This window comes from Pholcus phalangioides, unplaced genomic scaffold (assembly GCF_987345545.1).
Source record: "Pholcus phalangioides strain wild (caught in Gottingen) unplaced genomic scaffold, Ppha-v1.0 ptg000015l_1, whole genome shotgun sequence".
NCBI classification, from domain to species: domain Eukaryota; kingdom Metazoa; phylum Arthropoda; class Arachnida; order Araneae; family Pholcidae; genus Pholcus; species Pholcus phalangioides.
In genome coordinates this window covers 114,931,328-115,059,217 of record NW_028301608.1, presented here as the reverse complement: position 1 = coordinate 115,059,217, position 127,890 = coordinate 114,931,328, and the positions used below count along the sequence as shown (strand labels likewise).

General features: G+C 37.4%; 5 protein-coding genes across 9 annotated transcripts; 2 read left to right on the top strand and 3 right to left on the bottom strand.

The window, feature by feature from the left end:
* Positions 1–9,542: 9,542 nt before the first annotated feature.
* Positions 9,543–22,856, bottom strand: Vkor (Vitamin-K epoxide reductase). Its single transcript, XM_089245208.1, has 4 exons — positions 22,814–22,856; positions 16,664–16,866; positions 13,927–14,036; positions 9,543–9,957 (listed from the first exon to the last, which is right to left on the bottom strand). Exons 2-4 carry the CDS (start codon positions 16,849–16,851, stop codon positions 9,743–9,745), a joined length of 513 nt encoding a protein of 170 aa, XP_089101334.1. The 5' UTR covers positions 16,852–16,866; positions 22,814–22,856; the 3' UTR covers positions 9,543–9,742.
* Positions 22,857–23,086: 230 nt separating this feature from the next.
* LOC149077647 (kinetochore protein NDC80 homolog) lies at positions 23,087–68,339 on the top strand. Its single transcript, XM_089245206.1, has 15 exons — positions 23,087–23,239; positions 25,716–25,942; positions 41,968–42,106; positions 45,250–45,336; positions 45,535–45,714; positions 51,984–52,052; positions 53,933–54,008; positions 56,098–56,192; positions 58,564–58,708; positions 60,193–60,401; positions 60,656–60,925; positions 62,428–62,520; positions 65,226–65,365; positions 65,469–65,571; positions 68,091–68,339. The coding sequence occupies exons 2-15, from the start codon at positions 25,743–25,745 to the stop codon at positions 68,151–68,153; spliced, it is 1,869 nt and encodes a 622-aa protein (XP_089101332.1). The 5' UTR covers positions 23,087–23,239; positions 25,716–25,742; the 3' UTR covers positions 68,154–68,339.
* A 13,923-nt stretch (positions 68,340–82,262) lies between these two features.
* On the top strand, positions 82,263–94,791 carry LOC149077646 (uncharacterized). 5 transcript variants are annotated; one of them, XR_016194181.1, is made up of 4 exons: positions 82,263–82,357; positions 84,799–84,956; positions 85,107–85,287; positions 94,633–94,791. XR_016194181.1 is itself a non-coding variant. In XM_089245203.1 (3 exons), the coding sequence occupies exons 1-3, from the start codon at positions 82,315–82,317 to the stop codon at positions 85,221–85,223; spliced, it is 318 nt and encodes a 105-aa protein (XP_089101329.1). In that variant the 5' UTR covers positions 82,263–82,314; the 3' UTR covers positions 85,224–85,323. The 5 variants fall into 5 exon arrangements, 3 of the variants coding, with proteins under 3 accessions (XP_089101329.1, XP_089101331.1, XP_089101330.1); XR_016194180.1 differs by lacking the exon at positions 94,633–94,791 and adding an exon at positions 88,758–89,282; XM_089245203.1 differs by lacking the exon at positions 94,633–94,791 and having other exon boundaries at positions 85,107–85,323.
* Positions 89,319–108,065, bottom strand: LOC149077645 (uncharacterized). The gene is made up of 11 exons (XM_089245202.1): positions 107,964–108,065; positions 106,878–106,927; positions 104,184–104,364; positions 101,235–101,401; positions 98,865–98,969; positions 98,290–98,451; positions 97,302–97,437; positions 95,125–95,229; positions 93,440–93,591; positions 92,704–92,849; positions 89,319–89,943 (listed from the first exon to the last, which is right to left on the bottom strand). Exons 1-11 carry the CDS (start codon positions 107,986–107,988, stop codon positions 89,727–89,729), a joined length of 1,446 nt encoding a protein of 481 aa, XP_089101328.1. The 5' UTR covers positions 107,989–108,065; the 3' UTR covers positions 89,319–89,726.
* Positions 108,066–121,744: 13,679 nt separating this feature from the next.
* On the bottom strand, positions 121,745–125,317 carry LOC149077644 (solute carrier family 35 member G1-like). The gene is made up of 2 exons (XM_089245201.1): positions 125,220–125,317; positions 121,745–123,076 (listed from the first exon to the last, which is right to left on the bottom strand). The coding sequence occupies exon 2, from the start codon at positions 122,997–122,999 to the stop codon at positions 121,911–121,913; it is 1,089 nt and encodes a 362-aa protein (XP_089101327.1). The 5' UTR covers positions 123,000–123,076; positions 125,220–125,317; the 3' UTR covers positions 121,745–121,910.
* Positions 125,318–127,890: the final 2,573 nt, after the last annotated feature.

Genomic DNA, 127,890 nt, shown 5'->3' with positions numbered 1-127,890 from the left:
AAAAATATGAATGTCATATTTCAAAAACACACCAACCCAATTAAAAATGCAATTGCAAACAATATGCATAATATTTTATGTATATAATGCCCATAAAGAATACATATGGTTGTCTTATTCTAAGTATGGATAGCTTCTCTATATACAGGGTGATTATAAAAAAACTATACCATTCACAGAAACAATGAAATTTTGGCATAAGGTATTTTGAGGTATGCGCTCAAGAATGATATGGGAAAACAACAGTGTCACTCTAACAGTTACGGTTACAGTGAGAAAATTACGAAAATATCAAATGGCAACACCAAGTTTTTTGTATTGGAATGTGATCTCCATTGTGAAAAACCCTAAATAGCGTTCGAACGGCAACTGTAGCATGAAAATCACCGGAGGTAGATAGGCTAAAAGTGAGGACAACCAATAAGGACAGAGAAGCACAATAAAATAAAGTATTTTATTGTGTTTCACAAATTTTCCACATGACCTTGTGGAGGACTAATCAGGCTGGGATCTGTGACGAATGAAATGAACATTAATGCTCTGGTGCACTGCAAAGTCCTTTTTACTTTTTCCTTGCCTAACTCCGGGGATTTTCGTGCTACAGGTGCCATTCCAACGCTATTTAGTGTTTTTCAGTATGGAGATCGCATTCCAATACAAAAAACTTGGTGTTGCCATTTGATATTTTCAAAACTTTCTCACTGTAACCGTAACTGTTAGAGTGACACTGTTGTTTTCCATATCATTCTTGAGCGCATACCTCAAAATACCTTATGCCAAAATTTCATTCAGTTTCTGTGAATGGTATGATAGTTAGGGGGCCCATATGTCGGGATAGTTTTTTTATAATCACCCCGTATTTACCCCAACATGTTTATCGTATTTCTTTTTAAACGTGTCAATTGTGTATTACTACTTCCAGGGGTAAGTTATTCCATTTATTAAACCTATTTGAGAAAAATTCCTTGCGACACCATAATTTAGATTTGTCCCTTTCCAATTGATACTGGTGTGTCCCCCTTGTAAAAGCAGTTGATTGATGAACCAATAATTCATGATCCATCCAGTTTAAAATTTTATACACTTCGATCATATCTCCCTGACACCTGCATTTATCCAATGTAAATATTCAAAAGATGAAGTCTCTCTTCATAATTCAAGCCCAGTGTGGCAATAAGGACACGCTAGCTCTTCTCTGCACCCCTTCAAGTCTATATCCCTTTGCAGTTATGTATGGTCTCCAAAACCTTACAGCATACTTCAGTCCGAGACGAACTAAGCCTTGGAAAAATGACTAGGAGAACGTGAAGAGACATTTTTAAAATAAAACAGCATTCTATTTGATTTTTTGACCACAGCTGAACAATGTTCAGAAAACCTAAGCTGCCTGTCAATGAGAATTCCCAAATCGGTCACCCTAGTTGCATCCGGGATAGTGACACCATTCAACTCGTAAAAGAACTGTGGGTTGTTCAAACCAAAATGTGTGACAATGCACTTGTCAATGCTAAACGTCATGCTCCATTCATTTCCCATGCTACAATCCTGTTTAAGTTGGTCTGGAACAATTCCCGATTATCCCCATTTGCTTCACGTCATCTGCGAATTTACTAGCAATCCCATCGATACCTTGGTTAAGATTATTGATAAAAAGTGAAAGAAGTATGGGGCCAAGGACACTTCCTTGAGGAACTCCACTTGTGACGCCTGTCCAACCAGAGAATTCACCATAACCTGTTGTGACTTATCTATTAACCACGATTCTATCCAATTCAGCAAGTTGCTCCCAATCTCATGTAAAAACATTCCAAGAGTTTACCATGTTGGACCCGATCGAATGCATTCTGGAAATCAAAGTAAGTATCTACATTTTTGCCCTTACCCAAAGCCTTCGTCACATGATCGTAGATATAGAAGGAAAGGAGGTTAGTCACACATGACTTCCTGAACCCATGCTGATTATCCGACAATACATTATTCTCGTCTAATCACTTCACCAACTACACTGGTGTAAGAAATTAAGAGAATTTGCAGACTTGGTCGATTATCTCTAGAACTACTGAACCGATTTTAATGAAATTTGATAAGTACATACATTGATACAATACAAAACAAATAACCATTCAATAATTGTGATACACACGCGCGCATAATCGTGCGTAACACTCGGAGTCGGAAGGTATGAAACAGCGGTTGCAGAATAAACAAAAAAAAGGGTTAATAGGGGGTATGGTCCCCTCTTACAGATATACAGGTCTCACAGCGTGATTTCATACTTGAAATAAGGCAGTTTATCATTTCCTGTGGCAATTGGTCCCACTCGTTCAGCAACGCTGTTTTCATTCCCTGGATGGTTCCCGGAGGGGGGTTGCAATTGCCCTCCCCAGAGCGTCCCAGACATGCTCTATAGGGTTAAGGTCTGGAGATCTGGCTGGCCAATCCGTCCGGTGAATATCCTCACTCTCTAGAAAATCGTCGAGCAGAAGAGCTCTATGTGGCCCCCGCGTTATCGTCCATTAAAATGAACTCGGGGCCAACTGCACCCCTGAAAAGGCAGGGGTGCAAGGGAGCAATAGAGCTCCAAGACCTCATTCCTATACCTCACACCAGTCACAGTGCCTCTTTCAAAGACATGGAGAGGTGTGCGGCCATCCAACATGATGCCTGCCCAGACCTTTAAATCTCCTCCGCCATAATGGTCGATTTCGCGGACATTGGAGGGTAGGTAGCGGGTCCCTAGTTCTCTCCATATGAACGTACGGCGAGAATCGGTGCTTAGGCTGAACCGGGACTCATCAGTGAAGAGAATGGTCGCCCATTGATCCATACTCCAATTGTAACGTGCCGATGATCCCCCGACTACGATAATCTGTTGTTGTCATAAATAATGTTACTACTCATCGGCAGCGGTGATCGTATGGCGACGATCAAGGCCGATCGTGATGTCCGCCTGCGATCACATGCAAATGAGGCAACCTTGAAGCCGATTGGCTTGCTTAGACACGTGCGGTCGGAAGTTTTTCCTTAAATACCGGCCGTACGTTGTAACAATACTCTCTCACTCCGCGTTCATCCTTTGTTTGTTCTTTTCAACTGAAGCCCGCTAGTAGGACGGTTCATCGTCTTGCTACCGTATCCATTGGCCTTAGGCTGGGAAACTAAGCTGATAATTAGTTAAAATGCAATAGTTTGCAGTGTTTGAATCTGTTTCCCGGCAGGTCCGGAATCGAAAAAATTAATTAATCTTCACAGTCAAAATTCTTCATTGCTGATCAAGGTGGAGAGGCCCCCCGGAGCTGATCAAGGTGGTCCGGCCCTCAACTGAGAGGCCCCCCTGGAGCTGATCAAGGTGGTCCGGCCCTCAACCGAGAGAACTTCACAGATACTTGCGGGGAAAAGCTACGTCGAAGTGACTAACAACATCGGATATCCGATCAGCATAAAAGTTTGACTGTTGATGATCATCAATTGGTGAGCCAGTATCTTTCTGTTAATGTTAAATAGAGGGCTCCATGTTGTACTAATCTATTGTTAAAATTGACTAACTTTATATTGAATTTAATAAATAATATTTCATGCGAAGGTTTATTTGCAATCATTTTCCACTTGTCGTTTGCCATCTTATTACTGCATATTTCGAACCGGGCAAGCAACTCCCATATGGGACGTTGCACAATCTCTATGCTCTCTGCACCATGATAAACGGATTCTCCTGTCCGTAGAAGTGAGTGGGACGCAAACAACCCTCTCTCATAAAGTCTTTTGGAAACAGTCACCGTTGATACACGGGTTCCTGTGGCTGCATACAAGTCATGAGAGAGCTGAGAAGCTGTAGCACTCCTGTTACACCTCGCTATAATCGACAAATGGCGATCTGCTCTGGCCGTTGTGGCTCTTGGACGACCTTGCTCAGGCTTTCTCTCGATGGATCCGGTATCCTAGAACTGTTTCCATAAGTTACAACACGACACTGGGCGTTAAATTGAACTCTCTACAAATCTGGACTTGAGATTGGCCTGCTTCTAGCCTTCCCACAATTCGCCACCTCATTCCATCATCTAAACGTTGGTGGTTACTCATTTTTACTGTTACAATTTGAAATTAACCGATTGCTGTAAAATAACACAAAGAAATTCGTCGAGGTGTGCTAGCGAACGAAATGCGTCTTAACTTACGCGCGCTTATAAAGCCTGTTTCTCTACTGGCTCTGCCTACACACACGTGTGCGCTTACGTATTTGACGTACACGATTTTTGTCTAGAACAAGTGGTTTTACATTTTCTTTTCACGAAATTCGATAAAATATGCAAATTCTCTTAATTTATTTCACCAGTGTACCTTTTGATAATAATTTTCAAAAGTTTACTGAGAGGGAGCTTGCCAAACTCACTGGACGAGATAATTGGACACAGCTTCTCTACTATCATTTTAAAATATCGGAACAACATTAGCAAGTTTCCAATTAGCATGATACCCTCAGTAACACTACTCCTGTAGATCTGTGCGACTGGCCCCCAACAATTCATTAGCACATTCCTTGAGGACATCATAGATATCTGGTCCTGGTGCTTTGCTTGCACATACATTTTTTAGAAGATTTAGAACCTCCACGTATTCTACTTGAATATCGTTGAGGATTTTAATACCCCATACATTGAATATCATTATCTCTAGTAAAACTGATGCAAAAAAGCATTGAAAGCACCACATGTGCCTACATTGCTCTCTACCCTAGACCCTCTTGTCGAGAGGGGGCCAATTGTCCCCTTACATCCATTATTGACTTATTTAAAAAAATGATTTTTGGTAAGAGGCAATGCTATATATATCTGTCAACCTAGAGATTCAACTTCCTTTTTACCATCCCTTAACGCTTTCTTCAATGCTTTTCTTTTATCTGTAAGCAATGACACCCAGTTAAAGTCTTGCCGCAGAGAGCAACAGGCCTACAATCAGGGGCGTAGCCAGAAATTTCGTTCGGGGGGGGGGGGGGGGGAGACCAAAGTGACAGAACAATGGATTTGGCCATCTTTTTCCCACATTTCGGGGGGGGGGGACCAGACCCCCAAGTCCCCCTCCCTCGCTACGCCCTTGCCTACAATGGTATAATTCATTCATTACACTTCACTCACTATGAGTTGAGAAAAAAACTCGTAGTTTAAAGAAATTGATCACAGATGGCAGCACTACACATAAGTATTACACAGAAACAAACTTCACGGAAGGTTCACTATACGTACACACGCATTCCAACATGTCTCAATTCATTAGAAGTTTCGGCAAGGAATATGGATGAGGTGCATGCTTGGTTTAGTATTAAACAATGATAGGTCACCTCGTCCAGTATTATACTCTCCGAATGCTCTTTTATTTTCAAGATAAAGGTTGCGCATGGTATCCATGAACCACAGGGGGCACGATGTACAAACACTCTTTTGAACAAGGGTATGACTTCGTGCAAAACAGAAACTGAATTCTTCCCATTGACTTATATCTAGGTAACTGAAATCCCCAAGTATGACAACCCTCTTACGCTCACACATGTAGGAAATTTCATGAAATTTGGCGATTTAGTTTGGATCCCTATTCGGTGGATTGTAACATACCCCGTTGGTATATTTTTTTTTGGAACTATATGACATCCATATTTTTATGGGCATCTTTTTCTCAGCCACCTCGTTGGGCATTTGCCTGTTGTGGTGTTGTATTTGTATTTATAATACGTTTATGATGTCTTTTGTTTTCAAGCTCAACCCATATATACAGTTTCAATATCACTTCTCTGCACATTCACTCTCTAGCCTTCACACATGATTTCACGTATATCAACACTCCACCCCCTTTTCCTATCAGATCTATTTCTCAAAAAAGTATCGTATCCTGAGATGTGTAAGAAAGATTCATCCCCATCGTTTGCCCAAGATTCTGTAATGGCTATAAGATCCAGGCCCTCCCCAACTATCATAGTTTCTAAAAAAAATTTCTTATTACACAAGCTCCTGGCATTAATTAATTAGCACACATTTTAATTTGCCCTGTGATTTAGTGCCAATCGAGAAGCCATCCAAGTCAGAGGTGAGTAATTCCCCATCAATACTGTTACTATTATCATTAACAAACCCGCATTCCAGTCTACATGATCTGGGAGTAAAAAGCCTGACCTAAGCCTATTGTAAACCTCCTAGATTCCCCTCCATAGGCGGAGATTGACTTGGAAGTCTGGGGGGGGGGGAGACACGATGATGATGTCAGCTCATATATACATTAGATCAGTCGACTCCACCTTTGACGCTGGGGAGGCAATGCCACCCCCCCCCATATCTCCGCCCATGTTCCCCTCCTATTATGATGAATCCCATCCAAACAAAGCCACCTATCGGTAAATGCGGGAAGCTCCAAGAACGTGACCTCAAGTGAGGAGCAAATGCCCTTCAAACCTAAATTGAAATGGTGGATCCTACTCCTATACCCCCTACTACCCCTTGGCAGTAATGAAATCACTGTCACATCTGAACCCCCCCCCCCCCTCCATTCTCATGTTCTATCTAAAACAAATTTATGAATGAGGATTGAATCATACATCTAAATATGTAGTGATGCATTATCTCATAGGCATTTGTTTCTTTTCTTTCATAAAGAAGCAGCAACTGTATTGACTTCACTATCGTACTAAAGGCAGGTGGTTTTTATTATCCAAAAAGACACTAGCTGCCCCTAAAGGACAAAGGCCAGCGTACTCATAGGCGTATGCAGAATTTTCTCAAGGGTGGGGGGGGGGAAGGAGGGTTTCAATTTTTTTTCTTCTCAAGGGTTTTTTTTTAAAAGTTTTTTCCTGCAAAATAGCACTATAGTCTCGGCTTGGCCTCCCCCCCCCCTTTTACGTATGCCAATGAGCGTACTTGTAGTAAAAATCAGGATTTTAACATCAGGGGAAAAGAAAAATGTAAACGTTGAGCCTAACCTTTAGATTTTTCTTTTCCTTAACATTGAAATACTGATTTTTTTAGAAGTAATCAAACCTTTTAATGCAATATTCTCAAAAGTAACTTTTTGCATTTTCGTGGTTTTGGTGCTGACGATATTTAAAATTTCTTGTGTGAGTTGTAGTTGTTTGTTCCAATGATTTCATTTTTGAGGTGTTTCTATGAATTATGAACTCATATAATGTTAATTAAGTTATAATTTTGTTCTGACTGGCTATCGTCTCCATTCTGCAAGCCAATTTCCCATGTGTTGGATGAGTTCAGAGTCATCTATTTTATATTTTTAAGTATTTTTTCCCTTTTTTGCCATAAAAAATTCCATTGCTTTATAATTGGTTAATATCAAGAATTTTTAATCACACAAAACAATTCCTTTAGTTAAGCTATGAAATAAATAAATTGCAAAAGCTGGTTCTTATTAAAATGTAAGAAATATTTATAGACTAATATGGGAAAGGTGTTAAATATATAACATTAATTAACAGTTAACTAATAAACATTTTATTTTAATTAATTATTAGAAGTAGGAATGATTTTTCTGAAATTCGTAAATACTACTTAAACCAAAAAAATTGTATTAGTGGAGAAATTTAGTATAAGTCTTATTTTCGAGTTATGTATAAAAAATGGTGTTAAAAGTAAGATATATGCATAATATACTAAGGTCTGCCTATATTCATATTACTTGTTACACAAATCTGATAATACATTTTGAATTTATTTTGAAACATATTTAAAAAATTTACAAAAACTATAATTTTTTTTTCAGCTTCCTGAAAGTTTGAGATTTAGTAGAGAAATATGGGGAGGGGGGAAGAAATTTTGAAGGAGAAGTTTTTTTACATATACATGTAATACCCATAAGGTTACATTGAAGCCAGAATTTAGGTTCATAGGCTAATGAAGGTAATGGGTCTCATTAAAACTTCAATTTTTCCAAAGAATAATAGTTTGAGATTTTTGAGGCCTGCCTAGCATATAGGAAAATCCAGCATTGGTTATATTGGTGTTTACTATTTTCATCAAAAACGCCTTAAAAACCCTAATAGATGATGCTGGGCCTACAAAATATATGAGGAATGAGTGACATTATCGTATCTACATGTATGTGGATTTAATATGTTTTGGCATCGTATGTATAACAAAGGTTTTGAACCATTGCCCGGATTTTGTTTGTTACTCTTCCTTATCTTTATCCAGAAAAATATTCAATCTTGAATGGAACTCATTGAAAAAACTGAAAAAAATTGATTTTTTTAATTCTCCAGTAGGCATGATGTATCTGACATTAAAAAAATCATTTTTTTATCTTATAAAACCAGTAATGAATCAATGAGGAATTAAAAATGGGCACAAAAGGTACAAGTCAGGTTTTTTTAAAAAAAATTATAACACTTTATAATGTAATAGTTTTTTTATTATTTAAGCATGATGTACTACTACTTCAATGCTGTGATGATTCATCTGAAGATACCATGCCTACTGAAGGGTCAACACTGTTGGGCTGATCGGTGCAAACTTGGATCACTTTTCACAATCATTCATACATTATTAACATTAAATTCATTTTTAAAAAGTTAGCCATATAATTTATACAGGGCTATTCTAAATTCATGTGACAAATTTTAAGTAATATAAGACACCTAAACAAACATTTTTGGTCATAGAATGTGTAATCAAATTACAATAGCAAACACGGTAGAGGGTGTTTTTAAGCAGTGCACAACAGCATTTCACTAAAAGAAAATATACTATTTTCGATGTATTTTTTGCGATACATGCTATCAACTACTCGAGGGTGCAGGGAGTTGTAATGTGGTAGGCCTCTTGATGGTGCAACCTGGGTAATGCAAATTCTACCACAAGATATTATACCACTTGTCATTGTTTGGCGCAGAATAATATTGATGGTTCTTGCACGAATAAAAACCAAACTGGAATCCAATCCAAATGTGCATATGCACTAATAAAAACCAAACTTTTTTAAATCTAAAGTTTGGTTTTTTTGTGCTTGAACCATCGAGATCATGCTGCTGCACCAAACAACGACAAGGCAGGCACGGATCCAGAGAAATGTGTGAGACAATTTATTGCATAGGGTTATTTTGATTGCTCTGTAAAATACAGAACACACCAATTTTTTTCTGCACTATCCAGCTCTTGGGAGGGGTGATTGCCTCTCTCTGGATCCTTTCTGTGACAAGCGGTACAATGAATTGTGGTAGATTTTGTTACTCAGGTTGCACCATGATGAAGCCTACCATATTACACCCCCTGCACCCTTGAATGATTGATAGCACATATCACAGCAAATAAGTCAAAAAGATGTATTTTCTTTTGGATGAAGTCTGTTGTGCGCTGATTAAAACACTTTCTACCACCTTTGCTATTGCAATTCGACTATGATAGACGCATTCTATGATCAAAAATGCTTGTTTAGGTGTTTTTCACCATCTCTTAAAGTTTGTCCCATGAACTTGCATTTATAATTTAAAATCACCCTGTATAGGATCAATTAATTATACTGATTAACAAGTCCATGAGTGATAGGTGCAGACAAAAAATATGAAACGAGTTTATTCATGGGTTTCAAATTAGCTGCCTCAATTTCTCCATATCTTTCATATGTTTTATAGTCTCCAATGACTAGGTATGCACAAAATTGAAGATAAATACTTGTATACAAATATGCAAATGATAAATCTCGAAAAAAATTATCAAAAAATATTTTGGAATATTTTAAGATGAAAAATTAAAAATCACTTGATTTTTTCTTTGATGTTCCTTCTGAGGTATTTCAGCTTGCAGCAGCTACAAATCAGGAGACCAGCATTTACTACATATGTTGAAACACAAACGACACAAAAGTCATATAGGATGAAATACAGGATGTAAGCGAGATATATCGAACAAACATTCGAAGCTGCTGAAAGACCTAAGCAAATCCAGGTCAACTGTAAGTTCGTGGGTAAACCTGCAATGAAACAACATGCAGTTATATCCACAGAATATTTGTAATAACTCATCGAAACAATTTAATTTTGCAAGTCTGTAGATTAAAGATCTCCAACGTTTCAGTTCGTGAAGCACCCTTGATTGTAGCAAGACTGTTCTGTGAAACTCTTAATAAGCATCAATATTTCAACAATACATATACAGAGCGATTCTAAATTCATGGCAAAACCTCGAGATGATATAAGACACCTAAACAAGCATTTTTGATCATAGAATGTGCAATCGAATCACAATAGTAGTAAAGGGTGTTTTTACAGAGCAGCAACACTTCACCAAAAACAGATATATTTTCTGACGGATTTGCTGCAATATGTGCTACAAACCACTGGAGAGGCTGCATGTGCATCTTAGGATTGGATTGGAGTTCATATTTTATTGGTGGAAGGACCATCTAGGTTATGCTGCACCAAACAATGATCAAGTGGTACAATGACTTTGGGTTATCCAGATTGCACCATGAGAAGGCCTATCACATTACAATACCTTGAATTCTTGATTACACTTATTGCAGCAAATCTATCAGAAAAATATATTTGCTTTTGTTGAAGCACTGTTGTGCACTTTGAAAATACTCTCTACCACCTTTGCCATTGCGATTCAACCACAAGTGATCAAAAATGTTTTTTTAGGAGTCTTATATCACCTCTTAAAGTTTGCCCTATGAATTTAAAATTACCCTGTATATGGTGGAACTTCCACTAATGGACATTCCACATTCACAGACACTTTTCTGATCCCCTGTCCAGTGGAATAGGGCTTTAATGTATTTCAATCTTAAATTATCAGACACTCTCGATAGCGGAAAGTCTTCTCAAAGTGGCTGTTTGTCCTCCACGCAGATAAACTCATGGTGCACCAAACCTCTTGTGATAAAAAATGTGATCAAAATTGTCTTTTTGACATGAATATGTCTTTTTAATCATTTGATGATACTGGAAGCATTCGCAAAAAAGTTGCATGATGAAATTCTTTAAATGCTCATATCTCAGGAAGTGTCCAATGCAAGTCAAAAGCAATGGTATCACCAGACGTACATTGTAAAGGTGTATTCAATGATATATCACTCTGGTCTCAATATTTCTTCTTGTTTAGGCACCAGGCTTATTTCCCTGATTTTTCCATAACAAATTATTTTCGGCTATACCTCAAACAGTATGCAATGCAAGTTGAAAGCAATGGTATAATCCGATTAATGCTGCAAAGGTGCATTCATGATACCACTCCAGTTTCAATATCGCTTCCCATCTTTAGGCACAAGAACCACTGCCCTGATTCGTCACAAAATTTTTTCTGCTATATCTCAAGCAGTTGACAACGAAAATAGATGACATTGGTATCATTTGTTAGCTATTCCAAAGACAAAGCAAATGATAATGATGTAATTTCATACGTCAGTACCTACCATGCGATTCAAGGCACAAAAAACACACACATCAAAACATGTGGCCATGTCTATGGCACAGCCTACCCCAATTTTTTTCTCAGAAGTTGTCGTTTTTTTGGGAAGCTAGTGAACTATGGCCTTGCTACTTGCAACTTTATTTAAGGCTACCTATGAAGTCTTCCTACTCTAGCATGCTACATATAAGCACAACCTTCCCACTTTAATAAAATTTGTTTGAGAGACAAAGAGATACAACAGAACATGTAACAATGACGTAAAGGCATTAGTGATCTGTATACATTGTTATGGCAGTAAAAGACTGATCATTCAAAATTGGTAAAAGGAAAAACTTGTGAAAAATTAAAATCGTTTTCAATCAAAGATATCAACAAATTTCATTGCATACAAACTTAACATGTACTTTTTGAGTTTCACACTATACCTGTATAAATCATTGTATCTATAGAAAATCGAACAGGATAAAAAACATTTGACCATTGATCATTTTTGTTGCACCATGGTCATTTTCTGCTTACAAGGGCTAATTAGACCGGGCCCTACATTTTATGCCAATTCAAAATGGCAGCCTTTTTTAATAATCACTGAGAGGTTGGTGTGCTAACTCCTTGTTGTAGGAGTTGAAACTCCCTTTCTGGAGTCATGTCACAATATCTATTGTACTCCCATGTCAGAAAAGTTTCTGACAAGGACGAACCAGGTATCAAACTTAAGACATATCTAAACACCCTTTGGTACTTTAGGTGAGTATCTTATCGACCTGGGCTACCAAGTCCTCCGAAAACATTGTTTATTATATACAGGAGCATATCCAAAAATAACTGAAATCACCTTATAATAAGAGGAGCATCTCCCACTACATAAGCTTAAAGACACTCCTCCTGAGCCAATGTGCCTTGCTTTGGAAGGTTGTGATTGGTATCCGTGAATTTTTTCGTGGAATTCATTTAGCTCGTTCCTTGTTTTCGGTCATGGCAGACTTACATGAATAGTGCAGGGATGTGAAGTTTTGCTTCCTGCTCAAGGTAAAAAAGCCACAGAAACTGTTGAGATGTTAGAAACCCCAGAAACAAAAAGGTGAGACAATATAAAATCCATAAAAATGACTAGAAATAAGGACCATTTCTGCGGGGGCCTAAATAGTAATCTTACAGTACAAATCCACTTGCAGCTAGGAATTTCCGAGCTATGTGTCATGATCCAAGCTTGATTCACAGGGGCCTCCGAAAAAGGTCGTTCAAATCCATTTATAGTCAGAGATTCTTGAGCTATGGGTCACAATCCAAAGTTAATTCACAGGGGTTTCCAAGATGGGTCGAACAATCCCACTTACAGCCAGAGATTCTTGAGCTATGGGTCATGATCCGGATTTGATTCGCAGGCACTTCCTAGCTGAGTCGTAAAACTCCATTTATGGTCGTTATAAATGCACTTATTGGGTGACTGGTTTCACCAATTTTGAAAAACAAACAGAGTCCTAGAAGTTCATGATGTTGATTCTGTTGTTGATTTTGGGTCATGACTAAAAAAGGTCAAGGATCCCTGGCCTAGACTTGCATTCAGTAATCACACAGAAAATAATTATATACACTGAAGAGCCGAAAAAACTGACACACCTGCCTAATATCGTGTAGGGCCCCCGCAGAAGTGCCGCAACACGACGTGGCATGGACTCGATTAATGTCTGAAGTAGTGCTGGAGGTGATTGACAACATGAATCCTGCAGGGCTGTCCATAAATCCGTAGGTGTAAGAGGGGGTGGAGATCTCTTCTGAACAGCACGTTGCAAGGCATCCCAGATATGTTCAATAATGTTCATGTCTGGGGATTTAGGTGGCCAGCGGAAGTGTCTAAAGTCAGAAGAGTGTTCCTGGAGCCACTTTGTAGCAATTCTGGATGTGTGGGGTATCGCACACATGTTGTTGCTAAATTTTAAGGTCAGAACAACACAAAATTTTTGGATTTCACTGTCAGTCTATTTATCAATATGGAAAGGGGTTGCTATCCTGGAAAAGTTGAAATATTTTTTTACCTGTTTTTCTCTGAAAAAAATGTTCGGCTCCTAAAAATTTATTCTGGCATCTAGATATTCTTGCGATCTGTCAAGCACTGATATAGGCTACATGAGGTTTTTCCACCTATAAAAGCCATTCTTTTTGATTGATATAAAGTCAAATCTTCTTTGTCTTAATGTGAAATACAGTTGAATTTGAAACATGTTTGGTCCTTTTAAAGCTGACCTTAAAAGTAAGTGAAGGCATGGGCACCAGAATCTGGGTGCTAAGTTATTTGAGCTTCCCCCAATGAATTTTGTGATGAATATATAATTTAACGCATCCCTTCCCTATTCTGCATTTGGACTTGAGTCCTCGTGTATATATATATATACACATGATTTGAGTGGCAACTTTCAGACTCCTCAATGGTTTCTTGATGTTGGTGCCTCTGAGTGAAAATGAACACAAAATAAATAAAACAATAGCCTGCGGTTAAATATATAAATGTAGTCCATAATGTGGAACTTACTGAAAGCGATAAACATCGGATAGAATATCAAACCATAAACACTATTGGGCTGATTAAATATGGAATCCTCTTTTATAAACTTGCTTAATATCCCGAAACCTTTTCCATACCTGCAAAATAGTAAATATAAAGTTTACTATAAACATATATATAAGGATAAACAATTTTAAAACAGGCATTATACAAGATTTACAACATTAGTTCCTAGTTTATATATTTTGCGGGGAAGGAGAATTGTGGCACTCAAAGATTCATGCATTATCACAGAATATACAGGAATACGAAGGGTTTTAACAGCTGGCTGATGCAAAGATATATTTTAGAAAGAGAAAAATTCAACTGTCCCAGCAGGGAATCGAACCCATGTCCTTTCACTTTCCGGGTGAATGCCCTAGACCACTAGACTACAGAGGCAACGAATATCTCAATCTTTCCTTGGAGCTCGCGTGCACTGCAGGGACTGTGCATGGACACTCAGGCCAAAGCTCACAATTGCTGAAATGCCACCACATGGTGACTTATCTGAGGATGATGTCACTCTCCGCTATCCATAAAAATACAATGTCCATGCACAGTTTCATTCAGTGCACACAAGATCCAAGGAAAGATTGAGATATTCGTTGCCCCTGTAGTCTAGTGGTCTAGGGCGTTCACCCGGAAAGTAAAAGGATGTGGGTTCGATTCCCCACAGGGGCAGTTGAATTTTCTCTCCAAAATATATCTTCGCATCAGCCAGCTGTAAAACCCTTTGTATAGATATTGGATAGTGACATCATCCTCGGATATACAGGAATGTTGAAAAATATCTATTCAGCAAGTAAGTCCATTTTCCCTCAGAATATTCAGGGGGAAAAAATAAAAAAAATAAATTCTGCTGCTTATGGCAGTTGAGTATCCAGACCAAACCCGAATGGAATTTTAAGCCGATTCCCATCCGTTGTGGGACAACTGTCTGCATCAATTTGGCCAGGAAGGCCAAATGGCCTATGAAGAGTAGAAAATGAAACAGAGATTTGAAAATAGGTGAAGAAAGAAAACGAGAAAAATGGACAAAATCGGTATGTTGGGCTATTCTGCTGCCACAACCATAGCATTCTAAAAGAGTTCGCAAATCAACATCTACGAGAATTTCCCCCAGAAGCACAGTTCTCCCTGCAGTATCATCATTGTACAAAAAAGAAATGATTGGACTCAGAATTGGCGATTTCTATATCCCCCATCCAATCACCATGCGGTATTTGTGAGCCAACCAGGAAGATTCTATACCAAAATAAGAAGAAACTAAATAGGATGCTTTGGTTCAAAATGTGGCAAACTTGCTAGATACAGATGAACTTGGCAACCTTTGCGGAAGCCTATCTCTAGGGGTTGCTGGCTCAGGCCGATACTATAAATTACCATGGGTGCCCACAGCACACCTGGCTCAGATGCCGCAGGCTTCCCATGTCCTTATATTGTATTGGTAATAACAAAGTCAAAACTTCTTAAATCTACACCCAATTGTAATGAAAAAATACAAATTCTAAAGATAATTGAAATTATGTGTCTCGAGTTGGCTTTCAATGAACCCAGTAAAAGTTATCGTACGTGATTCAACTGAAATGAATGCGAGAAAAATATTCCCTAGTGGAAGTTACATCCTTAGCAAATGCCGAAATTTCTTATTTTAAATTTTTAACTGGCTGAAAAAAGCAAACCAATAAATATACAAACACTAATGACTGGAGCTCGGATTATATACACTGAAAAAGTAGCAAAATATGCTGTAAAAATATGCTCCAAAAATATACAAATATGCTCTAAAAATATGCAAATATGCACTTAAAATGCTGAAATATGCACTTAAAATGCTAAAATATGCACTTAAAAATACCAAAATATATACAGTCAAACGTTGTTAATGAGTCAACTCTTGGGAGAGCAAAAATATGACTTAGTAAGCGGAGTGACTCGTTAAACGGAGTAAGCCATAGCTGTGCCTGAGGACAATTGGGACTTCCAAAAAGTGACTCGGTAAGCGGAGTGATGTGTTAACCGGGTGACGCACTAATGAGGTTTGACTGTACTATCTTTACACACATCCATATTTTTTATGGGTATCTTTTTTCGTTAGGCAATTTGCCTGCTATGGCCTCTGTGTTTGTACCAAAAATATGTACCAAAAAATGAGAAAATATGCATTAAAAAAAAGCAAATATGTTTTTAAAATGCATATTTTCTATTTGTTAGTTCATATTCCTTTACAAAAAAATATCCCCACATATACATACACTGCATATGCAAATAACTTCTAATATTTTTAATTTAGGTATTTTTAATTTCTAGTTAGTCGTGGCTGTGTTTAGTAACGAAATACCAATAAAAAAGAATTTTGACGCTATTCCTAAAAGAATTGAACATTTTTGACGCTATCTATAGAAATAGCATTTTCTCACATTTCGGGCCCTCCTCGCTACGCCCTTGCTATCGAGTGCTCTGCTGTGGCGCTTTTTTAGTGAAATTTCTAGGAGGCCAAAATAGCGCTAAAGACGCCAAACGGAAAGCACCGTTGTTAATGCGCTATTTTCGATGGGTAGTCGCTTTGACTAAAAGAAAATAATATAGAATAATAATACGTGACGTAGGCGATGACTCCGAAGCCACTTTTTTTTCAGAGGTCTTAAAATCTGCAGTATTAAATAAATAAATATTTTTCAATCACAGAGTTTGGCATGAGTTATTACAAAAAATAAATTACTTAGATGAGAAGGCAGCGGTGCAACTCATATGCTCACTGATATCACACATCGCTGTATAGCCATCATCTTTTTCTTTCATAGTTTCGACGTGCAGCGCGTACACCGATAACGCGAAACCAGCCGCGCATAATAATGTAAAGGCGATTCGTATACACGCTGGTGATTTTGAACTAGATTTCACTGCCATCACCACAATTAGCAGGCGTTGTCTTCTTCTTCTTCTTCTTCAATTATACAGGGCTTTATGCCTTCGGGCCATCCCCTGTTAGAGAAAGAAACTTCCACAAGAGCATAGAATATGTTATAAAAATGTACTAACGAAAGAGCTTTCAACAATCACAGAACACATAGAAATTTCAGCAATTTCCATTCTTCCTTCTTCTTCAGAAGGGTATGAAAAAAAGAAAAAAAAAAAAAAAAAAAAAAAAAAAAAAAAAAACACAAACCAGACGAAACAAACACAGATGGAGATGTTATATGAGATGGAGAAGAAGTCTTCAGGCTTAGGGGACGATGCTAAGCCGCTTTAAAATGATATGATGACATGGAGTCCCTGGATGAGTGTGTGGTAACAAAAAATGAAACCAAACAACCAAGGTAGAAAAGGACAAAAAACCAAACGAGAGAAAGAAAGAGGGGGAGAGAAAAAAAAAACGAAATAAAAACTCAAGAAAATCGTTGACTAAGGGTAACAAACCTCTCAAAGCAACAGATAATGTTCTCAGGTCTGCCTGAACAGAACTCGGACCAACACCTAACTGGTGGAGAAAAAGAATTAAAAGTTGAGAACCGAACCTGGGAGAACCTAATACAAGAAAACAAAAAGTGAGAGGAAGTTTCAGGAATCTTGCATTGTAGACAGAGAGGGTTAGCCATTTTCTTAATACGATGTAGGTATTCGTTCAAGGGAGCTCTATTGCAAATAAGTTTGTAAAATAAACATTCCAACCTTCTATTCGAAAACAAAGGGGAGAAGTTCTGGCAGCAGTTATAGAAGGAGCTAAACTCAGGAATAGATAAGAAAAGAGCATTGCGAATATTTTCCTTGAAGTGGCGATAGTAAAGAGAACGAATGTCCTCTACATAAAGGCTAGAAGGTAGAAGATCAACAGTAGTAGAAGCTACAGTACGAACATGATTGTCAATAGTTTCATTAATGGCAATGCCCGAATGACTTGGGACCCAGATTAGTGATATGCTGTTAACCAAAGAACTAGTATGAACCAGTTGAGCATACAGTAGGTGAGTCACCGTAGATGAATGAATAGAGAAATTGTCGAGAGCCATGATGACTGATTTGGAATCCGTAAATATGAATATTGAAGAATTAGACGATTGAATGAAGGATCTAAGACCTAAAGTAATAGCAAGGGCCTCCGCAGTGAAAACTGAGGAGTCTTTATTAATGAACCAAGACTTGATAACTTTTGTAACCAAACAGAAAGCTCCACAAACCACTTGAGATGATTTAGACGCATCCGTAGCAATTACATGAGCATTCAGCGGCAGAGACTCAATGTACTCTTGGAATATTGTTTGATAAGGGATGGTAGACTTAGTTTTTTGAAAGTTAAGACCCTCCGATATGAAATAGATATTTGAGGGTATCCACGGCCAAAAAGAATAAATTGGACGCAGCATGGACCTGTGGGAAAAACCAATGGTATTATTGAACTGTGATATTTTCCTAGCCAAAGATGGCGAGAGGCGACAAAAACCCGAATCTATATGGTTAGAGTGACCCTGCGTGGGAGAGGCTGTGGCAGAAATACAAGATAACCCAATCCTGAAGAGAATGGAATCCTGAAAGGAGGGTAGGGCGAGAATGGTTCTGAGTTTATCTATGCGAGTTGACGTAGGGAGGCCTAAGATAGATCTCATCGAGGAGTTATAGATTGTGTTTATCTTGGTGAGAGAAGATTTGGCTGCATTAAACCAGGCCACAGCTCCGTAACCAATGGTACCTCCAATGATGCTCATTAGCACAGGTTTGAGGAACTTGCAAGGAATATTTCTTGATGAGTGAGAGATGGAGCGACAAATGTTTAAATATAGAGTGCCCTTAGAACGCAGAGATGATAATTGTTTTTTCCAGGTGAGAGTACAATCCAGATGAACACCCAGAACTTTCAAGTACGGATCAAACGGAATGGATTCGCCATTAATGTTGAAAGAAGGAAAGTATGGAGGTCGTCTCCGTGAAAAAATAGAAAAACGAGATTTGGATAGAGAGATGCACAATCCACTATTTTCAGCCCATCTGAGAATGTTAGGCAAGGTGTTCATCAATCTGAACTCAGCATACTTCCCATCTAACGCATTCATCTGAAGAAAAATATCATCAGCATACATAAAAAACTTAATGTCAGAATTAATATATGAGGTTATATCTAATGTGAACAGGGTGAAAAGTACTGGGGAGAGGGTAGAACCCTGTAAAAGACCGCAGTTGGGAGCAAAGGCACCAGATATGGAACCCCTCCAATGAATGACATGTTTACGGTTCGAGAGATAATTAAAGAGCCAAGTTAAAAATTTACCATGAAAGCCCAAGCGGGCTAATTTGGCAATGAGCAAATCATGCCTCACAGAATCATAAGCAGCTCTCAAATCTAGAGCAATAATGTAGCTAGTATAGCCCCTTTGGAGGGCATATGAAATAGAGGACACCATATCTCTCATGCAAATCTCAGCACCAGTTTTTGGTCGAAAACCATAAAAATTTTTTGGAAAGAGCTCAAATCGTAATGCAATCCAGGTGATCCTAAAAAGAATGATTCTCTCAAAGATTTTGCTAATAGTGTTTATAAGGGTCAGAGGACGAAAGTTCTTCGGATCAGTAGTTGGTTTTCCTGACTTTGGAATAAAAATAATACGTCCTTCTTTAAAAGACGGCGGCACCAGCGATGAAGACCAAAGGGTATTAAAAGCATTCAGAAATTCAATCCCCTTATTTGGAAGGAGTTTGTACACCTTCAATGGAACACCATCTGGACCAGGGGTAGTTGAACGACCAGAACAAATGGCTCTACGAATTTCCGTGGGAGTGAACGGTGCATCCATCTGAGCCTGGAACTCACGAGGAGGACCATAAAAAGTAACGGTTTGAGATCGGCCAGGTGAAGAGAAGTGGTAAAATTTTAAAAGTTGGATCTGTACGAGAGGCTCGACATAACTATTATTAGCAATCTTGAAAATATGCCGGGAATCATCCCAAGTTTTCGCCACGATATAACGGTGTCTACGCAAGACAGAAAAGAGAACTGAGGGCTGAGTAAAAGGATGAAGTTCTTGAGCCAGAGTCTTCAATCGTAGAATGCGAAGGTGGCGACGAAAAACCGAAGCTAATTTTTTATATTTAATCCAGTTGGCCTGAGAGGGCACACGGCGAAATAAGCGGAAAGCCCGTTTTTTTTCGATAAGAGCAATACGCCCTTCTTTATCCAACTTAAGCCAAGGTTGTTTCTTCCGGTACACAGAGTACCTAGCTGAGTTAACAATGGAAACAACATGATTGTAGATACTGTCGAAATCGTTAGTAGCGGGGATGACAGAGAGACCTGCCATTACTGCTGACCATTTAATGTAACGGAATTCCTGAGATATGAATTGTTTATTCAAAGAGACGGAAATTTTAATTGGCAAATGATCACTATTGAATAAGGATTCACAGGGAGTCCAGATAATATATCTATAAAGACCTGGACTACAGAAACATAAGTCGATATAAGATTGTGAGTCCTTGCTATAAAAGGTGGGGCAAAATGGAGGAACTAGACAAAGGTTATGATTAAGATACCAATTAAATAACATAGTACCTGCAGGAGATACAATATGTCCTCCCCAGTTTGGATGATGACTGTTGGAATCTCCGATTATGATGAAATTCCCAGAGATGTATGAGAAAATATTGTCAATAGCAGCGATATTGAAAACACCTGGAGGACGATAAAAATTTACAACATACATAGAAAAATTATTTAGAAAAACTTGAACAATCATAATTTCAAAAAAGGGGTCCGAAATTTTCCATATCAAAGATGAGGAAAGAGATGAATTTACCGCGGTCACTAAACCACCACCTGGGAGAAGTCGATCATTTCTAAAAATCTGAAAACCAGCAAGAAAAAAATGGTCCTTCGGTTCCAGAAAAGTCTCCTGTAAACATAACATATCATAGTTTAAACAAAAATTTCTGATAAAGGTTGACTTGGACTTGATGCCTCGGACATTCCATTGAAGAACTCTAAAATTCATATTATTCATAGTATTTTTTTTTTTTTTGGAAAGGATTAACTAGAAAAATATATTGAACTGAAGAGAGGGAAAAAGCATCAAATTCACAGAAAAAAAAAAACAAAAAAAAACAACACTTATTTTTGGGAGAGAAAAAGGAAATATCAAGCGAGAAAAACACAATAGGAAAGGGAGGGGAAAAAAAATCAAACGAAGCTCGATTTGATCACAAAAATAAGAATACTGAACTCTTGTCAGCTCTAAATGAGGTAAAGAAAAACCATTATCAAACTCGATAACAGAGAGAAAGGAAAAAAGATCAAACGAGGAACAAACTTTAAACGAGAGGGGAAAAAAAAGGGGGGGGAGACAAAAATGAAATTAAGTGAAAAACTAGGTTCCAACATTTGAGGCCAAGTCATTTTTCAGTCTCTTAGCTAATCGTCTTTGTTTAACCCTTTCCGCAGGAGAAGTATAGAATTTATTCGATTCAGGATCTTGAGAAAAGTCACTATCATCATTATGCTCAGGGGGCAAAGGTTGATTGAAGATAGCAGTCGAAGGACCAGAAGTGTCCATATTTACATTCGAATTAAGTGGCGGTATTATATTCACCTTATGTACAGCTAGGTTAACCGAATTGACTATTTCGGGAATAAGCGCTCTAATAGAGTCATTCAGCGATTCCTGAAGACTTATTTTCAGATCTTTAAGTACAATTTCTTTGATGGCAGATACTTCCGCTTGGACCAGGGAACTGATCTCAGCCTTGAGAGCACTGAAGTCAGATGACATGGAAATGCTGGTCCGAGCAGCATATGAAGAGGAATTCAATTTACATCTTTCTCGAGCGATGTTTATTGGAACATGATGTTCGGCTTTATAGTGATATGCTTTTGACTCCAAGACATAAGCAGGGCACTGACGATCAGAGGCAAGATGAGTGGAAGCCTTACAGTTAATGCAGGAGATAGGGTTTTGGCAGGTTTCATGGTTATGATTTTGGCCGCATCGTTTGCAGATCTGAGATGATACTCTACAAAACTTTGAGCGGTGAAAGTAGCTCCAGCAGCGAAGGCATTGATTAGGACGCTCAATAAATTTACGTGGTCGAAATATCAAGAACCATAACTTTATTTCCAGCGGAATGTTCCTACCAAGAATCGTTACCAGAACAGTTTGTAAAGGAATTCTTTCTTTTATAAATCTTCGAATACCGATGACCTGTAACCCCTCCGATTGCAGTTCTTCCGCAATTTCCACTACTGCAATATCACACGGAATATTTAGCAAAAATTTGGAGGTAATCGAATCCTTCAAAAGGACCGATTTAACGGGAATGTTCAAAATCATATCTATTTTTTTTATCTCTTTCGCAGTGTGAATATTTTCCGTAGAGATTAACAGCTCACTTGAGCGTGTGAATCGAATCTCCGAGATGTGTTTAGGAACAGAGATTTTTGAGCAGATATCCTTTTTCAGGCACAAAGGCCTGGATCTGGGAATAATTTCTGCACCCGAAAACTTGAAAGTTAGCAAAATGCGAGGGGACTCACCAAAACCGTCCAAGATGTCTTCATCAGATAATAAAGTATTCCAATTATGACTTGTAGACGAGACTTTGTCTGCACTGCCCGCTGGCTGTGTATCTATTTCAACAGCCATAGCTGCACATTTGAAGGAGTCAAACTAGACCCCGGAAACGGGCAGAGCCCTAACCAAGAGCCTTGATCCTTCACTTCAGGAAATTAAATAAAATTACTCCTACGAATATAATAAATAAAGAAAACTGTACTTAAAGAGGGAAACACTAGTAAAAAATTAAATAAAGGGTAAGGCACAAACGCAGAGCGAGAGGGGCGTAACACCAACCACGCAGCCGACGTCCGTGATCCGCATCTCAAACCAAGCAGGCGTTGTAAACACGAGAAACCGAAAACCAATGCGGGGCTCACTTTTGTAAATATACTGATAGTGATGATGATTACGATTTATAATAAGTAATTGTTGAAATTATTTAAAAATTTATGAAAAAAAAATCTATTGGAAAATGGTTAAATTATGTTTAATTTTTAATAGTTAACTGATAGTTAAGTGTGAATTAAAATAAGATATTTATAAAATATTTTGGTGCAGGGAAAGAGACCGAAAATTGAAATACCGGATCTTTAAATCTTTGTAAAATGCAGTTGGCAACGAATGTTTTAGCGCCAAAATTGTTGTTGACAGTTTGTTGGGAATTTTAGTTAAAAGATCTCGAGATTGGAAAATTCGGTTGAATAAAGAGCTTCAAGTTTCTCATCTTCGACTAGAGCCCATGCCATTCAACATAATCTGAGGTACATTTCTTGTGTATTTTCTCGATTTTGTTAATTTAATTTTTACGGTTTACACCCCCCCCCTCCTCCCACGTCTCCGTATTCTAGTCCAATTTTCTCGACAGCTCGTTCCCTGAATTCGCCGCCCTGTGCTATAACCCACTTGTCCCCCCCCACCACCCCTGTGAATACGCCTGTGTCTTTAAGTCACTCTTTTGGTCAGTCCTGTGCTCACACATTCTGTAGGTCGTTATTTTGGTTGCTCAATTTCTAGGTCACTCTTTTGATCATTCACATACTTGCACATGTCCTAGGTCACTTTTGGTCTTTAACATGCTCTCTCATCCTCCTAGCCACTCTTTTTTGCTCACTGACCTCGTTCCTTGCTCTCTAGGCTATTTTTGTTGGTCAGACACGTGCTTGTAAAATCTGTAGGCCCAGCGACAGGCTTAAGCATTTTGTAGCCTGGTGCGAAAATAGCTTAGCAGCCCTCTAAAAGGGTCCCTCCCAATCCTCTAGTCACGCCAGGTTTACATCACTGCTGAGACTATCGACTATTATGTTACGGTAATAAAAAAAGCCATTCGGCAATAGTTTTTGTCCACAGTATATGGACGAAGATGGGCGGAGTGGCTAGATTTAGTGTGTATGCATTATGAACTGACATCCTCATGCCCCCTTATATTTTCAAGTTTATCTCCGCCTATGCCATAGTATCCTCTGCCCAGCAAAAAAAAAAAAAAAAAAAATAGTAAATGTATGCCCACGTACATTAAAAGGTTGAGCACCACTGCTCTATGATATCTATCCAGAACATCACAATGGATAAGCTGTCAACATGGTCATTACCGCTGGCCCCTCTCTCCTATGTAGTGAATTTACAGCATGAAAAAAAACAACATAGAATCGCTATGTTCTCTAGAACTGGAGCTGTGTCAGTCCCACCTGGGGGGGGGGGGGTGCATGGAGCTGTAATTAAATATTTTTTCATGGGGGCAAACGAGCATCTTGCCTCTCCATGTAATTTTAAACAAGTAATTAAAGGCAGAATTTACTACTACCTGGACACTAAACCCACGAACACCTCCGTCTAGGCTTGTGGGTCTGTCAAAATCCTAGTCCTGAGGGCATGGCTCCCATAAGGGTGGGGGCTGACAGGGCTGTAGTCCTAGAGCCTGGAACAACTGATTCAGGGTAATATGAAAAAGACAGCCTGAAATACATCTCTGGAAGAACAGAACCACAATATTCATTTGAAGAATATCATTGTTTCCTCCCCAACAGCTAATGCCGTATTCGTACATTGAAGTAGAGAGGGACGGAATGTTACTCTTCCGATCAGAAATTTTAAAACAAATAAAAAATATGCACAAACAGCACAACGCTGATTCCTATGGTGAAATCTGGTAAAAAAAAGCAACGTTTCTGGAAAAAACCTGAGGGTAGAGAAAGAAAACCTCTTCCTTTGCTTCAGACAAAGTAATAAAACTGATCAGGCTGTGTGAACAATTCGTTATAAGCAGGGTGATTGATATTTGTTTATTTTTTAGTGGTTCTGCTTTAATTGGGGATAATTACTGTTGCTGTGGATGCTTTTGTTAGTATAGTGGTGTTCGAAAAATCCCATCAAAATTTCCAGAATACAGTAAAAACCCAAGTTGCCTCCAAGCAGGATTGATACTATTCTAACCATAGCCTAGCTTGTTCCAGGATAATATGAAAAAGACAGCTTGAAAACAACATCCCACAGCAATGTTGCGATAATATGAATTCTCAATAATAGTTCATATACACATTTTAAACATGTACCTCAGAGGTAACCTCCCGCTCCTAACTAGATCATGGCCTGCCACTCTGTCTCGATGAAGATATATAAGCAGGTGGTCAAAGAAGACTTGGGCCATCCTGGAAGCTGTGCGTGTTGTTTCTGTTTATGAAGTTGGTTTCTGTATAAGGCTTGTTGTAGTGCTGCCATATATATTTCAAACTGTGAGTGAAGTGTAATCACAGAATATTTGTGATGTTGTAGGCAGGTTGTGTTCTGTAGCAAGGCTTTGTAATGGGCAGATCGGCTTGCATTTGCACCTCAAAGTTGAGAACCACCGAAAACCAACTTCAACCGACACCACTGTTGCGCCAGTGGGATTTGAACCCAGGTCCTCGTGATGTGAGTCCGTCACTATGACCACTCGACCACCACAGTGGTGATCTTAACACCTTAGATTGAGATTAGAGGGTGTGCTCATGGCCTTCACATACCGCAGTTGCAGGGACCCCTCCCCAGCTAGGTTCTTTGGCGGGCCCCTCCGTAGCAAATTATAGCGTGGAAAAAGAAAATGGTAAGAATTGTTCCAGGCTCTTAGTTCTGGAGCTCAGGTATAGGGGTGCCGCACTTAACCAAATTTTAATGTAGAATGCTACTGTAACTCTTTTCATTATACCAATTTAGTCAGGATTTTTCATAAAATTGTCGATGATAAATATGCTTGTTTTTTAGTGAGATTTTCAATCTTTGGGAAGTGTCATGAGAAGAGCTACTGGAAATAGGGAGACGTATGGGAAACCCTCTGGAAGCAGCATCCCTAGGCCTAGAGCCAGCGTTACAAACAGGAGGAGATCTTCCTCAGCAGACTGTGTTAACAGAGGTTCATATCTACCCTCCAATCGTCGTACTTCATCTGTCGAGAGGTTCAGAACTTCCGGAAGTGCTGTCAAACATCCAAGGTCAGGTGATAATTATTTCCAATACACATATTTTAAGGAAATATATCTTGTGTTATGATTTATAATTTTCTCTCTTGAATCTTTCTCCAGAATATCTATTTTAAAATCAGACGTATATTGACAATTCAGAACACATTGGTTAGCTTTGGTCACAATTTCTTGGTAAAATTTTATTCATCAACTTATCCAATCATCAAATTTTTTTTACTACGCACACTGTTAAAAAATTCAGCATATATAGATTTCAGTATACATAGATGTATAGATATTCAGCATCATAGATTTTTACATTGTGCATTTGAAAATACACTGCTCAAAAAAATTAGGGGAGCACATGGTTTTAACAAAATTACGCAAAGATGTATACCGATAAGTGACATAAAATGAATCATCCATAATTTAAAGCCTAGCAGGAAACGGAAGAAGAAAACTTCATATGCAAATCAAAGTTCATGACGTCAAAAATCAGAAAAAGGAGATAAGGGAATTTTTTGCTTGCTCCCCTAATTGTTTTGAGCAGTGTATATACAGTGCACACCACTTAATGTGAGTCAGTGTTTGTCAGTGTGCCACACACACTGACTCAAAGTTTCTGATATAACAATAACTAACCGATTGATAGCACTAGACGCTACATTTTAGAAATTCTTTTGTGTTATTCCCAATAAAAACATTCGATTTTTATGTAATGTGTTCTAAACACGAATCCAACTGTAAAAAATCTGGATTGCCTCCTGTATTCTTTGTAATTGTACATTTAATGCATACATAGTAGTACAGTAAAACCGGTCTTTAATGGAACCTGTATTATATGGAAACCCCTGTTTTCAATGAAGAAAAAAATCTTGGTCCCGTGTCTTTAATGCCAAAATACACATTAAAAAACCTGGATTAAACAGAATCGGTTTAATGTGAGAACGGAAAGGAAAATTCTGCCCTTTAACAGAAAATTTCATGCAAATACTGTTAGTATTTGGCGACCAATAGAGCAAAAGATCATACGAAATGTTAAAGTTCTCCACCGAAGTTTTTTTACACAATCTCGGCTTGCAAATGTCAGTTCAACATCATCCACTCTATTAAATTAGCAAAAATCCATTTCTGTACTTGATTCTGTAGTTTCGATAAGCCATATGTGTAGTAAAGCAGTTGCCTTCTGAAATTGTAGAAATTTTTTTTCGGAAAAGCAGTCTTTTCCATGGGAGAAATCAATGTAAGGATTTAATTGCCAAATTATATACAAGACTTACAAAATTTTATGCAAGCTCTGCAAATTCTGTAATTGCAAAGCTGAGCAGGTCCAAAATTAATTAGAGAAAAGCAAAGGGGGCAACTGCCCTAATGACATAATTTAGGGGTGGAAAATTTTAGGTAGAATAAAAACGCCATTATAAAATCATTGAATTTTACAGTGGGATAGGGGCGGCAAAATCATGTTGCTCTTTCCCTCAGAAAATTCCTAGTTACTGCCTTGATACAGAGGATTACTTATACATAGACGATAACGTACAAAATGAGCCTGACACGAGACAGATATTGGCACCCTAATTGAAAATTTTTTAAAAAGCGAAAAAAAACAACAACCGTAAATGTTGTAATTCAGAAGGAAAACATTGTAGGTCAGAATTCTATGCAGATGCTTTATACCTAGAAACAGTAATTAGTAATTATAAAGTAATTATTTATTTTATTTATTTTTAAATTAATTATATATATTTTATTTCAATCACACATAAGATCGTTACATAATTTTACACATTATATTGATTGAACCTTTATTAAGCGGAAACCTGTGTTCAGTGGAAAAAAATCTTGATCCCTTACGATTCCATTGAAGACAGGTTTTACTGTATAATGCAAAAACATAAAACTATTGTAGTATAATGAAACACAATAAATATATAGGGTCCTGTGTATATTTTAATATATATGGTCAAAATACACATTATATCAATTTATTTTCTCAATGTTTTTGGTATTTTAGAAAGTTTAATACTGTGGAAATTCTTATTTTTACTTTCTTGCTATTGTCAATTCCTATCTGCTGTATGTAGGAGGTTCTGAAAGCTTTTGCAGCAATTTTCGAATCAAACTTCTGTGAAACTCTTTCCAATGCACGTTCCTTTCCACCACATAGCAGCACCAATGTTTTCTCAGAGTTCCTATAACATTCGTCTTTCCAGAAAGCAGGGTTGTTTGGTTTAAACCATGGTTTTAACCAATTGATATTTTTCAAAAAATCAAATAAAAGTGGCCTAAATATCATTTTTTTCCTTGAAAAATATCATATTGGTTCATTATTAGCCAAAATTTTTATATTTTTACCATATTTTATATCCTTGGGGTACATTCTGATGGTATATCTTTAAATGAGGTTTTTTTCAAAAAGTCTCAGGAAAATGGCCAGAATATATATATATATTTTTCATATGAAGTATGAAAAAAAATATATATATTACATTCAAGTAATATATAAACATCTCGTACGATCGTTCAAAGCACGACCACCTAGATAACCGATTTTGTAATCTTGTGTAAACCGATTGTGTAATTTAGGTGGTCGTGGTTCAAAGCCGGGTTTTCCTAGTAGGCGTTTCGCGCCACGTGAACCGAACTGGATCATTTCGCTTCAGCAGAAAAGTGTTGCATAATCACGCTACGCATTTGTGTTTTCTAATAAGCGTGGGGCATCAGATCGGGGCGGCTATATTGAGTATATGGCCCTGGGGTCAGCTACTCTATCAGCTGCATGCTCCGGTTTGAAGGTAAGGGAAAGAGAACACAAAAAAGAAAAAGAAGAGAAGGTCGGTGAAACGCGCGGCACACACGATGCATTCAACTCCTTCAGAAGCAATCCGCTAATCACGCCCGACGTAAAGCGTTGTCGTGGGCCGTATTGCGCTCTGTAGGAAACAGTGCTTTTCTTATTGGCGGATGGACGGCGCGCTGGGTGATTCACGTTGCGCGCGGCATGGAAAACCTGCTCCTAAGAAAACCCGGCTTTACGGGACAGAGCCCGAGCCCCGTCTGGTTTTAGGGGGGGGGGCGAGCCGATTAGCCGCTCGCTAAACCCAGTTTTTTTTTTAACCTTCAGAAATAACTTTCGGGTTTCTTTATCTGTGCAGTCATTAAAGTATTACGTCAGCATCGATGGTGGGGGAGGGGGTGTTAGGATGATGCTTACTTCAGTGCCCACCCTTTATACAAATATGAAATATTCTTAATTGCATCTTACTCGGTGCGCCAAAAACGAATAAAACTTTTCGCTAGTTTGTGGGCACCTGAACTAACATTATCCGTAATGACAAATCCCTTACAGAGCCACTTTAATGATCTCTAAATACTTAGCGGATCCGAGTGCTCTGGCCCTGTGCCGCGCATCATACAAGTGATCCGTGATTATGCCGCGGATCACCTAAGTAATTTGGGAATGGGCCGCGGATAACTTTAGTGATATAGAACCGCACTTGTGAACGCGTCAGTGCTCTAAAACTGTGCCACATGTCACTCAAGGGATCTATAAATGTATCACAGATCGTTTAAATGGTCTGGAATTATGTCACGGGTCACTTAAGCGATCTGTGAATGTGCCGCTTGGTTCATTTTCACAAAATTACGTTTGAAAGGGACAGGCCACATTTGCGCCGCACAGGCCAAGTGTTTACCGCGGGTTAAGGATTACCTATGGGCTTATAGGTAGGGTCGCAATGAATTTCTTAAAAATTTTGAGTTCTTGGCCTTCAAATAATATTGAAATTAACAGAAATTCATTGCAATAAGATATTTTCTTTCGAAATTTTAATTATTAGAAAATATATTTTTGATCGTCTGGGGGGGGGGGGGGAAGACCACCAGCCCCACGTACATCTCTGATCCAACCACTATGCGTTAGGTGGTAGGGGGAGAGCGCTGACGAAATTTTGCTGAAAGGGGGAGAATCAGAGTTTGGCTGACTTTTCCTAACAAGGGGAGAAGTCAAAAATCGCTAAAAATATGCTGAAGTAATACTCGAACGGCCCCTTATTTTAAGCATGTGCTCAACCCATGGCCTAAAATATGGCGTGCCTCAAGTGGCCTCGGTACACTTGCAGATAAATTGAGTGGCTCGCGGCGAATTCCTATCTCATTTAAATGACCCGCGGCATATTTCCAGATCACTCAAGTGGCCCGCGGCACATTTTCAGATTACTTGAGTGACCCGCAGCACATTTACAAATCACAAATAATCTGCGGCGTTGTTATAGATCACTTAATTTAGTGGCCCGCGACACGTTTTCAAATCAATGAAGTGGCCCTACACTGTTCAAAAGGTTGAGTTAAGTTGTAATGTGCCGCGAGTCATTCAGGTGGTCTGAAAGTGTGCCGCGGGCCGCTTGAGTCATCTGGAAATGTGCCACAAGTCACTTGGATGATCTGAAAGTGTGCAGCTTGCCACTTGAGTGGTCCGAAAATGTATCAAGAGTGTCACTAAAATAATCTATAAAAAATGCATCGAGCCACTTAAAGTGTTAATATTATTGCAGACCATTAGGTGATCTGTGTGCTGCGAGCCACTCAAATGATCTCGAAGTATGCCGCGGGCCACTCAAATGATATGTAAATGTGCCTCCAGACACTTACAGTAATCTGCAATTGAACTACGAGCCACTTAAGTGAACTGGGGGTTTGCCGCTGGTCGCTGAGGAATATGGACGAGGTACATGTCTGGTTTAGTAGTAGTATACTTAGAGAATGTGAAACCATGATGCAGGTTATTTGAGTGATCTTTTAAAAGTTCCATGGGTCAATTGAGTGCTCTGGAACTGTGCCGTGGCGATCTGTAAATATTCTGCCACATATTTACTGATCAAAGAATGTACCACGGGTCACTTGAATGACGTGTAAACGTTCCGCGGGTAGTTGAGTGGTCTGGAGCTCTTCTGTGAGTCACTTAAGTGATCTAGGAATGTGCCACAGGTTATTTAAGTGAAGTGGAACAGCAGCTGGGGTAACTTGGGTAATCTGGAACTGTGCTGCGGTGATCTGCGAATGTGACGCGAGCCACTTGAATGACCTGAATCTGTGCCGCAGGGTCTCTTGAACGATATGGAGGTGTCGCTTGGTTCATTTTTACAAAATAAGATTTGAAGTTGTGAGCCACAACAGATGACTCCTGGCCACATTTAGCTCGTGGACAATGGGTTAAGCATGCATGGGTTACATTTTTATGGCACCTAGACAGGTTTTTTTTCTTTCTTCGAAAAGAACGTGGGGGGAGGGGGGGGGGATGGATCACGATCAATAGTTAGACTTTTCAAGTAACAGTGGTAATTTGATTAATTTCTTTTTAGTTTTGCTATTTACATTGTTTTCGATACCACATTCTGTGGAAATGAACTACTACTACTAAACCACACATGCACCTCGTCCGTATTCCTCTGCGGAACCTCTAACGAATTGGTACATGCGGGAATGTGTGTGTACGTGTAGTGAAACCTGACGTGAAGTTCGTTTCTGTGTAATGCTTGTTATGTGTCGTGCTGCCATTTGCCACCAGTTTTTCTAACTGTGAGTGAAGTGTAATGATTGAATAATTTATCGTTGTAGGCGTGTTGCTCTCTGTGGCGAGACTTTTTAATGGGGAGATCGACTCGCATCGACCACCACCGAGGTGATGGTGGGGTTCGAACCCGGAGCCCCGCGATGCGAGTCCGTCATTATGACCACTCGACCACCACAGCGGCTGTGGAAATGAACTGCTACTAAACCACACATGTACCTCATCCATAGTCCTGTGGAAATGAACTAATTTGAAATTCATTAGAACTGGAGTTTCCTAAAATATCTATAGATAATACTATAATTAAAGTATATAAGGTGTGAAGAGGTGTGCCATAAGAATCTTAATGGCACAACATTTTTAAATGCCACGATAATTCGGGAATTCCATTTTTTCCCTATTTTTTTCCTATTTTTTGTCAGTGGTGTTCCTATTTCTCATACTTTTTTTTCAAATTTTCACTTCTAGGCCTGCATACAGTAAAAGTCCGTTATAACAAGTATGGTTTATAACGAGAATCTCGATATAACGAGTGATTTGTGGGTGATTATCAGAGCTAATGTTACGAGAAACGTTCGTTTACAACGAGAAGTCCGCTATAAAGATGGTTTTCCCCGTGATTGTGAGCTGTCGTTATGACGTACTTCTGTTGTACTAGCTTAACCGGGGAGCACTCTTCAGATCGTGACTCATGGCATAACCGCAGTCGTCAGTAAATAGTCCCTTCCGCCCAGCTAAATACATCTCAAGACAGCATAAGCGGATATGGGCTCTTCGAACTAGGGGGACGGGACGGATTTTACACCTCCATCCTTCCGCCTATGCGAATAATACAAATTTTTTGGGGAACGGAGGGGTGGTAAGGGTGACAAGCATCCCCCCCTCCTGTAACCGCCTATGCAAGACAGTTCATTGGCCAGAAGTCCTATTTTTAGGCCATATAAATTCTAGGAATCTTTCATGGCTCTTTTATTTTCACCTCGGTCGTGGTTTGCCCGAGCTGCTACCTTCAAACTATTGCATCAAGGATTGAAGATATTCATTGATCGAATCTGAATGGGTTGAAATATTAATTGACTGTAACAAACCAGTCGACGACACATTCAAAGATTCGACTGAATTTTATTTCGAATTTTTTTTACTCTCTTTACATGCATGTATGGTACTGGCACAGACTGGGCTCTCCTAAGCACACCTGCCCATACTTTTTGATAGCCCTGTCCTTTCCGTACCTAGCTCTGAGAGACGTGCCCTTGGGGAGGACAAGAACCAATTGGGACGGCGACGGTCCTCAATTGCCAGCACTGCTGCCTGACCTCTGGTTCTTGTAGGCTTCGAGCCTCTTCTCGAGGTCGTCGTCGAGATGCAGGTAGTTGCCCGTGGAGCGGGTAATTATCGTGCGCGGGATGGCACCGTACCTGCCCTTCATGGTGTTCATCAAGTGCATTTGGCCAGGCAGGTTGTGACGCGATGAATCAACGAACAGGCGCAGGTTTGACGGCGTTTTCTGCAAAGAAAAACCCAAAATGAATCCAGCAATGACGTTAATTACACCAGGAAAGGACGTTAAAGAGTAATATAGACTTAGAATCCGAGGATATTGATTTTTTTTTTTTTTGGATATTTTACCTTGATCCTGTTGAATGCAGTCTGCGATCGGGTCACGATCCTGTTGCAGCTGATCCCGAGCGGGTAGATATCATGCTGCTTCCAGGTATCATCGATGCCTCTTCCTGAAGACATCCCGAAGCTTCTAAGACAAAAAAAAGCCAAAAAAAAAAAAAAAAAAAATTCAATGACAACATTTCAGGATGAACTCAACACCTTTAAGAGCAAATTCATTTTTTTCGTATATCTTTAAAATTTGAAAAATATTTCATCCGATATCGGCGAACATTTCTGTTCAGACAAACTATGCTCAAAAACTCAAATCTCATACGGAGCTTTATAGTAATCAGTGCTCGCATCGTAATAGGTTACAGATTCCTTGGGCGTCTAGGCGAGGGCAGGCGGGTCTGGAGCCCTGAGTACATTAGACGGGGGTGCCAAAATGCGTGCTTGCCCCGATTGACAAAGTATCTAGTTGTGATCCCTAAAGCAGAATGTTTTTTGAATTGTTCTGCAACGAGCCCGCAGCTCGCTGAAAATGTTCTGCAGTAAAAATTTCCACAATAGTGTTTTACGCACAAAAAAATTCTTTTCCATCTTTTCTCAAGATTCTTTCCGAGGTTACTCTGCAGCAGCATTGACTGTTCTGCGACGCGAGTCGGTTTTTTGTGCATTATGCGGGGAGGGGGGGTTGTGGACCTGCAGATTTCGGTGCTCGAGTCATGTACTGATTTTCTAGACATTATCGGGACAGTCATCCTGATAATAGCCTCTATAAGTCTTTGAATATTAAAACGGGTTCGGTAATTCCTTAGATAGAGCCTAAGCGTTCCCGTTGTAAGAACCTCGCCCAGCTGGTTAGAATCGATCTTCAATATATCACCAGGTCTAAGCCCTACTCCCAAATCAGGGCTTCTTAATCTGCCCAATCAGCAGGAAAAGATTTCGTTAACCTTGACTTCAGCCTGAATCTGCGAAGAGACATGAGAGGTATACCCCATTGCAAAAAAAATTGAATAGAAAATCGCAGCTATTTTACCTTTCGCTTGATGAACAAAGATGGTAAGTCCCAAAGAAGTCTGGTACTAGCTAATTCACTGGTAGGATTGAATTCTGATTCTTCTTTTTGGAATGAAAACTGGAATGGCTGAAGAACTTCCTGACTGACCGAAAGACAGATGAAGAATGAGCGTTTAAAAATCTAAATATCGCGATTCATAAAAGGAGTGTACATTGTTGCGCGCGATTTTACTTCCATAGTGGAAACAATCGAAGATACTGTTGGCTTTGTTGGGATTTCCTACCGGAAAAAAAAAATTATCCAAAGATTTTTTCTAATGATAATAGTTGAATTAAGGGCTCAGAGTCAGCGGCGGGCAGAATCGATCTTTATGGGAAGATAGGCACAGAAGGCTCGGGGGTGGCACAAGCAATTTCCTCCAAAAAAAATTTGAGTTACCAACCTTCAAAAAAACATTTAAATTAACAAATTGATCAAAATACCATATAAAAAGTATTTTCTTTCGATATTCTGATTTTCTTCTACAAAAATATTTTAAAAGAATTGCTTGTTGTCTTGGAGGGACCACGAACCCCCTATGCTCTGGACTAATCACACGCGTACTTCAGGCATCATGAACACGTAAGCTGGGGGTAAATGACTTCTTCCAGTTATGCACCAATTCGTTAGAAATTCCTTAGAGAAATGTTTAAGAGGGGCAATATTAGTTGAGGTACGTAGTAGTTCAATAAACTAATAAGAGTTGATGGAGACACCATTGAAAAATCTTCGCGCAAAGAGACAATCAAAGTGAAAAATCCACATACACCCTCTCTCTCTCTCTCATTTGGAAGGCCAGCCTCAGTTTCTTAAAAGACGAAGTCCCCCATTCGAAGAGATGGATTCTTGATGGAGTTAATGCGAGTGGTTCATCATCAAGGAGAGAACCGAGTTCATGTGATCCTAGCTCATGCATGCAGAGCCGGGCCTAATCATTTAGCGGCCCGGTGCGAGAACCGTTTTGTGGCCCTTTTTAATATTTACATGCATGCCGCTTTTCCACGAGAGAAATGATAGGGATTAGGCCCATGTATTAACTCATTTTATCTCTAAACATTCAGTGAAAATGAATTTATGGGTACCTTTAAAAGACTCGGAATTCAGATTCATTAAAAAAAACAGAGGAGGTGCCAGAGTACCGGGTCGTCTTAACGCATATATGTCCATGCGTTACGACGACCCTGGTCATATACGTCCATGCCCTAATTAAGGTGGATAGGGAGCCTCATCATGTTAACAAGATTTATATGAAACCAAATAATGTTAAAAACATGAAAAAAATATTTTGAATTAGGATGGCTGGCACCTCAAGTCTGATAGGGAGACGTGCCCAGAATATATGTGTGTCTGTGTGTTAATAAATCGATATACTTAAACGTATTTTTCATCCACACGTCGACAGAACATCGACAGCTTTAAAAAGCCACAAGTTCTCTCTTTTCAAAGCAGTTATTAGTGGAATGTGATACGCAAAATCACCGTAATAAAATTCAGTTTTACGGCCCTCAACATTTTGTGGCCCGGTGCGGCTGCCCAAGTCCGGCCGTGTATGCATACGCTCAAGCCATGTCCTGTGGGTCGAATGTGGCCCTCGACTCATCTGATTTGGTTCGCGACCTCAAACCTAATTTTGCGAAAATGAACTAAGCAGCGTACACACAGAATTGCAACTGCTACGAATTGTCTGTACGGATTGCCGCACTCAAATGCGAAGCTACGGAAGATACTCTCCAATACTTCTGAAATAGTTTTATTTTTCTTTTCAAAAGAAATTCTTGTCTTTGTTTTTCTTTTAGTGTTTACTTATTTCGATCTCTACCTACTCATTTCATACCGTGCACCGCCCAGGCTCTATCGACCATTGTCAATTTTAGCCATTTCCCCGGTTGAGGGGGCTAGGCAGTGTCGGGTGCTTTATTATGCATATAAAAATATAAAATACATGAACATTGAATATAAAAACACATTAAAAAAAAAGTATATACAGATTTTTAAATATTTCTATTATACAATATACTCCGATGAGCTCTTCTGATGTCTTTTTAGCTCTATTGAGCTTGAGCCCTTTGTTTTTCTCTGTGGATAAACGCCAGGTCCTGAACCACGTTTTCCCTCATTGGCTTGTTGGCTCAGGTGAGCCTCCGCCGTACATGTCTTTCCTTGTTGGCTTGGGTGAGCCCTCCGTGGCCAGGTCCTGAACCACGCGTCTTCCCTCGTTGGTTTGTTGGCTCGGGTGAGCCCTCCGCCGTGGCCAGTCCAGGTCCTGGACCACGTTTTTCCTCATTGTCTATCTCTCTGCAGAGAGACTTTTCAAATGAGAGACCGGTTCGCATTCACGCCTTGAAGTTGGAAAACCTCAGAAAATTAGCTTCAGTCGACCACCAAAAGGCCGTCAACAAAATATGACCCTGGATCCTCACGATGAGAGTCCAGCACGATGCTCACACGACCGCACAGCGGCTGGGGCTCTTGAGCTATGAATCACGACCCGATCTCGGATGTACGACCCATCTCGGAAACCCCCTGTGGATCAAGTTTGGATCATGCCCATAGCTCGCATTCACGCCTTGAAGTTGGAAAACCTCAGAAATTTAGCTTCAGTCGACCACCAAAAGGCCGTCAACAAAAATATGACCCTGGATCTTCACGATGAGAGCCCAGCACGATGCCCACACGACCACACAGCGGCTGGGGCTCTTGAGCTATGAATCACGACCCGATCTCGGATGTACGACCCATCTCGGAAACCCCCTGTGGATCAAGTTTGGATCATGACCCATAGCTCAAGAGGCTCCGGCTGTTAATGGATTTGTACGAGACCCATCTCGGAAGCCCCTGTGACCTAATTTTGGGGCTCTTGAGTCACGACTCAAACTTGACGCACAAGGGCTTCCGAGATAGGTCGCACTTACAGTCCTGTTAAAAATGTACTTGCGTTACTGGTTTCATTAATTTCGAAGAACAAACAGTCCTTTGGGTCTCTCGCCACAGAGAGCAACAGATCCTTAATATAACAATTATTCAATCATTAGACTTCAGTCATAGTTAGAAAAATTGATGGCAGATGGCAACACTACACTTAACAAGTATTACACAGAAACAAACTTCACCCTAGGAGGTTCATAATACGTACACGCACATTCCTTCCAATTCGTTAGAAGTTCCGCAGAGGAATATGGGTGAGGTGCATATGCGGTTTAGTAGTAGTCCCATGGGTCACGAAGCCAATATTTTTGTTGATTTGGGTCGCGGCTGCAAAAGGTTAAGAATTCCTGGCCTATGAGAACGACAGCTTTCGAGAAAATACAAACATCAGACTAGAATAATTAAGGTGATTAAATTGACGTATCGTTCGCCATTAAAAGTGGTACGACGCAGGGCCGTCGTAAAAGCATCCTGGTATCCCCTACCTGAAGAGACTTGTTTAATTCCGCAAATTTTAACCAGGTCTAATTTCATGAGGCCTCTCGGCAGTGCCTGGGTGAGCCCATGTGTTAAGATGACGCTGTTGTGAGACGCAATATTTGGGCAGAATTCAAAAGAACACGGTGAAAGCTTGCGATCCAGGCCGACACCAGAGCATGACGATAGAGCAAATAACAAGCGTCTAATATCGGACTTCGAAAAATCTGAAAACTGTGAAAAATACATGAAATCTATCCTTCGGAGGGACTTGGGGTTGATCCCCACGTCTGGTAAAAGTGGTTTTGAATCCATGAAATCAACAATGATTGGTTTTAGGGCTAATCGACAGAGAATTTAGATGAGTAAGGGCAAATTTTGAGTTCTCCACGATTCTACCGTGTTTATCTCAGGTAGTGCCATCAAAGCACGGAAAGCGATTATGTACTTCATTGAAGGGAAGTGACGGAAAAGCAACGCATACGGCAATCTTCAGGGGTACGAACAGGGTAAATTTTTCGATTCCGACATTGAACATTGAAAAACCCACAACGACCCTGGCCCATCGCTTGGCGATTTACTGCTTTCTAGCCACGACGGATGGGTTGAAGCTGGAAAATAGTGTCCGAGGAACGTAAAAACAAAAAGATTTAATCAGCTGCCATGCAACATTTGTCCATTCGCGGCCTAGCTCTCAATCCTCCGACCGCTTTGCGAGCAACACGACCTCAATCTGCGTGGTAAAGGACAGAGCATTTACCCTCTCATTATGTAGGGTCAATGTCAGTTGCTCTGCAGTCTATTATATCTGCTGTCAATCGCCACTTCTTGGTAGAGAGCTCTGATGGGGTCCCCCTGGATGCTTAGTTGAACCGTCTCCGGCGTTTTCAAGTCGTGCCATGCTTGCCGCCGAACAGCCAATGGGGACTTTGATTCCGACAGTCGGTGCCGATCGGAGCGTGCAGCCGAATGCAAGGGTGTCTAACGTTTAGGTGTGGACCACTTCATTGGTTTGAGAACGTGTCGCGGGCTCCCAAAGTGCTCTGCAAATATGCTGCGGGTCACTAAAGTGATCTGCAAATGTGCCGAGGGCCGCTTGAGTGATTTGGAACTGCACCGCGGGCCGCTTGAGTGATTTGGAACTGCACCGCGGGCCGCTTAAGTGCTCTGGAACCTCCCACACATCACTTAAGTTATCTGTAAATATGTCGTGGATCGCTTGCTTGATCTGTGGGAAGGTGCTTCGTGTCGCTTAAGTGACCTGGAAATGTGTCGGAGCCACTTAAGTACTCGCGGGTCACTCACGGGATTTGTGAATATGCTGCAGGTCACTTGAGTGATCAGGGAATCTGCCACGGGCTACTAAGTTATCTATAAATATGTCTTGGGCAACTTGAGTAATCCAGAGTTATGCTTCAGATTGCTCAAGTGATCTGTAAAGGTGCCACACAGTTCTTTTAAGTGAGGTCTCTGGCCACATCAGGTGACTCTGAGAGACTGGAGAGTTGAGCATATTTATGCTTTATTATATTTCCCTGCGCAAGTGAACGATGCGCTGATTTTTGGAATGGGAGAATCTACCTCACATAGCATATTCGCACCCTCACACATATTGGATTGGGCTCTCGTAAACAATGTTGCCCTCTAATTTTTTTTATTTTGCCTGCAGCGATCTGTTTTGTCTGTGCGCATCAAGCATTCTGGGTATTTCAAAGCACACCGTGTTGCTCATGAGCAATGAGTTGAAGATGCCTGTTCTACTTCTATGCCTCTTCTGCCCTATTTTGATACCCAGGGAACTAGATACCTTTTCAGCTGGGGCAAACATACATTTTACTGCCCCTGTGTAATGTAAAATGAGCAGTTAAAGGGTGAATTTGGTGCCCCCCTCTAGTCCAGGGCACCAAACCCACCGGCTTCCTCTTCTCAGTAGCAGCCCTATTTGAGCCCACTATTGTTATGTAGCACATTGCGCCCATGTGGACCCACCTTCATATGGATGAATAGTGTGCAGTGCTATCTTAACGCATGGGCTCCTCAAGTGCAGAGGGGCCTCAGGATAATGAAACCTGGTTAAGATTTTTGAGATTAATCATGTGAATCACTAGGCTCACATTTCTAGTCGGGGAGGGGAGGGGAGGGGCTCACAAAAATCAATTTGCCCAGCGCCCATGAAGGTGGCCCTGCTAGTGGGTTTAGTAGTTATGCATATCTGCAAGGTGCATTTTCAACGTGCTTGAGTGGACTCGCGTAGCTTTTTTCGGAAAGTTTCATCATAGATGGCAAAGTATATCTGATGTGATGAAAACATTGGTACGAGGTCTAGATTTGCTATATGTCCATATATAAGACCTGCAAAGGTGTATGCAGGGCTGGATGACATTGAATTTTCAGAAATTGCTGAAGGCCTAGCAGATCTCGCAAATTTGTTTGGGAAGGGACTTATATAGACTGAGCCCTTAGGTTCCAGTGCCTATTGGGTGGTTATGTAAAATGTAATTGGTGGTTATGTGGTGGTGTATTTAAATGAGCTTAAAATTTAAAAAATAAAATTTTTTGAGAGATTTTTTTTTATTGTGCTATAATTATGTTTTGTGGGGGGGGGGGGGGGGGTTGTATTTAGCCGAATAACCGAATATCCAGCTAAAGTTTTGGCCAAATATTGAATATTCGGTGGCTGAATATCAATTTTCTTAAAATTCATCACAATTGAATCTGACTTAACTGATGTTTTTAATTAAAAATTAAATTATTGGTAATTTTTAATGATTGAATTTTAATTATGTAATTTATTATTTAAATATTTAAAAAATGGCAGTTGAAAGACTTTCATTATCATAATACTGACAATAAAATTTAACAATCATATGTTGTATTTTAATATTACTTATGGAATCAATTTTTTTCAACACTTTTTACCAATTATATACCCAATTAAGGGAATGTCAACCATTATTTACTCTCAACTAGTAAAGCATCAAAAAATTTACTACTTATTTTCATATTTTTTTCCCTTTAGATGCTTTTTGTCTTTTTCAGTAACCCAATACATATCTTGTCTGGGTACATCCTTGAGTTAGTAAACTTGTGTAATTCATGCTCACTTCCACATTATTAAAGTAGGATTATATTTTCAGTTTCATGTTTTCCTTATCCTAGAAATTCACCCTGACATAACCTCTTTCACAGAAACGGGTATACACCACTCAGTAAAATATAATCAGTAAATTTTTAATTTATGGGAAAAAAATCCTAATTAATATAATTTTTTAAAATTAGTTTGTTCTTAGATTTACGCAGATATTAGGCTGAATACCTCAGCATTATTTGGATGAACAAAACATTAGGCAAAAGGGCAGAATACCAAATAGTGGTCTAATATTCGTTCCATCTCTAGTTTTTAACGAACTTTTCTGCTGACTGTATTTTATTTATCAGCAGGTAAAGAAGGTTCCCTGAAAATTTTTTTGGTTGACATTAATTTTCCATAATTTTTTGTCAGATTTTGTGAGAATCACCCGATAACTTTATATGTGTAAATTTCATGCTTCTTAGGGGCCATTCAAGTATTACGTAAGTAAATTTGTAGCCATTTTTGACCCCCTTCCCCCGCCCCCCTTGTCAGCAAAATTTCGTCAGCAGCTTGGAATATTTCATATCTTCAAAAAGGGTGATTGATGACGTAAGCAACCTTCAACCCCCCCCCCCTTGTCATCAAAAGTCAGCAAATCCGAAACCCCCTTCCCCCCCCCTCCCCGATGCTGACGTAATACTTGAATGACCCCTTACGAGCACTCAAATAAAAAGTTTCGTTAATGCAAGGAAATGTTTCTGGACTTTGTGAAATTTTGAATGCCAAAAGAGAACCTTAAAAGCAGTGAATTTTCAAAAAACTTTATTGCTTATACAAATACAAATACAACGCCACAACAGGCAAAATGCCCAACGAGGTGGCTAAGAAAAAGATGCCCATAAAAATATGGATGCCATATATTTCAAAAATATAGCAACCGAATTAAAAATGCAATTAACAAAAATTATAATCAATATTTAGAGATGATAAAATATTATACAATGCCCATAAAGAATACTTATGGTTGTATGTTTCTTAAATGAACACATGGCTGCACATTGCCAAATTCATATTGTGATACACTATATTATAATGTTGTATGATGAGTTTTAAATTTCCATGACATTAGGTATTAATTTTTCTAATTTTTATTCTTACATGGATGTAACGAGTAACAGTTAATATGAGTAAATGCTAGATTTTTTCCCACTTCTTGGGAAAAGAGAAAAGAGGGAGTGCGTGCACCCAAACAAGGGGAAAGAAGAGGTATTTCCTTGTATTATTACACATATTAGCAATACTACTATAATATATAATTCTATTTTACTTTTTATTAAATATAGACAAAGCCCAAGAGGAAGTGCAGTAAATCTCTTTAGCTTCCAGAGAGGTAGCCTATTAGATAGAAAAGGAGTCATCAAAGACCACAGACCTCTCAATGATAGAGCATTCCAAAAAGAATGTGTTGTTTCGATTGTGGAGGTATGGATTTTAGTTTATATGCTGACTTTATGTTGTGTTCTGCAGATGCAGCATACATCAATTTGTTGAAAATTCAAAAAAAGGGAAATGTTTATAAAGTGCATGTACTGTGAAGTAGTAGTAGCTACAGTGTGTGCGCACTACAAGTTTCTCAACTTACAAAAAAAGTCTGATCTTTATCAATGGAAGTTCACTGAAAAGATGATCAATTCACATAGCATAGAACACCAACATAGCCGGAAATTCTTTTTTTTTCAGGAGGGGAACTAAATTGGTAGGATGGTCATGTGACTTCACCCTGCATACAAGAGTTACAAAATTGTATGCAAACTGTGTACATTCTGTGATCGCAAGGCTGAGCAGGGACGGAAATAATTTAGAGAGGCAAAGGGTAACTGCCCTGGTGCCAAAATTCAGGGGAGGGGTGGAAAATTTTAGGTGATGAAAAAAACATGTTATAAAATAATCAAATTTTACAGTGTTAGATGTTGCTCTTCCCTCACAAAATTCGTAGTTACGACCCTAATGCTGAGGATTACATAAATATAGACAATAATGTACAAACCAAACCTAACACGACAGATATTGACACCCTAATTGAAAATTTTTGAGGAAGTTGAAAAGAACTAAATGTCGTTATTTTAGAAGAAAAAAAATAGTGCAGGTCGGAATTTTATACAGACGCTGTCAAAATCTAAATACAGTAGACCTATTTAGTAATTACTGACTATAATTATTTATTTATTTTATCTATATTTAAATTATTTACTTTAACTTCGATTAATTTATTTTTTTTTATTACAATCACACAAGATCATTACAAAATTTTACACTTTGTATCAATTGAACCTTTATTAAGCGGAAACCTGCGTTCAACAGAAAATAATCTCGGTCCCTTGTGATTCCATTGAAGACAGGTTTTACTGTAATTGAATGTCCATCAATCTAATCTAAAGGTTCAGGATAATCAAAACAAATTATAGTTAAATTTAATATTCTTGGTTGTGTACTCATATTGTAAAAAATATCGGAGGGTAAATATTAATAAACAAGAAATTTCTATTAAAAAGTGCGGTTTTTAAGAGAGTTTGATATATTTCTTGGTTGCATCAGGCAAGTTATTCTTGAGAATATGACGTGTCCTTGAAGTTCGTTTTTATTTTTTATTTCACTTTTCCCACTTAACTTTAGCTCTTTATGCTAACTAGTAATAAAGCTAGACTCTCAGGACCACCTGCTGAGGAAAAAATAGAAACCCAAAACATTATTTTTCGAGGATATTTTAAAATTTGTTGCACATGTTGAGGTTGGTGATCGAAAAATGGTATATTCCAATTCATTTGCACATTATGGATGAACACATAGACGATTTCTGTAAATGAGTTGTGATAATGCAGTATAAATCATAGTCAACTTAAGCAGGATGTGGTCATCAGGTGTCAAATTAGAGAGGTTTTCCTCTGTTGAATTTAGTATTGCTCTAACCATGAGAATAATGAATGTTGAGTTACCAAGGTAGTCAAGTTATCCAGGTTGCACTATATCTAGTGATAAGAGATTTTGATTTGCAGTAATCAGGGTTGTGTGGCAGGTTTTTGATGCATGACAGTTTTTGACGATTTGGAACGTTGTTTAAACTGTCATATAAAAAACCAGCTGTCAGAAGCCTCAAATATTGCTTTTCAATTTAAAAATTCATGTTGAAAATGCACACATTGATTGCATGCAATGTTTAAAGTGGCCATATACATAGAATATATACTTAATATGATTGTAAAATAATTTTCTGCTCTTTACAGAATTATTTTGGGTAATATATGTGTATTTTTTCTTATAAAATATACAGTTTTAATAGAGCATCGTATAGAAGCCAAAGGAAAAACTATGGAATGATTTGATAATCTTCAGTTTAAGATGATTCTTGATCTTCCAAAATTTCTTTAACTGCTTATATAAATATAAACATCTGCTGTATTCTTTTTATAATGGATAGGTGTTTAAAAAGTTTGTTTACACCATATATATGCAATGCCGATTTCTGTTATTAAATTATCTAAATAATCACTGATACTTAAAACGATACCCTTATTGTGCGTAACATTGTAATATATCTAGCAATCAAAATACTAAACTGTAGGACTAAAATGCTCTTCAATTTTGCAGTGTTCTGATTGTATGTGATGCTTAAAAGATTCCTATAACTTATTCTAAGCACAGTAGTAAGAATGACTTTTTTACTATAATATGGTACATTACTAACATTTATAAGGCAATATTTTTCCAATTGAAGTTTTATCTAAACGTACAAATCAATGCTTTGGGTATACCAAGTCCTTTCAGCTCTGCTTTAATTGAAAATACTCTTTAAAAATAATGGATTTATACAACCTAAGCTAAGTGTATTTTATGAAGAAGACTAAGAAATTTTAAATCTGATCTTTACTAAGAAATTTTAGATCAGAACGAATGAGTTTAATTAATGTATTAACAGATGCTGCCAGAGAATTTTTAATATGGAATAAAATTTTGGACAAATCAGAAAGTTTAAAATACCAAATTTTTATTTTATATTCTAATTATACAGCAATTAAAAATATAAAACACTTTCATCTGCATAAAAGTAAGATTTTTGTTATTTAACATATCTATCAGGTTAAAAACAACTACTTTAAAACATTGGCAATAAGTTTTTGACTGTTTTAGTACTGAGTTAGTTTCTGGGGTCAAAACCTAACTCTGATTCACTATCACGCATATTTTGGATAAACAACTGTATTTTGCTTAGTAAATTGAACACAGGTAATCAGTAGTTTAGATAAAATAGACCATCAAATTATATATTATCTGTTCTAGACTCTTGTCAAAAAATTCAAAATTGCAAATTACAATCAATATTGTTTTAATTATTGTAATAAATTGGTGTTCAAAATAAAACTTAATATTCAAAAAGTAAGTTTCTCATAGTGTTATCAAAATATTGTGTTAAAAATATTATCCAAAAGCATTCATTTAGGTTTTGATGGTTTTTGACAGTTTAAACCAATTTTTGACGCTTGTAATGTCAAAAACCCAACCCTGGTAGTAATATACTGTAACTAGATATATACGTATTCTATGTATGGCTTTTTTTGTCATTTTTGCAGTATTTGGAAGATAATAAATTTCCCTTTTCCATCACTCCTGCCAACATGATGCCACCTTCAAAGAAAGATTTTGAAAAAATTTTCCAAGTGAGTTAACTGTATCTTTTGTCTATATATATATATATATATATCAATTTTTTGAAACAAAATACATTTCAATGCTTAAAAAACGTTGGTATATTATTGTTACACTGTAACAACATTCATAGATAAAGTCCTCTGTGTTCTTTATATTCTTTTCATTAGTGTACATAACCATATTACTATACATATGTTTCATTTCAGTTCTTATACCAGATGTTAGATCCAAAATATGAAGTTCAGAAATTGGAAGATGAAGCACCAAAACTCTTGAAGAGCAATGGGTATCCATACATGATTAATAAATCTGCATTTCTGACGATAAACAGAATGAGTTGGCCTACCCTACTTGGAGCACTTATGTGGCTCAAAGACTTGAATAAGGTAGTTTTTTTTAATTCAAAATTTATCATGTGACAAGGGTGGGTTTTATCTGATATTGTAAAAGATATTTCGTTGTAGGTATTTTCTATGGAAAATATTAAAAACTAGAGAAAATACCTGGCTTCTATTCAGGGTTGTTTGGTTTAAACCAAGTGGTTTTTTTCAAAAAATCAAATAAAAGTGGCCTAAATATTATTTTTTCCTTAAAAATATCATATTGGTTCATTATTAGCCAAAATTTTTCATTTTTACCACATTTTATATTCTTGGGGTACATTTTAATGGTATATTTTTAAATGGCATAAAAGATGGTATAAGTGGTTTTTTATTCAAAAAGTCTCATAAAAGTGGCCTGAATACATATATTGTTTTTTCATATGAAGTTATTTAAAGTTATATACAGGAGCCAAAATTTCTCATTCTTACCATATTTTCTAACCTTTGGCTACATTCTGATGCACTATCTTTAGCAAATTCATGAATAAGGATTGCATCACACATCTAAATGTAATGGTGTGTTATCTCACAGGGTTTCTTTTTCCCTTCACAAAGAAGCAGCAACAGTAGTGACACCATCATGTTAGGGGCAGGTGGTCCTATAATCCAATAAAGACACCAGCTGTCCCTAAAGGACAAAGACTAATGTACTAGTAGTTACATTACCTCAGACATTTTCATTTTCTTTCCCCCATAAGAAGTAGTACATTTCACACTGTATATCACCCAGCCTTAATATTCAACAGTTTTTTTATGCTTTCATGGTTAAGCCCAGTTAATCAAGGTTCTACTGTATAGTAGTAACAGATTTATGAAAAATAATCAGCTATGTATAGGGTGATTATAATTAAAGTTTTGATTCCAAAACTATACAATAAGTACTGGTCAGAATGACTTGAAAATTTCCATGTGGATACTCCTGAAGCAATGGAAATTTCTTTCGCAAAAGGGAAAAAGTGCAAGTAGTGCAAGTAGATGATGCTGTACGTGGCCAGCAGTATAATCTATTTCGTCCACATCATTTCGGCACTTCCACAGTATCAGTGTGTGGATAGAACAACTTCTATCAAGATGTACATTGCAATACCAGCAAAGCAGCTGCTGAAGACCCATTTTGACAATAACAGGATGGCACGACACCTGGCTGGTCGTCAGTTCACTTCACCTTAACCCTTGCAACTTCTGGCTGGGGGGGGGGGGGTACCTCAAAATGTTATGAACAGTGGTCGGATTGCAAACTTTGGTGAATTGCAAGCTTCAGCGCATCCCCTATATGTTAGAAGTTCCTCAGGAATATTAACGTGGGGACGCGTTTGGTTTAGTAAAGGTGAATTGCAAGCACATCCACATCATGACCATGGCATACTCTGATCTGTTGTTGAACAAGAATTTTTGTCCTTTCACCTCATAGGCAGAATAACATATTTAACATTTCTTGAGTTAGTTATAGTTATTTGTTCAATTACTTCACTTTTTTGTGATGTTTCCATGAATTATGAAATTGTGTAATGCTATAATTAAGTTATCATTTTGCCATGGCTGGCTATCGTTTCCATTCTGTGAGCAAATTTCCCATGTGTTGGATGATGTCATTAATTTTACATTTTAAAGTATTTTTTCCCCTTTATCAAATAAAATTGAATTTTTTCAAGAATATTCATGTCAATTTCCAAGTCATTCTGACAATTGTTCTTTTTTTACAGTGTTTTTAAATCAGAACCTTAGTTATAATCATCCAGTCTATCGCAAATCACTGCTAATTAATCTGCATTATTTATGCTTCATTAAATACATTATGTTCACCTAATTTTTATTATAGTTTTTGCAAAATAGCTTTCTAATTAAGCATACTGAAAGTAACTGGAGAAAACATCTTTATATTATATGATTAACATTAAATGAATTTCCAAACACACGCAAAATAATCCATTGAGTTAAGCAAAAAATAATTAAATTGCAAAAGTTGGTTTCTGTTAAAATGTAAGAAATATTTAGTGATTAATTAATATGGAAATAGTGTTAATTGCATAAACATTTTATTTTAATTAATTGTTAGAAGTTTGAATGATTTTTCAGAAATTTTATTGTTTTTAATATTAATACTATTTAAAACAAAAAACCGGTTTAAACCAAAAAACCCAGTTTTGTTTTTTTCAAAAAAACGGTTTTTTTACAAACTTTGCTTCTATTATTAGGTGCATAAGAGAAGTGACAAACCATTGTAAAGAAATAAATGTGTCTGAAATGCATTATTAGGGAATCAAGGTTATCAAAGTAAACATTCCAAAAGTCGTTGAGGCCCATGAAACATTGTGCTTCCGACTGTTCTTTTGTTCATTTTGGCCATTCACACAGCTCGGACAAACTTTTAAAGTAGCCTATCATTCAAGTCGGGTCCTGTTTAGTCTATATGTAAAATATAGAAGAGATCAATCTAAAATTGTAGATTTGTTTAGAGAACATACACACAGACTGACAGAAAATCAAAATTATATACATTAAAAATAATGTTTTTTATTTATTAATCATGTCTTAGATGACAGTATAAACTATAAATTGGGTAAACTATACTTTCTTCTAATCACTGTGTAGTTGAAATCACACATTGATTTCAGCCGGACAAATTGAAGCTGGCTTTGACAGTGTTTGGTGATTGCTGGTGAGAGATTGAGCATGGGAGCTGCACACTCATAACTAGATCCCGGAAGTTCAGACGAAATGCATATTTTCAAACTTTTTTGTAGAAACACCTGTTTTAATTTTTCTTGCCATAAATGTCTATTGCAATATTGTTTCAAGTTTTCTCGGGAATTTCAGAGGCCTTATTCTGTAGAACTTGAAAGTTTTGAACATGGAGAACTTCAAAAGGGATTTGATCTTTTTAAAATCTCTAACTCTTAGAATTAATTATTATCAGAAGGCGCCTCTCCACCCTTTCTGTCTATTTAAATGCAAATAAGTGCAAATGCTTGAAAGATAGAAAACTTTATATTGTGTGCATTAATTTTGCTTTGGCCAGATGGTGTTAGACATGAATGTTTTTGCTTCAGAGAAACACAGCCTATGTATGAAAGAAGCTGAAAAAAATTAGAAGTTATTTTCTTCACATAACATGTCCTGCATTGCTTAAAGATAGCTGACTGATCCCTGTTCAAAGAGTTCATAAATTGATGTCTTGACTCAGGCTGTTCAGGAGTTGAGATAGTTCTGGGTTCCGAAGTCCATATTGTATCGGGCCCATTTTATTTTTTTTACACCATAAATGCACTGCAAACAACCATGGAAAGTTATTTAGATATTTAGCATTAGTTTGAATTGACTAGTTGACTAGAGATGCCCTCAGGGTTGTGTGGCAGGTACGGCCATACCGGTCCCTGCCCTTGAAGTATATGTCAGCGCATGTGGTAATGTGAGTGAAAAAAAAGTTAATTTTTTTTACAACAATAAAAGAAAATAGCTGTGTTTGAACTATAAAAATAAAAATTAATTTTCCAAATAATGCATTAAATAAATGAGAATCATTCATATCTTGAAGGAGTCCCACAATCATTTCCTCTACAGGCTCTGCATCTTGTAATGCTGGCCCTAGAATCGACCTAATCCTGAGGGACCACAAATACTTTATTTTTGGCATGAAATAAATTTAATTTTGAAAATAATGCAGTTACTGTAAGCTATAATTGAAACAGTAAACAGAGTAATTGCAACTAATTTTTAGCCAGTTTTCGGACACTTAAGTGTGCTAGACTATGTATGTTTTACACTTAACACCAGTTTTAGCCACTTTTCGCACTGTGTCTAGGTTTTTAGTTGCCTGCTTATTTTGACCATTTTTTGTGTCAACTTCTGGGCTCTACTCATAACCCATTGAAAGTGCTAATAGTGTTTGTTTTAAGGCTAGCCATGGCTATTTCTTTCTTAATCACTTTTTTTGTCACTGTTGTAATATTCCTTGTAATATTTTAATTCTAAAACTATTTGTCTCCCTTTTCAATTCACATATTTTTTTCCTTTTTGTTGAGACACCACTCTCTCATAATGATGCTTCAAATGTTTTTGGGGCAAAAAATTATATTTAAAGTGCAATAGAGCTTTGTTTCCCAATCAGTACATCAGTTTCACTTTAGGGTACTATTAAAATTCCTGAAAATTAGGCAGGGTTGCTGTAACATTTTTTCAAAGTGTTAATATACTCCAAAAAGCACTGTGATGATAAAAAGATTCCGAAACCTTCACCTAAACTAATCTTGTCATATTTCATCAGATTTCTTGCAATTTCAAAGTGTTTCTTTTCCTTAAATAAAACTTTTTAGCAGTTAACAGTCTTTTAATACTGATAAATTTATTTTCCATAACTTCAGAACAGGTGAAGAGAATTTCTAAAAGTAAATTTAAATATACACTATATTTTCAAAAGTCTGTGTTCCTTTTTGGGGTTTTGACATTTTCTCGTCATTCTAAAAAAATACCGGGAAAATCGTTCTGAAATTTCAATCACATGTACCCAATACTTGTACTCACAATGTCCCGTGAAAATTTAATCATGGGTGCGTTTAGGGGACTGACAAAATTAAATAAGAAAAAAGATTTTTTCATCAATCCTGTATGATAAAAAAACTGCAAATGATTTGTAACTTTCACAAAATATTCTACTAACTTTGTGCAATACTTGTGTTCATTTTCATGAGAATAGCTTGTATATTTATGAAGATATAAATGTTTTCTATATAAAAATTCCAATTTTCATCTCATGTTTTTTGCTAATAACACGTAGCGTTTTTCAACCAATTTTTTTATGAAATTAACAGAAAATTTGGCAGTATGCAAGAGATACCATGTATAGAAATTTAGAATGATAATTTGTTATTGAATGAGATATGAGTATTTTAGTAAATAATTTTTAATTGTGAATGAGCAGGAAACAGCTATTTTACTTTTCCCAGTTTGTTTGCTGGATATATGTGACGTATAAAAATTACAGTTGAATGTTGTGAAAATTCAGAAAGATGTAAGCTATATCGAGAGCTATAATTTAAGTTGCTGGATAATAAGGGATTTTCCAAGAATTGGTATTTTGATTATTTTGTTCAGTTTCTTCATTTTGACATTATACACGTGTGTTATGCTCAGTCATTTCCCTTGTATAATATCAGACACATATCTTTGCTCATTGGCCTAAAGATGTGGGCTTATTTTTTAAATAAACAAGCAACATAAAATAAGGGATTACTCCAAAAATTGGCATTTCAATTATCAGCCGGTAATTTAAATTACAGCTCAAAATATAGAGTATATTTTTCTGAACTTTTGCAGCATTTAACTCAAATTTTTATATAAGTTTCATTATATTTCTGGTAACCAAATTATGAAAAAATAAAACATATATTTCTGCGCATGCACAATTAAAAATTATTTACTAAAAATGCTCATATCTCATTAAATAATAAATTATCACATTCGAAACTTCCACACTTCCACACTAGGTGTCTCACGTGTAGTGCCAATTTTTTTTGCAAACTTTGTAAAATTGGTTGAAAATGCTGTGTTATAAGTAAAAAAAAGCAATGAAAATTGGAATTTGCATAGAAAACATTTATATATTTACATCTTTGTGAATATATGTGGTATAGTAAATGCACACAAATATTGCACAAAGTTAGTACAATATGTTGTGAAAGTTACAAATTATTTGCAGTTTTTTTTTATTATACAGGGTTGATCGAAACCTCTTTTTCTTATTTAATCTTTTGCAAGTCCCCTAAATCTACTCGTGACTAAATTTTCATGAACGATTGTAAGCACAAGCATAGGGTGCACGTGACCGAAATTTCAGGACGATTCTCCCAGTATTTTCTAGAAATTTGAGAAAATGTTGAAACTCCAAAAAGGACACAGACTTCTGACAATATAGTGTAAGTAAATCATATATTTCTTATTTATATTAGACATATTGGGGATCATATGATAAACATGTTGGGATAAATCGAGAAGCTATCCATACTTATAATAAGACAACCATAAATGCATTTTATGGGCATTGTATAATATTTTATCATGTATATATATATATATTGTTTATAGTTTTTGTAATTGCATTTTTGTTTGGGTTGCTGTATTTTAGAAATATATGACATCCATATTTGTTATGGGCATCTTTTTCTCAGCCAGTCATTGGACATTTTGCTTGTTGTGGCCTTGTATTTGTATGTGCGCATAATGTATGACATTGTTAAAAATTTATAAACCAGCTAACAGGACTCTGTTGTTTTTAGATATCTTCTTGCATCACGTTGAATGATTATTTATGTGGCGAAGATTTTTCAAATGATGAGAGTGGAAGTGTAAGTTTTCAACTGGATTGTCTGTCTGAATATTTCTTCCTCCTTTTCTTTTTGGTTCAGTTTTTGATGCTAATGTGTGAAATCACTTGACTTTTTTTTTTTTATTTTAAAATAATTTAAATTGAAGTAATAAATTTAAAAATGGTTGTCCTTAAAAAGCTATAATGAGTTGTTAAAAAGTACTATTATTTAAAAAAGAAACAACCAAAACTACAGATCGACTGTGTTCAAAGATAGGTCTGCAACTGCTTTATGTGAAAATGTACTCAGACCATGCTCTACTAGAATGTTTTGAAGTAGAATAAAAAATCTGCTTGTGAGATTATTGAAGAAATACTTCAACACATTGTGAATTTTTGGCCTTAAACGAGCGCTCTTTAATCTTTTGTTTGTAACCTCTGGCTCAAGTTACCAAATTTGAGAAATAATTATTTGATTTATTTTAATGAGAGAGAAATCTACCTGAAGATACTCTACTTCAGTGTTTCTTAACCTTTTTTTTGCCCGTGGCCCCCTTTGAACCATATTTTTTACTCGTGGCTCCCCTGTCTTACCCAGAGTTTTCAACTCTCATCTAGAAGCAAGATACTTTATACGTATTGAAATGATTTTTTTCAGTGAATTTATACTGAACGAAAATTTTGCAAAGAAAATTGGCCTCCAGACCAGTAGCCTAGAATTTATTGATCTCCTCGCTAGTCCGAGTTCTATCAGGACCGTCTGAATATCATGGGGGCCCCCCCTCCTTAGGCAAAGTGATGCTATGGTAGTCCCATACTTTAGCTGAAAATAAACAGCCTACATATTTCCTATTTATTTTCAAAATTAATTGTACTATACAAAATATCATAATGTGGGGTCACTTATGGGCATGAGGCCCCTCACAAGAATAGGACTGACAGAGCTACAGCCCAGGGCCTAATATGGTTTTAATCTTTTATTTTTCATACAATACATTTCATATAGGGAAGGGGGTCTGAAAAATTTAGCCGGGGACTTGAGAAAAACCCCATCCTAGGGAACTTGTTGCAAAATGTAGGCGGTGAGGCCTGGGTGGGTCCATGCCCTAAAGAAGGCCCTGGTTTTATGGGTGGTTTTGTTGGATTCTCTCTCTCACTGTAAGTGTTAGTCACTAATATAAAATCTTTATTTCTTCACACCTTAATGTTTCTTCTCAGCTCTCCAAACCACCTGTCATGGCCCCTTTCTCCATTTTCTTCCGTGGCCGCCCCCTTGAAGTATCCCAGTACCACAAGGGGACCATATGGCCCCCAGTTGAGAACCACTGCTCTACTTGACAATTTCCAAGGACAGTGGTATGTGGAAGAGAGATTGAGCCAAGATGACCTCACAGCACATTGCTTCTTGATATTTTCATAATCTGTTGTGATCTCAATTCTTATTATCTCGAATTAACTCTTTAAGTGGCAATTAGAAATCACTAATCCCCCCCCCCCCAAGATGCCATATTTTCTTTCATAAAATAGGCTTTCCTCCGATTTTCAGCAGGTGCAAACTGAGGGGTATAAGGAAAGTTTTCCATTGAGAAATGAATTTTACAAAACATCTGGGCTTGTGTGCCAATGCTGAAATGAGAGGCTTTTATGGAGATGAGATACCTCATCATTGCCGGTTAAAGGGAATTCCATTTAATTAATGATGTAATTTTTAAAAGATGGATGTGCAGAGCTAGAGCTTTTGTTGTAAACAGGAAGGGGACCCTTAAGGAAGTGCCAGTGTTATTATACTTTGATTTACTTTTTATAATTTATGCGAGATTAATTATTTAAAAAAAACCAATTTTTTAAAAACTCAAATTGTGTGTATTTATTAACCGTGTAATAGTTTTATTGATGCCAGTAATTTTTTCCTTAATTCAGATTTTATTGAACTATGTTCTTGGTAGTTTTGGAGTGGATGATGAAGCAAAAGATGAAGAGGTGTTCGTTCAGTTAGGTAGACTTACTTTCATTTAATTTTTCATTGTGTGTAAATTGTCAAATCTGTACATCATCTACAGATTGTTTGCAGTTAAAGTTGGCATGTTCTCAGCTGCCCACAGTCTTAACTGCTCAATAGAAAGCTATGAAACTTTAGGAATGTCTCAATAAAAAGATGGGAAATAAATTGAAAACAAAAAAATCAATTCACACATTTACCACCAGAAAGTATTTTCTATGCTAATTGAGGAGCTTATTTCCAAGAGGGAACTTTTCCACTTTTGTTCAAAATTCTTTTGTCAACGATTTCTGAATTTTTGGATGAGGTCTGTTGGATTATACAACAGGTTTATTCAAACAGAAATAATTTTGGTAGAAATTACAATGTAAAGTTAGTGGTTTCTACCAAAAGGGAACATATGCTCCTAGTTCCTTTTATTTCTTATTCAAAAAGGGATATAACAATGTACTTCTCCTACTTGCGTTAAGGGTTTTTTTTTACAAAACAGTATATTTTTCAGGAGTGCTTTAAAAGTACAGTACTTCTTGATAATGGATACCCAGGGAACTGAAAATTTTTATCTGCTACCGAAAAGTGTCCATTAATGGATAGTAAAATTCATTTAGTTTCATTGGCATAATTTTAAAAAAAAGTGTCCTGTAGCGGGGAGGTGTCCATTATAGGAAGTTCCACAATAGAATAATCATTTTTCTTGTGTTATTTGTGAGAGAATTGTAAGGGTACCTTCCTTGGCTAGGTGAAGCTTTCTGGAATCAACAGTTGGCATAGAAATTTTCAAATTTTCAGACAACCAGCTCCAATTTCAATCACAAATTAACATTTCCACGATAATTTTCTTTCAAAATGGAACATTTCTGAAATTTAAATGTGAAGAACTTCCTTGGATGTTGATCAAGAAATGTAGCATTTAAATATTCTTATACCACTCCCTTATGCTACCTGTTGGTCTATTTTCCACTTTTGTAAAGCAGTGCATTCCGGAAAAAATGTTTTTTTTACTTTACTGTAAATTTAGTAATTGTGGAAATGTATCTATTTGAAAATGAGAGAGAGAACTCAATTGTGTGTGTGCACACATGTTGATTTTTTGCAAACATGTGGCCAAGCTTTATGACAGCATATCTAAACATCTCCCAGCAGAACTAGTCCCATTTTTCATTTCTTCACTAAAGAGAGTATGACATTCAATTTACAAAAATGTACTTTGCCGGTAAAACTTTTATGAACTTTATGCTTTGGCACCAAAAAGCTATGCAGAGATAATCTGTCTTTTAAGGGGCTTTGAAAAATTTCACCATCCCCTTTCCTAAAGTTTCATAATTTTTCTAATGCATAGTTGAAGCTGTAGTCTGCTCAGAACATACCAACTTTAGGCCTTAGACTTTATAAAGAAACCCTATACTAAAGGCATACAACCTTTTCTGTCTATGGGCCAAGTTTGCCATGTGGCCAGAAACCGGTGTACCTTTCTTGTTGCATGTATTGACACTTTTTCCCCCACATTTCATCTAAGCAAAAGCCCCTAGACATCATTTTATGACCCCAAAATTTTGGTATTAAGAGATTTATGCGAGATTTTAGAGCTCTGTTATTACACTGGGAAATAATTTGATTTTGATGGAAAGCAGAACAGATTTCTGTTGTACTGATAGAAAATAAAAGTATGATTTATGGATTAGACTGGGATCTGAAGTTAAAGCTGCAGCTGGTAAAAATGTAAAGAATCACTGCCCTAGCTAAATAACATAAGTAAAACAATAACGTTCGGCTATTATTTTTGTGGGTTTGATTCCAGATCTAAAAAAGTATTTTCCAGATGCTATGTCTCTGGTAAAAATTGATAACACTTGTACTAACACGTAAAGAAACATTGTAAAAGAAAATATATAAAAAGCAAGGTTTGAATTTTGGCACACATTTCATTAATTTGGGGGGTAAAACCCTTGACCGCGATATATCGTCAGTGCCATTAGACTAGTGTTATGCACCATCTGGAATGAAATTCCATTTATTTTTCAATATGGATGAAAGCTGACTTTTTTTATGTGATTTTGGCTCTTAAAAATGTATTATTTTTTTACAGTTGATAAAAAATATGACATGGATTTCAGTGTAGAAGAAATGGAAAAAAATATCGAAGAACTGAAATATATGGTAGAGAAAGAGAAGGAATATCAGGTTAATGTACATGCATACATTTATAAGACTTATCGCTGAATTGGAAGGGTGAAGCTGATTGGGAAAGAAAATGTGTATTAATTTATCTTTTAACCTGATTCAATTTACATAAAAATGATTATAAATAATTTTTGTTTCCAAAGTTTATATATATATTGTTCATAATTTTTTTTTCCTTGATGCAAAATTTTTAGCCTTCATACTATTATACCGATTCTTGTTTTACAACTAATATAAAATAATTTATTTAATGATAATTAATAGAGCCCAAAAGTTAAGGCACTAAAAATGATCGAAATAGGCAGGCAAAAGGTCACTAAAAATGCCTAAAATAAGCATCTAAAAGAGGCATTTATAATTAATGGAAGAAAAGAAAAATGGACCAAAAGCTAAGGTAAAGGGTCTGAAAACTAGCTAAAAAATTGGTGTTGTGCTTTACTTTGTTTACTGTATAAATATTAGTTTATAATAACATTATTACCCAAGTTGAATTGATTTCATGCAAAAAATAAAATGTTAGTTTTCCTCAAAATTATGTTAATTCGAGGGCCACCATTACCAGACGTAGAACCTGTAAAGAAAACAGAAATTGATCTGTGGGGCTCCTTCGAGTTACGAATAGTTCTTGTATATTTGTTGTATAATTTGGAAAATTCATCTTTGTTTTTGTAGTTGAAACATTTTGTTGAAAAATCGTGTTTTATTGTTGTAAAAAATTTGTCTAATTTTTTTATTTATATTACCACTTATGCAGGATTCTTTCGAACACAGACCCTGTGTATCCATACCTGCCACACACCCTGGAGAGTGGCTCTGTTCAATTTGATCGAACACCAAATATATGTATATAAAATAACACTTGCCATGGTTGTTTGCAGTGCCTTTAGGGTGTAAAAATGCAAAATAGGCATCAGGGCCCTGTCTGCTCCTACCCTGTATTGTGTGAGCCATGACAATAACTGATGACCTCTTGGAACAGTCATTGGTCAATGCTTATAGAATGTAGTCTGATGGGTGAAAAAAAAATTGTGGCTAAATTTCCTGGCGTGTCCAACCTTCAAGAACGTTCTGATATCCATGTCAAATGGGGAGCAGGAGACGTCTGGTATTAAACTGATGTCCAATATGTGAGCAAGACATGCTATGTGAAGCATGTGCAGAAACAAACTATATTTTCTCAAACATGGGGTGCATTCGTCTGAAAAAAAACATTCATGTTTAACGCCATCTAGTCGAAGCAAAATTAATTCATAGCAATAAGTTTCCTATCTCCGAGACTCCTATCTGATGATAATTAATACTAAGAGTTAGACCATTTTAGATAGAGTAATTTTTTTGTTCTCAATATATTCAATTTCCACAAAACATGGCCTCTCAAATTTATGCATGAACTTGAAACAATGACGAAATAGGCATTTATGGCAGGAAAAATTCAAAAAAGGCATTTTTGTCAAAAAAAAAAATTTAAAAACAGGCAAAAAAAGGCATTACAAGATTCATTGAAAGACTGGTTATTTGTGGAGATGAAGATTACAAGGAAGAAAATTCATCACTGCCCCCACAGGGACTTGAACCCTGGTCTCTCGCTTGCCGGATGAGTGCTCTACCTTCTAAGCAGATAGAATATTTCAACCTTGGAGCATATATATATATATGTGTTGAAAGGCACCGTACATGGACTGCGTCAACAATCAACTAATAGCTCGTGAATGACATATACGCCAACCAGATGGCCACATGTATTTAGAAATGTCCTCTCCACAATGCTTAGATGATAGGGCACTCGTCCGGCAAGCGAGAGACCGGGGTTCGAGTCCCCTTGGGGGCAGTGATGAATTTTCTTCCTTGTAATCTTCATCTCCACAAATAACCAGTATTTCAATGAATCTGGTATTGACAAGTGGAGAGGACATTTCTAAATGCAAAAAAATACATTTTTGCCAAAAAAAATTCAAAAATAGGCAAAAAAAGGCATTTGTGGCATCTTGCCTAAACTTCTGGGTTCTAATTATTATAAATTATTTAATGATAATTCATTTATAAATGAATTTCCACTAAGAATATTCTATTAGCAGATATTGCTTCTGCTAGTTTTCTTATTTTTCCGTAAGAGTAAATTGTAAGAGTTCTTAAAAAATTGAACAAAATCCAAAAAAATAAAAGTTTTTTGATAATGTGGGGGAGAGAAATAATAAAATATTTTATTCATTGTTCTTCTGTAATAAAAAATTGTACTGAGAATTCTGTAAAACTAAAAATAATTTACAAAGTCACATTTTATTAAAGAATGGATTTCTGTTAAAGCTCTGGTTTGAAACATATTAATTTACGTTGAACTTATCCTTTTTTGAATATTTTTTTTATCTTCTAGAATTCTTATTTAGTGTTGGTCGACAGATGTAAAGAACTGGATAAGGACATCCAGAGTTATGAAAAGTATCTGAAAGACATGGAAGTTTATTTGAAGCAAAAGACCAGCGTGGTGAAAGAATTGAAGGAACAGAAGTCGACCAAGGGTAATGAGTAAATTTAGTCAAATATGGTATTGGATATTCTACCATTTTACATTTTGGTGCTGACATGATATTCTTCTGGCAGACTAAAATTCAGACTTAAATTCATCCGGCATCACTGCTACTCTCAAAGGGGATGGGTTATTTTAGAAATATCGTCATCAGAAGTAATATAAAGCAATAGTGTCAAAATTACATTAGTCAGATAATGTGATAGTAAATTGGTTGGTAAAATGTAAGCATGATACTAAAAATGGTAGAAGAATAGCTTGCAAATGTTTTACGGGCATGAAATCTGAAAATATGTAAAAAAACAGTGAGTGATTAAATCTTAGGTGCTACAAAAGAGGGGGAGGGGGGAAACTTGATATTGTGAGTGTGTGAGGTATCCAAATATATGTTGAAATTTCGTTCACTCTTGAATTATTTTATTTGTTTGTATGCAAAATACCTTGACTACAAACTCAGAGTTACATTTTTGTAAAAAAAAATTCACACATTTCTCAAATTCAAGTATAGTGACAGGATTATTGTCAAGATTATAACAGTTTTTTAAGTGCAAAAATTCTTTAAATCAAGTAAGAATTGTTTATTCGATCAGAATATCATCTGTAAGGTTTTTGTGCTGATGTCTGAGACTGCAGATGTGCTTACTTCTTAGAGTTCAGTGCTGAGATTTTTGAGAGTCTGAGGAAGCTGAGATAAAAAGTTGTGATTCAGGAATGGAATACCAAGGCTTGTATGACATCCTTGTTTTTTCAGACTGGTCACAGTTTCATGCTTAAAGTTCAACATTAAAATAACAACTAAAAAAATTGTTAAATTTTTTTGCTCATTAATGCCAATGTACTTGGTCTGCATCTCAATTTTGGCCTCTGGGTGAAGATTGTACTCCTGTCTCCAAACACAAAGCTTATTTCTTAGCTTTTTTTTAGCACCCCTTTTGAACAAGTACATATTCTTCTATACTCAGGGTCCCAAATTCCATATGGCATACCAGGAGGAACCAAGCCGTGGAAAGATGATTTCTAAATAGATGAAGTGTATTTCAATATTTTTATACAGTAGAACATGAGCTGGCCTAACTGTGACTGAGGGTTGTCTAGTTATGGATAACATGCTAAAAAAAATTAAAAGCAGCGGTGCAAAATCAATGATCATCTGGTAGTTTGATAGAATTAAAGTTTTTGAATTAATTCACTCATGAATTTTTCTTGCTATTGGATATTAAGCTTCATTTTTTTTATCCGTCCAAAGTAAACCTCCCTCCAAGATTCAGAGAGTTAAAGCTTCTATATACTGCAAGAACTACTACTGGGCTCCACTGTAACATAATGATGTTCATAGATGTATTTAGGCTTTTCTTTTGTCAGTTTTTTAAAACTATTTTATGGAATTATTGGCTTCTTAACCTTTTTTAATAGATGTAAATCATCCAAATTCTTGATCTAAACATTTTATATTGTTCCTTTTTATTCTTTACCTAGAACAAACACTGAGCAAGTTAAGAGAAGCAGTTGCAGAAAAGGATGAGGTGTACAAAGCACAAGGATATGATGCTGAGCATGCCAAGAATTTTTACAAAATTACTAAGACAGATTTGCAAAAAAAATTAGAGAGTGCCAAGAAGACTTTGAAAGAAGAAGAGAAAGTCTGTTGGGATCTGAGAACTGAAATCTTTGGACTTAAAGATAACGTATGCACGTATATTTATATTTTATAAATATACATTTCTGCAACGTATATATATATAGCATGATAAATAACTTTGTTCCAATTTACATCGCAATTCTAAATTTTTTGGTAGCCCATTAATTAGGTTTACACTGTCATGTCAGTCAACAAATAAAAAAAAATTATCCGGGATATTTCATAGAAATTTCTTTTCTATGTGTGGGCATATACGGTATTTTTTTGTAAACCATTTCTCAAAAATTAATCTTTCTTTAGATGGATGGGCTGTGCAGAACATTTGGACCATCATGGGAGGAACTACGCAATACCATAGAGCATATCAGGTCTGCTCTAATTTCCAGTGAAATATCATCGTTAGTGAAGATGGGGAAAAACTTCAAGATCACACTTCCTGATTTCCAGTTGTTTCCCGCTTGCATCGATGAGGTCAGGTGCATTCTCGAAAAAGTCAAGTGTTACATTGATGAGCAAATGAAAAACATTGAATCCACCTCCATTATCAGCATCAGGGATAAAATCAGTGAGGTAATGTTATTTTCATTGTAAAGCTGCTGTATTTAAGTTTTCCTTTTTCATGATGTTCAAAATATCTGCAATTTATTATTAATCAAATACAGTAAAACCTGTCTTTTATGGAACCTGTATTGGGTGGAACCTGCCTTCAACGGAAAAAAATTGTGATCCCGTGATTTCAATGCCAAAATACACATTAAAAAACCTGGATTAAACTGAACCTGTCTAATATGGAAATGGAAAGAAAATTCTACCCTTTAACGGAAAATTTCATATACTGTGAGTGTTTGGCGACCAAAGGATCATACAAAATGTGCTCTGCTAATCTGTACTTGCCAATGAGAGTTTTACATCATCTGCATCATCTGTACTTGATGCTGTGGTTTTGATAAGCCATATCTAGTTAAGTAGTTGCTTTCTGAAATTGTAACAAAATTTTTCAGAAAAGCAGGCATTGAATCTCCAAATGATATGCAAGACTTACAAATTGTATGCAAGCTATGTGCATTCCATGATCGCAAGGCTGACCAGGGCAGGAATTAATTAGAGAAAGGCAAAGGGGGCAACTGCCCTGGCTGCAAGATTCAGGAGGGGGGATGGGAGGGGGGGTGAATTTTAGGTGGGAACAAAAACACTGTTATAAAATCATTGAGTTTTACAGGGCAGGGGTGGCAAGTCATGTTACTCTTTCCTTCATAAAATTTCTAGTTACGGCCCTGAGCCGCTGTTGTGGTCATAGTGACGGACTCGTGCAGCGAGGTTCCGGGTTCGAACCCCACCGTCACCACAGTGGTGGTCGGCTGAAGCAGGTTTTCTGTGGTTCCCAACTTCAAGGCGCGAATGCGAGCCGATCTCCCCTTTAAAAAATCTCGCCACAGAGAGTAACAGACCTACAAACAATATAAATGTAATTCAATCATAACACATCACTCACTTCACTTCTGAAATATAGATGGCAGCACTGAAAAATCAAACAACATTACATACACACTCAGACTGTTAGGTATACACACACAGTTACACTTCCAGCACAGCTCACTAGGTAGTAAATCGCCCATAGATGGTGATAGACCTGAGTTGTGGTCGGTTTGAAAGAAAAAGTTACTTCTCTGATGATGATTACATAAACATAGATGATAATGTACAATCTTAACCTGACATGACAGATATTGACACTCTAACTGAAAATTTTTGAAGAACCTAAATGCAGTTATTTTAGAAGAAAAGCAGACGTGTCAAAACCTTAATACAGTATTTGATAGTTATAGACTAATTATTTATTTATTTTATCTATTTTTAAATTATTTACTTTATCTTTAATTTATTTATTTTTATTTCAATCACACAAGATTGTTATATAATTTTACACATTATATCAATTGAACCTTTATTAAGCGGAAACCTTTGTTCAACGGAAAAAAATTGCAATTCCATTGAGGACAGGTTTTGCTTTACAAAAATTTCACGTTTTTAAATGTTGTTGAATCACTATTTCATCTTGTCTGATTTCTTAGTTGGAAATGGCCATGTCTGATTTAGACATCAAAGAACAAATGATCTCAGCTGAGGTTGTAAAAAAAGAAAGAGAAGTTGCTCTAAAAATTGAGGTATTTTTTTTTCAAGCTAGCAATCATTATTCATGAAATTCTATATTTTTTTCTCTCTCTTTCTTCTTCCCATTTTTGTCATTAAAGTGTTTTGAAATAATGAAGCTATTTTTTGGTGAGGAGATTTATTGATTTTGGTTTCAGGTAAAATTGATAAAATAAATTATTTTTAAGCAAGTAATGCTCAAAATAAATTTTAAAAGTTGTTTTACAGTTGAAGTAGTTGAGATGACATTGTGCGTGTTTTATATTGAGTTAATTTGTAAGATTTCTGTGACTAATGTTGAATAAATTTTTAAAAAAATATATTTTTTTCCGCTGAAAGAATTCAGTTAGTATTTTTCAAGTTCTTTTCAATGTTTCTCCATAAGTTAATATCTGAGGAAATAATTTTTGGTGGTTTGAATACATCATATAGCATTTCTAAACCAGGTTTTCCCAGAAAACCTATGAGTTCTACTAAACAGAGTAGTCAGCAACAGGGGCACAAATAGCTCATATAATCTAGAATTATAGAGATTCTCAAGACTTGATGTTATTTCAAGGGCTCCGCGAGCGCAAAATGTTGAAAAACGGTGCTTTAGAAACAATCATTTTGCATACATACTGTATAAGACTGAGATTAGCTCACCATTTTCAAAATATTTAGGCATTTCCATGGTGAATTGGAGCTTATCATAAATTTGTATGTATGAGAGCAAGGATTTTTATGAGATAAAAGCCGACAAAATATGCTCCATAAAAAATGTATTCTTGTTGTAAAAAAATCTAAGAATATGCTGTAAAAACCTAAAAATATGCCATAAAAAATCAACCTTTATAAATATGCAGATCATATTTCCTTCAGGAAATTACAGGAAATCACCAGTCATTGTCCAAAATGATGCCAAAGGCACACAAATAAAATTGCCAATTATTGTTAATATAGTCGAAAAATTGCCAGTGTGAGAAATGAAGCTAGTGAACAGTGAGCTTAAGGAAAAAACTAATTTTTTTCCTGAAATATGCAAGATAATGCTTGAAAATATGCTTTAAATTCTGAAAATCCTGAAAAAATTCTCTATCACATAAAAATAGCAAAATATGTAAATAATATGCAAAGTCATAGAAATATAAATTTAAGCTTATTAATCAATATTTAATAATTTTTGCAATTTAAATTTATGGTTTCCCTCGTCTAGATATGTATGTAGAAGAGTCACAAAAGATAATTAAAAAATGACACTAATAATCACTTCAAAAATAATTAACTAATAATCACTTCAAAAATAATTAACTAATAATCACTTCAAAAATAATTAACTAATAATCACTTCAAAAATAATTAACTAATAATCACTTCAAAAATAATTAACTAATAATCACTTCAAAAATAATTAACTAATAATCACTTCAAAAATAATTAACTAATAATCACTTCAAAAATAATTAACTAATAATCACTTCAAAAATAATTAACTAATAATCACTTCAAAACTATTTTTATTTCTCAACATAATCTCCACCAATATTTATTCACCTATCCCATTGTTTTATCAGTGCCCCAATACCAGCTGCATAAAATTCTTTGGGTTGCTGTATCAGCCACATTAGAATTTCATCTTGAACCTCTTCATCATCTGCAAAGTGTTTGCCTCCAAGATGTTTTTTTTAGTGAACTAAACAGATGAAAATCGTGTGGGGCTAAGTCAGGGCTGTAAGGTGGATGTTGAAGTTTTCAACAAAATTTTTGAACTTTTTTCCTGTGTTAGGCAAGCTGTATGTTGATCAGTCCGAATCAATTCTTCCACCTGCTGACTGTTGGTTCAGTTTCAATCATAATGGGATGCCCGCTTTAATCATTGTCACAAATTTTTGAGCAGCCTTGAGAAAATTTCTCAACCCAATTGTGCACTGCTTTATTCAATAAACACTTCTCTCCGTATACAGGAAACATTTCTTTGTGAATATTTTAAGCATCATCAAGTCCTTTTGCCCACAAAAATCGTACAGCAGTATGCTGCTCCTCTATTGAGCAACATCGCCATTTTGAAACTGAATTATGCATGCGTGCAAATGCTACGAGTCGATATGAAATGAATATCACAAAGCTGGATAAAATGCTGTCATCTATTAACATTCTTTGAAAAGTATTTGTAACTACTCTAAGATAAATCAATTTGTGAATTACTTATTGATTTGCCCTCATAATTAATAAACATTATATTATAAACATTTTTCAATTTGTGTCATTCTTGAAAAGTATAAATCATCAGAACACACAGAATAAATTTATCAAATGAAAAAAATTTAACTTATTTCTCATTATATGTCATCTATATTTCATTCCTTGTCACCTGATTTGTATAACAAAAAAAAACCATAATAAATTAATTTCACATAGGTTTTTGCCATTTTAGTTGATTAAAGGACTTTCTGTATACTATGCCCATACATTTTTGCATAAAAGGGCTTTTAATTTCATGCTTACGATTTCTCAGTAGATGTGACAGAAGTGGCAAAAAAATATGGGTAGGATTACTTCCCCCGCTCCTCCTTTCCTCATGATAAGGCAATACAACATGTAGTTTTTGTTTTGCAAAGTCTGTCATTTTCAAGTACCGAGAATGTTAGTTGAAAACTGTCAGGAAGCCATTAGGCTTCTGTATTAGATTGTTTGCCATGACCATTGTAATTTTAAGGATTTTTTTTTCATAATTTCTAAGGACAATCAGAGAGATCTGGAAAACCAGAAAAAATGTTGTGATAGCCTGGAGCAAAAGCTTGGCCAAATCTCAGACAGCCGGTCAAAAGTTGTGCAGGATATAGAGAATTTGAAAAAGTGCTTACAGGAAAAGCAGGCGAAGTATGTGTAGTTGACACATATTTTTATGTTTCTGCTTGTTTTCAGAAATATTAATAATGATTTTTTTTTATATTTTAATTGAAATTTACTTTTGATATTTAAGAAAAGAAGCTATTCTGAAAGAAATAGAAGCTGAGCGTGAGGCTGCTGAAACGGAAAAGAAAAGACGAATCAAAATTATAACAGACACTTACCAACGATTAGAAGTAAGTTACTGATCAAGTTTGTACTGCTGTCATTGAATCAGGATATGTATGTGTGTGTTACGATAAATGTGATAAAATTTGAGATTATGTCATTGGATTTTTATCACACATTTACCATAACATATATATATTTTTTCAGGCTGAAAACAGTTCAGTCTTAGCGCATGGGTCCACCTGGGCACGGCCAAGGGGCCTCAAGAGAAAAGAGCCTCAAAAAAATGAAAAGTAGTTGAATTTTTTGAGAATTGCCAGGTAGGGCCCCAGAAAAATCACTTGGCCTGGGGGGCCCATGATACTCTCAAGACGATCCTGGCTGAAGAGCTTCTGTGTTGTTTGAATTCTTGATGTTTCTTAAACTTCAGTGGTTGGATAATCAATCATCAGGGGATGTATTGGGTTTTGACATTCATTATAAAATGCAGAGAAAAATGCATTCAATATGGCAGCCTTGGGAAGGGGTGCAAAGGGAGAAATTGCCCCCTTCTAGAAGAGGGGGGGGGTGGCATTTACTTTTGTAATTTTGATTATAATTGATTATACAATTAGTCTTTGGAGTCTGGAGACGTGTTTTCATGTGCATGTTTTTTAGGATACTTGTCAACAAAAAACGTGGCAGTCATTCGAACTAATGCCCTTCTCTTAATTTTGCATTCCTTGCTCTGTATTTTCAGCTTCAGGTGTACCGGCCAGTTGAGTACATTCCCGGATTATATGTTTTGATATCCCAGGTTTGTAGGCGACAAAATGAAAAAGGAAACAAATTTTCTATCATAATTCATTTATTCATATAAATCAGCATTGATTTAAAGTTTAACATAATTTAAAAAAAAATCTTAATAAACTTTACAGTTTTATGTCAGTCTTAGAGATCAATCAAACAGAGTTCATGAATAATTTTAAAGTATCTCACCAATCCCAGAACCATCAGAATCATACATCTCCACTACACAAGCCCTTCAAATGCACTAGACAGTTTTTTCAAAAGTCTAGATTTCGGTCAATGAAATCAGCAAATCCTTCAAACATTGTGATGAGGTGCGGTTGTTGCAAAGCATAAGAGCTGTAACATTATTGGATCATGACCACCGCATTGTCATTGGATCGTGATTGTCACATCTTCATTTGTCCACGATTGCGGATCAAAACTGGACCAAGATCGCCGGATCAACACTGGACCACGATCACAGGATTAACACTGAACTATGATTGCATCTCTGCAACAAGCTGAAACATTTATTTAGCAACTTTAATCAACTTTATTTCGCAATTAAAAGCATGCGGATGTGCCTCAGCACAAACTTTTAAGTATTAAGAGTATTTGAGTAATTTCCCGGATAAATACAATGCTGGAATGGAAGTAAATGCAAGAAGTGAATGCGAGGGCGGCTTCAGTCACTGGCTGCATATATACAACAATAATTAAAGATGTCATCAGTCATTTACATATTTTCACAGTATTAAAACATTTGAACAACATTATTTCAGGGTGGCAACAATATGATCAGTCCAATTGCGATATGCGATCACCGCTGCTAATTACTAACAAGATACAAAGCAAAGGGTAAACAATCTTTGTGTATTTAACTTTAATATTTATGAATAGACCCATTCGTAGAGTTCGTAGAGTAGAATATGGAATCCAAACCCATGGTCTATGGATATGTTACATGGGCACATACTTAAGGTTACCCAATTCGAAAGCTGAGAAAGGAGGACACCTGCGTGTGCACCTTTTTAACATGGCTTTTTCTAATTTTCACAACAGATGGCACCACTAAGAGTCGGAATTGAGTTTTTATAAATCCTGTTTTCTTTGTTTCTGAATGGAAAAGGTGACACCCCCTTCCCGTAGTACACGGCATTGTTGGTGAATGGATGTTGATGAGCAAACAATGGTATTCTAAAAATGGATGTGACGGTTTTGTCCTGGAGCAAGTTGGGCTGTTGTTAGAATAGCATCTGCCTGCTTGGAGAGAACTTGGCTTCTGGTATCCTGGGAATTTGGACGGTGATAGGTCAAATTGTGTAAAAATGTGTGTGTGGGGAGGCACAGACACTCATGCCAATGAATATGTTTTAGAGTAAATTATTTTTATTCTGAAACACATTTATTGACATGAGTGTTTGTACCCCCCCCCCCCCCTTCGCTGGAAAAATAATAATAGTTCCAAAAACCTGAAAGGGTGGACAAAAAGGCAAATTTTCTAAAATGTAGAAGGGCACTTGAAATGACATCAAAAAGGAGGATGTCTGGTAACTATATATATACTGAAATGAAGATTTCCTGGGTTGGGAAAATTATTGAAAATTTTCTCATAGCTACAGGCCATGGTTGAGTACTGTCCAAGCATATGACTAATTCTGATTTCATGAACTTTTCCCCATGATTATAGAGATTTCTTTTTACCATTACATATATCTTTATTCATGTAAACTGCAGCTGCAGGGGAAACTTTCATTTGTGTCTTTTAGTGTATATTTTTCAAAAATGCAAATTTTTTTTCTTTCTTCTCCTACAGTCTGAAAAACAACATGCTGAACAAGAACTAATTAAAGTGTTGAAACAGCTCGAAAAGGACTGAGTACAAAAGTATCAATCTTTGTAATTTATATGTCATGAAGTTGTGCTCTTTGAATATTGTTTTTTTACTCAGACAACTTCATTTTCCATGTATTATTTTGATAATGTAAATTGGTAATTTTTTGTTGTGCATTAACTGTATATCTAGAAAATGTCAAAAAAATTAAAATTGCAGATATTCTTGTGCAAAATGAATTTGTTATTTTGCTAAACCAGCATATAGCACGGTGATTACTAATATTTCAACTACATTCAGTTCTGAAAAAAAATAGACATTTAGTATCGAAACATTCAAAATATGGGGTAGATGAGAGATCCTGGACACATTTTAAAAATTAATAACAATACAACCAATTGCTGGAGGGTGAGTTTTTGCTCAGTTAAGATACATATAATCAATAGGCTTTCTGGATATTATGCCAAGGTGAACAGGAACAAAGTGTCATTTCTCCAAACCAGAAATGAACCCAGGACCTCTTGCATACCGCGCAAGCTCTCTGTGGTATAATGGTCAGTGCGTTTGCCCGGTATGTAAGAGGTCCTGGGTTCCATTCCTGGTGAAGATAAATGAAACGTTTTTTTCCTGTTCACTTCGGCATAATATCCAGAATGCCTATTGATTTCAATACAACCAATTGACATAAAAAGGTGAAGCTTCAACTAAAACACTTATGATGACAGAGTTTTTAGTTTTGTTTTTGGTAAGGTAAAAAAAAAAGCTCAAGTTTCACTTATGGGTGGCGCTGTTAAACAAAAAACTTGACATAGCGCATAGATATCAACACAAACAGAGCATAATTAATGTTTATGATGATTATTTCTGTCACATAAAATTATCACTTTTCAATATTTCTTGGCTGATAATAATTTGCCAGGCAGAGTTGCTAGATCCTCAAAAAATTTCCAGCCAACATCATCTTCAAAAGTAGCCCAAATATTTGAACTTGTGCTGCCATCTAGAAAACAATTTGACGGCAATCTAACCCACAAAGCACTGAATAATAGGTTTTCTTATAGTCATGCCCCCTTTTGCCCGACCCACATGCTAGAGCAGGGACCCCTAGACTAGGATCTTTAGTCGTCTTCCAAGCCAGACTTTTTACTGGCCCTTCTATAGTGTATTTATAGTGTGAAAAGAGCATAAAATTTCCATAATTGTCCCAGGCCTCAGAGCTGGAGTTCTGTCTGCACCAATCCTTTGGATGTAGGACAGGGGTACCCCTTCTAAATACGGGAGCAATAACTTTTTTACTGATCGTGGGAGCTATATACTCAATATGATTTTCTTTGTCACATCAACCCAAGAAACCTCCCAAGCAAGTGTATAGAGAAAGTATGTTAATAACCCTTTCCGACTCAGTGTGCCCAGTTTGGGCACACCTAAAACTTCCCTTTTCAAATGCTGAAAATAAACAAAAAAAAAAAAAAAAACTATGAAAATTAGTTTAGGGATTACTTTGAACCTTCTTTATCAACACCACATAAACTGATCCATACTTTTTGCCTGCGTTTATTTTGTGAAAAACCTTATTTTTCAAAAAAATGGATTCAAATTTCAAAGAAATTTTTTTTGGATATAAAAAGGATTTCTGGGGGGGAAAAAAATCTGTAATTTTTGTTGGCTGTACACTAAGCTCTTTATTTGTTATAAGTTTAAACGTTTTACATTGAAAGCTTGCCCAAAATTTCAGCCCAGGAAGTGGCTCCTGGCCCTCTCTCTCTCTCTCCTAGGGCTGTCTTAGCATCTTGAGGCTCCCAGGAAAAGCAATTTTTCCAAGATCCCATTCTTGGCTAATAAGTTTGTCTCTTTCAATTTGCATGCTTACTCGAAAACTTTGAGCAAATTTCATTTTTATGATCCCCTCACCACGGTGGGCCCGAATGTTAAAGATGCACGCTGCTTTCTGTGTTGTGAAGGTCCTACTAGATCCTAAAAAAAGTCACATGTTTTTTCACCATGCTTGTTTTGCTCAAATACTTTCCATCTGTTTCTTTCATGATCGGCACATCCTGCAGCAGGGCCCCTATTCTGGGACCTGTGGAACCCAGGCCCAATTTTTCATGGGCCCTATGTAAAGTGAATTTATAATGTGACGAAAACAAAACAAATTTACTAATAACCCACCGGGCTGGATCTCTGTCATTGTATTTAACTCTGCCTGATATTGTCTCTGCGCTGTTGGATCTTCCATGACAGCTGAAACTTTTTCAAGTTCTTCATTGTATGGTACCTTTAAAAAAGAGAAGTTTGCTTCTTCATCATGAAAAGGTTGTTACCAAAGAAAGGAGGGATCTGGAAGCCACACCCCTCCGAAATGTTAAAATTACTGTTACATACAGGGTATCCCATAAATTGGTAAATAGTGGTTCGCTAAAAGTTATTTGTACGAAGGGAGATATATATATATATATATATATATAGAGAGAGAGAAAAAAAAATAGTTCACATTTTGTCAATAGATGGCACTGTATGAAAGCAAATCACTGGAAGTAAGTAAATGAGAGTCCTATAAAATGCAGGGTGTACATCTAACAGCTCATTTGTATATTTTCCCGTCTGGTGCTTACAAAAGGTTTTCATTACAATATTGATATTAGTGGATAAAGCATATTATTGATAAAGTTTCAGTAGTCCCCAACCAGGGGTATGCTCACACCTAGGGGTGCAGGAGAGCATTTTTGGGGGTGCAAGATGGGGAAAAAAATTACAACATGCTTACTGATTATTCAAAAAAATTATAATGATGATAAAAATTAAATTTTTCAATTCCTAAAAAATATGAATCATACCAATATATTGATGCCTCATCTTCTGATCTCTGTTCATAGCAATGTGTCATATTCATTTTGCATTGTAAACGATTTTTTTTTTCGATTAGCGATCAAACTTGATTTCAATTTCAGGTGGCAAAAAATACCATTATTTACCTAAACTATTTCGTGGTTTGTTTACATTGGAATCTTGTGTTATTAGCATGTTTTGCTTAGATTTGATATTGTCATGAACACACACGACTTAGGAAAAATGTCAACAAATTCAGTCAAAAGTGTCAAAGAAACATTAATTTATATTTGTTGCGACTGGAATCAATTCAAAGAATTTTTTTTGCAAATCTCAAAAAAAAGTGTTTTTTAGTTTCATTTTTGAAATGTTTAAAAAAAAAATGAAGCCAAAATTGAATATTAGTTAGTCATAGCCAAAAAGATATTAAACAATAAGTAAAAGAATTCATAGCAATTAATTATTGGATAATTAATGTAATCAATTATAGAAAAAAAACCCTGAATTTTCTAACATAAAAAACGTACCTATTATCCAAGGGCTCCAGGGTGAAAACCATCGGTAAATGTCCAACCAAAGTAAGTTCCTCCAGGGGTGCAGGTAGAAAAAAAGGTTGGGAACCACTGCTTTAAAGTATGACAATGCAATAAATCATTACAAAGCATACTGTCCCAGATATGGCCGCGTTCTAACGAGAACTGCACTACTGTGAGTAAGTGCAGTTTTAAAGTTTAATTTTTGGTGGGATTCTGCAAGGGTTTTTTCTCTAACTCCCTCTCTATAATCTAAACATTGAATACATAGATTTATTAATGCATAATAAATCTATTTATTCATATAATAGTGTCATAATAAATCTATTTATTCATATAATAGTGTATCCCTTTAGATACAGTAAGATAATGCAATAAACATTTTCTAATTTAAGGGCCCTATATTTTCTTTTGCGCCTGTGGCCTCGACCGACTTTAATTCGCCACTGGGGTTGACTCAACCCAGTCGATGTCAGATGACCCTGTCCATTTCTGATTTGGTCAGCTCATTTCTGTGCCTGATACGTGCAAATGGAAAAGTTAAGCTTCTAGAATATGCAGACTGTTCAGCTTGATGCTGAGTCTTACACTGAAGAATGCGTGCTCTGAAAACGTAGGCTTGCCTTTTCTTTTAATGCATAATATATTTTTGCTGAATCTTTCAGTTCATATGAAATGGTTCAAACAATGAATGATTCAGGCACTTCCGAAAAAAGTTACCGTAACCTTTGCTATGGAGCACCAGGCTAAGCCCTTATCTCCTCCGTCATTGGTTGGATTTTTAGCAAATAGAAATGTTGCAATAGTGCCTATGTTTAATTTATAATAGACACTAGATTTGAAAATTTTAAAGAAAAGACTAGAAGTTTTCTAAAAAATTATATAACATTAATTTCAAAATCATTGAATTCTGACGTGTGTGTGATGATCGGCACGAAAATTTAGCTCACAACGCATCTGTTTCACGATAGTGCGGGCATCCAAATCAACGAAAATCTTTGTTAGCCGAATCGGCATTCGTTTTTTTTAGTTTCAGTAAAACCACAAAAAAATCTTCATTTGCCGAAAAATTCGTAAGCCGAGGTATCACTGTATTTATATACTACAGATTGTTTCAAAAAGAATCATCCGATTTAAAAAAATCGTAACTATTCAGCTTTTAATCCCTTTTGATCGAATAACGTATAGGTAGAAAGAGGAAAATCTCGAGTTTTTCACGCAGTTGTTGACAGGTAGCGCTAACGCTCTTCCTTCGGCCGCTATTTCAGTGTTTGTCAAGATTGGCTTTTCCTACAGTTATAAACCGATTCGGATGACTTCATTTTCCATCAGGACGGGGCACAACCACACTGGAGCTTGGACATTCGAGAATTTTTGAACAATCGCATTCCTAAACGATGGATCGGCTGTACGATTCAGTTAAACATCACTGGCCTCCAAGATCGCCGGACCTCACAGTATGCGATTTCTTCTTGTGGCGGTTTATAAAAGACTACGTTTATGTGCCTCCCCTTCCAGTTACATTAGCTGAACTGAAGATACGCATAACAGCAGCCGTGGAAGCAGTGGATGCAAACATACTCGCAAAAGTTTGGGACGAATTTGACTACCGTATAGACATATGCCGTGCGGCCCAAGGTGGACATATTTAGCACCTTTAATTTGGTTTGTAAAAAACTTTATGATTAGCCGTGTAGTATAAAATTAATCTTAAGTGCTTATGTGTTCAATATTTTTCGTAATATACACATTTCAAATCAGTGATTCTTTTTGAAACACCCTGTATATTTCCAACAACTTTTATATACAGAGTGAAAACTTGAGTCCTAAAATAAATCCTAAACCGATCATGGTTTACGTGTTTAGTAAATATTTTGAAAGAACACGCTCTCTGTCAATTAGAAAAAATATTCAAATAACGTACTTATTTTAGATTTTCCAATTTTTTTATACACCACCGTAGGCCAGGCAACGCGGCATGTCAGGGGCGGCATTTTTTATGTCAGATTTATTATGACGGTGTTTCCTTTCTTGCAGATTTATACACATCGAAATCGCCATGAGGGGAAAGGGCGAGTGGGTAAATAAGTTGCAAGTGAATACAATACTTTCGAAATGCTGATCAAACTTTTTTTTCTATTCAATCTTCAATTCATTTCAATACCCCCCCCCCCTTTTCCTGCACTTCCAAAAAATGCCGGTGTCTTTCGGGGAGGCCCGAAATGGCAATTTTAGGTAATTAGGACTTGGGTGCAGGGCCATAACTAGGATTTCCTCCCCCCCCCCCCACAAGTTTAAAATTCAATAATTTTGTAACGGTGTTCTTTTTTTTCCCAGTAGCTAATACTGCCGCCCCTAAATTTTTCCACCTGGGGCAGTTGCCCCCCCCCCCTAAGTCCGACCTTTCCTGGGTGCACCTGGTTGTTCAGGCTTAGGTCTATACAGAAGCTGGTTTCTGAAAAATTAGGACTGGCAAAATTTCTAGGGCCGGCCTTGCGCCCCTGCCATCTAACTTCCAGTTATTAAATTGTTTCCGTGTCTGTCCTGGGTTCTCCCGCAAAAATTCCATGTTTTTTAAATGCGATATTCGCTGAGATATTTTAATTTAAAAATCACCGAGAGAAAATGAGGGAAAGAACCGCATAAACTAACGGACAAGCTCATTATGCTGTTCTTTCCTTCATTTTAAGCGATTTGTGAATTAAAATAGCTCTGCGATTTAAAATTGCATATTTGCACTGCGGTTGCACCTAAAAATGTGGAATTTTTTTTTTGTGTTGCTCTTGAGAGACAGAACAACAACTTTCTAACTGGAAGTTAGAGGACGGGGAGGGACCGTATAAAAAAATATTTTTTATCTCGGTACACATACACGGCTATTAGTAAAATAAATGACGCATCTAAGATGGGCACGTTATTTGAATGCTTTTTCTATTTGAAAGTATATTTCTATACCCAACGGTTTTCGAGTTATTTGAGTCGAAACAGACAAGTTTTCACCTTGTATATTTCCAACTTATATCCATTTAAATGATCGTATACCTATGTAATAAAAGAGGAGAGACTGCATGAAAACAAGCTATAATCAAGATGCTGCCCACCTTTTAGAACAGCTGCTATTGTCATGTCTAACTATCATTCATATCGATTTCTGTTGAAATGCGTCAGAAAATGTACACGTAATAATAATAATTATATGCGGTAATATAAATATTTTTTTCAACACGATTCGTTCGCAAGCAACCACGAAGTACAATTGTTGTTTGTGATACGTGGGTGGCTATGGTATAATTTTCCGGCACATTCAATATCGTTTTTTTAAACTAAGCTTCTATAAGCTGTTAAAAAAACCACCTATCAAATGACAAGAAGCCATGAATAAATGCGTGAAATTATCAATCGCCGTGAAGCAACATTTGTGACAGTTGCTCGAACTATTTCAATAGTGTGATAGCATTTGTATCGGAAATACTTAAATTCTCTAAAAAACACTTTCAGATCACATTATATTGATAGCGACGCCAAAAGCAACATCTTGTCTTTGACGAAAACAACTCGAGTGATCGTTGAACAACGATGAACTCGACGCACCATTTGTCCCGCCGTTCGGACAGAATCATTTGTCCTATCGAATCCTGCTGCAAACGTGGAAGCACAAGAACTGGGCGCTTATCTTTGAAGTTGGCTCTCTTTGCCGTCTCGTTGTTGGATTTTGGAAGCGGCTGTACCAAAAATGATAGATTCTGTCGGACGATACGGATTGTCTGCAGCTTTCTGGCGTACCATTCCTTCTTATGCACACTTTTGCTGAGATACGACTTTTCTACTGATACTCAATTTCTGATCACAGCGGTTTTTGAAACGGTATCTCAGATGATCTTCTGGTGCAGTTTGATCACTAAAAGTTCCCATATGAGACTCCTGCTGAAGAAAATTCAACACCAGAGGGGAACGTTCCATACAGCAGAGACCAATGTCTCGATCTTGGTCCTTGGAATTCTTTTGATTTCGGTACCGTTCGTCGAAATGACGGCAGAACTCGCCGTGCATTTTGAATACGGGGACTATTTCGAATATTTAGACATGCTTCGAGTCACTTTCCATTACTACAAACTTTCCTTCACCACAGTGTTTCTGACGGTCTCTTCCGTGTTTTTTTGCTCATTGGAAGCGTTGCTTTTTGGCATCGCCTTCTGTGTCTATTATATGTACGTATGCCAAGAAACTCGGAAACTGTTGACGAGTTTTCGGGTGGAAGTCGTTGGTCGAGAGCCGGACACGAACGTCGTCTCGGCAAAATATCGAGCAATCGTCGAGTTAATCGATGAGGTCGACGACGAGTTGAACTTCCCCGCATTTGTCTACGTAGAGATGGTGTTCGGGATTGTGTTGTTTGGCTTCACAATGTTCACGACGGCTGGAGATGTTCCCTTAAAAGCAGCGTTGCATGTCCCGGCGATTTTTTACTTGGTTGTTCGGTCTTCGTGTTACTTACTGGCGTCCTGGTTCGCCTCCCAATTCCACGAAGAAGGCAAACGTTTGAAGTCGGACGTCACCCGCCGTTTCTTCAAACGGGACCTGAAGGCTATGAGCATGGGCGAGCTTTTTTTGATCGAAGCCATCGACAAGCATGACATTTCTTACAGCTGCTGGAAAATTTTCCGTTTCACTCGAAGCTTCATTCTAGTCTCTATAGGTACGATGCTAACATATTCGCTGCTAATTTTGCAAATATATCTTCCAGTGTCAGAAGTGAAACAGCTGAATACCGTATAGAGCCGAGCCATGGAGAAATGTACAGAGATCAGCTTTCTCAATAACAACTCGGGGTTCTCAAAGTGGGCGTTCAGACTCCTTGATTGGTCAAAGACCAATCTTTGCCAGGGTGGCGATATTAAGGCTGGGAAGCGATTAAGAGCGATAAATTCGCGTGCAATTGTCTGTATTTGGAAAACTGGATCCCATCGCACAGCAAGTAGAAGAACGTCGTCCGCTAGAAACACCTTGAGCGAGTGACTTCCGGTGACAGCGGCAGACGAGTGACACATCCAGATAAATTGTGATTTTACTTGTCTTGCTTTATCTGCGCAGGTGCAGTATGGTTGTTTACTTTTTTCGCGCCACTCTCTCCGTTTTTTCTTTCTCCTTGGTCTCTTTTCTCTCCCACTTTTATCGCATGAATATGTAAGCTGAAATTCTATAATTGCCATTCATGGGTTGTAGTGTAAGTAGATTAGATTAGACTTTATTGATTGTGTTAAGGCCTCCGGCCTATTACAATAGGCGAGCACAACAAAAATATAATTGTATCCATGAATACATACAGATCATAAAGAATACTAATTGCATAAATATCAAGTACGGATTAATGGGATAATTAAGTACAATTCGAAATTCTCTTATCTATATATATAAAATTGATTTTCTGTCTGTCTGTGTGTATGTTCTCTATGCAAATCTACAATTTTAGATCGATCTTCGCCAAATTTTGCATATATACCAAATGGGACCCGACTTGAACGATAGGCCACTTTAAAATTTCGTTAGAGCAGGGCAAATGCCCCAAATGGGCAAAAAAACTGTCGGGCAACAATGGTTTTTTGGGCCTCAACAATCACTTTCGGAATGTTTACTTTGGTTACCGTGGTTCCCTAGCAATGCGTTTCAGACGTGTATATGCCTTTACAATGGTTTATCGCTTCTTTAACGCTGCCAGTGTATATTTATAACAGTTTATGTCTTTATAATGGTTTGCCACTTTTTTCAAAAGTCGTCAGAATCATCATCAGCAGAAATGTAGGAATTTAGTAGGGGTTTCCTACCATCAATAATTTTAAAAATTGTATTGAATTCTCGATTTTTTTGAAATATTGAGTTCGCTTAGAGATACGAAGCCCAGGAGATTAAATATGAAGTAATTAGCCGGACCTACTTTTGAGTTTGATATCCATGCAGTGACATTGATTTCAACTTTTTATTTATATCTCCTCAGGCATGAAAATTAATGTCTCCGCATTGTCTTTTGATATTGAACTGCATAAATTCTGGGTTAGGATATTTTAAAATTAATTTGGGTCCGTAAAGTACATCGAAGAAATTCCACAGCTTTAATTAAGCATTTTTTGAAGCAGAAACAGGCAGAGATGGATAACTTGAAGTTCGCGGGGGGAATCGAAATACCTAGCGACCCTTTAAAAAAGGAAAAAAATATTCATTTCTACGTTTCTTTGAATCTAGATTTCTTTATTTCATGAAGTCGCGCAGGAAGTCGCCATATTGGTTAACTTAGACACGGTTTGCATGTCCCTCAAAGAAAGAGGGAGATATCACGTGATCCAAAAAGCCTGAAATGCGTTTACGGCAAAAAGACGTTTACTTTGGGCAACAAAAAATTACATGGACAAGATCGTTGGCCTCGTGTCTGTTACAAACATTGCACTCCGATTTATTTCTGAAAAAACAAGATACGTTGTATGCTATTTCCCACACATACAATGTATCTTCGTACTATAAATGTAAGAGCGAAATAGAACACGTAAGGTGAGGGTAAAAAGAGCACTCTCTTATTTACCTTATCTATTATACTTTTTCGTTTTACATATATTTTTCCCCCTTCTTTCTCTTTCTAACGTGCGGTTAGATTGGCACAATGTTACCAGATTTATCGCCGATTCGTCAAATAGAGATAATCCAAATTTCTAGCCAAAAGCTCGTACGTGATACGTTTCATGTGTATCTGTTTGATGTTTGGAGTGGTTTGTTAAACTATTCAGGGAGCCACGGGATAAAAATTTTGAGAACCGCTGCTAGAGAAATGAAAGGTAACGGATCTTATGAAAAATTCATTCGCTGAGAAAAGATTCTGTGTGTTGTTATTTTCCAATATGTTTACGTCAAAGAATGCGAAAAAAAAAAAAATCAGAAAAAGCTGACTGGGCATACAATGACCTTCGACAAAATATGCATCATATGACGATGAACGGGTTTATTCTAAACGACGTAATAATCCGAGAGAAATGTTAATTGCTTCACAATTAGTGTTACCTGGAATCACGTATATACGTGAAATCTGTTAAACCTTTGCCCCAATATTATCCTCGTGTCAGCGGCTTCTCTGTGGTTCAGTTTTTAATTTGGCATCAGTTCGTAGAGAAACCACGCATAACTATATGAAACTTGAACGCTAGACAATGATGTATAAAAATGATAAAACTCATAAATACGAATAATAATAAACTGATATAAAACTGAATTCATGGTATTCATTCATGATGTAACTATAGTTAATATAATTACTGTAGTAATTAAAATGCTAGTTGGTCCTCTACGAAATAGAACTCGTAAACAGTGGCTTCGGTGCCGGAGTTGCTGTTGGTGCTCGAGCACTTACAGTATTGAGTAGCATGGGCTTAAGCACCACCAGAATTAACTTAGAAACCAAAATTTCCTGCGTAAAATCCTATTCGAACACCCATAGGTAGGTCTAAAAAACTTCCGACGTCTTTGATCGCAAAAACGAGGACCAGTCCCCACTACATCGAAATAATACTCGGAAGAATATTCCAACGAAATTGTTAGTTTCTAGCTTTGGATTCGGGAGATAGACGGCAGTCCCTGAACATAAAACGCATTACATAGTATACGTAAATTACACAGTCCCAAAATTGGGTTAAGGATCAGCCGTGTGTAGGACCACCCATACCAGACGTGGTACTGTGAAAACGGGGTGCGGTAGCCCAGGTCGATAAGATACTCACCTAAAGTACCAAAGGATGTGTAGAGGTGTCGCGAGTTCGATACCCGGTTCGTCCTTGTCAGAAAACTTTCCTGACACAGGGGTACAACAGAAACGGCGACATGACCGCAGGAAAAATTGATACCGCAGGGAGTCCCCCATCGAGGGGTTAACGCGACAACCTCTCGATGAGTATAAAAAACAAGCCTGCCGTTCGGAATCGGCAATAAATTGTAGATCCCGGTCTAATCATCCCTCGTGTGTGTGCAGAAAATGACCGTGGTGCGACAAAAGATGATCAAACTGTGAAAACGATTGCGGAGGCATTTCGACGGGATGAATAATAATAATTCGACGGATGAAATATTTTCATTAATCTAAATAACATAAGGAGTTCCTGAGAAACCACAGTATTTTGTAGCGTGATGCTATGAGCGCACGCGGAATTCAGAAATCAAAATATTCTACATGAGGCTCAAGCCGAGCATAGGCAGAAATAGGCGTGAAAGTCTGGGGGGAGGATTGCTCCCCCCCCCCACACCTATCTCCGCCCATGAAGCCCAAAGCCCACAAGAAACATTCCGACACGTTCCTGGTCCCCCACGAATATCTCCGTCTGTTAAGAGAGTGCCCAGCAATTAGATCAAGGGTGTTCAACCAATAAAGCCTCCTAGACTGCTTGCTATAAGTCTACGTCTAGGAGGCTTCGGCACAACATCCAAATGCAGCCCACTAATTGGTTCTATCCATCCCGTAAAGTGTTTCCTAAAAAAGTATCAATATACATAACATGACAAGTCCCCACCCCGGGGTCCACATAGCTCGAAGTCATGTCCCCCACATCCTAGAGCTGGAATCTTTGGTGGGCCCCCAAGCCTGGCTTTTCACAGGGCTCTTCTATAGTGAATTTATAACATGAAAAAAAATTATGGTTATTGTCTCTGACCGTAGGGTTCCTATCTTGTCAGGCCCACCCTTGTGGGAAAGGGGGGGGGGGGGGACATGTTCAAAGTTCCTAGCCTTGCGATTTTTATCAATATAGAAAATTGCAATACCCTCTCCAAAATCATCGCACCAAATCTTTTTTTACCACGAGCCCCCTCCATACACGCCACCACAGCGGGATAGTAAAGTGTCTAAGAGTATACCTTATAACCAGGAGGCTTTGGTTGTGCACCCCCTAGATTAGACCGAAAGTGAGAGGGGAGAAAAACCCCTTCCCAATACTGTTCGAAATACCTCATCAGAAAACATTTAGAAAAGAAGTGTTACCACATGAAGAACATGGGCCCCTAAATATTGCAGCAAGGTTCTTGGCTAGAATTTTTGGCGGGTCCCTGATGAGGTTTTACATACCACTTTTTTTTCTGCCCCAATACAGTGGATTAATAATGGGAAAAATAAGAAAGTGACAAGAATCGTCCCGAGCCCTTGAGCTGGAGCTCTGTCAGGCCTACCGTTGAGGTATGAACTCGCGGTCACGTGGACTGGGCCGCAGCTAGATATTTTGTCAGCTGGGCAACCACGCATTTTGGCTTCCCCCCATGCAATGTGGAATGAGCAGTTAAAGAGTGAATACGGCACTCCCTCTAGTCCAGCACTCGGGACACTAGCAGTGCCGTCTTAAGAGCATCATGGGCCCTCCGGGCTAAGTGAATTTTCTGAGGCCCTACCTGACAAATTCTCGAAAAATTCATCCACTTCTCATTTTTCTGAGGCCCCAGGGCCGAATCCGCCCGGCTGGGCCCATGCGTTAAGACGACACTGAACACCAGACCCCCTGCTTTCCCCTAGTTGCGGCCCTGCATGTGGAGCTCCACATCATCCTGCAGCAGACCCTTAAGCTAAGATCTTTGATGGGCCTCCTGCCAGTTGTTTCATGGGTCCCAAAATAGTGAAAACTGAAAAATGAAATAATGAAAACATACTGAATTAGGGTTACTAGATTCAAAACCTGAGCAAGGAGGATATTGATGACGTCACTTTTCTCAGTTTCCGCAACAGATGGCACCATTATATTGGCAAAACAAAAAACAACCACCACAACAGTTTTTCCCAACTGAAACAGAACCAAGGTAGACGTCACTCTCCGCTACCATACCAAGTAGAACAATACAAAGGTTTTTTTAATATTTTTTTTGTTTTTGTGGTCTAGGGCATTAGATTCCCCACAAAGGCAGTTGACTTTTCTCTTTCAAAAAAAAAAAAAAAAAAAAATATGCATCTTCACAACAGCCAGATAGAAAAGGAAAGAAAAACTCGCATGGTAGCTGAGAGTGACGTCATCCTTTCACGAATATAGCCATCACTTGAATCTCCTTTTAAATCAGTTAGAATGGTAAATTAATTCAGAAACTAACTACTAGGTTCATTCTCAGGAAAAAAAGGAGTGTTTTTATCAAATGCCTGTCTCCTGGCTATTTTTTTAGTTGGAAATATGAATTGAAAATTACTTTCTCTTTTCCACATGCTTCAGTTCAGAAATCTATACATTTCATCCTAAAGGAGGTCCGATAAGCCTACGCTAAATAAAAATATATGAATATTCAGAATGTTGATGGAAGAGAAATAATTGTTCATTAAATATAGAAATCTTTCTAAAATAATTAAAAAAAATTCGGTATTTATGAAATAATTAATTTCTCTTAGAAAAGGTGAAATAGCATTCAATAACCTTAGGCTCTGATTGATTCGGGCCTCGTTGTCCCACCCGTTAAAGAGCGACACCGCAATCTATTTTACACTTTCGTACAATTAAAATTTAATTTGAACTTAACGCTTATATTAACATTATCTCATCAAAGTAGAACAAGTGCTGTCGTCTATATATTAATTTAATAACTACAAACTAGCACTAGTATTTCAAAAATTTACTAGATGGCAGCAAAGTGTCTATAACTTGATCAGGCTTGTATAGTACTGATTTTGGTGGATAGATGGAAGCAAAAGTTCCGTACGTGGGAATTATTGAGGCATTTGCTAAGAGATTTTGTATTTTTCATCTGCAGATGGCAGCAGAGGTTCTATGTGTAGAAATTGATGAAGCATCTGCTCCAAAATTTCATACTTTCCATCAGCAGATGGCAGCAAAAGTCTCAGTGCTCGGATTAATATGGTTACTACATCACTGAAAAAAAAAAACTTAATTTTTTTGTGTAAGTACAAGGATGCTGTTTCTTTCTCCTCCTAATCAATAAAACTAGATATTATTGTTTGGAAGTTTGTTTACATGTGCTCCATCCAATAAAAAAATTAGTATGTTTACTATCCCACCACTTTCTACTTGAGCTATTATGTTAATAATTAATTAATTAATTCTTGATATTTTTTTATTCGGTTTCTTCTTTTGTATTTTTCAAACGTTAATTAGTGGTAGGTTTGATGATTTAACTTTTTACTCTGCATCTGTAGATTAAATTGAGACATGCCCCTCCCCATGGCTCCCAGATCTTGTAGCGGGCCCCTCGGTCAGACTTTTAACCGGCCCCTTCTGTAGTTAATTTATAGCGTGAAAAAGCAAAAAAAAATGATAACCGTCCCGGGCCTAGAGCCCTGTCAGCTTCCCCCCCCCCATGTGAGGACATGCCCCTCCCCACATGGTCTCTGGGTCCCATCAGAAGCAGATTTGTGATTTCGTCACCGTGGGGCCTTATACAAATTTTGTCATTCTAGTTTCTTTTTCCACTCATTCCTCAAATTCCCCCCACAGGTCACTCACATGCTTGCACACTCTTTAGGTCACTCACATGCTCTCACTCAGATTTCAGCGATGCATTACAAACAAGAAACTAAATTTGAACTATATCACTGATATGTTTTATTGTAGGTTCTTTCGAAATGGACATTTTTGGTAAATTTGACCGGTTGTAGCCAGAAGGGTGTTTGCAGAATTGAAGACGTAAAATTTTGGCGCTGATTTGATTTTGTACTTTGCCAGCATTTCAGCGCTTGTAGCTCACCACATTAAATCCATATATTTCAATTAAATCGACTTTTTTCTCGACTTATCGCGAGAAAAAAGTCGCCAAAGTCGTGGCAGACCATACTGCATCTGTTCCAAATTTCTGTCACCTTATACGATTATTTGTTTTTTACAAATATGTACTTAGTTCCAACTTCACAAATTTGGCTTTTTTCAGACTCAACACATTTTTTGGATTAGTCCCAGTGATTAACTCTCTCTAGCCGCTGTGGTGGTTGAGTGGTCATAGTGAAGGACTCGCATTGCGGGGACCCGGGTTCGAGCCCCACCGTCACCACAGTGGTGGTCGGCTGAAGTTGGTTTTCTGTGGTTCCCAACTTCGAGGCGTAAATGCGAGCCGATCTCCCTGTTACAAAGTCTCGCCACAGAGAGCAACAGTCCTGCAAACAGTACAAATATTCAGTCATTACACATCACTCACTTCACTTCTGAGATATAGATGGCAGCACTGAAAAATCATACACAACACTTGATACACACTCAGACTGTTAGGTACACTTACACTTCCGGCGCAACTCACTAGGTAGTAAATTGCCTATGGCGATAGACCTGAGTTCTGCTCGGTTGGGAAAAAAAAGTGGTTAACTCCTTGTTGCTCTATATATCCACTGGAATTATATTTAGGGGCACAGTAAAAGTCATGAAATTTGAATCAGTCAAAAAAAGTTGCAGCGGAGGTTCCAGAATGCAGGGTATTCTTAATGGGCCGAGTGCAGAATGATAAGGAGCCTCACCAGACAGGCAAAACAGAATAATGTCTATTACATGAAATAGGATTTTCAATAGGGGTTTTAGGCCCTAAGAGAGACATTTCCCAAAGTCTCATGGCACTGTTAATACTATGTCTCCCTCATGTGAAAGTATGACAGGGCTCTGGGGGGTTTAGGTATCGGTTTTATATTTTTCCAATATTTAAAACTATAAATTTCCTTGAAAATCAATATAAGAAGTCAGCTAAAAGTCTTTATCAGTCTGGTGTCTTGTCAAAGTTCAAGGTCCCGTCTAAGGATGTGGGAACAGCAGATTTACTACCATATGCATGTCTATTAACAAATCAATGTATTTTTCAACAGAATTTCAATACATATGGAAAAGTGGCTGTGTAAAGAGATATCAATGTCTAGGAAAGGAAAATTCACCACTGCCCTCATGGCAGTGGTGAATTGGTGAAAGTGGTCCAACAGCACTTTCATCTGAAAGTGCTGTTAGCTACTTTCAGATGAAAGCAGCTAACAGCACTTGTCCCACATACGAGAGACTGGGTTTCGAGTCCCAGTGAGATCAGAGATGAATTTTCCTTTCCTAAACATTGATATCTCTTCACACAGCCAGTTTTCCGCATGTAAGGTACTAACAAAAGAGAAGATGTCTTTCTCTGCAATAGAATTTCAAGTTCTGGCTTTTTTAAGCAGTAATCGTAAAATATATTTAATCAGTGCAATAAAATCCAGGTCTATGGTTCCTTATATATTGTAGCCTGGTGCGATCCCACCCAACTAAATCTGGTCCTGCATATATCACCCCCTTTGGTTTGATAGAACATGTCACTTTCACCCTATATATAATCTGAATTCAAATGTTCATTTGTAACGGGAGTGTATTAATTTATTGCAGATATTGTGATGGACAGCATTGGGAAAGACTGCAACGAACTGAAACAGCAATATGAAGCCTGTTTTAATTCCTGGTTTTCAGAAGAGTTCTTGAAAAATAGCAGTAGCAAAGGCGAGCATTGTGAGCCGCTTTTCAAGGAATACCAGAAGTGTGTCAAGGTAACAAAACAAATATCATTTGAGAAATGTTTCAGAGAGTTACGAATTAAATTTTTTTCCCTTACTATACAGACCGACACAGGTTTGCTCTTATATTTTTCTAAACACTTCTATTACTTTGAGTACATGGCTCATTTTTTTACCTTCCAGGTTGCTATACAGAAAAACAAAATTCCTCTTTGGGAATTAGAGAAAGAAGTTTTAGGCACTGACAAAGAGAAAAAAGCACCACCATCGGCATCTGAAAATACCTCTGGACACTCGTAATATTTTTTTAAAGAAATGACGATCCATTTTTTTGTACATAATTAGAGCATCATCATCATAACTTGTAAGTTTTTTTTATAAAGTAAACAGTCATGTAACTTCAAATACCAATCATGTTTATCTTTTCTTGTTTCCGGGACATATTAGAGCAGGATTTTTACTGTTTAGTGTTAATTCCAAATTCACTGGGGTCTAGTCCCCCCCCCCCAAAAAAAAATGTGAGAAAATGACCAGGGGGAAAAATGACCAAATCTAAATTGTTTTATCACTTTGATTTCCTCCCTCCAAACGAAATTTCTGGCTACAGGCCTGGCATGATCTATTACGACTGTACAGGGACAGCTTAAGCAAGGGGTCAATTTCTAGCTGAGTGCTGTAAGCGGCGGCAGCCTAGGCTTTCTCATTAGAAATTTTTTTTTAATTTTGAACAATAAAAAAATCCACAGGACACCAGTGCTATCACTGTTTTGAGGTTGGCAATGAAGATGCTGAGAGAACAGACAGGGCCTGGGGCAACCAGTATAAACTATCACAGGTATTTATTTTTCAAGTGCCCTCATGTAAAGGGCCTGGAACACCATAACCCCTGTCACTCCCCTAGTTTCTGCCTAGGGAACCTAATTGAATAGGGAAATTTTGGTGTTAACAAAGTTCTACTTTATGTGTGAGATTTGAGACCGAAACCCACCAAAAAGAGGGGAAGGAAAATATAATGGCTCATCAACGAGTGCTGTAATGGTAAAAAGTTATCTGGAAATTGAGAGCAGTAAAATAACTTAGGACCAAAAAATAGGTGTTTATTTAAAAGCAGGACATATGGTCAAGCACAATTTGTTGGGTTAAAAATTATGTTTGTTTCCCAAAAAAGGCTAAAGTTTTTTTAACCTAACAGGGTCATCTTTAGGGATAGCACGAGTGCAAGCCGTCCCTACGGCTGCGCTATCTGATACTGTTCACAAAAGCCTCCAAAACATACCCATTCAGCATGATCCAATCCCTATCTGGGCCGTTAAAGGGTTAATTCTTGCTATATGGATCAGTAACCTGAAATACAGAGATGCCCAGGCACTTGCAACGGATAGTATATTTGGAGTATCAGAGTAATTGAAGACATAAATCTATATTTTGAGAACAGTGCTCCCACTAAAAAAATTAGAAAAAGTAGGACAAGGGAATTGGGAATTCCCCCCCCCTCCTCCAGACAACATAATCATAGCCTTATGGGGGAAAAATCAAAATTATTTTTAAAAAATTAAAAATTTCCATAGCACTATTTGAGTATCCAAAACAAAATGACAGGAATAACTTGATAAGAAAAATAATTTTTGGCCAAAATGGTATACTAGCACAACCACAGATAATTTTTTTCTGTTTCGCCTCACAATATATATTACTCTTTTTTTTTTGAAAAATCTTCCAAAGTCCAGTCTGTCAACTCTTTTACGATGCACAGAAAATTATGAAGACGTACGTTTTTTAAGAATGACGCTACTTTGAGACCCCTTCCAAAAGCACAGTGCAAAATTCGTAAATTACGAGATCAAATGTCAATAAGTCAATGTGAACCGGATTGTTTTTTTCTGTGCTGTCCATCTGTTTTAAAGGGATTTGTTCACATTTTATTGTTCGCTATCTCTCTGAGATGGAAAGCAGGGTGTGTCCGATCCTTCAATATTCAATGTCAGCAAGATTGTTTTTGGCAAATGAAGCACTTTCATTTCTAGCTCTTCGCAGAACTCTGTAAACATTCTTTATGCCTGCGCATGTCCTAAAAATACAGGCGACCATTGAATGGTATTGGGTGGCATTATAATCACAAAACCTAGAACAGGCCTATGTATCCAACTGCTTCTTCTGTTATGCAAACTGTTGTTTTCAACCCATACACAAAATGTGCACCATAATTTTGAATGATAAACTAGTTACTGAACAATGAATGGTCCAAAACCATGGAGTTGTAAATCCTAAATGATTTTTTCTATCCAGATAGAATTTTTTAATGACCACTCAAAACACTGACACCAAATGAGTTTCTTGAATCCTGAAATTAAGCAAAGGAAAAACTAATAAATCACATGGCTCACATATAACTGCCCAAGGTCACAAATAACCTGATAAATGATAGAACTTCTGCTTGGCAAAATAAATAACTGCAATCTACTACACTTGCATTGTTTGACAATATTTCAATGATCCCCTTTTCATTTAAAAAAAGTTACACAAATTCTGTTAAGATTTGATAGGAAAAGTAGGACAAGTGGAAGCCCTGTAGGAAGTACAAAAGCTAGACTACATAGGCCAAAAGTCACCCGATTACCCCTTTGCTAAAAATGGCTCAGTATGGTGTCTACCAACCTGTTTGACACTACATTAGAAGAGACAGGAGTACTTGAATATCGAACATGTTTGTATTGCCAAAGCTGAATTGTTAGAAAACAGTGAGTGCATTTGAAAGTGCTGTCAAAGATCTACATTGCCAAGGGGAAATATCATAGACTTACACAACAAAATCATTGTAGGTTGAAGAAGTTAACAGGACCAGAGAACTCGGAAGTGGGCTGCAGATAACAACAGACATCTTTGACAATGCTTGCTGAGAACTTCTTTCACAGTTCAGATGAAGAAATGAGGTGATGGGAGTGTTTTCTATTGCATCTGGAGATGTTCACTCACCTACCAACAATTTTTGAATTCACCTATTCAATCATTTTTAATGCATGCAAAATAGAATAATCCAAAATGGTAGAATCTATTTTTAAATTAAAAAAAAAAAATTATCAAAGTACAGGGTCAGCGAGAAATAAGTGTCCCACTTTAGAGAGGCATGGAGTGTATTCTACTGCTCCAAACGAGACAAAATTTGTACAGCAGATTATTCAAACGATGTGCTTGTCATTTATTGAAAAAAATAGCATAAATATGAATGGCTGGAGCACACATAAATGTTTAATATAAAGCACTAAAACTGCTCAGTGCATTTCCATTCATTTTGTACAGTGTGCTCTAATCTCAAAACCATATTTTCAACAGCTGAATGTAGTGTCTACCAGAATATCCAGAACATGGCACTGAATGCTATCCTAGAGATCTGGCACAAAAGAAGGTCTTCTATGGTAGACAGTCTCCGTCAGGAAACCCCATAACCAGAAGTCACAAGCAGTGCCGTCTTAACATATGGGGCCCCTCAAGACCAGGGACCCATGATGCTCTTAAGACAGCCCTGGATACGAGTAGTGATATCCAGTGAGCGAGGAGGCCATGCAGTGGTTAAAATGTCCGCTGATCACCCAGGCACCTGTGAAATGCTTTTCTAGCAGGCCCAGCAATGTGAGGTGCACCATCTTGCATAAAAATTATATCTTGAAGGCATCCACACAGTTGAAGTTGTGGGGATTACAATTCCTCAGCATTTCATGGTACTGTTGTTCTGTGACAGAACAGGTTTCGATTCTATTTGCTGTTATTTCTTTAAAAAAATATATGCAAATAATAAAAGTGATCATAAAACCACATTATGCTTTTACTTTTTTTCAGGATACAAGGGTTGCTTCTGGATAACATGAGGGTTTTCAGATGTCCAAATTCTAGAATTCTGGGTGTTAACCTTAACCATTGAGACAAAAATGGGCTTCGTCAGTCCACAGAATGTCCCATGGATGTAAAAATCTGCTGCATGATGGTTCGTACAGTGAAATACAGCATGGGAAACAGCTTATATACTCATACTACCATGTGGCAATTGAATACTGGAACCATAACTTTGATGCAAGCAGAATTTTTTTTTCTTCCTCTACCCAGAAGAATGTGAAATTTGAAAGAAATGGACAACTTGGCAATCATTTTTCATAGGGCACAAAGAGACACTGGACACCTTCATATGGCAGAATTATTTTATAGTTACAATAGAGTTTTGTTGGTTCTGGTTGAACAATTGTTGGACAAATTCGGTCTCATTTGGAGCAGTAGAACACGCTCTAGACCTCTCTAAAGTGGGAAAACTTATTTCTTGCTGACCCTGTACTTACAGCCATGCCAACTATGCAGCACACATTTAGCACAAAGGAGCACAAGAAGAAAAAAAAAATCAAATCCCAGTTTAATAATAAAAACACTTTTATTTACTTCCCTTTTTTTCTATTCCCAGAAAATTTATTTTCTGATGAATGAAAGTGTACAAAATATTGTTCACAAATGATGAAAAAAAAAAAAAAAGCTCCACTACTCAATTCACAGGATTGATTTTAGAAAAAGTAATATACAAGAACACATGATTTTCTAAATAATGCAGAATATGTGACGACTCTCGTAGTTGATATAATTAATTTCTTCCGATCATGGAACAAATTGAAAATGCAAAACAAATTTCCCACAAAAAGGACCAAAACGCATCACATAAAGCTTAACGTCACACTAAAACATTTATGAACAAATTTTTGCACATCCTTCTCGCTATAACACGAAAGAGAAAAATGTTCAGAGATTTAATAGTTACAAAAACAATTCTCAATTCTTTTCTCCGCTAGCTGCTTTCTTGGCCAGCTCTTTCTCTTCTAGTTTCTTGGCTTTCTTGCGGCCCAAAACGAGTTTCTCTCTTTCTAATTCAGTCATATCTGAATTTATTTTCGTAAACACTCCGGTTCCAAATGTTGTAGCACCATCTCTTAAGGTGAATCTTTGGCCAGCTTCAATTACCATGGGCTTGATGAATTTGAACTTCAATCTGAAGAAGAGAGTGGAAAAAATTTTAAACCGATACATATAAATTAACTTGAAAAAAATTAATTGTAAAAAAAAATATTTGATAGAAAGGAAGATAATAAATGAAAATTAATGTATTGGGTATTCTAAAGTATTGGCACTAGACAGAGGAAGTGAACCACTGTGTGTTATTCCTTTTTCACATATTGAAGACATGAAATATAAATGACATCTTGTGAATACAATGATACCTCAGATAAAGGAGATTGTTCAAAAATCACATTTGTAAGCCGAAATCTTTGTTAGCCAAAATGAGAGAATGAAACCACAGATTTCTATGGAAAATCATAGAACTGATTCCAGGTATTGCCCAAAATCCAATGATACATCACACACAAAAAGCACTGTAAATAGGGGGAAAAACTGACAGATGGCTAAAACTGATTGAAGACACAATACGATATATGAGAGTTCACAAGATGAGAACTGTGGAAAATCGTTTCATTTCACAACATGTACGAAAAGTCGGGTGATTGGTGTCTTCCTATATGTTGTGGTCGGCTTCATTCTTTGTTTCGTACATAAAGATGGAAAAGACAAGCTCCTAGAACATCCAGTTGAGAGCAATAGTTGAGACCAAGAGTGCTCAACTATTAAAAAGTACGGGTCACTTCATTCATTTGAACATGTACCACTGGCCAATTAATTAAATGATCTAAATGGACCGTGGCAGCTTGGGTGACCTGGAACAGTACAGTGAGTTATTTAAATGGTCTATGAACATGCCAGTTTGCTCAAGTACTCTAGAACTGTGCCATGGATCATTTAAGTTATCTATGAAAGTGCAGAAGTTTGCTTAAATACTCTGGAACTGTACCACAGTGATATGTTAATATGCTGCGAGTGATTTGCAACTGTGTTGGAGGTCACTCAAGTGATCTGGGAATACACTGCAGGTTACTTAATGATCTATGGATATGCTGTGGGGCTAAAGTGATCTGGAACTGCGCCACGGTGATATGGGTCACTTTAGTAATCTGGGAATGCACTAGTGTAGAGATGATGCGACTCATCTCAACACTGAATGAAACGCTAAAACACTATATCGCTAAATTGTGACAGTAATTCAGTCTTCCTTTTTCAATATTCCTCTCCTGAACTAGTTTACCCGAAATCACCAATACAACTATGTTTAATAAACATTACTTATTAACAAAATGTTTGGTTTGATATACGACCTATCTCTGAAGTTTTTGTAACCAAAGATTGGGTCACAACCCCCCAGGTTAAGAAACCCTGTTCTAAGGAATCACTGTATGACAGGTGGTTGGGGGACACATATCTGTGAAGCAAAATACAGATGTAACGAAATGAAAGTCTTGAGTGAAATATGGTGAGAGAAGTGTGGCTACTTTTAGAATCTAACAGAACTGCCCATAGAATCAATGGTACCTCAACACACAGGCCCATCCAAGCATGGTAAGGAGGCCTAGTGTTTATAGGAGTTCAGATCAGAGGTGGTTCCAGAGACACTACCTTTAGGGAAAAGGGGTAATTTTTTTTTCAGACAGTAGTTTGTATTCCCAGGAGGGGGGGGGGGGAGCGCTATGTTTTATTAGTTTATATTTCAGTATGGGGGTTTTTTTTTGGGGGGGGGGGGTAATTATCCCGATTTCCCATTCCCAAAATCGCCACCGGAACAAATCATGAATGGAATGATGAGACCTTGTATTATAATTTTTGAGAATAAGCAAATATGTAAGCTGTTACTTCTAGCCATGTATCATACTCCACAACATCATTCTACACGGGAGCCCATAATATTGAGATGCATAGAACCCCCACAAGAGAAAAGCTCACTTAAATCTTCAATCCAGTTATTTATAAAACTTTTGTTAAATTTAAATTTACTCAAAAAATCAGATAAGTAGGAAGAGCCCCTCTCCTGAATAAAACAAGGGGCTATGGTCACAAAAACGTTAAGAAACACTGTTAAATCTGGTCATTTAAACGTACACATAAACTATCTGATTTCATAATTTTACAATTTAAAATCATGACGACTAAATGAAATAGAAAAATTTGGCTAAATGGAACAAATTCCATTAAAAGAAATTTACAGGATTGGATACGAGCCCAATAAAGCTGATGCTGGCTTCTAGCCCAGAAATTAACTTCATCAATCAACCTCATTTGCTTACCTATAAGGTATTAAGGGAGATGTCTCGCTCTGGTGGATATTTTATATTAAACAAATTATTATAATTTTATTTTTCATTTCATGCATACAATACGACACATGTATTGCTTTTAATGTACTAGCACATTCATTCTAAAAATGAATTCTCACAATTTTTTGTCTTGGGAAATATATATTGTTATAAGTTGTATATGTTTGTAATTTTCTTTTCAATTCAATAATAACGTGTTCCGGATTCTGCCACAAAGCTGGGCTAGAAGACATTTCAGCAGCGGGATTAGTCTGACGGGAGAGTTTCGGCATTCGTTCCTTCAGGATGGGATACAAATACAATTCAAAAATATATGTAGCATCAATACTAAATAACACATCTATTGTTCACATGAATTATTTCAGTTGAAATGCGATTCACTGACGAATGTTAAGCATATCCATTTTAATCCGATTCAGAATACTTTACTTGAGTGAATCATCACTTCCCCCAAATAACCAAACGTGTATAAAATACAACTCATAAGCATGTGTAGAATCATAACGTATTAAGAAACTAAAACAATGGTGAAATATTTTTTCCCAACTTACACTGAATCTTCACCAGGCATCATCAGTTCCTTTCCGGGTATTTCAACTTCTGCAACACAGTCCCATGTTTTGGAAAATACATTTGCTCTGTAAAGATTGGTAAGAGGAATCTTTCTACCACCCTCAGACTTTGTCATCAGGTATGCCTGAAATTCATGGATTTCATTAAGCATATTCTTTAAAGCAAAATTTGTTGTTTTTTCCCTTCAAATAACAATTTATAATGAGCATATCAGCGATAGACTTAGGCAGTTTTAACTAATTCAAAATATAGTAAACTCTGGACTATGCGGCCTAATGTGGTGGGCCGGATAACAGAAGAGTCAGAGTTCTATAAATGCTTACTTCCTACCTCCATCCATTTCCTTCCAAAACAACATCCTTTTTATACCAAAACCCACTCCTATTCATACTTTCTGGTCTCTAAATACAGGTGTACATACTTAATAAAAGTTATTATGTACTGAACTATACATTTTAAAATTTATTTTAATATGTATAATAGATTTTAATGGTCGGGAGATTTTAATGTTTGATTTTGCATCTCCACATCCCAAAACCAGTTTTTGTGCAGCTTGGAATCACAGACAATCATTATGTACCAATTTTTAACTAGGCCAGATAGTGTGGGGACCAGATAGCCGAGAGTGTACTGTATTCTCAATAACAGCTAATGTAATAACTTCAGTGAATTTTATTTTTTGACTTGATCCATCTGACACCAAATAGAACTTACCTGCGCTTCAACATTATCATGAGCTTTAGCTGAACCAGGAGCGCACATCATCATTCCGCGTCGAACTTCATTCCTTTTGATGCCTCGAAGTAAAGCACCAAGTTGATCCCCGGCATGAGCCTCTTCTAAGGTCTGCTTGAACATTTCAACACCTACAAATCATGAATTTGAATATTTTAATAACAGTCTAGAATAAAAAGTCACTTGTCACATCAAGCAAATTATAATGGTAAATATGCAGAAAACTGTAATGTGGAAAATATAATGAAAGTGATGAAAATACAACAACGGATTGAAAGTCTTTATGAATAAATTTTTATTATAAGAAATCAAGAGTGAATCACAATAGGCGAGTGAACAAAAGTTATCACATGCTATTAGAAAGTAGTGAAATTATATAAACTGATTTGCCATTTCATTTTTACCTTTTACATAATCGGATAAGTGGCATATTTACCAGTGGGCTGAGCACACCATAGCCTGGAGCAAATTTAAGAAAATGGATGGCCAAGAAAATAAAATAGAACAGGAGAAGGACGGTAAAACCACAGCTTCACCTCTAAATTAGATATTACATAAAAGTTTATTGGTGGCAAAGATGCTATCAACTTTTTAACATTGATTTAGTTTTTGGTAGTACAGTGATACTTAAGCTTAGGAATGCCTCAGCTTACAAATTTTTCAGCTAACAAAGATTTTTTTCAATGTTTTCCTGCCTGGGCTAACAAACATTTCAGTTGATATGGATGCATGTGCTAACATAAAACAGCAGTATCGTGAAGCTGAATTTTCATGCTAATCAATATGAATCAGATGAGTACCTGTTATTCGAGCCAGATTAATTTATTTATACCTTGGAATCACTTCTCAGACATGCCTGTCTTTCAGAATGATTTTGAGCCATTTCATATGAAATGAATGATTAAGCTAGGAGAAAATGTAAAAGAAAGAGAAAGAAGCCTCAGACACAAATGGTTTCACTGCATATGATGAGACTCAATACCAAAATGAAGTCTTTTTTTTTTTCAAACCGAGCACAACTCAGGTCTATATACCCAGTGAGTTGTACTGGAAGTGTGTGTGTGTGTACATAAGTCTGAATGTATGTATCTAATGTTATGTTTGATTTTTCATTTTCAGTGTTGCCATCTATATTTCAGAGGTGAAGTTTAATGATTTAATTACATTTGTAGGTCTGTTGCTCTATGTGGAAAGACTTTTAAAAGGGGGAGATCAGGACTCGCGATGCAAGTCTGTCACTATGACCACTTGACCACCACACTGGCAAAATGAGCAGTCTGGACATTCTCAGAACCTATATTTTACATGTGCGTGTGAGAGCAAGACCACAACTGGGGGGGGGGGGAGCAGGCAGGTTTGGTGCTGCCCCGGTTAACCAAGCATCTAGTTGCGGCTCTGTGTGAGAGAAATGAGCTTGTAAAATAAAATTGTTTTTCGGTTATGACCGTGATTTTGAAGTGAATTATCTTTGTTAGTCAAGGAATCACTGTATCAGCATATAAGGTGCACTTAATTTCTTCAGACCAATTTTGAAGGGGAGGGAGAAATGTGTCATACACACAGCAAATAAGCAGAATATTTATTAACTTATGAATAAGAAACAAAGTAATCACTATAAAATTGCTTACTGACTCAACATAGCTACAGCAATGAATGAAATCTACCTGTAACAACAGTTTTGATGTACCGCTGATACCCTATTACTTCACAGTCTGCACCTTTCTTTACAGTTCCTCTCTCTAGTCGACCAGTGACAACTGTACCACGACCTGAAACAAATGAAGAGCTATTGAAATTTTTCAACAGAAAAGTAGATAAAAATTGAATAAATTTAAAAGCATTAATATCCAGCACCAACTTGAATGTCGTAAACCCTAATCTTTTATTGTTTTTTGTCGCACAACAATCATTTTCTGCAAACAAGGGCTAATTAGATCGGAATCTACAATTTATTATATTACTGATTCCGAATGGCAGCATTCAACATTTCACTCTTTTTTTACTCACTGAGAGGTTGATACGCTAACCCTTCAGTGTGAGAATCTTTAGGTAGCAATCTTTTCTATGGTCATGTTGTCACAGTTTCTGTTATGTCTCTGCATCAGGAACGTTTCTGACAAGGACGAATCGGGTATCAAACTAGCAGCACCCCTGAATATACTTTGGTACTTTGGGCGAGTATCATATCCACTCAGGCTATTGAGTCCAATTGACACCCAAATGTTTTTGTTTAATGTTTGAAAAGCAAAGCTTAGGCTTTAATTTTTTTAGAATGATATTGGATGTATTTAATATATGTATATTTTAATACCGTAAGAAACAGGAATAATTATAACTAATTAACAATTAATCACCCTTCATGTTCATGATAATAAACAAAATCATGACACTAATTTTCATAAAAAATTGTCGAAATGACCAGTTTTTTATGAAAAGTAGTGTCAAATGATGATTGTTTATTATCATGAACATGAAGGGTGATTAATTGCTAATTAGTTATAATTACTCCTGTTTCTTATATATATATATATATATATATTAAATACATACAACATCATTCTAAAAAAATTAAAGCCTAAGCTTTGCTTTTCACATAGAAGAATATAGCTGCAAGATATTTTCTTACATACCGTAGCATAATGAATAACTTGGAAGAAAGTTCAAATTACACAGGTCTGCGATGAAAAATCATAAAAATATTGTTTTATATAGCTTTTAGATGCTAATTACTGGAAAAATAATTAAAAAATTTCATCACGTCTAGTTTTTGACATAAAGTGAAAATAATATTTCAGCGGTAATACATAAGCAGCATAGAAATCACATTGAAACTGTGCGCTATAAATAAATGTAAGTCACTGCCAAAGATGTTTCATTGATTATTCGGTGACTTTGGGGTGGGGCTATTATTATAATGCAGAGTTAAGATGTAAATGTGAAGTATGTATATTTATGAGGTGATAAAATAAAAATTCTAAAGTATTTGGAGAGGTTTGAACTATTTTCCCTAAAATATGCAATAGTTTTGTGAGAAAACCTTACATGCTGAAAAAAAAATGAATTGCATTTTTTGGAATTGGCACCCCAAATAACATAAAAATCAATTATCAAAACAAAAACCTTCAAAAAGTATTTTTTTATAGACTTATAGGATAGTAAGGAAAGTCCCTATGCCACATTTTACTGGCAAAATGTTGATCCTAGAGATATACTTCTAATCAGAAAAATAACGTGTAGAACCCTTAGATATGTCATTTATATTGCAAGAGGTTGTATAGTTATTAAAATGCAAAAACTAACTTTTTATATGGACACTGTCTTCAAAAACCCAATTAGAAAGTTCTTGCCGTCTCTTTTGAGGCCAACAAAAAAATTCCATGTTTTAAGTGCAATATTCACTGAGACATTCAAATTGGAAAATTCGAGAAAAGTTGGGAAAGATGAAACACTAATGGTAAAATGCATTTTTCCCTCATATATGTTCTTTCATAATTTTTCTTCATTTTGTGAATTTGAATATCTCAGCAGATATTGCTCCTAGAAACAAGAATTTTTTTAGTTTCAAAAGAGACAGGTTAACAACTTTGTAATTGGATTTCTGAGGACAGGGTGTCCATATAAAAAATTTCGGATTTTTTAAATTTTTAAAAACTTTTCCTAGTATTTTAAAAATTACACAACCCCTTGAAATATAAATAACATAAAAGTATAAGGTGTAAACACTATTTGGATACTTTTTCTAATTAGAAGTATACCTCTAGGATCAATGGTTTGTCAGTAAAATGTGGCTTAGGAACTCTCCTTACTACCCCGTACATATATTTAATTTCAGATAACTCACCTTGTATGGTATGCACATGCTCAATGGGTAAAAGGAAAGGCTTATCCAAGGCTCGCACAGGCGTTGGTACATGTTCATCGATCATTTCCAAAAGTTTTAAGATAGAACTTGCACCAGTTCCTTCTGGGTCTTTGCCCTTTTTTTATAGATAAAAAGAAAAGTTGCAAAAAAAAGAATAATTGAAAACATTTTCCTGATTATACAGAAAAGCAGCAGGAGCTATCTACTGTGTGATAGTTAATGTCATTCTTATATGCATTTTGAAAAGATGATCCCACTGGAACCTGAAACAAAGACTATATATATTTGAATAATTATACTAGAGTTTTTGATCCTTCCTGAATGTTCCCACACATGTTGATTTTGACTTGACCAACGCCATGTGTTTCACTCATTTGACATTACTGATAATTTCTCTGATGTGTGTGTGCTTGATCTTCATCACATGTGCAATGCGAATTAAATTATAATACAGTCGAATCCCGTTATAACAAACTCCAAGAGACTGGAGAAATTACTTCATTATAACGAAATTTTGTTATAAAGGAATTCCAGGTTTTTGTATTGCTTCTATGTGAACTTATCTGGTGGATTAGAAAAGTGTTCGTTAAAAAAAGATTTTTGCTATAACGGTATTCATTAAAACAGGATTCGACTGTATGTATGAAAGGTCTCTGGCACATTTTGTGATGGAATAAATTAAGTATTTGAAGTCTGTTCATTACTTGTATAACAGTGCAACTTTTTATTGGAAATAAGTTTAGTTCCCATGGACATAAGGGCCCTGCCCTACTCATTCCTGTAAAGTGCACTTCAGAAATCATTTAGATAACTGAAATTAAAAAATATAGCAGATTCCATTTAATAAGTCTTATTTCCCATGTAGGAGCATTTCCCATTTAAGAGATTTTCGAGCTCAATGTCTCCATATTGTATGGGTCCCAATACTGACATATCGAGCAGTGTGATAGAAGAACATTTCATTTACCTCCAAAGCATTCAAAGCTGACCCATAAACCACAGGGATATCATCACCATTGAAGCCAATCTCTGTCATCAGTTCTCTGAGCTCCATTTCAACTAGTTCCATCATTTCCTTGTCGGCAGCATCAACTTTATTGATAAACACTACAATGTGTTCAATTCCAATCTGTAATCATTCAAAATATGTGCATTGTAATTAGTGGATAGATATCAAGAGCCTGTAGCAAGAAACAGACAAAATATCGAGACCAATACAAAAGACTACACAAAAATTAAAACTATGCTCATTACATCAAGTAGATTCTGAACTGCCACATCATGCATTTTTATCAGATAAAATCCCTTACAATACCGCAGGCATAAAAATGCAGTGAAACCTGTCCAAAATGGACAACACATGAGACGAAAACCTATCTTAAGCAGAATAAAAATATGTGCATTAATTTGCACCTTTATAAAACAGATATTTGTCTAAAATGGAATATTATTTCAGTATCTTGACATTCCATTTCTTACAGGTATCACTATAACTTATGACAAACATGCGCACGTTTAAAATGTATAAAACTCAAAAATTACCTGTTTAGCCAAAACAAGATGCTCCCTTGTCTGTGGCATGGCACCGTCAGTAGCAGCAACTACTAGCACAGCTCCATCCATTTGAGAAGTTCCTGTTATCATGTTCTAGAAATTTGAAATATTTGCATTATAAAATAATAATGCATTATATATTATTGCATATCATTATAACACAAATACAATGCCACAACAGGCAAAATGCCCAACGAGGTGACTGAGAAAAAGATGCCCATAACAAATATGGATGTCATATATTTCAAAAATACAGCACAACCCAATTAAAAACACAATCACAAAAACTGTAAACAATATATACACATGATAAAATATTATACAATGCCCATAAAGAATATTATGGTTGTCTTATTCTAAGTATGGATAGCTTCTTGATTTACCCCAACATGTTTATCATATTATGTTCAAATAATACACAAGTCAGGTATTGAATACATATCAATAAAATCATTTGACTGTTTTTTCAAATGTCAGTTTTATGGAATAAAAAAAAAATTGTGTGACATTTCGCGAACAATGCCTCCCTTCTCCTGAAAAGGGAGGGACATTATAAGTGGAAACTTTACCTTGACTTACGCCATTAGTCTTAGAATGAATTACTAATGTAATTTAGGGGTGTCTCTGCATTTTGGCAAAAAAATAATGAAATAATTTCATTTAAAAAAATCCAATGTTTTTCTGAGAATTTCTTTGAAAACTGCATTGCAATTACAGTTTTTCAATGATTGAATTTTTAGCTTTTATGTTATTTTTGGAGCATCCTAGACAACTATCAACAACAGCAGTGTTGTATTGTTAATCCTTCAAATGTTATAAATCCTCTTAATTTTTCAAATGAAATGCATTTCAGGTTTCTAAGAAAAAGGGTAGATACAATTACAGAAATGTGCCATAATAAAGGAGGAAAAGAGGTGTCTAGTTAGAATTTTTTTTCCTGTGTGTGGATTCTAAACTGATTTTCATTATGCTATTTGTGTGTAAAGATAAATAGATAATAATAGAAAATTTAAGATTATAACAATAGACAATGTATATATACAATGTATATTTTTGTAGATATGCATAAATCGAAGACAAGAATAATATGATCTCAGTAGGGTTTGTACTCAAGACCTGGAGTTGGTATTTACCTTCAAAGACTGAATATTTATGCACCATTTATGTGACCTTTTTATTGAAGTTTTAGTTTTTTTTAATCTTCAAATATTAGTTTAAATAAGAACTTTCAGATTCTTGCGTTGCGCATAGCACATAGATCAGACACAACAGGGCCACCTTTCTCAGACACGGAAACCCCTTTCACAATACACACAAATAGTTTTATCCAATTCTTTATTAAAACTTCCCATAACAATCATTCTCATTTTCTGAGACCCATGGAATGAAGCTTTAATGCATGCATAGTATTTTTGTAATGGCACAAACTTTTTCAGTGCCGAGGCTTGGGGGTATTTTAGCGAGAGATCACATTGTTATTATGCAGGCCTTTATTGATTTGGATAATCATTGTCATTAATTACAGTAAATTGTTTTGTTAGAAAAAGAAAAACTCCCAGTGTTCCATAAGTGCGAAGCCTGTGAAAGCTCGGGCCACGCTGCTGCCCCATCTCTGGGGGAAGAAAAGGCTCTGAATACCAGAAAACGTATTAAATAAAACAGTGAACTCGCACATTTACATAATTTAATTTTTTGAAGCCCCTCTTTCCCCAGAACTTTGAGTCAGCTGAACTGAATGAGAACAGGTAAATCAAGGAACCGTAGCATCATGTCAAAAATGAACAGTTACTGCCATAGAACAGTTACTTAAGAAAATAAGTTATATTTGATTTAATTTCAGACTTCATATGATTTCTGATCAGAAAATCATACATAGAAAAAACGCATTGGCATGATATATTTGTATCTTTTCTCTATGAATTTGTTTCAAAATACACCCCCCCCCCCAGATGAAGATGAGTAAGGGAAAAAAGATGATTCTGAGGAAAAAAATAAAAAACAAAATTTATTATATTTTCACCCACGAACAAGTTTTAGGGTTTCTTTGTTTTTGGTGCACATATGCCATATAACAATAACAGTGAAGAAATAGTGCTTCTATTTTTTCCATTCACCTCTCGACGTAATATTATGTTAGAAACATTGGACAGGTCAATGACTTGTTAAGTACATTGAGGAGAGAATGAATATTTGCATGCTTTCAACACCCTGCTTTCTATAATTATATAACTGAGCTTTATGTATCACATCATATCCTATTACATTCAGGGATCTATAAGACATGATGGCAGCATTTGGATTTTCAATAACCAACTCTTTTACAAGTTAAAAAGTTCCTATTAAAATTAGTAGTCATACCTTGATATAATCAGCATGGCCAGGACAATCGGTATGGCCATAATGCCTCTTGTCGGTAGAGTATTCTACATGAGCAACATTTATGGTTATTCCACGAGCTCTTTCTTCGGGTGCGTTGTCAATATCTTCATACTTTTTCATTTTTGCCATTTTTTTCTCAGCCAAAACTGAAATAAAAAGGAGAAAAAAATTCTTAAATATATTTTTTATATCCTTAGAATTTTCTTTTGTTATTCAATTATATCAATTTAGTTCAACAACAAAATACACAGGGTGAATGCCACCTGTTCTAGCAAATGAAAGGGGGTGAAGAAGCCCACATGGAATGTGAAACACCCTACCAACCCCATCCTATCTTCAACTATTTTTGAGTTATATGGGATACATGATTATGGAAGAAAAATGTACCAAATGTGAAAAAATCCCAAAGTTGTGAAGTTTCTGAAAGACCTACATGCAAACTAGGATCATATTTTGAAAGAGCATAAAAAATCCTATAAGGTGAAACCGATTTCATCAAAATATCTGGATTTAATGGTGAGCTATAAACACTGAAAAATTGCTTAAGTCCAAAATCAAATTGTTGCAAAAATTTTTAATCACCAATTCTGCAAACACCCTTGTAACTACAATCGGTCAAATTTACCAAAAACTTGTCCATTGAGCCAGCTTTCAAAAAAGTTTACAGTAAACCATATCAGTGTCCTGATTCAGGAGAAATTTAGCTTTTTGTCTGCAATACATCACAGAAATTGGCATTTGTCGAAGTAGATATTTAACGAAAATTTGAAATTGGCACTTAGATTTTGGCTGCAATTTGATTTTGCAAAAAAAATCTTATAAGGTGATACTACCTCTACCCACAGGAAATCTGTTAAATGGTGAGCTACAAGCACTGAGAGATTGGTGAAGTGAAAAATCAAATTGTCCCCAAAACCAACCAAAATTACTTTGACGAATGCAAATTTCAGTGATGTATTGCAAATAAGTCTAAATTTCTCCTGAACTAGATCACTGATATGATTTATTGTAGACTCTTTCAAAAGCTGATGTAATGGAAAAGTTCTTGGTAAATTTGACTTATTGGAGCTAGAAGAGAGTTTGCAGAATTGGTGATTAAAAATTTTGGCAATAACTCAACTTTGAACTTTGCCAGTCTTTCAGTACTTGTAGAGAGCTTGCCATTAAATCAAGATATTTAGCCAAAATTAATGTCACCTAAAAGAATTTTTTCTGATTTCTTTCCAAATATGTTCTCAGTTTGCACATGGGATTTTCAGAACCTTCACAAATTCATTTTTTTAGACGGCACTTTTTTTTATCACAATCATTCAACGTAACTCGAAAACAGTTCGAGATAGGACAGGGTTGGTAGGGCGTTTCATGTTCCACTTGGGCTCATCTATCACCCATTTTCGTTTGGCAGAACAGGTCCTGTTCACCTTGTATATACAGGTAGCTATTATCAGAAAGGAGGTGTTTATGGCCTAACACAGTGGTTCTTAAACTTTTGTCTTTGGTAGCTTCCTCGTCCTAGTAAATATGTATCTGGGGCACTCTAAAGACCTGCTTCATGGTATTGAATAAGCACACGTTAATAACGACAAGCCACAGCAAAGACCCCCCCCCCCCAACCTTTGTGGTTGGTGGGGCCCCAAGAAACTATGGCACACACTTTGGGAACCACACCAGAGCTGCGATCACACTGGGCCCTGTGGTTTAAAGAGCCCCCTCGCTTACAGTAATGGAAATAGGAAAATAGACATACCATAAAAAAATTTTGTAGCATTCATTCTAAATTTCAATCAATTCCAGGATTTGTTTTCCTTTCATTAATTCTGAATTTTCATCAATTCTGTAATTTTCTCTCTCATTAAATCTGAATTTCCATGTATTTTGGGAATTTTTTTTCTGCAAATTAATTCTGAATTTTCAACACACATTTCTAGGGTTTTCCTTTCATTAAATCAGAATTTTCATTACATGCACACTATTCCGGGATTTTTCTCTCTCATTGATTCTGAATTTTCATCAGTTCTGGAATTTTTCCTCTCATCTCTTGTTTCTGTGGCTTTTTTTTTTGATTAATACTGAATTTTCATTGCTGAGTAGATATTTTTCACCATTCCTGTATATCGTGTGATAATACACAAATCTTTTACATGGCAAGATTTAAAGATCCTCCCACAAAATATATAAAATTAGGGCTAAGGAGCAACAAAATTATTTTTGCACCGGGCCCCCACATCAGATAAGGGCAACCTTAAACCACACTTAATAAGATTTAAAAAAAGGGTTGGATTATTGGATTAAATGAATCAACATAGCCTATATGTTTTTTTTTTTTTTGGCCGCTGTGGTGGTCGAGTGGTCATAGTGACGGACTCGCATCGCGGGGACCCGGGTTCGAGCCCCACCGTCACCACAGTGGTGGTCGGCTGAAGTTGGTTTTCTGTGGTTCCCAACTTCGAGGCGCAAATGTTAGCCGATCTCCCCGTTAAAAAGTCTCGCCACAGAGAGCAACAGTCCTACAAACAGTACAAATATTCAGTCACTACACATCACTCACTTCACTTCTGAGATATAGATGGCAGCACTGAAAAATCATACACAACACTTGATACACACTCAGACTGTTAGGTACACACACTTACACTTCCGGCACAACTCACTAGGTAGTAAATTGCCTATGGCAATAGACCTGAGTTGTGCTCGATTTGAAGAAGAAAAAAAAAGCTGATACGTTTTGATGCATATACCTCACGTCGCGCTCTCTTCACTGAAAAATATATAAAATCAAATTCACATAGTTTGGAAAAGAAATTCAATTTGGCTCAATTTGACCAGCTAGTTTTCAACCTATCAAGTCTCATGCATCATATCCTTAATTATGGCCATCCTGTATTAAGAATAAAGCATTTCATGCAGAAACATAGAATTAAAATTTACCCTTGGTGATGGCAGCTGTAAGTGTAGTCTTCCCATGATCAACATGCCCTATCGTTCCTATATTAATGTGAGGCTTATCACGTTGGAACACTTTCTTAGCTCCAGGTGGACCAGCAGCAAAGTAGCGACTGAGAGACTGATTCAAAAACTTTGTTGAAATTTGTGTAGTGGACACCGATCCCTAGAAGAATAATAATAAACAATTCCTGAAACTAAAGATGCAAGATAGCATAATAAGGAAGAAATTTATGATAAAGATAAATGAGGGAAAGTCATGAATTCCTAACCCTTTTTTTAACACAAAATGGATGCTGTATCGCATGATATAAGCTGGGGTGTCAAACTTGCAGCCGCCGAAGGAACTAGTAAGGAGCCTGCTTCACCGCACCACAATCCAAAAAAATACTTTTTTTCAATTAAAAAAAACTAATAAATAATTCTATTAAAAAGTATGAAGAATTTATCTAAAATTACGGCAACAAGAGCCTCTACATATAATGAAATCAGCTACATATTAATGAAACATTCCAAGCCTTTCAGTCATTGGTTCCTTGGTTAAGCAACGGATGAAGGCCTGCAACATAAATGCTGCAGAAAATGTCTCTCTTAAATATGTGTACGAATTTCATTTTTGAATCGAGATATATTGGGAGGGGGGGGGGGATTGAAAGAATAACAGTAATTGCTGATAATTTGCATGATCAGTTGGAAGTAATGCCCTCAAACGTACATTGCTTTTTAATAGTGTTTGACAAAACTTTATACTTATGAAAAATGTCAATCTCTTATGAACAAACTTATAGCAGTGAGAAAAAGTGATACACAGCAATGGCTACCACAAATGTAAGTTTTGCTTCAAGACTTACAGCACAACTAAACTAAATGCATTCACACATCCTTAAACTGCTATCTTTCTATTGCATCATTTATCAGCAGGTCTTCTGATGTAAAGAGTTGGAAACAGTTTCATTCTAAATAAAGCCTGCGACGATCAGTTTAAACTCATGCATCCAGAGACCCCAAGTAGTTCTTATTCCCACAATTTCTTCAAGACTTGGAGAGCAATTATGAGGGGCTAATTTCTAATTTGTTAATTAATACATTTTTTTGGTATTATGATTTTTAATAATTAGAGGCCTACTTGAGATAAAATTTTGAAGCAAATCGCCCAAGGTGCAATTGAGTCTGACACCCTTGATATAGGCCATAGTTTCTCAACCTTTTTTGTCCCACATCGCCTTCTTCATCAGAAATTTTTTCCTCCCAATGCAAATCTAACCCATAGAATCCTATGTTATACCAGCAGCTTCTACCGCCCTACTGGGACATTCCATCGCCCCCAGATGACATTAACGCCCATGTTGGGAATTACTGATATAGGCTATACTAAAACCCCTCTTAATGGCCACTCCTCAGATGCAGTAACTTTTCTTTTACAGTCAAATAAAACTTTCATTTCAAAAATAAAAATATGCATTTAAAACTCCTGATTAAGTCACCTCTCTTTTGCAAACAATTTTTTTTCTTTTAAAGAGTTTTACTGTAGACATAGGTTGAGGGTGGCCGAATTCTCACTATACAAAGGCCAACATAATGGTCAGCTGTAGCTTTGCAGACCAAACTGACACAACACTCCGGTGTATAAGCCACACCCCTAAAATTACCCAGGGAGTTTGCAGTTTTGTGTCCGCCATAAATAATATGGTGAAAAACAATTTGATCATTAAAATTTTACCCTGGGCTTCACTTCATAAACTGATACATATAGGGCCTACATTGTTGTTCTGGTTCCCAGCTAGTAGATGCAATGCATTAAAAATTACTGGTTCTTTTTCAAATTAGTCCATTTCATTACATCCATAGTTTGAATTTTACAGGGAAGACAATTTTTCAATATTTTTCTGCAATTATTTTTATTGCTTACTTCTGATTTGGCAACCAGTGGGGGCGCAAGGGTAGAATAGACACTTAAGGAATTTATTTAAGCACCGGTAGACTTCGAAACAAGTTTTATTATTGGGATGGAAAACATGCCAAAAGCTGGTCATGTGTACAGTATTGACTATCATGGATAAATTCGTTATGGTACAAAGATAAAATGGACTAGCTTCACGTGAACTAGGTAGACTGCCTGTAGATGTGAAAGTATGCACACACACACTATTACCTAGTGCTTCTGTATGTGCATCAGATAACACGGAACCAGATTTGTGATACCGAGTTACCTTCTTGAAACAGAATATCTGTACTTTGGTTTGAGAAAATGTTGGTCTGCTTCAATGTGGAATGTCACCACACTTTCGATGCAACCATCAGTGTTGTGCACAATGTGTTCCCAGCGATGCAAAAGCCTTTGAATGCTGTTGTCACTGCCTAATCTCTGGATGGTGAGAAGAGAGTGGTCTATTGCCTGAAATTTTCACATCCCTTTTTGAAAACTCTTACCCACCTTGCTGCTGCTTGGTAGGCAATCCAGACTACACTTACATACATATTCCAACATGCGCTCATTCGTTAAAAAATTCAATGGCGACCTGAGATTTGTCTCGCTCTGCAATAAGGTTAATGTGTTGAATGAATTTATGCTTTAGAAAACTTTCATTTACCACGTAATCAAATTAAGCTATGCGAAAAACCATATAATAGTATCAAATAAACAATTTAAAAAACTGAGCACTGAAATTTATTACTCACGACTTTAAGAATCCTTCCACATAATGCATGGAAAACATGGTGGTTCAAACCTGTATAAAAATATTCAAAAGATTATAACAATGTAGTTCAATTCACACACCTCTAGTTTTTTTATCCAATGATTGCGATTAAAATAATTTCAATATATAAATATAGGCCTACATATAACGAAAACAATTCATGAAATTCCAAGGATTGTACAGCATCTGCAATTTTCGACGAATGGTCACAGACTCATTTCACTAAGGGGTCGTTGTCCATAGCATGAGAAAGCAAAAAAACAAGATTTGTCCCGAGCCCTGTCAGCTCCACCCTTGGGGGGCATGAAAAAGTCTAACATAGGCCACTTAAGTGATCTGGAAGTGTGCCGTGTATTGCTTACATGATAAATTTTATGCTACTAGTCACTCAATGACCCGGAAATAAGCCATGGGCCATTAAGTGATTTGGAAATTTGCAGCAGCAGCTTAATTGATCTGAAAGTATGCCACAGCCTATTTCAATTGATCTGGAGATGGAAATGCACTATTAATAGCTTGACTGAACCAGAAATATGTCACAATCTGTTTTAATTGATTCGGAAATGTGCTGTGGGGCCAATTGATTGGTTTGGCAATTAGTCGTGGGTCAAAACCAAATACAATATTACACGATTTCCTAATGATTTTCCTCGAAATTTGGCTTGGCCATGGGTTGAACATATGTGCTCTATGTTCTCCATGCCCTACCCCCTTTAAATCTAGGCGTACAAGGCTCCAGCCGGATAGGTGGTGGTGCTCAATATGAATCCCACGATTTTTCATATTAATTCACTATGGAGGGGGCCTGGCTCCAAAATGTGGGGTATTCAAATAAGTCTAACTAGTCTTGTACGTGTATTTTTTGCTTAATTCAACAATCATAATTATTTAATCAGTGGTATTAGTTGTCAATGTTAATTCAAATGACCGGTTTGACTCCTCATGCAACTGATATTAATAACGAAATAAACAAATTTAAACTCTTTGAAAAGCACGAAAATTTTATTGCAATGTTTAAAGGTTAATAATAATCACGCTGTCGATTTAAAATAGGATAATTTGTTACCTCCAAAGCCTAAAAACTTTGGCATTTTATTCGGAAATGTGTGTATAAAAAAGCACGTAAACAACAATTTTTCGGGAAGTTCAGTTAAGAGCTGATGGGAAGTCAAGCAACCATGTACAACTCTGGCTGGCAACAAAAATTTTAATTTCTATTTTGATGTTGACAGCCCTGACCATATTTTACAGAGAAAATTACGGGACATTGTTAACTGTGACCGAAATAGCCAATTTACTTTGATCATTCTCGTCACACAACTGTCAATTTCTGCACACAGGGACTAATTAGACCGGGACTTGAAATTCATTGCCGATTCCGAACGGCAGCGGTTGCCATTTTGCCCTTTTTTTATTGCTTTTAAATACTCACGGAAAGGTTGGTGCGCTAACCCGTCTGTGTCGGATTCCTTGCAGTAACAATCTTATTTTATGTTCATGCAGTCACCCTTTCTGTTGTTTCCAGGTCAGGAAAATGCGAATTTATTATTTAAATTGTGAAAATTTGTTAGTGGGTGGGAAATGAAGAGCTATCACAAGCAAAGGCATATTTACAGGTGGGGATTTACAAGTTAACCCACATTCCCGCTAACCCACATTCCCGACTACGTGGTCTGGGAGCAAAAACCTGACCTAAACCTATCGTAAACCTCCCAGATCCTCCTCCTAATCAGATGAATCCCATCCCAACGAAGCCACTTATCGGTAAATGTGGGAAGCACCAAGAACGTGATCCCAAGTGAGGAGCAAATGTCCTTCAGGCCTAAATTGAATTGGTGGATCCTACTCCTGTAGCCCCTACTACAAAGGTTACCCTTGACAGTACTGGAATCACGGTTCCAGTCTCAAGGTTCGCTACAAGGTTTCGCACATCTGAACCTTGCTCCCTAGCGGATAATAGTAAAATAGTAAATAGTAGAAATTGTAAATCCCGGTACTCTGAAAGAGACTCACATATCCGCTCCTCATATATCGTTCCCACCCACATGATTACCCGCAAGGGAACCTTTCGGTGATGAAAAACGTCTCGAACGTTGCTAATATTTCCTCAGGAAGACAACAGCGTTAGAAACCCCGAAAATCCCTACACACTCTGTTCCCTAACCATGGAATCGCTGATGATTAAAGCATTAAACCCCTATCATTATTCCCCTCTACCTCATCCACGACCACCTATTCACCATCTAAACTATCGTTGTTCGTAGAAATTGCTTCTTCATCAACAGGTGGCTCTACAACAGGTGGTTTCATAATAACCGGACCCTATAAAGCCCTAACTCTCTCTTGTAACGCTTGGAACCTCGAGTTCCAACCTTGTCCTATCCAAACACCCCTTACAGTTGAAACTATCAGCTACGATCGCCGTAGATCAGAGAAACCTCCCGTCGCAAGGACCTACACAACACTTATCGAGGTCGAGGCATAGTAACACTATTGCTAAAAACTAGATAATAACACTTAAAAAATAAAAAAATGAGAAACGTAAACAGGAAATTAAAATAACGTAAATTACTTTACAATGCAAAATATACGTAAACGATTGTACGACAAAATTAAGTAAAATAAAATGCTCAACACAAAATCACGAAGAAGAAAAGTATATAAAGAGTGGAACACACCCCAAAAAGTATTAAGATACAAAGTAAAATTTATACTTATTAGTATTAGCTAACTATCTATTCACTAAACAATAGGACCCAAAATGAAAAAAAAAAATTCTGAGAATATCGGGTAAAAAGTATACATTGTTCGCTAACAGTAATGCCCAAAAAACTCACAAAATTATATAAAAAACACGGGAAAAACACGAAAATGGCAGGAAACAAAGAACCAAATATTCCCTCCTATGCGAGCACGTGAGCAAAGAAATTGATTATCGACAAAAATGCAAGGGTCACAAACCCTGGTGAAAGTACAATGAAAATGAAATGAGAGCGAGAAAATAAAATTTAAGTCGACCGAAAATACGCAACGAAAATTAAAATAGTTTGTGAGAATTAAGAAAAAAAAAGAACACTCGGAAATCCAACAATGGAAGTCCTAAAAATCCAGTGACAAAATGAAACTAAAGAGAATAAGCTCACAATCTAGAAAAATAAAGAAAACATAGTAGTGTTTGATTCAAAAAATAAACACGCTAAATAAAACTCACGAGAACAAAGAAAAACACAAAATGGCGCACCGATGTCACAGATCCTTCGGCTACTGTTTCAGATATAATCGGCTAGCGGAGCGCGATAAGAACACGTCCGATCTTTACCACGGCCAAGACGAGAATCAGGTAGCTGGAGGAAATTAACATCACAGTGGTTTAATAAATGAGACTATGGGGCATTCATTCGAGATATGAGAAATTAGTATCGTCTTCTGAAGAAAAGTTCAAGGATATTCTTTCGGTCGAATAAAAGACGGTTATGATTTTAGAGAGAAAAATAAAGGAATCTAGACAGAGCTAAACTAACGAATAACGCTTCTTTCCCTCGTTTATGCTCTTTTTTTTTTACCCATCTTTCTCCGATTTTTGAATTCAAATATCTCAATGAAAATTTATACACTTAGGAATGTGTTTTTTTTTCTTGTTGGCCTCAGGAAAACACGGCAGCAACTTTCTAGTTGGGTTTTGTAAGACAGAGTGCCGGTATAAAAAGTTAACTTCTCTATTTTAATAATATGCTAGCCTTTTCAACATGGATAACTATATCTGAGTTCTACACGTTATTTTTATATTTTTTGTAATTCAAAGTATGCTTCTAGGATTAACGGTTCGCCAATAAAAGGCAACAAGGAGAATTACGGAATCACCCTGTATACATTTGGTGTTACGGTAGATGTGATAAATCGGTTAATGCATGATAAGCCGTTTCGTTCTGTTTTTTTATGCATAATAACCGCTTTATCATGTATAGTAACCGAATTTGTCACATTTACCGTAACATATATAAAAGAATCATGCCTTGTGAAAGCGGGAAGTATGGTATTCGAATTTAAATTTAGAAAGTGCTACGCTCATCGTTTCGACACTGTTACGGCTAGGGAAAAGATAGATAACCCATACGCTAATGTGTGGGTCATGCCAAAGCCTCCTCGAGGCTAATATCTCTATCTAGGAGTATTTGGTCATGCATAGCTATACTACTACTACTACTACCAAACCACTGATGCACTTCGTCCATATTCCTCTATGGAATTTATAACGTATGAAAAAAAAGTTTAATTTTTCACCACCAAGTGAATAAGTGGAACTTTTATATTGAATTTTTCTTTTTCCATGGTCCATATATAGCTTATACATCAAGTTTCGATGAAATGCCTTCATCACAATGGGCGCTACATAGGTCTGAGTAGTTTGAGTATACTGACACTCCTGAGATCTATGCAGCGCCGGTTGTGGTGGAGGCATTGCATCAAAACTTGATATATAACTTATATAAACCATGTAAAAAAGAAAAATTCAATATAAAAGTGCCACTTATTCACTATATATATACAGGGTGATTATAAAAAAACTATCCCGACATATGGGCCCCTAACTATCATACCATTCACAGAAACTGAATGAAATTTTGGCATAAGGTATTTTGAGGTATGCGCTCAAGAATGATATGGAAAACAACAGTGTCACTCTAACAGTTACGGTTACAGTGAGAAAATTTCGAACATATCAAATGGCAACACCAAGTTTTTTGTATTGGAATGTGATCTCCATTGTGAAAAACCCTAAATAGCGTTCGAACGGCAACTGTAGCGTGAAAATCACCGGCGGTAGATAGGCTAAAATTGAGGACAACCAATAAGGACAGAGAAGCAGCATAAAATAAAGCATTTTATTGTGTTTCACAAATTTTCCACATGACCTTGTGGAGGACTAATCAGGCTGGGATCTCAACCGAAGAAACGGTGTGACGAATGAAACGAACATTAATGCTCTGGTGCACGGCAAAGTCCTTTTTACTTTTTCCTAGCCTAGCTTCGGGGATTTTCGTGCTACAGGTGCCATTCCAACGCTATTTAGTGTTTTTCAGTATGGAGATCGCATTCCAATACAAAAAAACTTGGTGTTGCCATTTGATATTTTCGAAATTTTCTCACTGTAACCGTAACTGATAGAGTGACACTGTTGTTTTCCATATCATTATTGAGCGCATACCTCAAAATACCTTATGCCAAAATTTCATTCAGTTTCTGTGAATGGTATGATAGTTAGGGGCCCATATGTCGGGATAGTTTTTTTATAATTACCCCGTATATATATACGCTATGTATCATCATCATCATCAACAACCATTTTCAATCCACTGCTGGATGAAGGTCTCCTCTAAATTCCATTTTCCATTCTGCTGTGTCTGATGCTTTAGCCATCCAGTTGACTCCTGCCACTTTCCTGATCTCGTCAATCCATCTTGCGTGGGGACGCCTCGGACGTTTAACACCACGGGGGTACCAATCTAGAATACTTGTGGTCCATCTGTTTTCCTGTCTTCTTGCAATATGTCCGGCCCATTTCCATTTCAAACGTTTGATTCTTTCCATGATATCATATACCTTTGTGTGGTTCCTTATCCAAGTGATTCGTTTTCTGTCTCTTCTTGTGATGCCTAACATACATCTTTCCATGCTCCTTTGTGCTGCCTGTAGCCTTCGTATCGTCTTGCTTGTGAGTGTCCATGTTTCGGCTCCGTAAGTCAGTGCTGGTAGCGCACACTGGTTAAAAACTTTTCTTTTCAGACATAATGGCACGTGACTCTTCAGAATTACGCAGTTTTTGCCAAAAGTGCTCCATCCAATCCTGATCCTTCTGTTTATTTCATTAATGATTCCGTTGTCCTAGGTATACATAGCTTTCTACTTCTTCTATATCTGTGTTGTTCAGCAAGATTGTTCTCTTTGACGCAAAGGGGTTGAACATAACTTTAGTCTTTTGTAGATTAATTTTCAAACCCACCTGAATACTTGCCTTCGCCAATTCTTGTATCATTTCTTCTAGTTCGTCTGGATTACTGCTGATAACAACAATGTCGTCTGCAAAACGCAAATAGTTGAGAAATTCTCCATTTATTTTAATTCCTTTTTTATCCCAATCCAGTTTTCTGAATACTTCTTCTAAAACAGCGGTAAAGAGTTTTGGTGAGATAGTATCACCCTGTCTGACTCCTTTTCCAAGTTTAATTTTTGCTTTTCCTTTATCCAAACGAATCGTTGTAGTTGCTTTGTCATATATTTACTTGATGATATTGATGAAAGTCTTATCTACCCCAATTATATCTAGAGCTTTAACAACATCAGATGTGAAGACAGAGTCAAACGCTTTCTGAAAATCAATGAAGGCCATACACAATCGTAATTCGCATTCCTTGTGTCTCTCTATAATTTCCCTAATTGTTTGGATGTGATCCATTGTACTAAATCCACTTCGAAATCCTGCCTGTTCTTTTGGTTGAGCGTCGTCCAATTTGAATTCGAGTCTATATGTCAGCACTTTAGTGAAGATTTTATAAATTACTGATAGGAGACTGATTGGTCGATAGTTCTCGATATCCTTTTTTTCACCATTTTTGTGAAGAAGAACCATCATTGCGTTATTCCAATCTTTAGGCGCATCTGATTTTGTGAAACAATATGTGAACAAGGCAGCTAGCATACTGACAAAGTATTCTCCTGCTTCTTTAATAATGTCTATTGAAATCCCATCTTCACCTGGGCATTTCCCTTTTTTTCATACATCTTATAGCCTTGTAGACTTCCTCTTTCAGCACAGGTGCTACTTGTACAAAATTCGGCTTCATTCTTTTTTCTTCCTGCTCCCTTTCCTTTGTTCCGATCCTGCAATGTTTGTATAGAGTATTATAAAATTCCTCAACAATACTAATGATTTCATTTCCATCTTTTGCGATGGTTTCATCTTTCCTTTTTAGTGCAAAAATTTCCTTTCTCCCAACACACAGTTTTCGTTTTGCTGATTTTAAGCTCCTATTATTTTCCAGTGCTTTCTTTACAATATCGCCATTAAAACTTCCTGACATCTTCTGTAATCCGCTTTCATACTGTCTTGCAAAGTTTTGCATATTCCACTTTTGATTTAATGTCATTTTTCTGAATCGGAAGTTCTCTCCGGTCTTTCATAAGTTTCTTTGTTTCTTCTGTTATTTTCTTCACCGGTTTGATTTCTTTTTTTATATAACGCTATATAATATATATATATATATACACTGACTCATGGAAAAAAAGAAATTCAATGAAATAACGCCACTTATTCACCTGGCGGTAAAAAAATTGAACTAATTTTTTTTTATCGCAGAAATCTTTCTCCCATGTTTCATTAAGATATCCTGAAAATTTGGTTGTATGCGGAGTACGGAACTTTAATTATAATCATTCTGTATGTATAAAATAACCTGTACTGTTCGATTCATCGTCACCCGAGCAAATACCGCTGAAGCTATAAATATGATACTTAGGCAGTAGTTTTGTTTCATGAGTTAAGGACGCATGAAGTGGTTTTCCAAAATTTGACGCCTAAGGGAGTGGGGTCACAAGGGGGCTCAAAGGTTATATAGAGAAATCATGATGACCGAAGGCAAACAGCTGAAGTTATAAATATTGTTCCGGATAATGTTTCTCAAAAGCACGAACCCCACCCCCTAATTTGAAAGACAACGCAGATTTATTTTACAGAACACCTATGTACATGTATTTACTAGCACAGTTTCGACCTATGTACGCTAAAACAGCGAGCCACCCAAAATTGGCCTCTCCTACGCACGCAAGAAAGGTCTTCTCTCTTAACACATTGTTAACCGGCATTTTTTCTCATAGTTTATCTCATGTCACCGGCTATTATTTCGGAATTGGATGTGGAAGTGAATCAATGTAAATAAACTTTTTTAATAAATGGCTTAATATATAAATGATTTCATTTAAAAAATTTTCATTTTTAACTTGACGGGTTTTATTACCTAAAGAAGCTTGCGGTATGCTGAATAACAATTACACTGTATGCTCTCCAAGAATGCACTGACCGAATGAAGCTGACGCGAAACAAAGGAGCACCGATCACGAGTTTACTCGTGGCCGGTCAGCAACGTTTTGCCACGACGACACGAGTTTACTCATGACCGGTCAACAATGTGTTAACTCAATTTTGCGTTTCCTCAATTCCGCTTTTATACAGTGAGGGGATAAGCTTCGAGAAAATTCTCCAGATTCTCGCGAGATCCTATTTTCTTTCACTGGAGTCATGACCTCACCAAATTATCTGAGCTGTTGCCAAACTTGCCATGTTTGTTGTTAATTTGGCGAGATTTACAGATAAATGCGTTCATGACTGTTTACAAGCGAAAAAATATATACTAACTGATAAATAAAGACTATAAAAATAATTTTCGTTACATTATGAACGGTCAATAGTTTCATTTCATGATGTAAAGACTTACCAAGAAGGTGCTTTCCAAAATTCAACATATGGGGGGGGGGGGGTTTCAAAGGTTATATGGGGGCAATTATAGCTCAGCTCAAGCCGCTGAAGCTATACATATTAAGATTGGTCAGTATTATGATGTTTCATAATATAGAGACTCACTAAGACGGGATTTCCGAAATGTAACTCGTAAAGGGGTCATGAGGGGTTTAAATTATATAAGGGTAAAATAATCGCCGAGAATGGGCGGAGATACGGGGGTGTGTGTGGGGCATTGCCCCCTCAGCATCAAAGGTAGAGTCGACTGATCCAATGTATATATGTATATGTGAATTGACATCATCATCATCGTGCCCCCTCGGCAATAATGAACTTTCCCCTCCCCAGACTTCCAAGTCAGTTCCCGCCTATGTCGCCGAGCAGTGGCGTCGGAGCCGGGGGTTCTCAAGCACTCACGGTAATTCATGGCATGAGTCTGAGAAACACTGAATCGATTCAGAAATCCAAATTTCTCACGTAAAAATCAAGACTCGCAATAATAAGTTCCAAATACTTCCGACGCTTCTGTCGCCGAGCAATTTTCAGATAACCAAATTCACGCTAGCGAAGCAGCGGCTAGTGATTGAATATTCATACCGTTGTGGACCTGTTGCTCTCTGTGGCGAGATCTTTTAACGGGGTGATTAGCTCGCATGATCATGCGTCTGCAAAAAAAGTACTTACGGATGATTTATAGTTTTTTTTTGCGAGTACCGGTAATGAAATAGGTTCTTTATCGCAGCCTTTTTTGAATTCATTCAAGAACGAGAAGACGTCACATTTTCATAAATAACATTTGACACGGAAAACTTTAACCACTACTATCGATCCCAATCACGTAATATTCCACGGATGTACGTGTGAGTGCAGCAGCGGAGATTCGAGTGATGTTATTCAGCGTGTTTTTTTTTTGGATATGTCATAGCCAATTATAAAATGATAAACAGGATAACCCTTTTCAATCAACACCACATAAAATTTGTCAGTTTCTAGAAGAGTGAAGTCTTAACCCTTTGATAATGATTAGATTTTTGATTTCTAGAAAAAAGAAAGAAGGGAAGGGGTGTGGAGGCATTTATCTTTGTGCCATTTCGGCATTCATTGCGATGGAGAAAACTAGATTTTTAGGGGAAGGAAAAAAAAACTGGTTGCGATAATGAGAAAATAATTTCATCGACCTAAAACACTTATGGAATATAACAAAGGCTTTTGCGCGCCCATTCAGTTAGAATCGAAACTGAAATTACTGGAAGGATTTTTGGCATCAAGAGGTATTTGAAACACGTTCGTTAATTATAGGATCAAATTATAGCGTAATGGCAAAAGCTTCAAGTCACAACTTTAAAATCTCACCGAATTTTAAATTTAGCATCTCGGAAGAGATATAGCGTATTTGGATAAAAAACATTGCTGGGGCTAAATGTTGCCAGTCGTCCCGTATATACGGGACTGAAGCAGAAGGGGTGGGAATGTGTGCTGTGTGCATTGTATATTTATTGATTATTAGGGAAGGGGGCTCGGGAAATTTATTGGAGGGCTCAAATAGCTTCAACTGATGACCGGTATGTACGGTTAACAGCCCGTCGAAACAGAACAGAGAATGCTACGCAGCTGCAAAGACGGTTGATCTTGGCAACAAGACGAAGGGTGTCCAGCCAAACAGTACGTAATCGGCTTCATGAGGGAGGGCTCTATGCACGTAGGCCAATGGTCTGCATTCCGTTGACCCCACGCCACCGTGTGGCCCGAAGAAGATGGGCTGCTGAACATCGAGATTGGGAGCAACATGATTGGAGCCAAGTGCTGTTTACAGACGAGTCCCGATTCAGTCTGGAGTGTGACACCCGACGTGTTCCGGTATGGAGGGACAGGGGCACTCGAAATAACCCCGCATTCGTTCGTGGAAGGTCACAATACAGACGAGCTGGTTGGATTGTATGGGGTGGAATCAGCATAGGCGGACGTACGGACCTGCATATCATTCGGAATGGCACTTTGACGGCCCGAAGGTATGCAGACGAGATACTGCGACCTCATTTCATCCCTTACGCTGGGGCCATTGGAGATTCCTTTGTTTTCCAGGATGATAATGCCCGACCGCATAGAGCTCGTCTGGTGGAGAACATGCTTGAAGCTGAAACAATACAGCGTATGGAATGGCCAGCGTGCTCTCCTGACCTGAATCCAATCGAGCATGTTTGGGACATGCTCGGACGACGCATTGCTGCACGACCAAGGCCGCCTGTTACTGTCCGAGACATGTAGATTGCACTTCTTGAGGAGTGAAACAGTATTCCCCAAAGTCTGATCGATAACCTCATCGCATCCATGGCAAACAGGTGTGCAGCAGTCTTAGCTGTTCGAGGAGACCACACGCCCTATTAAAACTCATGCATCATGTCTAAACAGTACTTTTTTTTATCGTTTACATGTAACCAAATTGTTGCCCTAAATCATCTTTTCAGGTTTTTTCCCATATTTTCAAAGAATTAAAGCTTAATTCCAGTTTTTTTACGTCTTTTTTCTGTATTGCGCATTGATACGCGTGTACTATCCATTGTATGCCAATACGTGGCTGTCTCGCACGGTTTTCTTCACTTTTTTGCTTGCTCCCTAATTGTTTTGAGCAGTGTAGTATGAAAGTAAACGATTTTCTGAATATTAATGATGAGATGAACTTTGGAAAAGAAACGTTTGCTGTCTCCGCCGGTAATCGAACCCTGGTTTGGCCTTCTCGCAATCCTGGAAAACGCACTAACCAATGTGCCACAGAAACATAACTACCTCTTTCCTTATATCACCTACTGTGCATGTTATTAGGGAATGGTATATTGGCCTATATGGTATATTGGTTAGTGCACTTACCGGATTGTTACACAATGGTTAATACTCTTAGCTTATAGTTAATATAGTTAATACTGAACCATAGGTTCGGTACCTGTCGTTGTATAGTACTGATTAGCTGAAGTTTTTTACCTGAGGTTTTCTAATTTCGAGACACAAATACAAGTAGACTCCCTCTTTCAAATGATACTCCATAGCAGCAGCAGATCCACTACACCAGTGTTTCTCAACCGCCGGGCCGTGACATCATTCATACCGGGCCACGACTGATCTGCCGTTTCATTTTTCCCAATTCATTTTCCAGTAGTCGTGTATTTGACCGGGCCTTCCACTTATAAAAATAAATGAAACCGGGCCGCGGGCTTCCAAAGGTTGAGAACCACTGCACTACACGAACCATTACCATTTGAGCCCACTTATAGGATCTATATTAGCCATAGCATCATATATTATACCCACAGCTTCTAACGCTCCTATATATCACTCAGTTTAGAAATCTAATCTAAATGATGAAAATGAACTCTCTCTCTCTCTCTCTCACTGTTGAAAGATTTTTTGGCTGTAGCAAATTTTCGGAAAGTTTAACATTCCACTGGTGTGTTATGTCTGATTCTTCGTGCAGCAGGCGCTGTCAAAGAAGACCGAAGTTGGTTTTCTGCGTTTTTCCAACTTCGAGGCGTGAATGCGAGTCGGTTTTCCATCTTAAAAAGTGTCTCCACAGAGAGTAAGCAGACCCCCCCCCCCAACATGATACTCGCATAACATGAAAATTCAAACGTTTTGCCATCTTTACTTCAAAATATGGAATACGGATGAAAAGCACCATTATTACCATACGCACCCTGCTTCCCATCCGACACAGACTTCAGACAGTTCTCGAAGGTCAGACACGCCTGGAGATCCAGCCAACGTTTCTTTTTTCCTCACCAGCGGGCGAAGAAGAATCGTATCGGAAGATGGCACCAGCTGAACACGAAACAATCATAACTCTGACAACAACACGTTGGGGCCACACATACACTCGAGACATATAATCTTCAAACTCCAGATGAACATCCATGGCCAAGAAGCTTTGGCCAACGCTTATTGCGCGAGGATCTGTTGAAAACGTGGCAATGTAGTTGGAATTCCAATGCAGCCAAAGACGTCTATAAAGTCCAACGACGGGTCCGGTGGTAACATCACGTTTGGCCCAGAGAAAAGATAATAGTGGTTACAGAGCACGGCCCATTTCCAGTATACTTAGACCGGTCTAAGCGCTCAACTCACTCTGCATGTAATTGTGGAGCTACTAGATCCCTATGACATTATGTAACTCAGTGTCCAAAGACAGCCCAGTTCCACTTTGGTAAGATACCAGTCTGGAAGCCTGGAAGTTAGCCTGGAAGATAAGGACCCTTCGTAGTCGTACCGTATTCTTCCGCCGCCTGATAGGTCTTGTCAGGTTTCTGGAGCAGAACTTGCATAAAATGCACGACAACACCAGAGGGGCACGCGAACCGAGAGGGGGCAGCGACCCGACGTATGAACCATCGAGGGAGTGCTGCAGTTAGGTGAGGGAGTAGGACTTGCGGCCAAGGCTGAGACGAGTTACTGATCGAGAGTGCGAGACAATACAACTTGCGGCCTAGACGACGGCGGACCTATGACTACTGAAGACCGATGCCGACAATCGAACTGATGTCGGCATGCTGGACAATGTAAAATCATGGATAACTGTGACTAGCTGATCCAGTGCGGTTCGAAATTTTATATTCATTATTGACAATCATTAGATTTAGATTATCGACAATCATTCGATTTAGATTATCGACAATCATTCGATTTAGATTATCGACAATCATTCGATTTAGATTATCGACAATCATTCGATTTAGATTATCGACAATCATTCGATTTAGATTATCGACAATCATTCGATTTAGATTATCGACAATCATTCGATTTAGATTATCGACAATCATTCGATTTAGATTATCGACAATCATTCGATTGACTGACGATTTCTAGATTCTTTGAGAATGCCATCATATGATGCTATCATCGTATAATCTTGTTTATGATTTTGATTGCCTATTGGCGTTTTTTGTTTCTCATTTTAATTATCTGTTATATGATCTCAGATTGACGATCGTTTTTGTATATATTTTATTTTTTGTTGCCATCATCTGAGTCGACAATGTTTTGTTGTTTATAATAAAACTTTCCGGACACACCCATCCTTCGGGAACGCTTCTATATCTCTCTGAGATGGGAAGCAGGGTGTGTCCGGTCTTCAAAGGTCAAAGTAGTCGTAGTCGCTGTCAAAGCCAGAGGATGCCCGAATCATTACGAGGTGGGTATCGCGTAATCCATTGGTATTAGAATTTCGACTATGGTGAATACAATGCGGCGGAGAAAACATATTTGAAATGACACTTGAAGAAAATTTATAAGAATAAAATATACTTAACGCGGCTGATATCACGATAAAAGTATTTTTCGTGGTTCAAAATTCGATAATTATATGTAATAATGTGTTTATCCAAATGCACATTGGACGAATACCCAGATCTTTTGAAAATGATGCGAAAGAAACGGCGAAATAATCGTGAACAAATTGAGTACGACCAACAAAAGCACGAAAGTTCAAATATCAAATAGCATGACTTTTTTCCCCTCTGCTGATAATTTGAATAAACACATAACATTGAATAAATAAGAAAAAAAAACAAAAAAACATTCATTTGAGTTTTCCATTGGTAAATAATAATTTGCGGACAATTCTCTTCATGAGAAATAATATTTATACAAGGACCTTCACACACACACACACACATATCAAGATAGAGCGATGAGAGAGATTCTCAGTATAACTTTTGGTGTTCCTGCCATGGATAATTCATGCTTGTCTTCTACGGATACCTTCATGTCTCTGTAGAAGCTGCACAATATATCGGCTTCATCTGAGAGTACAAAACTAAAACAGGTGACATTTTGGCAAACAACGCACGAACGTAGGGTATTCTTATAATATGACATGAATGTCGCTCTCCACTTGTTAATACAAGATATACAGATGACTGGATGTTGTGAAGATATTTATTATTTTAGATGTTAATTTTTTAAGGAAGGAAAAAAAACTCATCTCTGCCTCTACCGGGAGTCGAACCCGGGTCCCTCGATTGCCGGACGAGTGCTCTGATCACTAAGCTACAGAGGAGATAGAGATTTTCCTTCGCTAGAGCGTATATATGCCGAACGGAACCGTGCAATGGACGGTGAAACCGATCAGCTAATAGCTCATGGACGACGAGCCACCAGATGGCTATATATATGACATGAATGTCGCTCCCCACTTGTTAATACAAGATATACAGATGACTGGATGTTGTGAAGATATTTATTATTTTAGATGTTAATTTTTTTTTTTTTTTTAAGAGCACTCGTCCGGCAATCGAGGGACCCGGGTTCGACTCCCGGTAGAGGCAGAGATGAGTTTTTTCCTTCCTTAAAAAATTAACATCTAAAATAATAAATATCTTCACAACATCCAGTCATCTGTATATCTTGTATTCTCATAATCTTTGTTGTCAGCGTTCTCAGAATAGCTGTGGTTACTGACTGCCAACCAAGCTCGATCACTGTCATCCATGAAAATTCTGAATGCACCGAAAACTATACCGAGAATCCGCTTTTCGACATGAAAATTTTCAGACGTTTCTCTATCCACGATTTGAAGCTCACAGCAACGACAGACGTGATGACGAGGACTGTCCCACCGATGGTGTACGAGTCAGGCATATCGTTGAACAGCGCCATGTCCAGTATAAACGCCAAAACTATGTCTCCAGCTGCCATCAACACAGAAACTGGACCAGCTTCTTCGAGCTCTAGGGCTTTAGTCAGAGTCATTTGGCTCAGGAAGCTGAAGATGCCAACTCCGACGATCAGCAAATGCTGGAAGTCGCAGCACGCGGTGAAGGTGAATTCTCCGAATATGGCAGTGAGAGCTCCGGTCACGATCATGGCGACCCAACCGAAATTGAAAAGAATGACGAAGACGTCAACGTCTTGGAGCTTCCTCAGTATTATGTAGACACCACACTCCGTTATCACAGATCCTAGAGCCGAAAGGAGCCCGATAACACTTTCGTGGGTATAGATTTCGGTGCGGTTGGCTAGTAATAGAGGAAGCTTTGTAACTAGGGCCACTCCAATGATTGATATGGCCACGGCAAGTATCTGAGCGAACCCGAATTTCTCTCTGAGAAAAATCCTCGCAGCTATGGTGACGAAGACAGGGACGCTAGACGTTATCACAGTCGCATCGGAGAGAGGCAGGTAGCGGAACGACACGAAAGCAAAGTACACCGTGAGTGCGTCAAAGAAACCACATAACAGCATCCAGTATCTGCTTCTGCTAGTTGGCCCTAAAGGGTTCTTCCGTCTGAACACGACGAAGGGGACGGAGAACGTGAAGATGGCCACGTACTGAAAAAAGGCCACCTGACCGGGATCGATGTCATCCAGGTACTTCACGGTAGCCGAACACATCGAAAAGAAGAGGCCCGACAGGAGACCACAGAGCATGCCGTAGCATATCCTCTTGAAGGTTCTTTGCAGGGGTTCTTCCGCTTTCGGTGGCTCGGACTTATTTTCGCCATGGTCGACATCAAACTCGTGTTTCTTCGGTTCATCAGTCTCGGCAGGAAGCGAGGTTCTGTCCGCTAATTCGGTGGGCGAGGTGGTCGACTGGTCGTTCATACTGGTCAGTGTGTTGTTGATTTTCTTTGTGGTAGGAGGATGAACTCGTGGTCTCTTGATTCTCACATGGGTAAGGCCTGAAACAAAAAAAAACAATTTTTTTAGAAGAAATTATGAAAATTTTATACGTGCTGTTGTAGCAAATGATAACTTTAAAAAAAATGTATGCAGATATAACCAAGCACACACTGGGAAAAGGTTCTAAACTGTAGACCAAAGATCCTTCGTCAACGCATTTTTTTGGACTACTTACCCATGGCATTAGCACTAATGGCTTTCAACTAATGGTTTTTTTAAAGAATTCTATTTCTCTCGGGCAAGAATGACTTTGACAAAAAAATTCAAATTAATAACTGAGACTATGTTAAAAACTACTCACTTACAAACAAGAGATAGCCAAAGCCTGGTGATAGTCCCCCTTTGCCCTTACCTTATATGCGCCTATGCCATCTAGAGACAGATCTTTCAGGAGGCGCTGGATAAACCCGATTTTCTTAATTCAAAGCGATTGTTTAATGAACAAAAAGTCCGAACTGTCCCGTATTTTGGTCCAAGATAGCTTTACCATTCTTAATTGCGCCAGACAACTTGATCTACATCCCAGCTCTTAATTATGAGCCATCATTACCATGCCCCGAACACAACCTGCACCAGAGCCTCTTACGCTAAGGCCTTTGCGGATCCCACTACAGTGAATTTATAGTGTGAAAACAAAAAATGACGAGAATCGTACCAAGCTCTCTATTATCATCTCTCACACTTATCCGTGAAGAGGAAGTATAACGATTCAACTGTAATCAAGAAATTTATTTCAAATTCGTTTCTGGTGCTCCAGAGCCGGACAAATAAGAAGCAGAATTTTTCTTTTACTTTTACTTGACCGTCGTTCCAGAAATATTACTTTGTGAGGCATAAAATGTACATTCGCCCTCTTGTGACAGAGTATATTCTTGTTTCTATTATTATGGACTCAGACAACACCCCCTATAGATAAGGGGGTCTTATCTATAGGGGGATGTTTCCGTATGAGTCGTCAAAGTATGGCTCGAAAGCGTGAAAACTGTTGAAAATGTTGGTGTCTAACAGAATCCTAAGCTGCTGCCCTTTACAACATACTGTCCGGGAACACCACACCCATCGCATGAGCCGCCCCTGGGAGGCAAAATTTGTATAGCCTGCAAGAGACAAAATCATAAATCCGCCCCTGGCACCATCTCTTCATACCAGCGTTTCTCAACCTATGGTCCGCAGACACTTTATAAAATTATCCATCCGTTGTAATTGATATTAGTAATATCCATATTGGGTTCAACTAAAATTATACCTTCATACTTAGGTTCGCCATACATCATCGAGGAGAATCCAGGAATTGCGATTTTGCATAAGTGCATTTTTACTTGGGTTGCTGCATTTTAGAAACATGACATCTATATTTGTCATGGGTGCCTTTTTCTCCGCCACCTCGTTGGGCATTTTGCCTGTTGTGGCCTAGTATTTGTATTTAAATACGGGATATCACTAAATTTTGCTAAAAATTGCAATTTGATAATTACTGCTAAAACTGCTGAAGGGTGTGGATTTAAATTGTTGAAAGTAAACAAAAATTTATGATCTTATGACCATATTTCATTGAGAAAAATACGGTAAACTGGGATCTTAAATAATACGTAAAATACGGTACATCGCTAACTGTCATCAAAAAAATTGTCATAAGTGGGCACCAATCGTAATTAAAATTTAAAAAAAGATTGAGGACAAAACGTTGAACCTGACAAGTATGTGAAATGAATATTTATCATTTTTGCCATAATTATCAAAATATAATTTATATTATGAAAACACTTTGTATATTAATGACTTTAGGAGATATAATAAATACAAATAAATATCGTTTATATATAAATATAAAAAATCGAGCAACGAAAATTACAGGAATGTCCCTTAATACGGAACACAAGTGGTCCGCCAAATAGTTTCAGATATTTTGCTGGTCCTTGTTTCCAGAAAGGTTGAGAAACACTGCTTTACAGCATCCTTGATCACCTTCTCCGCGTTGACTGAAGAGCATCGCAACTCAGGCTTTATTTACAACCCCCGTACCTTGACCCGAATCGAATGTTTGCTTCTGGGAGCACGCGTTTTCATATCGTATGAGTAGTCTTAATGTTTTGGCATGACTTTATGTTTTAGCATATTTACAAAAAAAAAGAAAACACTTACCGCTGCAGGCGGTACCTATGCACGAGCTATATACCTTGTATACAAATAAAATGCTGGATTTTTTTTTTTTGCCTACATTATGGTGAACGCATGGTGATTTCAACGTTAACATTCTGAACAGTTCTGACTCTACTAGTAACGGTTGCGTAGCATCACATCGTTTAATAGGATAAGGAAAATATGACAAAAAAAAAAAAAAAAAAAAAAATCAAAGTAATTAGAGAGCAGTGCTGCGAGTCTAACACTTTTTATATTTTATATCTTACAGGATACCTGTCTCCAAGATCATCAAATTATCCTACATGCACATACGCACGTATACATACATAAACACATACACACACACACGCAACATTATAAGAAGGAATCGAAACGCGAGCTTGTTACCGGCTGACCAAGCATGTAGTTACGGCACACGGTGCGTGCGTAGACACACACACGCACACACTAAATGATGAGTTAACTATTTCTGTACTCTGACCATGACTACCGGAACATAAAGGTTCCACAAGGGATTATTTCTAACGAATCAGTGCATGCCGAATAGTGTTGTGTGTAAATGCTCCAAGCTAACCTATTCATTTGATCATTTTTATCGCACCACGGTCATTTTTTACACACGCGGGCTAATTGGACCGGGACGTACAATTTATTGCTGATTCCGAACGGCAGGCTTCTTTTCATACTCATCGAGAGGTTGGTGCGCTAACCCCTCGATGGGGGACCCCCTGTGTAAGGTCGATAAGATACTCACTTAAAGTACCAAAAAAAGTTTAGAGGTGTCACGAGTTCGATACCCGGTTCGTCCTTGTCAGAAAACTTTCCTGACACAGGGGTACAACAGAAACGGTGACATGACCAGAAAAAATTGCTACCGCAGCGAGCCCCCATCGAGAGGTTAGCGCACCAACCTCTCGATGAGTATAAAAACAAGCCTGCCGTTCGGAATCGGCACTAAATTGTAGGTCCCAGTCTAATTATCCCACGTGTGCAGAAAATGACCGTGGTACGACAAAAAACGATCAAATGATGCCGCAGTTTCTGTTGTACCCCTGTGTCAGAAAAGTTTTCTGACAAGGACGAACCGGGTATCGAACTCGTGACACCTCTAAACATCCTTTGGTACTTTACGCGAGTATTTTATCGACCTGGGCTACCGTGCCCTAACCTATTCATCATGTTAGAGTTCAGTGTGGTACGTGATCGAGCTATGCTACCATCTGCCTTTTTTTCATATACACTCATTGCCATAAAAATTTGCGCACCCAGAAGAAGTCGTCAAAATGAAACTAAATTTTACACATGTAAGTACTACGTTGATATAAGTAAGTGATTAGAAAATCCAAGAAAAAGGATCATTTATTGCAGAAAAAAGTACAGATGAACAGAAGTTTTAGTACTCTGTTGGACCCCCCCCCCCCTCTAGCGCGAACGCACGATGCGATACGAACGGGCATTGAGGCATACAAGTTCCGTATGATGTCCTGAGACATCTCGTTCCACAGTTGCTGTAAATGCGCCTCTAGTTCGACCAACCTCGTAGGGTGTCCAACTTGCCGTCCAAATGATCCCAGATATGCTCGATTGGTGACAAATCTGGGGATAGAGCAGGCCAGGGAAGGGTGGTAATGTGGCGGAGGCAGTCTTGTGACATCCTTGCTGTGTGTGGCCTAGCATTGTCTTGTTGACAAATGGCTCCTGGGAGCCCTGCCATGAGTGGCAACACATGTGGCTGAAGGATGTTATGGACGTACCGCTGGGCTGTCATTGTGCCATGGATCAATATTAGGGGTGACCGTGTATCGTAAGCAATGGCACCCCATACCATGACACCAGCTGTGGGAGCGGTGTGCCGCTGTAAAGCGAAGGCAGGATTGAAGCGTTCACCACGGGGCCTCCACACACGAACACGATTGTCATCACTGCTCAAGTTGAATCTCGATTCGTCGCTGAAGACGACCTGGTTCCATTCCGTTGCAGTCCAATCCCGTCGTGCTCGACGCCACTCCAAACGGAGGCGTTGGTGGGTGGGTGGGTGTCATTGGCAGCACACGTAATGGGCGCCGCGATACCAGATGTCCTTCAGCCAGGCACCTTGCGATGGTTCGGGAAGACACAGGGGCCCGTAGTGAAGCTGCTGCCTGTGTCTGGATAGCGGCAAATGAGGCAGTTGGCTCTACGCGTGCGTTTCGGATGATGTGACGGTCTTCTCGACGACTGGTCTGTCGAGGGCGTCCTAAACCTGGTCGCCGTGTAAATGACGTCTCTTCTGTCCACTGGTCCCAACACCTCCTCACAGTAAAATCAGAACGGCCTAGTTGACGAGCTACTCGCCGAGCTGACCACCCAGCTTCCATCATCCCGATGATTCTTCCTCTATCGAACTCTGACAACTGCTCATATGGTCTTCGACGGCGGCGTAACGGCATGTCTACCTCAGCATTTTCTTTGCAAACGATTAAATACACTCCAGCAAGCTCTGCTTACCTGTTTTATACTCCAAGGAGAACGAAGTTCAATGCCCTCTAGTGGCATTACGCAATGCGCAATCACGCTGCATTTCTAATCATTTGCATATCTGCCCGACATGTACCTTCAGGCCAACTTTCGTTTCGATCCCACAATTATTTCTTGGTGTGCAAATTTTTATGGCAATGAGTGTAGTAAGTGG

Coding starts and splice junctions, on each gene's coding strand:
- Vkor (XM_089245208.1), bottom strand. CDS start 16,851: ATGGCAGTGAAATCTAGTTCAAAATCACCAGCGTGTATACGAATCGCC. Junction 14,037..16,663: donor ACCGCTGCCTTCTCATCTAA/GTAATTTATTTT, acceptor ACTATTTTGCAG/GTATGGAAAAGGTTTCGGGA. Junction 9,958..13,926: donor TCCGATGTTTATCGCTTTCA/GTAAGTTCCACA, acceptor GTTTCATTGCAG/GTTTACCCACGAACTTACAG.
- LOC149077647 (XM_089245206.1), top strand. CDS start 25,743: ATGAGAAGAGCTACTGGAAATAGGGAGACGTATGGGAAACCCTCTGGA. Junction 25,943..41,967: donor AGTGCTGTCAAACATCCAAG/GTCAGGTGATAA, acceptor TATTAAATATAG/ACAAAGCCCAAGAGGAAGTG. Junction 60,402..60,655: donor TCTTTGGACTTAAAGATAAC/GTATGCACGTAT, acceptor ATCTTTCTTTAG/ATGGATGGGCTGTGCAGAAC.
- LOC149077646 (XM_089245203.1), top strand. CDS start 82,315: ATGGTTACTACATCACTGAAAAAAAAAAACTTAATTTTTTTGT. Junction 82,358..84,798: donor AAAAAACTTAATTTTTTTGT/GTAAGTACAAGG, acceptor AATTTATTGCAG/ATATTGTGATGGACAGCATT. Junction 84,957..85,106: donor AATACCAGAAGTGTGTCAAG/GTAACAAAACAA, acceptor TTTACCTTCCAG/GTTGCTATACAGAAAAACAA.
- LOC149077645 (XM_089245202.1), bottom strand. CDS start 107,988: ATGCCAAAGTTTTTAGGCTTTGGAG. Junction 97,438..98,289: donor CAGCTTTGAATGCTTTGGAG/GTAAATGAAATG, acceptor CTATAAAAAAAG/GGCAAAGACCCAGAAGGAAC. Junction 92,850..93,439: donor ATGATAATGTTGAAGCGCAG/GTAAGTTCTATT, acceptor CATGAATTTCAG/GCATACCTGATGACAAAGTC.
- LOC149077644 (XM_089245201.1), bottom strand. CDS start 122,999: ATGAACGACCAGTCGACCACCTCGCCCACCGAATTAGCGGACAGAACC.